Source organism: Taudactylus pleione, unplaced genomic scaffold (assembly GCF_031769625.1).
Source record: "Taudactylus pleione unplaced genomic scaffold, aTauple2 ptg000609l, whole genome shotgun sequence".
Classification (NCBI taxonomy): Eukaryota; Metazoa; Chordata; class Amphibia; order Anura; family Myobatrachidae; genus Taudactylus; species Taudactylus pleione.
This window is the reverse complement of record NW_028285011.1, coordinates 11,845,621-11,989,799: the sequence shown is the minus strand read 5'-3', so window position 1 is coordinate 11,989,799 and position 144,179 is coordinate 11,845,621. Positions and strand designations below refer to the sequence as shown.

Here is a 144,179-nt window from a genome sequence, read left to right as displayed (position 1 = left end):
CAACCTGTTCAATCCTCCTGGAACAAGCTCACGAGCGACAGGTCCACACTCTCAGCCTTGTCTCCGACTTGTTTCTCCACTGGTTGATTGACCTTTTTGCAGTGAGTGGAATGGACCCAGGTATCTCTCTCGGCCACCTTCAAAGATGTAGTACTTGTCAGCAGCACCTGGTATAGACCCTCCCAACGATCAGTCAAACAACCTGAACGCAAGAAATTTCTGATCATAACATATTCTCCTGGTTCAACATCATGACAGTTAGTTTCAGGCATATCATTAGACAACAATTTCAGTTTCTGCTGCTGTTGCTTTAACTGCTTACTCATTGATATAAGATACTTTACAGTTACCTCGTTGTTACCCTTCAGGTCTTCCTGTGGACTTATAATCAAATGATGTTGTCTACCTAACAATATTTCAAATGGGGACAGATTCAGAGGAGGTTTAGGAGTGGTCCTTATGCTATGTAGGACCAAAGGTAACACTTCTGGCCATCCTAATCCAGTCTCTGTCATGATTTTACTTAGCTTATTTTTAATAGTCCCGTTCATCCTCTCTACCTTGGCACTGGCTTGCGATCGGTAGGGGGTATGAAGTCGGCTATTAATACCCATCAGCTTACACATATTTTGAAAAACATCACCTGTGAAATGGGTACCCCTATCACTCTCGATGATTTTAGGGATACCGTACCTGCATACAAATTCCTGGACTAGTTTCTTTGCAGTAAACGCAGCAGTATTAGTGGCCGCTGGGTAGGCCTCAACCCAGTTAGAAAATACGTCTGTGCACACTAATACATACTTAAGCTTCCTGCAGGGTGGTAATTGGATGAAATCAATTTGTATCACCTGGAAAGGTCGATCAGTCGGTGGAATGTGGGACGGTTCGGTAGGGATCGCTTTCCCTATGTTCTTTCTCAAGCAGGTCAGACAGGACATTGCTATCTTTTCTGCTTGTGAAGAAGAACCTGGTGCGCACCAGTATGCCCTCACCAACTTGCACATAGCCTGTTTACCCAGATGAGTCAGACCGTGTGCTGCCTCAGCCAGGCTGGGGTAATATGCCTTGGGGACTACTGGCTTACCATGTCCGTCCCTCCAGAGCCCAGAGGACTCTTGCCCACATCCCTTGGACTTCCAAATGGATTTTTCCTGAATTGAACACAAATTTTGCATCTCAATTAATTTCAGCATATCAATAGTTTGAAATGACATAATTGTTTCAGTTGGAGACATTTTTTTTAACCCTGCTGCCCATTTTTCAGCTTCATCAGCCCAGTTGTTGTCCAGTGACACCGGGTCATCCTCACATGTGTGGGCTTTGCATTTAATTACTGCCACTGCTTTGGGCAGTTGGATTGCATCTAAAAGATGTTTTATGTGTCGGGAATGTGCAACTGGTGTGCCTGCTGCTGTCATAAAATTTCTCAGACGCCATAGAGCCCCAAAATCGTGCACCCACCCCGAACGCGTACCTCGAGTCAGTGTAAATGTTAGCAGATTTGCCTGCTGCCAGTTCACATGCTCTAGTCAGTGCAACTAACTCTGCCACCTGGGCTGAGTGAGGAGGACCAAGAGGTTCAGCTTCTATGATGTCTGTGTCATTTACAACAGCATAACCTGTACATAATTCACCTGTGTCTGTTTGTCTATGACAACTCCCATCCGTATAAAAAGTTACATCCACATTCTCTAAAGGTGTATCATGTATGTCAGGTCTAGCAGTAAAGGTCTGATTCAGATATGTCATACAATCGTGCGTATCATTGTGTCTGCTGAACTCACCTCCTGCCAGCAACTCCTCTCCTTCCACCCTTTGTACATCATGTTGTACATATGGTAGGTATGTTGCTGGATTCAGCGTACTGCAACGTTTAACAGTAATATTTGCAGGAGCGATTAGAGCTAGTTCCCATTTGGTGAACCTAGCCGAGGAGATGTGTCTGGTTTGAGCTGAGTTCAACAGAGCAGATACAGCATGGGGAGTGTAGACAATCATATCATGGCCCAATACTACGTCCTCACTTTTACTCACCAATAGAGTGGTAGCTGCTACATTTCTCAAACAGGTGGGGAGTGATCTTGCCACAGTGTCCAATTGGACACTGTAGTATGCTACGGGCCTACTGGCATCACCATGTTTTTGTGTAAGGACACCTGCAGCACAACCATCGGCTTCTGTACAATACAAATCAAAAGGTTTTTCATAATCGGGTATTCCCAATGCAGAAGCTTTTGTCAGACTATCCTTCCTCTGTGTGTATGACACGATCGGGCTTTGAGGAAGAGACTAATTCCTGTAAAGGTAAGGCCAAAATAGAAAAACCTGGTATCCACATTCTACAGTATCCACACATTCCCAAGAAGGTACGAATTTGCTATTGATTCTGCAGCAGTGTCATGTTTTGTATGGCCTGGATTCTATCTGTTGTAAGGTGTCGTATCCCCTGGGTTAGGCAGTGTCCCAAATATTTTACTCTGGATTGGCACGGCTGTAGTTTGTCCTTAGCCACCTTGTGTCCTGTTTATGAGAGATGAAGTAACAAAAGTTTAGTATCATTCAAACATGACATAAACGAGTCAGAACATAGCAATAAATCGTCCACATATTGAATAAGAACAGATCCATTGGCAGGTTGAAAAGATTGTAAACAGTCGTGCAATGCCTGGGAGAAGATACTGGGGCTGTCTATGAATCCTTGGGGTAATCGTGTGCATGTGTATTGTAAACCTCTGTATGTAAATGCAAATAGATACTGACAGTCAGGATGGAGAGGCACAGAGAAGAAAGCAGAACAGAGGTCAATAACAGTGAAATGGGTTGCATTTGGTGGGATCTGCATCAAACTGACAGCTGGATTCGGCACCACAGGGAATTGGCTCTCTACTACCTTATTAACACCTCTAAGGTCTTGTACCAGCCTATAACCCCTCCCACCACTCTTCTTCACCGGAAAGATGGGACTATTGGCTCCACTAGCTGTACAAACTAAAATTCCCTGTTGCAATAATCGCTCAATTATTGGAAAACCCCCTAATTCTACCTCCTGCTTTAGTGGGTACTGGGGAATTTTTGGAGCTTGCCTTCCGCTTTTTAAATTTACCATTACTGGGCTTACGTTTGCCATTAATCCAGTGTCCTGTCCATCCTTAGTCCAAAGGGAATCTGGAATTAGGGACAACATTTCATTTATCTGAGATGGATTTTCATTTAAACTTGTAGAGTGATACATTATCCTTTGGGGAGTGTTCAATATATCCCGCACCTCGTGTACAACTCTCTCTGGGATATCCAAAAATACACCATCAGGGGTGCAATATATAACACATCCCATCTTACATAACAAGTCTCTGCCCAGTAGGTTAGTAGGAGCCGCAGCAGCCAGGAGAAAAGAATGCCTGGTATGCAAACGGCCCAATAGTAACCTCTGTGGACTTTGTTAAAGGATAATGTTCCACTTTACCTGTTACACCCATTGTTGGTACTGTCTCGTTGGTCACCTGCAAATTAACGGGAGATTTTATCACTGACCTGGTCGCCCCTGTGTCTACAAGAAAAGGATATTCAGTACCAGCTACATCAACCATCATGACCTGTTCTTCCCTAGTACTTCCCGTTAACCTGACTATCTGTAGACTACAGGTATGACCTGACCCCTAGCGTTGGCTACCATTCTCCAATAAAGCATTTACGGCTATAATTGGAGCTGGTACCTGCTGAACATTTGCTGGCCTCTGCGCATATCCCTTATGGGGATATCCAGGTCTTCCCTGATGTGGGATCCCTACTCTTTTTACTGTACAGTTTCTACTTAAGTGTCCTGTTTGTTTACAGTTAAAACATGTTCGTGTATCGGGTGAAGACATGTGGTGTTGTGAGGTTTGCACAGAGGGTAAAGGTGGTTGATATGGGTAAGGATAGGGAGGGTAAGCGTATTGTGGGGGGTAAGAAGTTGGTGGGTAGCCTGGGACCTGTGGTTGCATCGGGTTAGTGGGATAGAGTTGTGTTTGTTGTTGTGTGGGGTTAGTGAGAGCACATACTTGTTCAGAAGTGAGTGTGTGTGCAAGTGTGTCTGTTGGCTGTGATGTTACCGTCATTCCCTCCAGAGTTTGTATACTGACAGCCATTAGTTTTTCGCTCTGGGCTTCTCTCTTCTTGGAGATGTTTTTATCATGTTCAATGGCGGTTTCTATGAGGGTATCTATAGTGAATCCCCGCCAGCCAGGCTGTGAGGTCTGAACCCGAGTTTTTAAACTCTCTTTCAGACCGTCCAGAAGTACCATAACTATCATTCCCCGGTGGTGAGTGCTATCTTTAATATCCTCTATCCCAGTGTACTGGGTTATAGCCTGCAGAGCCCGATCGCAATAATCTTCTGCAGTTTCACTCTCCTTCTGCTTAATGGTGAAAATTTTGTTCCAGTTAACGACTACTGGAAAATATATACCCAATTGAGTTACAATGCGGGAAATGTTACCTTGGTTTACTTGGTCTGTTAAGGGAACGTCAGCATCCAATACACAATCCGTGATAACTTTTGTCATGTCGGTATTGCGTGGCAGACAGGCCCTTAACACCACACGCCAATCTTTATTAGTGGGTTCATGTGAACTACCCAAATTTCTCAAAAATCTTTGACATTTGGCTAATTCCTTTTTGGGATCGCAGAAATCATTTATGATGGAATTTAGGCCCTCATTCAGAGCCGCTCGTTAGCGGCAGTACGCTCGTTCCGAGCGATGTTTGCACATCTGCACATGCGTACGGTTTTTAGTACGCATGCGCGAACCAGTCAGTGCGGCCGAAAATCGTTTGTACGCTATATAGCGAGTGCCTGCTATTTTGAATGACAGAATGAGGCGTATGTGGGTGGTCAAAGGAGAAGGTGCTTGAAAACGGGGGAGTGGAATTCGAACGCAGGCGTGCTTAAAGGTCAAAACGGGCGTTTTAAGGGAGTGCATAATTAATACAGCAGCGTCATTGACCACATCACTTGGTTTTTTTTAACTCAGAACTGCTCGCAAAATAGCGGTTGAAAAAACCAACCACAAGAATAGCGAGCAGTTCATACGCTGTACGATGTACTCGATTAATCTAATAAATAGCGGACATGACGTATGGTGCGAGCGGCCAGGGGGCGTTTTTATCAAATAAACGAGTGTATGTTTTGCTCGCTCGTTCAGACTTAGAGGTGTGAACAGACTGCAATTTGCGAACGGATCATTTGAATAGCCACCCCTTGTTTTTGAACGAACGACCGCAAATAGCGAACGGCTCTGAATCAGACCCTAAGTCCTGCTCTTGTCCAAGGACAATGCATTACTACTTCCCTCGTGGGCACTATACCGTTTGCATCTGCATTTCCATTAGGAACAGTTATTGTCCGAATGGGATGGAGACCGGCAGCGCTGCTACCTTTGACCTGATTACCTGGCTGGGGGTTTAGTCTGCTGCTGCTACTTATGGTATGAACAACTTCCTCTACGGGTGCAGAGGGCATTAACACTTCCCTTGCTGTTACCGATGGAGATGGAGGTACCAATCGAGATTGTGGTGATGCAGCATCTATCATCTGAACAGCATGGGAAATGGCAGACATTACAATAGGCTCATCATCCGTATCATGAACATTTTCTTTATAGTTGCTTAAGAGAGGGTACAAGTTACTTGTTACATTTTTATGGGCATTTTTGGTAACTGTACTTGCACCTCCATCCACATAAGGTGGGGGAGGTGAGCGTGAACTGCTGGCAATACGCTCCACGACGCTACCTTGCCGCACGTGTGCGCCATTTTGCGACTCGCCCGTATTGCAATTTAGCGTCGCGGATGTATTTTCTGGCAATGTGCTCACGACGCTAGTTTGCGCCGTTTGAACATTTTTAAGCCACGCATCCCCTTCATGCTGCCACAGTTTTAAACATTCAAAATATTTAACCTTTTTCTCTCAGGAGCGCATAAAACTGATGTGATCCCGGACATTGTCTAACACATTTTTATCAAAACTACCAATTCTGGGAAACGGTCTAACACTCTTCCTCGTCATATTAAACCATAAATCACAATACCTTATTGCATAAATACCGTACTTAGTATGCATGATACGATGGGCCGATCCGATCGGCGCCTCCATTAGCAGCACATCATTGTCTAACATCTCTACTGTTTGCGTGGCTCCCATTCTGAGACAACTCCTATCCTTTTCAATAAAGATTTAAACTGGTGAAAGACAATCAAGATACTTTCACTTACCTGTGGACGATATAAGTCGGCGGCGTCCACACACCTGGATAAGATTTAGTAAGGCAACTTCCACACCTATGAGAGTTTATATGTCGGCTACTCTCACGCACCTCTCTACAACAAAGACAACATGTACACCTGCTACTGTGTATAGAACAGTAAAGCTGCTTACCGAGTGGCTAGACTAACCGTTGCACCTAGCCCTTAAGGATCATACAATACCCTTAACTTTGTTCAACAAATGTTCACTGTTACACACTTTTTTCCTGCGCAGAAAAATACACGTTAACCCAGATATTGGTAATAGAAAAAAATGTAAACCTCAATGGCTTTGTTCAAACACGTTGCAGCACAACCGGAAGTACGTATACGCTATTGTGCGACCAGTCGCATACACAATAATGTGACTACCACACAACCGTATAATGCTTTTTTAACTGCGTACGCAAAAGTGCGTCTTTGCTATGTGCAAACCTGCGACTTAGCCGCGTACTCAGTACTGCGACACCCCTTTAAATGCTAGGTTCTATCAACAAAGGAAAAAAACTTTTTCCTTTCTTGTCCCTGGATTCTAGTCAGCTTCCTTTGCTCACACGAAAACGGATAGCGATTTTTCAGCACAAAGCGGTTGCAGAAAAACCCTGCATGTGGCCACTCCACCCTTTGCTGAGCTATCGATAGCCGTATGTGCCATGTGAGTAGGTAAGTGACTTCACTCGATGAGCCCCCAACTAACGATATTAAAATGAACCTCTATATACCCCTGCCTGTACCTTCTCAAATTCTTCCTATAAACCTCTAAGGATGACGCTAATTTGCTTATGCAGTCATATAGTAAATAAAGACTTAGACCTGGAGTCTGTGGTTCCAAAGCACAAGTGTTATTCAAGTAAAAGTTCAGACAGTTACACGCAATTGATCGAGACACAATTTAGGTGCAAAAGAAAATTATACGGACCAAAGTACAGTATACATACACAGCGCTTCCGGACCCGAAGATAGGCATCAGCAAGAGACCCCTCGTCATACAGCACTAAGAACCCAGCGTTGGAGCACACATATTTATACCCCCCGGAATAGACAGGACAATAGAGAAGTTTGCTGCTGATGTCACTGGTTCCCAGGGGATAAGCATCTGTTGCAAACCATTTAACTGGTTCAAATAGAGTCTCCCTGCCTCTAACAGCTGGGGATCTTTCCCTTAACGCCCCCTGCAACATCCTAACAGTTGTTCATGAAATATACATTTTGTTGCTTGTAGGCTCTGCGATCCATAACTCGAGAATGCACGATGCGATCTCCCCACCGATAACACCAGAATACTGTAAAAAGAGTACGCATCAGAACAAAACCAAACACGACTTGTTTAGCATGTATAATACCTTAGTTATCAAATATCTTTATTTTTCAGCATTTAAACTAACTGAACCAACTTAAATCATACACTTTAAAGCTTATTAAACCTTATGTGTGAATATGTAATGTGTGAGTATTCGGTGTTTGATATAAAGATGTTAGTTAACTGGGGACAGATGCGTGCGCATTTAGCTACTAAACGGTATTTTCATTCGGGATCTTAAGCATAATGTGTGTATGTAAAATGGTGAAAGATGCAATCGCATGATGCTAATAATTGTGCATTCGCTACTGGGTGTCATGTTAGAGGCTCAATTGTGCGTAATGTGCGGTGTATATGAATGAGATTCCATCTATGATGGACTTAACATATCTATATATATATATATATATATATATATATACACATACATATCATTCCTCACTCACAGTTTCACTGTGAAACTAAACCATCCTGTCTGGGTATGAAACTAAAACCTGTTTGGATTCAGACTAATCCAATTGTGTAGATCAATGCCTGGATTATATTACAATTGCCAACAGGGATTCACAATTTGTATGTAAATCACTCACAGTTTCTGGTGCATTGTCTATTCTATTTAGATTATCAAAAACATTGCCATTTGTTCTTAGCTCGTGAGTTGTAACGTAAAGTGACGCTGGTCGCAAAATGGCGTCTTGCAGATTCTTGCTTCTAGAATTTAGTCTAGCTGCCATTCGCAAGATGGTGTCGCGCACGCTTCAATTTTAAACTGATCTTGTCTCAGCCAATTATGCAGCTTTGACAGTAATTACCTTAATCAAACACCTCCCACTTAAAACACCTGCGTGTTACATGTTACATATGCAGTCAACAACCAGAGAGGCAACAAATGGGCTTAAATGATGAATATAATGGACACATATTAGAAGGCACATGTTAAATAAACATCCAAAACGAACTCACCAATTGTTATATAGTCTAATCAGACTCGAAGCTCCCGCATGCGTTACAATCCCTGCTCCTTCTCGTAGAACGCACACATCCTGGTTAACTAAGCGCTGTAACCAGGAAGTGGGCATAAGCATGTGACTCACCTAGAGTCATACTGACTAGCGCTAATGACAGTGGCTCAACACGCCTCTGAATCATCTAGCAAAGGCACGCCCCCTTGTTGCCATGGATATATGTAAACAAAAAAATGGAAAACTTAGTAACTATGATATAACGCTGTTCAAGCGCATCAGTAACCTGATGTGTGCCTTAACAGCACAGGTGGTAGTGGGTCATATCGATACATATATATGAAAACTAAATGCAAATCTAATAGGCACAAAAAACATTATAGGTGACCCATAATCAAATGGTGTATCAACAATAATAATATACCATAAATAATCCATTCTAATACTGAATGTAAAAAACTAACAAAAATAAAAATAATAAAAAAAGAAAAAGAAAAAATAACTGACACGCAACCTATAGCTCTCCATAAATAAGAAGAAAAAATGAATTAATTGATTAATGAAAAATCTGAAAAAAGCTGCTGGTGGTGCACCTCTCATAGAAATGTCACAAAAACATACTCAGATGGGCTGCTTTGTTAAGCCCCTTTGGGTGAATGGTGTCAAGTTTATAAGTCCAGAACGCCTCTCTCTGCAGTAACAATTTACCAGGATCTCCTCCTCTGCTTGGTGGTGGCACCCAATCAATGATTACACATTTAAGACTGGATAGTGGATGTTTCATTTCGCAAAAATGTCGGGCGACTGGTTTATCAGAAGTCCCATTTGTCAAAGCAGATCGAATAGAGGACCTGTGGTTTGCCATACGCTCACGAAATGGTCTTATGGTTTTGCCAATGTAATATAGTGAACAGGGGCAAATGAGAGCATATACTACAGTCAGTAGTGCAGGTAACTCTATGGCGGATTGAAAATTTCAGACCTGTCCGTGGATGACAGAACGTCTGGCCTGTGAGCATGCTTCTGCAGGTAGTGCATCCCGCACAAGGATAGCACCCTGGTTTAGGAGCACTAAGCCAAGTCTGTGTAGTGCCAACTTTCGACTGATCAGGCCACATCAGGATATCATTTAAATTCCACTCCCTCCTGAAACTCATTAGGGGTCTTTCTGGTATATGTCCTTTAAGAACTGGATCTGATGCTACCACATGCCAGTGTTTGCGTATAGCCCCAGCCACTATGGGCCCTGCTGTGTCAAACGTGGTGCAGACAACAAAAGGATCCTGCCCATATTCATTTTTTGGATTCTGACCATCTTTAAAAATCTGTCTAGCTCTTGTGAGACATTTATAGATGATTTTCACAGTATAACCGCGGGCAATGAAACGATCATACATCTCCTTAAGCTGAATCCCAGCTGTTCTAGAGTCAGAATTGTTACGGAGTACTCTGATAAATTGTGACACAGGTAGATTGTCTTTTAAAGTACTGTATACGGATAATGACTAGAGTAATGGAGAAGCGTATTGCGGTCAGTGGGTTTCCTATAAAGTCTATACCCATAACCTAGGTCAGTGGTGTAAATAGTTATGGCTAAAAAATCAATTTCCATACGATCATATTTCATAGTTAATCTAATAGGGGTATCAAGCTGGTTCAGGAATTCAACCATCTCTAACAACGCCTCCTCAGTGCTGTTCCATATCAGGAAAATGTCGTCGATAAAACGACCATAAAAACAGATACTATCTCCAAACCGCTGGACCAGATGTTGATTCTCATACGCGTCCATGGTTAGGTTCACGTAGGCTGGTGCTATGTTACTGCCAATAGCAGTTCCAGCGGTTTGAGGGTAGTACCTGGTACCAAATTTAAAATAAGTACACGTCAGTGTTAACTCCAACAGTTCCAATAAGAAATCAATGGGAGGATTCCCCCTATGGGTTTTTTCTGGGGCTCTTTTGGTTGCAACAATGCCTTATTTATGGGGAATTACCGTATATAACGAAGAGACATCAAGAGTCACCAATATACCCCTAGCTTGTAACAGTACGGTGCATAGTTTGTCAATAAAGTCATTTGTATCCTTTAAATAACTATCCATTTTCAATACACAGTCTTGAAGAAAACTATCAAGAAATTGAGCAATGGGAACATACAAAGAATTGCTTGCCGAAATGATTTCCCGCCCGGGTTTTTTTTTTAAAGACTTATGTATTTTTGGCAATACATATAGTACAGGACAAATTGGAAACTCTGTTGTTAAAAAGCCAAAAGTGTTCTCATCAATCCATCTATTCGTCAAAGCATTGGTAAGAATTACATCCAATTTATTCTTAAAAGCTATACCAGGGTCACCAGATAGTAATCGGTAGGTGAATAATAACAATTGTGTTTAATAACATACAAAATGAACTGCAGTTCAATATAAAATATAATCATACAATTATATACAATTGTGAATGTATCTGGTCATCCTAGAGAATAAAGGTCTCCACGTGTGTGGCAAGCAATGCGTGTGTGACAGGCAATCACATACACTCATGGACGGAGCTGCTGGTGACTTGTTTAAAGATGAAAGCCGCACTGGGTGACTTGTTTAAAGATGAAAGCCGCACTGGGTAGATGAAATGCAGTTCACAGCTTCCTTGATCCTTGACGCGTTTCTCCCCTATAGCAGGGGTTTTTTCAAAAGGCAAGTGGGCCTCAATTACCAGCGTTTCATTGTATGACATATCAGCTGTGATCTTGGGTCACTGTTTGTGATCACATAATACATGATTGCATCTGTGCCGATTCAATAGATTTTGTCACATTGGATTATTATCCACTGGGACACTGTCGGCTACTGTGGGTGAATATCAATATTTGAGTCTGCATATGTCCTTTTTATCTTGTTTTTGTCATATTGGAATCCTAGTTTTATTCGTTGGTCACTAGACCATTACTTTAGATTAAGTTATCTTTATTCTCTAGGATGACAAGATACATTCACAATTGTATATAATTGTATGATTATATTTTATATTGAACTGCAGTTCATTTTGTATGTTATTATTAATTTATACTGTGTTTTTATACTGACATCAGCGCAGACACCTTCTTTCTATATATGTTCTTTTGGGAGGGTATTCTGCAGGAATCCCTTTGGTGTCAGCTGCAGGTGTCGGTATCAGACATTATTTAAACAGAAAGCGCACCATTTTTTTCTTTAGTAATCGGTAGGTGTTTGCATCAGCCAATTGTCTAAATATCTCTTGTTCGTAATCTCTGGTGTTCAATACCACTACAGCTTCCCCTTTGTCTGCTTTTCTGATGGTAATAGCATCATTCTTCCTAAAATCCTGCAACGCTTTCCTTTCAGATTTATTGAGATTATTTCTAGGTGTCAACTGTGTATTTAAAGATGACTCAATAGAATGATCCACTAATCTAGCGACGGTCTTAATACTCGCATTGTGAGAGACAGGGTCAAATGTACTTTTCTTTTTAACTTTACTAGTGGGAGAATCAACTGTTCCTGTAAATTTCTCTTTCAACCTTAATTTTCTGCATAGCTTATAATTGTCAATGGACCATGAAAACCTATCATGAAAATTTGTCGCCACAAAAGTCAAACCCCTGGCTAATACATTCATCTCTGTATCACTAAGGGTATAATCGGATAAATTAATAACTAAGTCCTTTTCTTTGACCTCCTCCCTCCTTTTAAAGTTGCCCCTCCTCGGGTGAGGCCTTCTACGTCTAAAGGGGACTCAGTTTGAGACCTAGTGTAAGCCCTAAGTAATAGAGGTTTGGAACTAGCTTGAATATCAGATGAATCTCTATCTGACGAGGTCTGACTATCAAATTGAAATTGACGAGGTTTAGATCTATTATATCTAAATCTTTGTGAAGAATTCTCTGAACCCGTCAACCATCGGTATACTCTGTGGTCTTGATAATCCCTATTAACCTTTTCTAGTTTAACTCTCTTTAATTAATTCCTTACGATATCGCTCAGTTTGAACTCTAATTTTATCCAACCACTGTTCAGATGTATCAGTTTGCAGAACAGGAACAGCCTTTGTCTTGACAGATGAGAGCTCAGTTCTGATTTTATTTAATTCCAATCCCACTTCTTCTATAACTAATAATAACAAATCAAAAGAACACTTATTCAAAATTGAGCACCATTTGCTACAAAAAACGGGATTGCTTCTACCAATGGTGGGAATATTTTTCAGCCTGAAGCCTCTGGATATTTGTTTATTCTTAAAATAATCGGACAGAAACTGCCCATGCAAAAGCAAATCAATCTCTTTCTTTTCTAAATGCAACAATTTATGATACAAGTCAATAGGACTTTCAGTAGGTAACTGGTTAAAATCCACTGAAAAAAGCACCCGTTCTGCATCATCATCTGTCAATGCAAGCTGTTCATGTTCTGAAGCAAAAAGTAGCTCAGCTGAAATAATGCCTTCCATCTATCATAAATCAGCAATGAAAAAAACAGAGCAATAAAAGAGCAAGCCTAATACACCACTGACCTAGGAAAAAACATACAAACAACTATCTGCATGTATATAAATAGTACAGTGTATTATTCCAAAAATATATAATGAAAAATATAATCAAAAATAAAAAATCAAAAAATATGATGCAACAAAAAAGTCATTAATTTTACGGGTGCAGGACAAAAAAATCAAGAAAAAAACACAAAGTGTCCACACTCTCGTTTAACATGAATGCAATGCTGGGGTAGCTGACCCAAACAAGGTAGGTACCTTGTCAAAGACAATCTCCGGAAGAAATGAGGGTGCACTCACCAGACTTCATAGAAATATCAAAAAGATTTGTTTTATTTACGTCATCTTAAAAGTACAGCCATAAGTACAGCCATCCATCGACGTTTCGGTCCAGTCCTTGGACCTTTGTCAAGATGCAAGTACATACAACACTGAACATATAAATACACACACTAATCACATAGTTAATGTAATTACCTTAATCAAACACCTCCCACTTAAAACACCTGCGTGGTACATGTTACATATGCAATCAACAACCAGAGAGGCAACAAATGGGCTTAGATGATTAATATGATGGACACATATTAGAAGGCACATGTTAAATAAACATCCAAAACTAAAATTGGTGAGTTAGTTTTGGATGTTTATTTAACATGTGCCTTCTAATATGTGTCCATCATATTAATCATCTAAGCCCATTTGTTGCCTCTCTGGTTGTTGATTGCATATGTAACATGTACCACGCAGGTGTTTTAAGTGGGAGGTGTTTGATTAAGGTAATTACATTAACTATGTGATTAGTGTGTGTATTTATATGTTCAGTGTTGTATGTACTTGCATCTTGACAAAGGTCCAAGGACTGGACCGAAACGTCGATGGATGGCTGTACTTATGGCTGTACTTTTAAGATGACGTAAATAAAACAAATCTTTTTGATATTTCTATGAAGTCTGGTGAGTGCACCCTCATTTCTTCCGGAGATTGTCTTTGACAAGGTACCTACCTTGTTTGGGTCAGCTACCCCAGCATTGGATTCATGTTAAACGAGAGTGTGGACACTTTGTGATTTTATATATATATATATATATATATTATAGATAAAATATAATTGATTAGAAAATCACGTTGCTTATTGTCCCTTGCCTTAATGGGAATCGAACCCAAGGTGACAGATCTGTTCAGCAGTCACCTTACCCACTAACCCACAAAGTCTACTGACAAGATATTTCACACCTGTTGTCTATGACTTGCTGTTCACTGCCTGTAGTAGCAGGATTAACCTTCTTTTATTGAATGATTGTAGTGAATATTTTTTTTATTTTGGTGGTTTTCCCAACCATGCTTTTACTTCTCTGCATCAGTTACTCTGTCTGTGCAACTTTCATTAATTGGATAACTGCAGTTATGCAAAAGTCGCACAAGCAGTGTTTAATCTAAACAGACCTTTTTCTGTGCTGAGACTTGTAGTTGAGTGGTAATTTCATAGAACGCCCCTCAAACCCACTAACGTTAGTGTTTATTTGTAAGGACTATCACCACTGTGTGAGCGACGCACATCACCGTGGCACATGCAATGTTTAATAAAATGATATGTTATCGTGCTGAGACTTGCAGATGTAAAAATATATCCACCATAATATAAACTGCTGTACAGTACTGTATTGTACTATACACGGGAGAAAGGAATCAAAAAGAATTTAAAAAAATTAGTTCTCCATTTAAATACATTGGAGACTTCAAGCATGCAAGATGGCATTTTTCAAAAGCGACACCTGGTGGACGAATAGCAGTATTGCATTCGCCAGGCGTCTCAATACACTAAGCTCTGACTCAATATGCCATATTGTGATCGAATATGCCATGCTGCAACTAGCCAAGGACTTATGTAATGCGACTAGTTTTTCACACTACACGGAATATAAATGTAAGATGAGCGAAGACATCTATATATATATATACACATATATATAATAGATTGAAAGAGAGAACATTACACAAGTAAAAGGCCTTACCTTTCTTATTGAACCACCCTTGTATACATAAATGCATACACGCACACACACTTCTTATGCATCTGGGTAGCGCTCGTTCACTTTGTAGAACTTTAAAGACAACTATCATCTGATTATCAGATTAAAATAAAATATAAAATTAACTCACGAGAAAACATCAAGTGTAAAAAACAATTCAGGATATAAATGTAGCACATCTTGCACAGTCTAAGGTGTACTATTATTATCTCATTACTCATCTTCCAGTTTTATCATTCACTTAGCTAAATGACTCTAGCTTCATGTGATCATATTTCAAATGAAGTAAAATAAGCCCTGGCCTGCCAATGTTCCTGTCACACAGGAGGAAGTGTTACCTTTGCTTTGAAGTCATAATAATAAGCACATAATTTGCATCATCATTTGGTTTGGGGAAACAATTAAAGCCACATTTTATTTTTTGACAGAGTCTTTACTGACACAAAATCAGGAAAAAAATATATTTTATTAGTATCTGTGCATGTCACTCACTGAGTGTCACATACAAATGGAACATTGATATAAAAGCTACACATTGGTTACGCATAATGTATAAGAAACTGCTGGCCAATAATAGCAGTCACTAGATTTTATCACTAGTAAACAGTTTGTTAATATTTATATTAGTGTTGAAGATGTGCAGTCTCACTGCATGGGTACTCTTACTGATACTGTTTGTACATAGCCAGGGGTGTAACAAAAGCCTCCGCAGACCAAGAGGTGGCTTGGGTACAGCAGTCCGCATGGAATCTGCTGAAAATGTCCTTCCAAAAATGGCTACCACCTAGGAGGAGACAGATGCTAGAGGTCCTACTTGACGTCTAGCGTCTGTCAGGGAAGCGTCTGTCCGGAAGTGTCGGGAACACTGGCGCTACTGGAAGAAGATGCAGAAAGCTGCATTTTCTGCCGTGAAACCCCTGGCAACAAGCATGAGACCCCTGACAAAGAGCATGAAAGCCCTGGCGACGAACATGGAACCCCTGACAACAAGCATGAAAACCCATAGCATGAAACCCCTGGCAATGAGCATGGAACCCAGATCATAAAACCTCTGATAACGAGCATGAGACCCCTGACAAGCAGGTAATTTAAAAGTAATTAGAAGCCTTACTGTGGGGCATAAAATGGTGTCAGGGGCATAACTGTATGTGGCATAATGTGTAATGGGCATTACAGTGTGTAGCATAATGTGTAATGGGCATTAGAGTGTGTGGAATAATGTGTAATGGGCATGATGGTGTGTGGCATATTGTTTAATGGACATTACTGTGTGTGGCATACTGTGTAATGGGCATTACGGTGTGTGGCATTCTGTGTAATGGGCATTACGGTGTGTGGCATACTGTGTAATGGGCATTACGGTGTGGGGCATACTGTGTAATGGGCATTACAATAAGGAGGAAATATGACAAATAATTTAAACTGTCTATGGGGGGGTTGGGGTGCATTTTTAACTGTTCGCACTAGGAGTCAAATTGCCTAGAAATGGCCCTGTATTAGTTTTATCCAAAATGCCACGGGGGTGGGGGGCGCCAGACACTTTTTTGGCTAGGGGGAGCAAAAATGATAGTTACACCACTATACATAGCTTTATTTATTTTAATTTTCACAGATTTTTTTTTCTTTTCACCTTCAATAAGACTGTATTTTTTATATTTGCAGTCAAAGGTACTCAATACTCAATTCACTGTGATGTGCAACCATGATGAATTAGTAGAATGCAATACACCAACATTGGCTCTTTTCCTGCATCCCTCTATGATGTGCAAATGAAATTTGGAGATGCTTGTGATCACAATGTGCAGCTGTTCCAATGATTCCTAAGGCTCTTTGTGGCCATGACTATTTCCATAGCACTCAAAATTTGTTCACAATCCCTTCTGTTCCGATAGGATTTCCCACACAAATTTCCTCTTGCATTATGAGCCACACCTACCCTCGGCTTGTGAAACCAACTATCATTACTATAATCATATATATGAACCATTTTGCATTAGATATAACTGTAATTGAACAGATCTCTGCATATGTTCACCTCAGAGTAGTCTTCAACTCTGTCTAAACGCCCATGACACACCCAGTCAATGCTTTTTCTACTTGTGATTGCTACTGTGACACAATCAGGATAGGGATCCCTCTCCTGGGGTAGATAGACTCCCTCTTTACACACACAGCAGCTGTAGAAACAGGATACAAGTCAGGGGTTCTCATACAAATTGGTCAGCGCCAGTCTTTATTGTGCCAAATTAATATAAATATAAACAAAACATAAACATAAGTCCTAGCCCGGCTGGGCACTAGCTACACAGCAGATTCCCTCTCTGTAATAATGGTAGGGCCTACTGCCCTCACCATCAACAAAACACGTGCACAGTACTTGCAAGGAAAGTAACCAAGTGTCTCTGAACAGGCTAGTCTGTCTGCTCTCCCAGGTGTGAGACACTCAGCCACAAACAAACCCAGCTTATATTAGCCATTTCCAGCTGCAAGCCCTAACGAGCCTGTTACCAGGCTGAAAGACCCAAAACCTGCAGTGGCCTGTGGATTGAGCCCTCCCTCTTCTCACATCCACACCCCCAGGACTCATTCTGGCTTTCCTCTAAAGTAAACATTTTTAGTCTGTTTTTCCCAAACTGGTTTCTCCTGGGAGTTTCAGAACACATATGACAGGAACCTAGGACAAATGTACTTGCCATTGACCACTCACTTTACCAGTGCTTCTATCACACTACCCAGTAATGTTAATTCAGCCCTTCTGTATGTGAGAAGCTTCCAAGATGCAGCCGACTCAGAAGCCTGCGAATGTGGACCGCGACACACCATTTGCTGCAAATCATGTGATCCATCCGCTTCAGGAATTGCATGCAACACAGAATCAAGTCCTCTGTGTGGAGTGTGAGACTTCTAGGTTACAGCTATTTTTTTTATGTGTCAGCACATGCAAATGAGGGATCTACAAAAAAACAAGAGATATGGTAAGAACTTACCTTTGTTATCTCTGTTTCTACGAAGTCCATAGGGTCCACAGGGTTGACCTTGGGGTATAGCTGGATCTGGATCCATGGGCACCATGCAGTTAAAGCTTTAGCTGCTCCCAGGATGCACTTGGGTCCGTCCTCCTCTATACCCCGCCCCCGAACCACAGGCACCTCAGTTGGTAAGCAGCCCAGGCCGGAGGAGGAGACTAAACAGAGAGAAGGAAGACTGGAACACACAAGAAACCATACTCACAGAAATGGGAGACGGAAAACCAGTGACCAGCCACACAGCCCATTTGAAGCCAGGTGCGTCAGGGCGGGCGCCCTGTGGACCCTATGGACTTCGTAGAAACAGAGATAACAAAGGTAAGTTCTTAACATATCTCTTGTTTTCTACTTCAGGGTCCACAGGGTTGACCTTGGGGATGTCCCAAAGCAGTTCAACTAAGGGCGGGGACGCTCCTGTGCTGAAAGGAGCACCCGGCGCCCAAAGGATGCATCCTGAGAGGCGAAGGTGTCAAACGCATAGAACCTCAAAAACGTTTGAATTGAAGACCAAGTGGCCCGCCTTACACAGCTGAACAGCAGAGGCGCCACGTCTAGCAGCCCAAGAGGGACCCACAGAACAAGTGGAATGAGCCTTAACAGAGGCTGGCACAGGTAAACCCTCCTGTGCATAAGCCTCACAAATAACGGAACGAAGCCAACGGGCTAACGTTTGTTTGTTGGCAGGCCAACCGATCTTGTGAAAACCGAAGAGGATAAACAAGGAATCAGACTTCCTAACCGAAGCAGTCCAGTCCACATAGATTCTAAGTGCCCGGACCACATCTAAGGAAGTCTCACCAGCTGAAAGATCAGGGGACTGAAAAGCTGGCAGAACAAGTTCCTGATTAATGTGGAACTTCGAGACCACTTTGGGCAAAAACTCAGGACGAGTGCGGAGCACAGCTCTGTCCTGGTGACAAATCAGGAAAGGAGGGCGACAGGAAAGCGCCCCCAATTCAGACACCCTCCTGGCCAAAGCAATTGCCAGGAGAAAAACAGTCTTAAACGTCAGCCACTTGAGTTCCACCAACTCAAGAGGCTCAAACGGAGGACCCTGAAGGACCCGTAGAACCACCGCCAAGTCCCAAGGAGCCACAGGAGGCACGAAGGGAGGCTGGATCCTGAGAACACCCTGGAAAAAGGTGTGAACATCCGGCAGTATAGCAATCCGCCGTTGAAACCACACGGACAAGGCGGACACATGAACCTTCAGAGATGCAAGGCATAAGCCGAGGTCCAATCCTGATTGAAGAAATTCCAAGATCCTAGAAACTCGGAACACCTGAGGATCATAATGTCTGGACTCACATCACTGAAAGTAAGTGTGCCACACCCTGTGATAAATCCGTGCTGAAGCAGGCTTGCGTGCCCTGAGCATGGTACAAAAAACTGAACTGGAGAAGCCCCGAGACCTCAAGACGGCTGTCTCAAGAGCCACGCCGTCAAAGACAGCCGACCCAGATCCGGGTAAAGGCAGGGCCCTTGAGACAACAGGTCCCGACGCTGAGGAAGTAGGTACGGAGTGTCGATGGATAGGCTCCTGAGATCGGAGTACCAAGGACGTCTGGGCCACGCCAGAGCCACCAGCACGAGTGTGCCGCCGTCCTGCTTGAATTTCCGCAGAACCCGAGGAAGCAGGGATATCGGAGGAAACAGATACGCCAGGTGAAATGCCCATTTTACCGATAGCGTGTCCACCAGACTTGCGCCTGCGTCTAAACGGGCAACTTGTGATTGTGACGGGAGGCCATCAAGTCCAGCTCCGGCAGTCCCCACCTGTCAATGAGTAGCTGAAACACCTCTGGGTGAAGCGACCATTCCCCGGGATGCACGTCGTGACGGCTGAGGAAGTCCGCTTCCCAATTGAGGACTCCGGGGATGAAGATCGCCGAGATCACTGGAATGTGACAATCCGCCCAAGTCAGGATGCGAGACACCTTCGACATCGCTGCCCGACTGCAAGTTCCTCCTTGGTGGTTGATATACGCCATCGTGGTGGCGTTGTCGGACTGCACCTGTACCGCCCTTCCGTGAAGAGCGGGACCGGACAACTGCAGGGCCCTGTATACTGCCCGCAGTTCCAGGATGTTGATGGGGAGAAGTGCTTCTTTCGCAGACCAACGACCCTGAAGTGACAATGAGCCGGTCACTGCCCCCCAACCCCGGAGACTGGCATCCGTCGTGAGCAGGACCCAGTCCGGGATCCAAAAGGGGCGCCCCTCGACCAGATGAGCTGTCTGAAGCCACCAAGCCAAAGATTGCCGAACCTCCGGGGACAACACCAGCACCTGAGAGCGGATCCGGTGAGGTAACCCGTTCCATTCCGATAGAATCAGCCACCGCAGGGGCCGGGAATGGAACTGGGCAAATTCCACCATGTCGAATGACGACACCATGGACCCCAGAACTCTCATAGCCGAATGGACCGACAGGTGGCAACTGCTCAGGCAACTGTGTATCCGCAGCTGTAGGGAGGCGACCTTCTCCGGAGTCAGGAAGATCCTTTGCTGACGCGACTCCAGCAGGACTCCCAAATGAACCATCCGCTGTGATGGAATCAGGGAGGACTTTTTCCAATTTATCAACCACCCGTGTGCTTGCAGGCAAGCGATCGTCAGGTGGAGATGTCGAAGCAGTACCTCCGGGGAGCTCACCAGCAACAGGAGGTCGTCCAGATACGGCAGCAGCCGTACATTCTGGTTCCGAAGATGTGCGGCCATGACTGCCATAATCTTCGTGAACACCCTCGGTGCCGTGGAGAGACCAAAGGGTAGTGCCCGGAACTGATAGTGGTGTTGAAGGATAGCGAACCTCAGATACCGCTGGTGCGAAGGTGCTATCGGAACATGGAGGTAGGCATCCTGGATATCCAGGGACACCATGTAATCCCCCGGTTCCATTGCCAGAATGATGGAACATAACGTTTCCATCCTGAACTTGGGAACTCTGAGGAATTTGTTCAGAGACTTCAAGTTGAGGATAGGGCGATGAGAACCATTCGGTTTCTGCACCAGAAACAGAGACGAATAATACCCCGTCCCTCGTTGTGATTGAGGAACGGGAACAATGACCCCTGCTTTCAGCAAGGACTCTATAGCCTCCTGAATCTGTAACGCCTTGGTCTTGTCCTGAGAAGGACTCGTGCAGAAAAACTGGTGGGGTGGTCTGTGCCGAAAAGACAGGGTGTACCCTTGGGAGACCACTTCTCGAACCCAGGCATCCGTGGTGGTATTGTGCCAGCACTGGGCAAATAGAAGAAGTCGGCCTCCCACTCTGAGGTCCACCAGAGGGAGGCCCATCCCATCAGGCCGCAGGTTTATCTTCCTGCTTGGAAGGGCGCCGAGCACTCCAGGCTTGCTTCTTGGGTTTAGAGGCAGTCTTACTCGCCGACTGTCTCGGGAAGGACTGACCTTTTGCCTTACCCTGAACCCGAAAGGAACAAAAAGCCGAACTCCGAACCTTAGCAGGCAGTGCCGCCGAAGGGAGGAAAGCCGACTTGGATTTAGCCAGGGTATCCACTATTTTGTCCAAGTCCGGACCAAATAGTAATTCCCCATTGAAAGGTAAGGCCTCCAGGCCTTTCTTTGAATCAGAGTCCGCTCTCCAGGACCACAACCATAAGGATCGGCGGGCAGACACCACTGCAGCTGATACCCGCGAAGTCAGCAGACTAGCATCTAAAGAGGCTTCCCCAATGTAAGAAGCAGCGTCCCTCATCTGTCCCAACAATGCCCTCTGGACATCCGGGCCGTCGTCCGGGAAGGTATCTTCCAATGCATTGGCCCACCCCTCAATGGCCTTGGCAACCCAGGAGATGGCCATGGATGGTCGGGCCACCGCCCCGGAGAGGGAGTAAATAGACTTTAAGCAAGTCTCAACTTTCCTGTCCGTGGGATCCTTCAGCGAGGATATAGACGGTAATGGTAAGGTAGCGCCCCGAGTTAAACGGGTGACATGGGAATCCACCGCCGGTGGAGTTTCCCATTTTTTACAATGTGCCTCAGGGAAGGGATAATTAGAAGCCAACCACTTCTGAGGAAGGAATCTCTTACTGGGCGCCTGCCAAGCTACCGCCATATGATCCGTCAACTGTTCTGAGGATCCCTCTGAGTCCGATACCTGAGCCACCCGCACCATGAGTGGGCGTTTTGCAACCCTAGAAGGCATGTCAGTCTGCAACATTGACTGAAAAGCCGAGGATGCGGCCGCCAAATTTTGCACGGAGTTGGAGAACACATCCATCCAGGGTGGAGGAGTCGCCATAGGGGCCTGAAAAGGTACCACAGGCTGCTGCGGCACAGGGGAAGCCTGTATATACATAGGCAACCCTGTATATGGACCCACAGACTGAGACCCAGGAGGACTCCGCAATAACTGCGGGACACCCGGGGAAAGGGGGATGGTCGGCTGGGGTAACGCCCTATTAGGGAGAGCAGTCGGGACCAACAGACGGTCCGCAATAGACACCAGCACTTGAGAAAACATCGCCCACGGTGGTTCCTGCGTCAGAGAAGGTCTTGATGGGCCAGGAGCCACCTGGCACAGACTACACAGGCCATCCTGTGACAAATCCTCCCTATCCACTCCTGCAGAACAGCGTCCACAGGAGGCCAACACCGGAGCCACTGAGCGCTCAACCTCCTCGTCTGACATGACAGAATATATTACATAGACAAAAATATATCTAGGAACAGGGCAGAAGTAAACGCACTCACCGGTGTGCTGAACAACAGCCCACAATATGGCACTGTGTAGCACACAACTGTATGTGACGAACCTCACAAATATGTGATTTATATAGGTGAGGTCTGTAGAAAACGCCCCTCCCCCACACACCTGTAGGGCTTGTAGGAGAAGTAAAGGGATAGGTATAAGCTGACAGTAAGTGGAAAATAAGCACAGACAGGCAAGCACTAGCAAAAGTCACATACCATGCAGAGAAGATATACTCACTGAACCTTTCCACTACAATCAACCTGCCCAGATTCAGTGTCTGGGAGGGCTATAGTGCTGTGTACGCTGTCCTTAAATCGGGGGAGAGGTACACAGGGGGACCGGTCCGCGTGCTCCCTGAGATCTGTGTTGCCACAGAGAAAATGGCCACCAGAGACCTCATAGGAGGAGTGGCCGAAGAGTCTGCAGCTCAGCGACGCCAGACTGCGTGCTGAAAGGCGCGCTGAGCTGAGGGGAGGAGCCGCAAGACAAGGAAGGCTTCCTCCCCTGGCTAGCCTATTAACCCCAGGGCTTGCCGGCTTCCCGCTTGCCAATATATCCCTGGTGGTCTAGTGGTCCCACGGGGTATTCCTTCTCAGAGGGGGAGCCCGCCGCCACCGTTAGCAGCCCCCGGTCTGTCCCCTAGGACCGGGGGCAAAGGACTGCATTTGCAGGCAATACCCGCGAGCCGCCGCTAATCGGCAACTCCGGCAGCAGTCCAGGAAGGTACCCAGAGTCTGGCTAGTACGGACTCTGGCCTCCCGCCCCGATCCCCAGTGCAGTACTGGCGTAGCGGCGCCAGCGGGGAAGGAGAGCGGCAGCGTGGGCGTCTGCATAGACAGCCCGTCGCTGCCACACTAGAGAGCCTCTGTTTAAAAAATCTAACAGGCATTTTTTTTTTTTTAAATAAAAAACTTTTGGGGGCTGCTCCTGCATGGAGTAAAGGCTAGTAGTCTTTACAATAATACAGTAAGAGGTGGGCAAAGTCCATAATGAAAAGTGACGCCAGATGGAATTGTCCTGGGGCTGACCCACCCATTCTTATGTTGTGCATTAAAAAAAAACATGCACAGTTTAACAAACCAAGCACTACAGGGACCTACTTGATTTGTTTGGGCCCCTCCACAAAAGAAAACATTTTGGTGGTTTGGTTAAACCAAGCCACCAATAGGCTAACAATTTTGATCATCCTGAAAGTACAAGATGTCATCATCTTTATCACTGTTGTTAATATCATCTCATCATCACACAATATTAGCTCATCCTTACTTGAATCCACTGTTACAGTCTCTGTTTCTAATTGGCGGCAATTGGTCTTTTGTCCAGGAATGACTCTTTAAATTTGTTGTTCATTTTGATTAACGTCAGTTTTTCAAAATTTTTTGGAAGTAGCCTCTTACTTTGATTGCTCACAAGATTACTGGCTGTGCTAAATACTCTTTCGAGTATACACTGGAAAGTAGAGAGTTTAAGTACACCATAGCTAGTTTGTACAAGGGGCTCCAAATTGCCTTTTTTTCCTCTCAGTATTCAAAGGGACTGTTTGAAATGCTAATTTGTATATTATCATAAAAGTAATCCTCCACCATTCTATTGATGCTTTTTGTATCAGATTGAGTAATGGTAGATGTGTCAACATACAGCATGTGGGCATTTCTTTTAAGCCTGATCAGATGTCGTAATGTTTCACTCTGGTCTGCCGAGTTAACTTTTCATCATCAGTGAGTCTTTTGGAAAGGGTAATTTTTTTCATGGCAGTAGCATTTGCAGGAAAAACAAAGTCTGGAGACGACGTTTCATGTGCCACTTAAGCTGACAACTTGCATCTCTTAAGATCTGTGTCAGTTGAAAAGAAATACATTACATGGGACTTAAGCAAAGGATCAAACATGGTTGCCAAATTTGTAGTGATCCAATTGCAATATATTGCAAACCCTTTGATCCAGGTGAAGCAAAAAAGAACTTGATCTGCATGTCCAACAAACTTGGCGGAATTGCTTAGTTTCATCTCCTCCTTCAGTTCTCCAGCTGCTTTTCTAGGAGCTTAATTAGGGGAGTGACCTGACTAAATTCACTTTATAGGTAACAATTTCAAATGGTTTTAGTAGCTTGCATTAAAACCAAGAGCATTCTCCAGTATGCTGTAGTAATGTGGTCACACGTATCTCCTCTCCATATCTCATGGCTTGATGTGTACTTCTTGATGGCTTGTTGCTGTTCCTCCAGTTGCTGAAACATATAAAGGGTGAAATTTCACCTGGTTACTACCTCTTGAATTGGCATGGCAAAATTAACTTTTCTTGCAGCTGCTGCAATGTTTTACATGCGGTTGCTGAATGCCAAAAATGCCTAGATATTTTATGGGCCACAGCCATCATCTCCTTCACTGACCTGAAATTCTGAACCACCTAGTTTATTGTATGCACAAAACATAGTACATGTTGAAATTCACCCAGTTGTAATACTTGAAAATGTTACTTGCATTATCGGAAATTCAAAATCCTGAGGAAAGTCTTAGCATGCTAAGCCATTTTGCTATCACATCCCTGAGTTTTTCCAACAGATTGACACTAGTATGATTCTTAGTGAAGCCAGTGATACAGAGAGTAGGCTGCCAGTGAATGGGCTGGCATTGTGTGTTATATACTGCTTCTGAAGGTGATACACCAACCCATGGGCTGTCACAGTCATGTACAGTAATCTTTAGTTTGACAAGTACCGCTTGCCAACATATCTGTAGTTAAGTAGTCATTACAATAGCATTTTTTAGGCAAAGAATGACTTTTAATTTAATGTCCCAATACAGCTGAGGAATTGCTGTTCTGGTAAAATAGAAACAAGATGGAATTTGGTAGCATAACCACATGACCAGGGGTGTATCTTGGGGTCCGAGCGCCCCTGGCAAACTAAGGGACTGGCGCCCCCCTCCAATGACTGCTTCTACTTGAAAAACTAAAATAACACACACAGGGGGTAGTTTAATTCAGACACCTGTAGAAATAGGAAGAATATTTTTTTTATTTCTCTTTTTAATATATATATCTTTTACAGAACTTACTCTATTGCAAACCACTATTTACTAATGCCAAAAAACACAGGAAAAGCTTGAAAACATAGCATCAAAAACAAACATGCATTATGGGTAAAATAATTTACATATATTCAAACTGTTTGCGGGACACTGCGCAGAGCAAACAGGAGTCCAGTGATGATTTGTTAATTATGTCGGGTGGCAATGCGGCGCCCCTGGCGAGGGCCATCCAGGCCAATGGGAAGATACGCCCCTGCACATGACGTCAACTAATCAGCTAAAACCAGATTTATTGATGAAGGATATTGGATGTCATCATGGCTTCAGTTATCCGCTGTGCAACATGATGGCGGCTTCAAAACTTGGTTCCTCTGGAAATAATTGTTTCACAGACAATTGTTGTTTGAAACTACTAATCTCCTTGGTCCCCTTCTGTGATGAAGATTCACCCCCAGCACCAGCAGCCCTATCGCGCAAGGATTCTTCTTGGGAATCGTGGCTAGGGCATTCAATTTTCCTTTGCAAATTGGATGCAGGGCTACTACTGATTGCTAATGAGGAGGTTGATGATGTATGTGTTAGTGGTGAAGATTGCATGGACTGGCATTTATACATGATATATCAAAAAAGAATGAATGGAATTCCGTCGCTAATCCTCCCCAACAAATTCATTCAAAAACACTCAAATATAACACTTCCCTTCTTTTGATTATCTTCTCTTCCTTATCCCAATTAGAAGTCGTGTGTTGCTATGCTTCATATATGAAAAATATAAAACATAAAGCCGCAACAACATAAAGTGCAATAAAATAACAATTTAATATGAACAAAGCATAAAACAAATATGTGGCATACTAGTAATAGGCACAATTTTAGTGCTGTATCAGTTGATCACCACAGACTGCAATGACACAGACCAGAGTGTACTAGAAGCACCAGAGTAAGGAGCAGCACCACAGTTGATTGTGGAGACAGAACCAGGCACTCGTGATAGAGGCAGTGTGCTGAGGGTTCCAGAGCCTACAACTCCTTTATTGTACCATCTATGTGCCCGAATATCACCTTTTTCTGGTAAACGTCTCCATTTCATTACCTGTATGACACCTGTTTGAATTTTAACTAGTTGGGAACATATTTATTTTATGCTTTATTCATATTAAATTGTTATTTTATTGCACTACGTTGCGGCTTTATGTGTGGAATCTGTGAACACACAAATTGTTCTTCAGCCTTAGTGTTCTTTTTGTGCACTGATTTATCTGTTTTAGAAGTGACACATCTAGACTGAGAAGGTGGTGCATGCGAGGTTACAGAAGATGCCTGACTGTGTTTGGTCCTGGCTTTTGCAGTAGGCATTCTAGTGCATGAATGAGCAGTAGCAGGAACACTAATCACAAATAAAAGGCCATGGTCTGTGCCATCTCTTGCCACTGCATGTGGTGTATGGCATGTTTTTAATCAGCGAAGGTTCCCTGATTCGGAGTACCCTTTCTTACACCTTCTCCTTGATCTTCTTTAAAAGTAGATCTTAAAGAAGTAATATGACTGCCACCACCAGGGCTGGATTAAGGCTATAGGGGGCCCGGGGCACATCAAACAGAGGGCCCTATTACAGAGGTAGGCAGATTAATTATCTCTCTCTCACTCTCTCCCTAATATGTATTTTGTTACCATATAATGTGTGTGTGTGGGTGTATGTTCTGCCGTATATGCTCCCAAATGGTATTACTATACCCCTCACCCCACATAGTGAGCCTGATTCCGAGGTGGGTGCAGCTATGGTTACCAACGGGGGACGCATATTGGAATTGCACGGAGATCCATGCAATTTCAATAGGTGTTCCTGGGCGGGGACGTAAATGGCGATGGGCGTGTTGGTGTCGGGCGCAGTTTCACTGGCACCGCTGCAGACATTCTGAGCAACCATAAGGTTGCTCTAATGTCTGATGGTGCAGTTGATGTTCAATTGATGGTGCGTCTTCATGTGGGCATTGGCGGATTTGTTTTGCGGCCGGTGGGTGTCTCAATAAGGTGCCTACCGACCGCGGCATTAGCATCAAGCTGCTACTGCAAATCCATCCACCTCTGAATCAGGCCCAGTATTACTACACCCCCACCTCATCACCCAGATGGCAATAATATACCACCCATAATATTACTGCACCCCACCACCCAGAAGGCAGTAATATCCCCCCATAATATTACTGCACCACCACCCAGATGCCAGTAATGTACCCCCCATAATATATCTGCACTCCCACCCCACCACCCAGATGGTAGTAATATACTCCCCATAATATTAATACACCCCCCATCCCATTAACAGTACCCCCACAGATAACATTAATGCACCCCACCCCCAGACTGTATTAATACACCATACACCTTCTCATACACTGTACTTACCTCAGCAGGAAGATCATGGTGTCCTGGTCTCAGCAGACTGTCACTGCAGAGCTCGGAGGAGGAGAGAGACAGGCTGCCCTACACAGACAGGGGACACGAGGGAGAGAAGAGGACTGGGTGGTGGGTGAAGGCTAAACACAGGTTAGAGTGGGGGAAAGGGACGGGGCTTAACGGAGGCAAAGGGGCGGAGTCTCAGCCGGGAGGCCTCAGGGAAGAAAGAGGCTTCCTTACTGCAGCGCACTCACAGCCCTGCATAGTTTACTGCATACAGGGCCAGGACTGGCAATACAAATCCCGGTACACTGATATCTCTGGGGGACCCTCCCTCCCAATCATCTCTTACCTCCTCTCTCCCCTCAACCCGACCCCTGTGGATGGCTTAAAAAAAAAAAAAGATATAGATTTTGTATATATATATATATACACACACACACAGGAATATCATGACGAAAGTTGATAAAGCAACTGAAACGTTAAGCTACGCTTGGAGTAGTGTCTCCTGTTTTACTATTCAAATATTGAAGTCCTTTGAGTGCCGCCCACGATATTCCTATATACACCTGAGTTGTGTACTTGCGTCACTGCCCGGGAGGGATGGCACCAGGGCCAGCTGTCTTTGAACGGAATTGAGTGCCGGTATTGTGGAACTGTATATATATATGTGTGTATGTGTATATATATGTGTGTGTGCATATATGTATGTGTGTGTGTATAGATAGATATATATATATATATGAGTATATGTGTGTGCATATATATATATATATATATATATACACACACACACACACATTATATATATATACACATACATAGATATATATACACACACACACATACATAGATATATATATATATATATATAAACACACATACATATACACACACACACACATAGATATATATATAAACACACATACATATACACACTCATATATATATATATATATACATACAGACACACACATACATTATATATATACATGCATGCATACATACACACACACTCATATATACATACACACTATAGATATATATATATATATATATATATATACACACACACATATACATACACACATATATATGTACACACACATATACATACATACATACATACACACACACACACAACATCCACTCTGCTTATACTCATTTTTATATTGTATATAATTGGAAGTAGCAGCAAAAGGAAAAATAAGCTGACTTACTTACCAAACTGTCTGTTGGTTGCTGCGTTGCCAGTGGAACTGCAAGGGAGGGTGTTTGTAGTGGGAGAGGTGGTGGTGCTGCAGGCCTGCAGTTGCTGTGCTGTAACTGACAGTACACGCGGGAGCCAGTTACTTTGTGCTCCCTGCCCTGGCTGGGGAGTCGGACTGCAGTCCCAGTGTTGCTCTTCTCAGGCCGCGACAGCAGGGAAAAGCCGGTGCCTGGAGGGAGCAGCGTGATGACGTCGCGCGTCACACGCCAGTCATAAGCCCAGGCCAGTACAAGACTGCCGGACCAGACCAAGTGACAGCGGTAAGGGGGGTGTTGGGCGGCTTAATATTTTTTTTATTTTTGCCTATTTGGATGGGCAGATGGACCATTCAGTGTCTAAATAACTATTATGTTGGAGCCGACCACAAAGTTTTCTACAGGTCCAGGGGGGCCCCTTGTGAGAGGGGGGCCCGGGGTTACTTGCCCCCTTTGCCCCCCCCTTAATCCGGCTCTGGCCACCACTAGTATTGGGTTGATCCAGTTCTTCTACAGAATTATTCAGGATTTACACCAGGACAGCAGTAAAGCTACTGTACATGAACTTGTAACTGCCATCACACCAAGTGAACGTACAATGAGATAAGGAATAAGGGACTGATACCTTTACAGTGCAGTTTTATTAAAAGACTTGAGAATGTCCCTGTAGGGCCAAATTTGTCAATGCTATGCTAAATCAATATTTGTTACCACTATTTTGTTGTAGTGACAATGGGCCTGATTCACCAAGGGAGAGAACGTACGCAGCCGATGTTTTTGCACAGGAGAGAACGTACGCAGCCGATGTTTTTGCACTGCGCATGCATCGCAATGCGCGTGTGCATACCACCAATTGTGATCAGAACTGCGTGTGCAGAAACCACGCAGACCCAAAGCAGAATGATTGACAAGAAGTGCGTTTGTTGGTGGTGACTGAGGGTGGTCGGGCAAACACAGGAATGCCAATGCGTTGCAACACCGTTGCAGGGGCGTGCACAAATTATTCACTGCTGTGCAGCACACAGCCAGGCGTTTCTCTGCGTGCAGGAATCTCTCAACTACTGCGGCAGGTCAACCACTAGTGTGCGCAAGGGTTCGATGGTTCACGGGGTGACCGATGCTTCCGCTAACTTGCGGACTACTGTACTCAGCCTGTACGTAGAGAGTGGTGAGCAGAATTGACTTTTTATGGGTGTATGTAGTGCTGTGTTGTGATTACCATGCGTATGCATGATTAGCATATGTACTGCGTGCGTGCGAACGCAACATTGCATTGGTTGCTGAATCAGGCCCAATGTTCTTTTGTATGATAGTAAACAAATGATCTATGATGCCTCAATAAAACAAGAAAAAAGAAAAAACACACTGATCATTTATTTTTAAACATAAAAAAAATCTTTTTACTGCTTTTACTATTTTAGAGTGCAGCTGATGGGGCCACAAGACCCGGCAAGTACAGAGACATATGCTGCCTCTCAAACACACAATCTTTCCTGGAGATATCTAAATTGAATTACAAAAGACTTGAGATTTATTTTTAATCAGAATAAAAAAAAAAAAACTTTTATTTTCGGGTGCTGCTGACAAGGACACAACACCCAGTAAATACAGTATCTACAGTACATTGAATTATAAAAGACTTGTGTGTAAATGTAATAGGGTCAGAGTTATTTTGCAAGTTTGTGCTTACCAAGTCTTGCTGTGAGTCTGTTCTGAAACTTGCAGCATGTAATAGCATGCGAGTTATAATGTGGCAACGTAACTCGCATGTGATTACATGTGTTTACTGATGTCGTAAGGCGCAAAAAACTTGCAAATCAAAATGTGGCGTGTTGCCTTTGAAACAGGATATACAGGTTGAGTCTCCCATATCCAAATATTCCGAAATACAGAATATTTTTAGCATGCCTGAGATAGTGACACCTTTGCTTTTTGATGGTTCAATGTACACAAACTTTGTTTAAAGGCACAAAAATATTTTATATAATTATCTTCAGGCTCTCTGTATGAGGTGTATATGAAACATACATGCATTTAATGTACACAATCTTTGAGCCACAAAATTATTGAAAATATTGTATAAAATTATCTGCAGCTGTGTGTAAGGTGTATATAACACATAAATGCATTCTGTGCTTAGATTTCAGTCTCATTTGCAAGATATTTCATTATGGTATGCTAATATTCCAAAATACCCCTGGTCCCAAGCATTTTGGTTATGGGAGACTCAACCGTAGTCATATCCCAGCTGTCGGGATGCCGATGCTCAGAATGCCAGTGCAGGAATCCTGACATTAGTCAGAATCCCGACGATAAATATTGGGGCTAGAGGGAGGATTAGGCTGCTAGGGGGAGGGTTAGGCTATGGGGAGGGAGGGTTAGGTTTAGGGGTAGGGTTAGGATATTTACCCGCAGGTGACGATATCCTAACCATGTTGGGATGTCGGTGTCAGGATTCGTACCCACCCGCTTTGAAATCAATGTAGGCATTGGTCTGGAAAACGTGCCCGAATTTGACCTCAATAAATAAATATATATATATATATATATATATATCACTTCAGCACTTTTTTCTCAGGTTTTGGGAAGGAGACAGATGTGGGAGAGTGTAATTGTGAAGCAGATGAATGTTTGGAGTTTGGTGAGTTGTGATATTGATTTCTGAGTGTATTGTTATTGTGCCTTTGTTTGTCTTGGTTCTTACATATATTTTGCAAAACGTTTTTTTTTTTTAACGATGGTCGTTATCGCTCCATTGTTTGGTAATCGCCCGCAAATCAGGCAGTAAAAGGTTAAAAACGACCAGCGATGCGCGCGCTGGTGTGGGTGTCAGGTGAACAGTGAGGAGAAGGTTGTAAGGGACCCATAAGTTAGTGGAGGATGGTGGAGAGGAGGAGGAGGAGGTAGAGGAAGAGCCTGCAGTGTGTGCCCCAGACAAGACCTATGAGTAAAACTGTGCACTAGTGCACGCAATTGTGCCAGTGCATAAGAGGCTGCTAGGGGCTGACGTACACCGCATATCCCTGCCCCGTAAGAAAGCTTCCTGGCAAGGGGTATGTGATTCAGTGAATGCAGTTAGTTCCTGCAAGCACTGTGTGGAGAACTGTAAAAGTGCTTCTCAGATGTGAAGAGGGTTCTCAAAGCCAAATCAGCCTAGGAGCTACATGAAGCCCAGAAAACAGGGTCTGGCACAGCAGTTCAGCCTAAAAAGCTGCACCATCTCCTGATCTAAGAGGGAGTCTAGGCCCATCTGCAATCTATAGGTTCATCTAGCCTGTACCCTAATGGTGCGCTGAATCTGGTGATGCTCCTGCGCCCCCCTCCTTGTGCTTCTTCTCAATAGTGAGGACAGACATGTACGGTACATCTCATAGGAGTTCCAAAAAATTGCCATTGCTACACCCACACAGGTGAAATGGAGGTAGGCGCGGTTTATAAAATAGTCTGATTAGTGTAAATAGCTCTCTTGCATGTTAATAGGCCTCATATGCTGAATTACATTAAACTCGCCATCCTGGAAACTAGCTGATCGGATACAATTACTGCTGTGTACATTAAGGCATTATTTATAATAACAGACTCTTACCATTTTGTGACTACCTGCATTAATAGCATCTTATTTAAACAGCTTTTTATTGGTTTGAATATAGTACAATAAAATATGTACCACATATTGTGTATTTTAGCTCTTTAAACAGCACAACTACTTGATAACGTATATTTTTAAAATGGATGTCGTTTTTTCACCTTCATGTGCCTTTCAATTACTGGCTTGTATATACCATGACGCAGTTATTCCAAATGTATTTGTTTTCTGCGTCAGTCTTTTTTCTTTGGTTTCATTTATGCATGTATTTAATCAGGCAACCATGTATTATTTATTATATTTTACTTGCTCTGGGTTACAGTGTAGCTATGATGTGCTCTCTACATTGGATACACCTGTTTCCATAGTGCACCTTTCTATACACAACTCTACCTGATGATGCAAAGGCATGGCTAAGAAGCACAAAAGAGAAAGCCACAAAGATAAAGAAATGTTTTTAGTAAAAGATGGAACAGGTCATGGACAAGCCAATAAACTAAAGCCACCAGAAGGTGGATGACATCTCTAAATGTATCTGCAAAGCTTACAATACTATTACAGGTTTTACATTTTTACAGATAGACTAAAAAATACACACTGTGCGTTATGTACAAACAGAAAAATGCAGCAAATCCACATATTTCAATGTAGTGTTCATACAGCAATGTGTAATCGTCTGCATCAGAGTTTCCCAAACTGCACCATTACAGTCCAGGTTTTAAGGATATCCATACTTGAGTCCAGATGGTTAAATCAAATTGGCTGAGGTACTTATTGGCAAGACTTTGAGTCATCAAAAGAGAAGAGAAGGATATTTGCAAACAGTAGAGCTCATGTTGAGTTGGACAGAATGTGCACTTAAAATGTAGGTTTCAAATGCACCCCCCAAAAAAACATTATGTGCAGCTTGCAGAGATTTCCATATTCCCAAGAGGGAACAGTAGAATATATGCCTGGTCTATGGCAGGAGGGAACAGTAGTATGCGTCATACTTCCCTACTTTTGAAAAAGCATTTCAGGGAGATTGTGAAAGCAGCACCTATGAGCGCGGCGGTAAAGTAGACGTGTACTGCTACATCTGAGAGGTGTGTCATAAAATTGATTTACATCCAAATGTTAATGGACCCCAAAGCAGTTAGTAAGATCTACGTTTTGATGAATACACAAAGGGCCTGATTCAGACCCACTCGCGAGCCGCTGTCTGCTCGCAAGTGGGTCGATGGTGTGCACTGCGCATGCGCACGACGGAGGGAGCTCCGTCGTGCGCATGCGCGAGACGCGACGAGCGAAGGACTTTCCTTCGCTCGTTGTGTCTGATCAAAGGGGGCGTGCTGTCGATGTTGATTGACAGCACGCCCCCTTTGGTGGGCGTGCCGGGGGCGTGCCTGCCAGACGGAGGCGTTCCCAAGGGAATGCCTACCGTCAGAAGCCGGCCCCACTGACATCACTAGTGATGTCAGTGGGAGTGATTTTGGCTCTGATAGAGCCAAAATCACTCCCGGCCTTGCGGTTGAGAAACTCAACCGCAGGCTTCTGCTCGCACTGGCGATGGTCGCGATGGTCAAGACCATCGCGACCATCATCCTGCACGCTCGTATAGGCTGTGGGTGGTGACCCACAGCTATACGAGCGTCCAGGAGACGCTCCATATTTATGGAGGTGGGCCCTGATTCAGAGCGAGCGCTCTGGTCAGAGCGTCCGGCTCTGAATCAGGGCCAAAGACTTTTAATTAAAAAATACATGTAGCCAATGCAAGGAAATTATACTAATGATCCCATTTGAAAGTACATATCTCTGTTTTTTCTTGTATATAACAGCTTAATAATGGGAGTAAGGTGCAATCAGGGAGATTGCTAGGGGAAAATTTACTAAGTATCGAGTCTGGTCTAGTTTGCATTTTTTATTAAACTCGATTAGCTTCGCCGAAACTCGGGTGATTTGAGGCTCCTGAAACTCTCAAATTTACCAAAAAGTGAGTTAACTGAGAGTGAGATGTCCGATGGTGAAGCAGACCGAGATATCTCCCCCGAGTAGCAGGTTTTGAAGGAGATTACTCACCTGCGACTGCAGTGTCTTCTCACTGCAAAACTCTCCCGAGCAAGCAGCCTGCAATATCAGTGAGATATGTGATGGCTGCTTGTTGTCTAGACTGTTAAAAAATGGGTTAAATGTTAGAAAAAAAAATTACACAGCCCCCCCCCCCCCGTGGCTCCGTGGCCAAGCATTATCAGCCCAAGCCGGGGAAGTGGGGATCCCCCCAAGAAGGGGTCCCGCCCACCTAAAACCCAGGCTTGGTCTGAAGGCCGGGGCTCTTCCCCACACCCTGGAGCGATTGGTACGGGGGTAATTAAGTGAAATATATAAGTAAACTATTGTATTTTACAGTGGGACTACAGGTGCCACTATCATAAAAATGATAATTTAGGGCAGGAGGCAGGATGAATGCCTCCTAAACTGTGTTTGAACTCGCAGCAAATTCAAACTATAATTATCACAACTGATAATTATGTTTTGAAGAATAGGCCCCTCGGTCTACTCCACTTTAGTGTTCGGGCACCGCCTTTTAGTCATGTCTCTGGTTCTCACTTATGTAGCTTCTGAGTCAATGTATAACATTGCTGGTACCTGACCAACCACACCCCCCCCCCCCCGACCTATGCGTGCGAGCGCCGATGAAAACTGGGTGTGGTCACATGCCACAAGTGGCTGCCGGCTCTGGCAGTAGGCGCAGCAGCCAATGAGAGTCTGTCTGACTCTGATTGGCTGCTGAAACACACATCGCCGCGGACAGTACGAATGTATTACCCAGCGCTAGCGGCGGTGTGTGCGTTACTGTGTACTGCGGATCGCACTCACTGCGGTCCGCACTACACTGACTGACTATGGCGCCATAGTCTTGTTTTGTGGGGGGGGGGCTCTGGGATCTTCATCTCCCTGCCTAAACGGAAAAGGGGTTCCAAAAGCAGAAGTCATCGGAAGTCACCAAGGAGGCTGGGAACTACGACACTTCCTGGGACGACAGGTACGACAAGCACATCCGCACCAACACACAACTGTGAGGGGCTTATTACACACTGCTTGGATTATCCGATCTGATGGTCAAAAACAAAAATCTCATCCTTAATTTCTCAATCTGCCCATATTCCCTGTTTACCTGTCACTATGTCATCCTCCTTGTGGGCGCACATATGCAAAATGAGTGTGGTGTTGTGGAAAACAGGTAGCTTCTAATAAAAAATTGTATGATGTGTAGCACAGATATTAAGACTTTCGATTTGCCAAAAAATCGCCCCATTTCTCATCCCGATCAAAAAAAATCTGACAGTGTGTAGCTAGTTTATGAGTAGCATAAACATATAAGTAAACATGGCCTGGATTATTGGAAGGAGAGTGGTTACCAGCAGCTTAAACTTGATTGAAAATGGCTGGTAGCCTACAGTACCAGCCCTTCCTTTATCCTGGGCATTTTACAAAATGGATAAATTTTACAGATGCGCCCAAGTTCATTGTGGCTGATTGCGCCACAAACATGTGCACACATCGCGCCACGGTACGCTTTGGTGCGTCCCTGACCGCTGGAGTGGGTCTCCATTCATTCCTATCGAGACGCGTGTCTCCGATTGCGGGAGTCCGTCTTGCGCATGATGCGAGATGCTGCGCTACGGACAACGATGTAGTTGGTTATATCTGTACTCTGACCATATTGTATGAAATTAGTTAATTCATGGTAGTAAAGTCCAACCCTTGTTTCATCACAATAGGTTAATTGTATTACAATATAAGAAAAAAAAATAATTTCTAATTTAAATTTTAGGTTAAAATTGATTTTTTTTTCACATTCATAACTTACCTATACCATGTAACATTATTTAGTCATACATGAGTGACAGTAATACATCTATAAACATCTGTGCAAGATATTCTTGTCTTTGGTTACGTGTCCAGGTTTACAGATTCCTAATACATGCCAGAGTGCCAAAACTGTACTTGGATAATACTTACAGCTGGTCTTCTTTATTCCTATCTCTCGCCTTGAGACCCGCTCGCTAGATGCGGCCGCTCGCTCCCAGCGTATGGAAATTCAGCTAAGTGACGTCAAGGCAGGTGCTCGCACGGCAAGGCATAAGCATGCCCACTATGTCTTGGCAAGCGATCACTTTGTGTTTACAGCCGCCCACCAGCCTGTCTTTAGCCGCCCAATAGTGAACATCATCTCCAGAAAATACATACAACCATCAGTACATCGGGTTCCATTGGATCTGACTGCAGCGCTTGCGGTTGAGTGTACCCTACTGCAAGCACTTCAGTGTATCATTCAACCAGGTGACGTGTACTATGATGCTGCCTGTTAATTATGCACGCCTCTGAAACGGCATGGAAACACGCTGGCAAGCCTGTGTTCACAAATCCGCCCCCCTCCCCCCTGTTACTACTGGCCTGCCCCTGTTACCACCCACAAACGGCCTCTCCTGTCACTCATTCCACTGGGCTGTCTTTGCAGGGCGAGCGAGCACATTCTGGTCGCTCGTACTAGTATACGCATGCGCACATTAGCAAACATCGCCAGCAATGAGCAATCGCTTGCTAGCAAGCAGGTCTGAATCAGGTCCTCTGTAAGACCCAGAAAGACATTAAACTGATTATAAATATACCCAGCATCAGCCCTGTCCCTTCCCCAGCCCCTCCCTCCTGCAGCTACCTGTCACAGGTGGGATCATCACACAAGACCTAATTTACAACTCTCTTGACAGCTTTTTTATTATTATTATTATTAATAATTATAACAAATAATAATACTATGCACATGAATTAAAAATTATGTATACTTAAACATAACAAAACTCATCGGTAATTAAAAGCAGAAATGTTTTAATTTCGTAAAGAAAACACTAAAACCACTACTTGTGTTTGTATACCCAATGCTGGCCTCCCTGGCTAAGATAGTATTTCAGAATTATTACATATTATCCCACTGCTGTATATGTCTTATAAGGATTATTGCTGTTGCAGCTAACATTTATTGTCTTTCAGTTTCATAGGGCTTACTGTATATGCTGTGTGACAATAAACAGGCAAATTCTATATAAAACAACGTCAGACATGTTGCATTAGAGCAGAATATGGAAATAAGAACAATGATACTTTTCTCTGTAGTAACCTCTCCATCGTTTCTTTAGTAACACTCCTCCAGTAATGTGACCTACCTGTGTTGTGATGTCGGTTCCCTATACTGTTGTACATACAGTATGTTCATGCTGGAGCGCCCCGGGTGAGACAGGCGGCGGAGGGGAGGGGTCGCCGGGCTGTGCCAGGGCTGGTGGGCAGGTCTCGCATTCAGCACCTGTTCTCGCTGTTGAACTGAAGACAGAAGATACAAGACAGGAAGTTAGCGCAAGGTCTCCCAGACCCGAATCAGTGCCGGCATTATGTGTCAGTGCTAGGCTGCCGGGGGGTGCGGGGACTGGATGCGCCTCTTTAGTCGTTATAACCCGGGCAGACTCTGACTGTGTGCACTGATACTGTAACATGATGCCTCGAGTGCCCAGAGCCGGGCTCTGTCCTATGCTGGTTTGTCTCATCACATTAGCCCGGCTAGCCAGCACATCATCTGCTCCCAGCACAGAGTTGCACACCGTACCCCACCATGGGGTCACCCCTGTCGAGACCCGGCTGCCAGTATTCACCCTGGACTACCCCCATGTACAGGTTCCTTTTGAGATCACGCTTTGGATCTTGCTGGCCTCCCTGGCTAAGATAGGTGAGTACAGTAGATCCAATGTCTTTCCTTCGCCAGCTATCTGACTGCCCCGTGCGTGATCCTGTCACTCAGGAGCTGACATGTCCTTTACAAAGGTGCTTATAATATAGACAGAGGGAGAGTTTGCCAGCAGAGGGCACATTATCTAGCAGTCATATAACAGCTCATGTAAGCGTGCGCGCCAAGGCAGGTGCTTATTATAGGATCACTCTATCATTACATACTGTACAATCTTTTTCTAGGCTCTCCACATGGGCGACAGCTTCTCCTATGCAAACTAATAAATATACATTATATTAAGAATATATGAAACTGCAATAGTAGCAGCATGGTGTACAATACATGTATTATATTTATCACATAACTGTTGTGCATAGCATATATATATTAGTAACTTTAGTGAGCCTTGGTTTGAATTACAGACGTTTTTGTTACCCCCCTGCCCCCGATAAGTTACTGTCCAGATGAAACTGTCATGAAAAACATCAGAGTTATCACAGAAAGAACCCACCATTCACACTTGTCATGCCAGTAACATCCACACTCTTATTTTCAAACCCAGTGGTTACCTTATTACTCATTCAAATCTGCACCTGGGTCGCGCTGCTATATAAAATATGCAACGTCTGTGTTTGGTTAATGATTATTTGGACTCATGTACAAAGTCATCTTTTTACACATTTCTCTACATTGAATTTCCGTGCAACGTCCAGGTTACCCAGTTAGTGTTAGGGTGCATACACACCTGTACGATATCGGCCCGATTTGGCAGATTTAGCCAAATCGGAACGACAAATCGGGCATATTGTGCAGTGTGTATGCCCAATTTGAATGTGCCCGCAGTCGCATGCGATATCATGCGATTGGCTGTGCTGCACAGTCAATCATACGATATTGCATGTGAGCCTGTACAAGTGAATGAAGGACGGAACTGCGATTGTTCCGTCTTTCATTAAATCTTTCAAGTGTGTACCGGCAATCATGCGATGTCCAGGGTGAAGGCAAATCGCCCTGAACATCGGCACGATTGCCGGTCGTTTAGGTGTGTACCCTGCCTTACTGTACATTTAAAATGATTATGCAGAATAAACAACCCCATTTCTGAGTATATATTTAGGTGCAAATATAATGTACTTTTGTTAAAATGAAAATGGTTGAAAAACAAGGTCATTTAAGTGTTGTAGAAGTAGTGTTGTTGGCAGGTTATTGGAAATTAATAATTGATGTGCATTTCATACTTTTAGAAGCTAACCAGCAATAACAAATTAAAAAAGGCTTTTATTGCAGTGATGTGACACTAACAGCATCAGATCATTAGATAGTGATGTTATACAGGAAAACCTTTTCATGTTTTAATTGCTAAGTTGTAGACATATTTCCATGGCTTTATTCACATGTAAGCAACTGTGGGCCATATTCAATTGCCAGCGAAAAGCCGTTATTGACGATACTTTTTCGTCGATGACGTCATTTTGCCAATCTGAACTTATCCCCGTTTTCAATTCTTCTGACTTTTCGCCGGTGCGGAAAGTCAGTAGTTTGAACCCAGCGATAAAGTATCACCTATGAATAGGTGTCGAGTAAAAGTGCAGAATTGGGGTTTTGGGGTCCAAACTTCCAAAAACCACCCAACACCCCTTGGACTGTCCTCCAAAGGTAAACTGTGTCAATTAAAGAAAAAGTTACCCAGGACACCCTTTATTATTAATCACATTTCAGATGGAAAGAAAAGTGTTTGGTCAAACCACTGTTTTATTATTGATTGATTTGTCAGGGGAAGCAGTGGTCAGCTAAGAGAATAATAAACAGCATTAGCTACTAATTGCCTTATATGCACATTCTATTTTATCAGCATCAGTTGTTAATTGTTCTATACGCATGGTCTATTTCAGACAAAAGAACAGCTATTTTGCTGTGAGATGTATTTATATAATTGTCTAAATAGTTCGCCTTGGCTAATTTAACTTTGTTAGCAAAACCATTTATTGATAAGATGGTATATTGTGTTGTTTTCGGTCCAAAAAGACAGAAGAATTTATATTTATTTTGTTAGAATTGTATTTTCTGATGATCATTGATGCCGAGGGCTTATCTCATAAGAATCTGGAATGTTATATTTATGACTATGATGTACCTGATACAGTCTAAGTGGATATCTTTGAGCTGAAATGAAAGATATATACAATTTTCAAGCAATCTGTCAAACTGAAGACAGTCATTATACCTACAGAATTATGAATATATGTATTACTCATTTCATCTATGTTACACTGACCATTATCATTGTTGAATACTCATTTGGTGGATGGACAAGTGTCAAACGCCACCTAATACTTTTCTGACCACATCAGTGTATAAATGCCATTTGGGCATATCAATGTACAAACGTCAGCTGAATATAATGATTCACTGTATTCACATGTGTTTTTTCTATTTCTGTGTGTTTATTTTCAGTAACAATACAGATTACTTTTTAAGAATACCTCAATTAAAAGTTACATTTTATATTCTATAATTATATATCAAGGAAAGGGGAAAAGGGAAAAAACCACTGCACTAGCAAAAATATTAACAAAGAAACCCCATTTGTAATATTGCTGATAACAAGTCTTGTATTGGGGGTGCTGCCAAGGACAAGAACCAAAATCGATTATACAAATTCCTCGAAAGGAGAAAGAAAGTCCTATATAGGCGCACAAAGAATAATTGGTATAAACTAAAATATAACCTTTATTAAATTTATTAAAACCTTGTTATAGTGAAATATTGTTAAAATGAAGAATACTGAGATATTGTGAAAAAAGAATTGAAAAATGTGAATAAAATAAGCTGACACATAAGGGCAACTGCTATCCTATGAATAAAGTTTACTGTATCATATATTGACTATTAATGACTCTTCTATATTTGATGCATATGTTGTCGGTTTAATAAACAAAGAAACAATACATAAACATGTTACTCTGACAGAAGATCCCAGCTATATTAGACCTGAATCAGAGCGGCCGTTTAAAAAAAAAAAAAATCGGCCTCCTGGCCGCTCGCATAGCTGTGGGTGACCACCCACAGCTTTTGCGAGCGGCCAGGTGATGGTTGCGATGATCGCGACCATCGGGCTTGCAACGAGACCCTTGTGGTAGGGTCTCATTCCCGCAAGCCCCAGTGAGCTTCCTGCTCTAATAGAGCAGGAAGCTCACTACAGACATCACTAGTGATGTCAATAGGGCTGCCCTCAAATGGCAGGCGTTCCTTCGGGAATGCCTCCGTTTGGCCAGTCACCCCCCCTCCCCGCCTACAAAACGGCGCGAGCTGTCGATCAACATCGACAGCCGTCACGTTTGTAGTGAGCCCCAGAGCGAATTTCTCACTCGCTCCGGGGCTTGCGCACGCGCATTGCACAGTACCCCACCATCGACCCGTTTGCGAGCGGGTCTGAATCAGGCCCATAGACCCCTTAGTGAGAGTATGTTGATGGAATTGCGGGCTTTGCTGAGTATTGTATACAGGATGTGTAAATAGAGGAAAAAGAAAGCCCTGGTGCATCAAGCACTAAGAACACTGATAGCCAAAACAGATAAAATAAACAATGCAAAAAATAACATGCAGTATAACGGAGTTTAGCATATATTTTTCCAAATATAAAAAGGAGGGAGGGGAAGACTTGGACTGCATACCCTAATTTTAAACATTATAAGAGGTGCTACCGTGCTTGTAGTGCCATGCAGGAAAAGGATGCTTGTGCACACTCAAAGCAGGAGTATTATATATTGGTAAATAGAGGAAAAAGAAGGCGCTGGGGCATCAAGCACTAACACTGATAATATCTGTTATTTGCAGAGTGACTATCAAAGTCCTTACTGAAATTTCCCTAGGTGAGGATGCTCATTCCCACTCCTGTTCCTTCTATCTGGTCATATGTTTAGATAGGATCAAAATGTGTACAACTTGCATTCTTGTACTTGTGTGCACCCATATTCCGAAAATGTGCTTTGCGAATAGATGCAGAATACACTCTCCTTGACAGGTTGAAGTGATGGAAGAATGCTGTTCTTTTCACAAGAATAGCAATTATGCTCTGAAGACTGTACATACATTTTGAGCTAAAAAAATATGAAACAGAAGAGGAACAGTCTTCCTTCACTTTACCCTATTGCCACCGGTGCAGTTCAATTAAAAGAAATCTGGCACATTTTTTACCTGGAAAAAGTAGTTATACCACTTTTTCGTGCTCAGCAAGAATCTCCATCATATAGACAATGCAGCCTGATCTTATGACAAGTCACCCACGGAAGTTTAGGTTTAATTTATCCATATGGAAACACCATTGGAAGCATCTCCACAGTGACCACATTCACCGTTTCTCAGCTCTGGACACTTCCATGGTTAAACTTGCCACTTGGGCATGGCTGTTTGGTATATTACTTCCATGATCAGTTGTATTTTGTTAAAAGTTTATTGCAGGTTCTTAGTAAGAAAATCCCACTGTGTATTATTTATTTCTGTAAACTGAAAGTATTTTCACTAAATTCAAATCATAATATTCCTTCCAAGTGCCATAGAAATTGTGAATCCTTACAAACTTTAAAGTTGCAAGAAAAATTTCAAAACCGTTTTTCAGGCTCCTGTGTATAGAGATGAATGGTTTGATTTCATTACTATTGCATTTCATCTGAACCAATTTTAAGGGAAAAAAAAGGGAAAAAAAAAAACAAAACAGTGTGTAACATGGAATAATCTGCATGTGTCAACTAGATTTGTACAAGTCAATTAAAACACAATATTGATTGAAACAATATTTTGTAATTTCTACTCTTACTGCTATCTATAGAGCTCCAGGCATACTACTACAACAGGCTAAAATTCTTTTCCAAAAGCTACTCCTCCTGTAATACCCAATACTGGGACTGTCGCCCTATTTAGTGATCCTGGGAGGGGAACTGCCACACAAACTTTATTCAGTACCAACTGAAAATCTAGAAAGACAAAAAAGGTGTTTTGATGCAGTGCAAAAATGTCTTAAGGGCCCTACCCACTTGACGATAAAAGTGAATATGAACGATAACGTTCAACGATATATTGTTAATATCGTCCAGTGTGTATGCCCTAAACGATCGACGATGCGCACTCCCGAGGGGCGTTAACGATAGCCCCAGTCAGCTGTACATGTAGCCAAAGTTGGGGATCTCGTTTATGATGTCATGCTGCCGAATGCAGCATGGCGCCACTACTCCCCTGCTGTCATTCGTCGTGGCCGACATAGGCAGGTGTGTATACACTTACTGGTGTCGGCACCCCGCTGGGCCCCCGCTGCCGATATCGGCTCATACACAGATCGTCTAGTGTGTATGAGCCTTTAACAATATATTTTATAAAATGTAGTTATATCATCACATGGTACAATAAAACAAACAAAATTTTATTTAATAACTAGAATTTAATAACTACATTGTGTGAAGAATAGAAATATCAGGTTACAATTGTACAACTGTGTATCAGTGGGAGAAGATTAAACTCCTCCCGTTTCATATCCAAATATATTTAATGCACACTAATAATGATGGGGGCAGGGCACAAAAATTTACAGCATAATAATTGAGGGATAACAATGCATTTAGCTCCATGTTAAACAACTGGCCTGCAGAAGCTCTGAAGATAATTGTAAGTATGTAGATTTGGAAGTAAATTGTGCATACAAAAGAAACAGGCATGGACATTTTTTTGTATATTTACATTATGCAGAGTTGTAGGCATCTCTAACTTGTGACTCCATCTACTGTACCTGAGCCTTGTTTAGTGAGTACTTTCGCCTCCAAAATTTGCACAACCATACAAGCCTATATTCGCTTAAGTTCAAGCCTCAATAAGAGACATGTGAGTAAACACACCCTCACTGAACTTCGCCTACGTGAGAATGCCTAGTTACAACCCAGTTTCACCTTTTTTTTGTCGTAAGTGTGGATAAGACTGAAATACGCATGACTCTGAATTTAAGACTCTGTCCACACTTGCGACCTCTTAGCACCAAAGTATTTAAGCTTTGAAATATTTAGCTAAAATTTAGTATTGCAGCATCACTGATATAAGGAATATTCCCCCTGAGCCATCCCTGTCCTCTTCCTTCTTTTAGGTCTACTGCATTTATCTTTTCAACCCACTCCATTCCCATCTACTGTCATCCTTATCCTGTACATTAATAATTTTGCTATTTCCCTATTTTCTGTCCTTGGACCTTTACTCCCTCATCATGGTCGTATGACTTCAATATCCCTATAGACCATCCCAAAAATGCTGCTGCCACCAGCCTGCTCTTTTTATATTTGTCATTTGGCCTCTCACAGTGGGCTTTCTTCCCTCAAACTGTAATTGTTACTGCCTTTATATATTCTTCACTGTACCATCTCCTACTTTTCCAATTCATCCCTCTGATCTCTAATCACGACCTCTTCAAACCCTCCCCATGCCCTGCACCACTTCCATCATCTAATCCATGCTCAACAAGTGCAACCTTGATGCCCCTGACCCAGCAAATCTTTTCTTCTGCACTTGATACATTTCTCCCTCCCAATCGCCTGGCTTGTCCCAATCAAACTGTCTCCCATTACAACCACACTCTCAAATGTGACTTTGACTCTGCTGCCCCAGATAACACTCTTAGGAGTCTATTTACTAAGTAGTGTTAGAAGACAGAGTGAAAAGTGATAAGGTGCCAGCCAGTCAGCTCCTAACTGCCATCTCACAGGCTGTGTTTGAAAAATGACAGTGGGAGCTGATTGGCTGGCACCTTATCACTTTTCACTCTGTCTTCTAACACTGCTTAATAAATAGACCCCTCAGCCTTTGGGTTACCCAGCTACTAACCATGGCACCTCAGACAGACACATTAACTGCTAAAATACTTCCACCGTGCCAACTACTGCTAGAGAAAATCTCATCCTCACGCTTCACTTCAAATTCTTTCATCATACATTTCTGCCCTCTCTCTCTCTCTAAAGAATAGTCTCTTATTTCTTCCCAGTCTTTCAATCCCAATCCCCTGTCTTTTCAGGCCTCTCTCATGTTACTCTACACCCTGTAACCAACCCACTACTACATGCGCTCCTCCCCCCATTTCTGGGAAATGCATCCACACTCTTCTTTCATTTCTCCTCAACCCTATACCCTCTCACCTTCTCCACTCCCTTTTTCTTATGCCTTAGAGTTCTATTGCCTTGCACATTAGGGTATACTTTAATAGACCCGGTATAGTATCCGGTTTATTACCTAAAGTATCTACATTATCGTGATAAACCTCTACTATTCAAGCTGAAGTCGTGATGGCTTCCATGTATCCGCATGCATATCAGGCTTTAAGGGAAAGATGTCTGTTATAGGTTAATATGTAGGCTCTGGTTCCTAATGTTTATCACAAATATATGGTGTTATTCATAACAAACATGTCTAAAAGGGATCTTTCCACCCTTCAGAGTCCCCTTACCTCCCCTGTTGATAACACTATGTTCTCCTTTCTTTACTCATGCCCGCTATGTTTATGGGGATGATTCCGAGTACTCAGCTAAAACAAAACATACTCAGATGGCAGCGGTTTCATACCATTCCAATATTTATAAATAAGCTACTTTCCATCTGAGTGCCGCATTCCCTACTAGTTCTATGTCTCTCTCTCTTTACCTGCTCTCCCTCCCTTACTAACACAATGTTTTTTTCCCGTTTGGCAGTAGGTCGGTGGGAATTGCAATTGTCAACAGGACTACAATGAATGTACCTATTATCATAGTGATTAGAGGTTGAAATGTCCTCTGGAGCCGTGAATTTATCATGCACACACCTTCTGATATTACTTGCCTCAGTGAAGGCTCTTCCCAGACAGATGTGCAGATACTGTAAGCATGTGTTTAATTTGTTCATTTATCTGTCTGCTTCTGGGAGGAGTTTTTACTTTACCACTCCAGGACTGGAGGAACCCAATCCTCATTTTGGGCTGGGTATAGTATTGGCCACCTCGTGGCTTATATACAGGTAGTATGTTTGCAATTGCATTTCCTGGGCCACCAAATTTGTGGAAGTGATCAGTTAATCTGGGCCTTCTTTCTATGAGCTGTGTGTGCTGTGTATTTATTAATTGATTAAGGCTATTTAAAGTCTAGTGCAACTTTGGGTGTTAGCAAATAATTTAAGCACAAAGTAAGCCATTGACCTTAACCAGCTTAAAAGAAGCACAATGGATAAAAAAGTAGCAAAGTTGAGGAAAAAGTACAGAATCCAGGTTTCAGTAAATAGGCAAAAGACAGACCCAATACAAGTGACCCTCGCCATACATCCTTATGCAAGGATACACAAAAAGACATAGCAACACATGTCCACAAGTCTAATTATAACTATGCAAACAACTAACGGCTAGTAATGTTCCACTCAATAGAATAATTCAACATAGCCTAATGTCATATAGATATAGGAGAGGGAGAAAGGAAAGAAGAGAATAGCAAAAAGACATGAAAAGAAAAGAGTCAAGGGGGTGGCAAGAGAAGCGAGGAAAAAAGGGAAAAAGTTTCACAAAGACGTATCATGGAGTAAGTGTAACCTCAATATATTTGGTTGGGTGGGTCAAAAAATAAAGAGCAACTGTTCATGGAGTGGGAGGTGTATATTATAACTGTGTATATATATATATAATCCACGGCACTCACCATTCCTAGATTTGGGGTGCAACATGGTATGTGACCACATTGTTTGAATATAAATCACAGGGGCTCTGCACTCACCATAATAACTAATAATAAACATGATAAACAGTGGGGTTTTAGTTCATGAATTGATCAATTATTATTATTATTAGTTATTATGGTGAGTGCAGAGCCCCTGTGATATATATATATATATGTATTTATTTATATATATATATATATATATATATATATAAATATAATTAGCATCAACCTTATATATGCCAAATGAGATACCAGTTAGTGGTCTCAAATGCTTTAAAACTATTGGTGTAAATGCATAAAGGTAAATGATCAATATAAGTCCTCATTTCTCATGAAAGCGCACCACTCCTTTTTTCCTATATAGGCGAGGGCAGCTTTTCTATCAACGTATAACAGGTCTAGTAATTCAGATTTGACCATAGTTAAAGTAGTCAGAGCTGGGAAGACCCTTTTTTGGAGGATGGTTTTCCTTGCCACTGTAAGAATAGCTTGCAGCAGGGGTTTACCCAAACCACCACAAAAATGTCCCACTTACAGAAGGGCTTCATGACTAATGGGAAAATGAACATAGAATATTAATGTGAGGTAGTCCTGGAGTTTATTCCAGAACCAACTTATCTTAGGGCAAATCCAAAAATGAAGAAGGAAAGTCCCAAGGTATATTTACATTTACAGCAAACTCCCATGCCCCCTATAACCATGCACTTTCACTGTGACTATAAAATATACAAATATTTAATGTGAACTTCCAGAAGTTTGTAGAACTAAGGTTCTGAGAGTGATATATAATAAACCTAGAATAGATGTCAATTCACAAAGGTTCTGGTAGTCTTGACCATAGTCTCTAACTGGTCTTGGGAGTTCCGATACAGGATCATTTTTTTTTCATTTAACAGTAGCTCAAAATGCTCGTAAAGATTCCAAAGTGGCATACCCCTCTGCAGAAGACTTTTGGTGATGAGGTAATAAACTTTGGACGAAATACCTTTGTCCTTCCAGGAGGGAGAGTTAGTTTTAGCAAACTATGGGCTCGATTCTATTCAGCGCGATGTAAATAGCTCCGGGAGTGAGCTCCCGGAGCTATTCAATACACCGCGCTGACAAGTCCGACTAATGATTTCTTCTCTCATCCCTCCGGGGATGAGAGAAGAAATCCGACAAAAGTCCCGGCGCGAGGCTGTTTTCTGCCCTTAGCGCCAGGAAAACAGCCTCGCGCCGGGAAGTTAGGTGGGGGAATGCCCGTTATCGCGCCTAAACACCCTGTTTAAGGCGCGATAACGAGCCTTCCCTGACCTAACAGCGCGATGAATTGAATAGCTCCGGGAGCTATCTCCCGGCGCTATTTATATCGCGCTGAATTGAATCGTGCCCTATAACAGAAATAGTACACACAACAGATCATATTTTATATTTTGTGGGAAATTTTAAATCTATTAAAGTTGAATATTTTTTTGATGAGGTAGAGGTTGCAATGCCTCCAGAGCACAAAGAAAGGCAGCTTTATGGAGTATGGAAAAAACAAAGATTCATCTAAATATTTATTAGTACAGTGTTCAAACCCCAGGTACCAATCCAAGGAGTACTGAAACATGGCAGTGTGGGAAAATGCATTTACAAATATTTACATTGGGGAATCTCATCCTCTGGTTTTAGGTAAGATTAGTCTAGATCAGAGGTTCTCAAACTCGGTCCTCAGGACCCCACACAGGTCACGTTTTCCAGATCACACAGCAGGTGCACAGGTGTAGTTATTACTCAGCAACACATTTTAAAAGCTCCACTGCTGGAGCTAATTATTTCACTTGTGATTCTGTGAGACCTGCAAAACATCCACTGTTTGGGGTCCTGAGGACTGAGTTTGAGAACCTGTGGTCTAGGTCTTGCAATGCAGGATTTCTTTGACTTGCCTAGCACAGTGGATGAACAGCTACATATACATCTGGAAGCATCCTTCTTGCTGATAGCAATAGGTAACATTTGTGAACCATATGTTTTGAAAAAAGTATTGCTATTCTGCCAACAAAGGGAAATTATGATATTTTCCAAATTAGAAGGAGGAGGATGAGATTCAGATTTTTCTCCAGAATAAAAATTCAGGAATAAATTATTTCTAAAGTAGAGGGTATATAGACACCTAAATATTTATATTTTTTTTAATAATTTTTTTTAATTCCTTAAGAAAGATAAAGGACAGGAGTGTTTATTATATTCACAGAATATCGGATGTTAGAATGAGTGACATTTGCTATGTGTGGCAAGAGTGCACCAGTTGGCCAAGTACATACAAAATTATTTGTGGGGGATTTAATTATGTTATAATATTACAATATGAGATTGTAATATCAGGATGCTCCAGGTTTCAGTTTAACACTTGCTACATCTGTATTGGATAAATACCAAAAGTCAGGTTGACAATGTCCATGGAACATTTGTATGAGAAATATTTGAAGTAAATTCCATTGATAGCACATATTCTCTGACTCCATAATTGATCCTATCGATTTCCAGATTTCACTGACTGATTCAAAAAATGTGTCTCGTACACACTGGAAAAAACAAATATGATCATGTGTGGCCACAGCTAGAATGGTGTCAGTATAGAGATCACTGATTTCTATGGTAAATGTGACCTCCATACTTGCTGAAGAGCAAGACGTATCTAATTTAGTGCACAGTGTCAGCAGTCTGTCGCAGTAGCTTAAACACTTGGGGTTGCAGAGTGGTAGATAATGATCAGGACATGCTCTTCTGTTCCCGTTGACAGATAAGTCCACACGCCAAAAGAAAATACCCTGTGGCAGGGACTCTCAGACTACTGCTCCTCTCAGCAAGCAATAGGGGCAATAGATGTAATAGACAGGAAGGCTGAAGTTTCCATGATGAAACAATTCCTTGCAAAGGATGCAAGCCTTAAACCAGTAATGGGAGCCACATGCTTGAAGGTCTGGTTTACTTAGATGAAGTGTTATTTTTGTATGAAAAAATATATGGTACCATTGCTCACCCTACGTTACAAGTTGATATATAGCAGTTTCAATACTTCGTATAATTCTTCAGATGCTTATTTTATTATTTCTGAAATAATTTCACTTACTTCTGCATACCAATTAGTACCATCAGAAAACAACATTGCATAGGTCGAATCATATTTAAAGTTATAAGGTCCCTCATGACCGAGTTCTCGATGTTTGTTTTTTGAAAAATAAAAAACATTTTATGTGTTTTAAATTATTACGCTTCTACACAATAAATACATTGGATCATAATTCCAGTCTGCTTTTTCTCAAAGATTAAATAAATTATTCAATGATTTTATTGGTAACAGTGTATGAGGAAAATGCTTGAAATTAATATTTATTTTATTTTTCTATTTAATGCAACAGCAGTATATTATATTGCACCTTTTCTGTATCTCTCACACAGGCTTCCATCTGTACCACAAGCTGCACACCATAGTACCGGAGAGCTGTCTTCTTATCCTAGTTGGATTACTTCTTGGTGGAATCATATTTGCAGTTAACGAAAGGTCTCCACCTGCAATGAAGACAGACGTCTTTTTCCTGTATCTTCTGCCTCCAATTGTGTTAGATGCAGGTTACTTTCTGCCTACACGCCCCTTCTTTGACAATGTGGGCACAATATTCTGGTATGCAGTGATGGGCACGCTATGGAACGCTATGGGCATTGGCATATCACTCTTTGGCATCTGTCAGATAGAAGCATTTGGGTTGTTAAATATCTCATTGTTACAATGCCTGCTGTTTGGAAGCTTGATTTCAGCTGTAGACCCAGTGGCCGTTCTGGCTGTTTTTGAAAACATTCATGTCAATGAGCAACTGTACATATTAGTATTTGGGGAATCCTTATTGAATGATGCTGTCACAGTGGTGAGTATACAGATTTTGCGTATAACATCATTAGTGAATGTTTAATAATACAATATAAAAATGTAATGTTTCATATATTTCTGATTAGAGGATGTCTTTGTTTTTATTTAGCTATAGTGGTGTAAAAAAAGTAAATAAATGAATAAATCCCACTTATTAACCCAGAGGTAGCGTACATGCATTACAGTGTTAAGCTGCATACACACGGTACGATCTGCACAACCAACGATATTGCTGAACGATATCCTTTGAACTTTCTGTACTGCAGTACAAACGATATTGGTTGTACACACTGAAAGATATCTGTAATAGAAGTCATCCTGCCACATCTCTGAACATGCAAATCGTGATAAAATCGTCCAAGTTGGCCTGCATGTACAGACGACCATAGATATAGTTATTATCCATGCAGGAACGCGCATCGTTGGTTGTTCACTGCATAAAAATGAACGATATGAACGATTTATCGTTGAACGATCTAGTTATCGTACCATGTGTACGCACCATTAGATGACAAATTCTGACATGCTAGGTATTCAGTGGTGGACACAGGACGCATCGGTGCTGTGTCCTTGGTAGCAGCGGATCTGAGAAGGTATGTTAATGATGCAGGTCACTTCATTAGTAATGAGACGCCCATCTCTGGCTTCTCATATCCGCTGCATGCGTCCGAAGTCACAGTATCGGATCACCATCGGCAACATAGCACGGAGCATCGGACATCTAAGTTACTCAGAATGTCCACCATTACTAAGCTGCTGAGGCCAGTGAATCTGCATTGGAAGGTGCATTTTCTGGCTTCGGTATGCCTCAAAAATGGGGACGACATGCCCCCAGTTTTCTTAAACGCTTCCCCATCCCCAAACAGATGCAGACTGTCAATTAAGTGATGTCTACAGCTGCACTGCGTCCGACGATGCAGGACCACATCTGCATATGCGCAGATCTAAAAACATTGGTCAATTGCGACCAAATCTAATAAACGTTTACCACTGAATGTGTCTCTTTGGAATCTACTACAGCCATGGCCAAAAGTTTTGAGAATGACACAAGTATTGGTTTTCACACAGTTTGCTGCTTCAGTGTTTTTAGACCTTTTTGTCAGATGTTACTATGGTATACTGAAGTAATATTACAAGCATTTCATACGTGTCAAAGGCTTTTATTCACAATTACATTAAGTTTCTGCAAAGAGTCAATATTTGCTGTGCTGACCCTTCTTTTTCAAGTCCTGCAATTGGCCCTGGCATGTTCTCAATCAACTTCTGGGCCACATACTAACTGATGGCGGCCCATCAAATTAAAAAAAATCAGAAAAATACATCTGCTGCAGCCTCGTACAATCCCCAAAACACCAGTCCCATCTATATAGCACCCCAAAGTACCAGGCCCCCAACATTTTACCCATTTTCCAACACTTTTTTTTTTATTTTGGGGGTTTTCTCAAAAAAAAAGTAAAAGTTTTTTTGGACTGATTAGTCAGCACAGACGGTGTAATGGTAGCATTACTGCCTCACAGCACTAAGGTCGTTGGTTCGATACCCACTACGGCCCTAACTGTGTGGAGTTTTTATATTCTCCCTGTGCTTGCATGGGTTTCCCCCGGGTACTCCGGTTTCCTCCCACACTCCAAAAATATACTTGTAGGTTAATTGGCTCCTAACAAAATTACCCTAGTGTGTATGTGTGTGAGCATGTGGTAGGGAATATAGATTGTAAGCTCCACTGGGGCAGGGACGGATGTGAATGGCCGAATATTCTCTGTAAAGCGCTGCGGAATATGTGTGCGCTATATAAATAACTGGTAATAATAATAATAATTAGGGGGGTGTCCAAAGGATTCTGGACCAAATCCCCAAATTTGTACCCCTACATATAGATTTTCCACTTCGCCTGCCTATACATACAGTAGAGAAAACCTTTTGCCTGTTTTTTTTCCGCTTAGGCGAAAACTCCTGGAATTGAATACGGAGATACTTTGAAGACAGGCGAAAAGTTAAAATCAGCGAAAACTTTTCCCCAAACAGCACTTTTTGCAGCTAATTGAATACAGCTAGTCTGTAAACTGTAATGGGGCAAAGATTGATATGAATGATGCAATATTATCTGTTATAGTGCGGAATACGGTGGCACTATACAAAAAAATAATAACCAATAAAGAATTGGAGTTGCCATCCAGTGTATAATATTCATTAGATCAACATCATTGGTATGTAGTAATCCTTTATAGGGCTATAATATTTAGCGCAACATTGGCAACAGCTATATAGTTGTTGCACATGGGCCATTAAACCCTCACTCTCTGATTAGTGCACCACCTCACATGCACTACAAATATTGTTACATTTCATGACACCTGCTGTAATCATAGGTATAACAGACTTTTCAAATGTACTAAATCATAGACACTGCTGCTAAGCCATTCTGATTAGGTTTGTTTACTTGTTTATTATTGTTGTTTATTCCTTGTAAACTATGGCCCGTATTCAATTAGGGATCGAAAAGTCCGTGTTGGACTTTTCGCTCCACATCAGAGCTTTTCTGGGGATAAAGTATCGGGCGCATGCCCGCTTTATCCCAGTATTCAATTTAAAATGAGCGAAAACGGGACCTAGCGAATTAGGATCTACGAAAAAAAAATGGAAATTTTCGGGAAATGTGCCAGGGACCCCCTAAAGATGTCCAGACATGGGGGATCACTAAGGGTACCCCCGTTTTTGCCTGTAAAAGAAAGTCAGGTTTTTAAATAGCAGGTGTTTTTTTCCCGACATTGAAGAAGTGATGCAGAAGAGCACTTAGGTATTTTTTAATTTTTTTAAGTGGTCCCATCAAATTTGGGGTACATGAAAATGGGTACTAGCACATTAAGTCCCTAAACTAATTTTTTAAATATTCTGCAAAAATGCACCTGCCGCTAATAGCCTATTCTAGAAAACACCTGCCGCATACTTACAGAATACCCCTGAACCTATTGCGCTATTTTTAAACACTGTTCCCCAGTTGTTGTTTTTTACCCCAAAATTAAAATAATTTTTTTGGGGTGTCCCTATTTTTTAAAAAAACTTTTTTTGACACAGTTCATTTTTAGGGGCTATTCCCAGGGGTGCAGGCTATTTTTTTTTAAGCCTGCACCCCTAAACCCCAATTCTGCACTTTTTTTCGCTATGTAAAACCTGGTGAAAAGTTATCCCCGTTTTTTTTCAAAGACTTTTTGAAACTGCGAATAGTCTTTGAAATTGAATACGGGGATAATTGAAATAGGCGAAAATGACGTTATCGGCGATAAATTATCGCTGATTCCGACTTTTCGCAGCCTAATTGAAAACCCCCCTATGTGACCATGCCTAAGATGACTACTTTGGGGTTCAGGTTAATTGATGCATTAGTAACTGAAACCTTACACATGACTGCCTGTCTGAGTGATTCATACGTGGAACAATCCCATATCATGAGTAAAAAGGTACTTTTTTAACGGGATGGGCATTTAGGCCAACAAAGGAGTTTCTAAGTTTTGCTCTATAAAGTGTTACTGTGGTGAAATAAGTCATGTGCAGAATACACATTTGTGTTGAATTTGTTACACTAGGTTTTAGGAATTCTTTTCACTATAACATGTCACTGGCACCAGGAAAAAAATCGATGCCCCTCCCGTTTATGCCTCACCATGAGACCGGACTGCCCTCATCTCACATAAAATGGAATTGAAGCTGCTTCTGAAAGTGCCCAGACGTGGTTGTTATTTCTGGTTGCAGTGTAACAAATTAATAACTGAGCGTTATACAGATGTGTCCACATATATCTATCCTCCGTGCGCTACAAGTCGCGCCACACAACGCGGGAGCTCAGTGTGGCTTTGTAGCGCCGAGCATCTTTTGTGCAAATTTTACCTTCAAATGCGTCTTATTCGCACAGCGATGCGAATATATATCATTTTAATCAGCAGAAGCGGCTTGTGCTATGCAGCATGCCTATGTTTTGTGTGCGACTGCAGGTGTATCTACCCGCGAAATGCTGCGTTACAGTGTCAGCGGCTGTAACATTGTAATGTAGCGTTTCACATGCAGATACACCCGCAGTCGCTCAGAGAACATAGGCATGCTGCATATCATTTTAATCAGCAGAAGCTGCTTGTGCTATGCAGCATGCCTATGTTTTGTGTGCGACTGCAGGTGTATCTACCCACGAAATGCTGCGTTACAGTGTCAGCGGCTGTAACATTGTAACGTAGCGTTTCACATGCAGATACACCCGCAGTCGCTCAGAGAACATAGGCATGCTGCATATCATTTTAATCAGCAGAAGCTGCTTGTGCTATCTATTCAACACACATTTGAAGGTAAAAAGTTGCACAAAAGACGACTAGAAGGGCTGTTTAATGCTCAAGAAGGCTAGATGTATGAGGACCCATCTGTACAAGTAATTTATAAACAGAATATATGGCTTTCCAGTCTTAAAGATATGTGATAGCTAGATTCAATACATGGCAATATTAATTTTCTGTTCAAATATCCTCCTCATACACTGGGCTGATTGCAGGCAAAGTAGTGGGCAGCCATGGAAGCCTGATTTACTACATCATGCTACTGCGAGGAGCTGTCAACTAATGTGGGAATAGTGCGTCTGCCAGCGGAAACCTGTGCTGCCCATTAATTTTCAGCTGGCCACCTCAATCATTATTAGTATATGCACCTGCACCAGCCCCATGCTAGGTGTAAGAGATACATCAGAAACAGGCTCCCTTCCCTCTACGCACAAATCAGAACTAATCTTTTGATACTCGCCTACGACACTACCATGACATTACCATGGCACTCCCACAAGTCAGATGCAATTGCTTTGCTAGCACCCATCATGAAACGCCCTCAGAACATTGCACTCATTGTACAAGGTGAGCTGCTGAAGGTATGATTTTGGCACCGGTACAAAACACGAGTTATGAGGGATGGGGAAGCCAGTGAGAGTGCTAGGAAGTGTTGTTAACATATATTTAACAAGTAGATCAAAATCTGAGTTGTTTAAAACAATTAATTAAAAATACAGTATTTTTATAATAAAAATAAAAAGCAGAAAAAAGCATATATACAGTAGAATATCCACATGCCTGCAAATTGTATGGTTAAACATTACCATTAGTCCTTCCATACAGTATTTGTCTTTGTAATAAATGCTTTGTGCCAAAATACTACAGCACTACTTGTCAATATGTACACAGATAGCAAGCAGGAAATAAAGCAGGGAATAGCTGGATTCATTCAGTAACTAGAATCCAACAATCTGTATTAGAAAACTTAGGGCACTACTCTATACTGTATAAGGAATATAGAATAAGCCTGTGTGAAGAGCAACAAGGAAGAAAGATGTTTTATTCTGTGTTAATGAATTTAGATGACATGTTATATGGCAGCTATCCTATCACTGCCAGACATTAGACCTACAGCAACAGTGCCTTTTCCCTGCTAACACTTTCTGACCCTGGAGTAGTCCACCTGTGAGACAAATCCCAGCATCCCAGCATTATCTGGCAAGGTCTATGGCTGAGCACGCTGCAGAACAAAGGAAGTAGAGGCCATGCAGGATGTTTTAGGAATTTATAGAAAAAATATTTAAATTTAAGTTTGCTGGTCCTTTAACATTAAGGAGAATTTAAAGAAGAAAAAAAAAACACAGAACAGAAGTTTTAAGCAGATATATATAAGTACAGATGAGATATATAACTTTGTTGTCGCTGACACCTTAGTCACTGTTTCCCTGTATCACCACAGACAACGAGCAACTATAGAAGGGCTTCATGCAGAGTTCAACTCAAGACAACTATAGTTGTATATGTATTACATGCACAGAACTAAATGCGTTTATTTGCATGTACTGTATGCAGAAATGTACACACTTATGCCACTATATTGTTCCTATCCAGACGCTTGATTTCATAGCTGACTTCCTTGTAAGTATTAATGTGCAAGGATGCAATCGGGAAGCCGGCTGATATTATACCGACATCCGGCTTCCCGACTGTCATATCCCGGCGAGGGTGAAATGATCCGCGTCTAAATGTAGACGCTGCTCATTTCACCGACGCCGGGAGACCGGCATCCCGATCGAAGGGATGCCGGGCGCCACGAGCGGACAGCCGCGCGCGGGGGGGAGAGTTACGTTTAGGGCTCCCGGGGGGGACTTAGGTTAGGCCCCCCCCCGGGACGTTAGGGTTAGGCTAGGGGAGGGAGGGTTAGGCACCCCCGGGGGGAGGTTAGGGTTAGGCAGCGGGGAAGGGGGGGTTAGGTTTAGGCACTTGGGGGAGAGGTTAGGGTTAGGGGGGTAGGTTAGATTAGTTAGTACTTACCTGGGGACAATCGGGATTTCCAGCACTGTCGGGCTGCTGCTGCCGGGATCTGTTCCTCTGTCGGCCTGACGCTGCCGGGATTCGAACTGCCGGCCTTGCGGTTGGCGGTATTACATACCGATTCCAATGTGCATCATCCCTATTCTTGCTATAAAAGATGCGTCTGAAAATAGATGCACTTCGGATAGTTCTCCCACGACCCGCCCTCACTGAACTTTGCCTACATGCAAATGCTCCATTACTACCCAATTACACCCGTTCAGATGCAACTGGAGATGTTACTAAGTTGTGTCTGACTTGGCATCACCAGTAGATATTTGTGCTATTGAGCATTTGCAAAACTTTCTACTCTACATCAGCTTCTAAGGGGTTTATGTATTAGGGTCCGAGTTTTCAGAAGTAGCGCAATTCCGGCAATCTTGGCTGTAAATTTAAAGCAGCAATAATTTAAATGGTAATCTCATCCTGGTTAAATTATTACCACTTTAAACCTACAGCCAAGATTACCAGAAACATGATGCTTCTGAAAACTCGGGAATCCCCCTAATTGCTCAATAAAAAGAGCAAGGTCAAGAAGTAAAGTACAAACATTTCATGTACCTAATTGTACAAATATATAACCAGAACAGTAAAACAATGAATGTCTTAAATATTTTTTGTATCCACAAAAGAATATAAATAGCTAAGAGGGTTTTTTATATTTCTGTCAAACTTCTATTGTTATATGTCTTAATTTGAACTTACTAGCAAGTTACAAAACAGCAGTTCTACATAATCCTTTCTGGTTCCCGCAGTGCAAACTTCCTTGCTGCATTCTCAGCTCATTTCCTTGGCAGGTATTATCTTTAGTGCATTGTGACAAAATTCTACAAATAAAAAGGCTGATTCATTCTTCAGTACAACCCTTGCTCTATTGCAGAAGTTTTCCAGTTGAGCAAACCATGTTGCAACTGCAATGGATGCAAACAGGGCCAGGCTGGGACTAAAAATAGGCCCTGGCATTTAAAGCACACAGGCCCACCTCGCATGAACAAATGGCTCCTGACAGACTCCTCCCCTTACTATTCCTGACTCCTCCCACTTCTTATTCTATGCTGTTACAAATATAATTAAAATTAGAACACCATACAAGTATACATTATTCTCTGTATTAAAATACACACAACAGAAGACATTCTGCAGGGGATTCAAACATGTGCCATAGTCAGACATTTGGTATTTGGTTCATTCTGTTAGGTAAAGCCGGCACTTCATTTGGTGTAGGTTACACACAAGGATCAGGGAAGGCATTTTCCCAATTGACCAAGCCCCAGCTTAGCAATTGTATAAGATTAGATAGTGTCACTGTAGGATTTTTTTAGTGCAGGGGTGCTGAATACAGAGGATAACACATCTGTGCACACCAGAGCCGTAACTACACATTTTGGTGCCCTGTGTACATATAGAACATTGGTGCCGCCATCCATAATTGAAGCAGGGAGAGTGCACGCCGAAAAATACAGGTTTGGTCTCGCTGAGAAGGGGCATGGCCACACAATAGTACCTCCAATTGAAATTACACCACACACACACCACACAGCCCTTTCACGTTATGCCACACAGTAGTACTCCTTAAAACACATTATGCCACACACAGTAATGCCCTTTAAAACACATTATGCCACACACAGGAATGCCCCTTAAAACACATTATGGAAAACAATGAGTAATAACACTGCGCACATGGGATTGATGTAATAGGCGGGGTTTGATGCATCTACAAAGAAGGGTGCCTTCCCTACTGTATATGTACAAAAAGTATGCTATGCGGCTAGATGGCCTGTCGTGTCAGCTTCGTAATTGACTAAAATAAAGGGTTATTACAAAATTGTAAAATGAGCAAACTTTTATGCAATCAAATCTCAAGATACATGTACAAACTTGACCTTATAAACTGAAACTACATATCAGATCAGGTCAGGGGTAAATAGGGAGTGTTCAATGGTCGTGACTAAAAACAATAAACTGTAGGATACATGTTCAGAGTAAGAAACAAAAACAAATTAAAATTTAAATATAGCACTGGAGTCGCTGTAGATTATAGTCCACCCCAGTATGTTTAATGTAAATAGAACGATGATGCGCAGAATAGTATAAGAGTCAGTACTTGGAGAACTTCGGTGTGGAGCCGGAGCGGTGTCCTACTACTCACCCCTCTAGATGCTGTTAGTCCTTGTGATGCCACAGTGAAGTGTCCATTGCCCAGGGTAATCAAGGTGGAATACGAGGTTGACCAGGGGGTTGTTCTAGACCTAACCCCATCCTTATAACAGCAGCTCCCTGTCCTGTGTCTCCTCTCCCACCAGATGACCCCCCTCCCCCATCCTATAGCACCAGCTCCCTGTCCTGTGTCTCCTCTCCCACCAGATGACCCCCCTCCCCCATCCTATAGCACCAGCTCCCTGTCCTGTGTCTCCTCTCCCACCAGATCACCCCCATCCTATAGCACCAGCTCCCTGTCCTGTGTCTCTTCTCCTACAAGATGATCCCCCGTCCTATAGCACCAGCTCCCTGTCCCTGTGTCTCCTCTCCCACCAGAATCCAACCACCCTATCCCTCTAGCAGCAGCTCCCTGCCCTGTGTCTCCTCTCCCACCAGATTGTGCCCCCTCTCCCGTCAGTTGTTGCTAGATCCAACTTGAAGAAAGGACCTCTGATGTCACAACCACGTGATCGTTATGACAGGGCCGGACCGCTACCAATATTACTAGACACGTGGGCATAGAGTGGAAATATAAATCATGCCCGAAGTGTGACAAGCAAACACTTGTAGCCCCTGTTCTAAACCTTGCCCCTCCCCCTTTGGTCACCGGTCACTTCAAAGGTCCTGTGAAGTATCTCGTTCTAGACCTAACCCCATCCTTATAACAGCAGCTCCCTGTGTCTCCTCTCCCACCAGATGACCCCCCTCCCCCATCCTATAGCACCATTTCCCTGTCCTGTGTCTCCTCTCCCACCAGATGACCCCCCTCCCCCATCCTATAGCACCAGCTCCCTGTCCTGTGTCTCCTCTCCCACCAGATCACCCCCCTCCCCCATCCTATAGCACCAGCTCCCTGTCCTGTGTCTCCTCTCCCACCACATCACCCCCCTCCCCCATCCTATAGCACCAGCTCCCTGTCCTGTGTCTCCTCTCCCACCAGATCACCTCCCTCCCCCATCCTATAGCACCAGCTCCCTGTCCTGTGTCTCCTCTCCCACCAGATCACCCCCATCCTATAGCAGCAGCTCCCTGTCCTGTGTCTCCTCTCCCACCAGATCTCCCCCATCCTATAGCAGTAGCTCCGTCCTGTGTCTCCTCTCCCAGCAGATGATCCCCCCCATAGCAGCAGCTCCCTGTCCTGTGTCTCCTCTCCCAGCAGATGATCCCCCCCTTCCCTTTAGCATCGGCTCCCTGTGCTGTCTCCTCTCCCAGTAGATGATCCCCCCTTCCCTATGGCATCAGCTCCATGTCCTGTCTCCTCTCCCAGCAGTTGATTTCCATCCCCCTATAGTAGCAGCTCCCTATCCTGTCTCTCCTCTCCAAGTAGATGATCCCCCCCCTTCCCTATAGTAGCAGCTCCATGTCCTGTTACCTCTCCCAGCAGTTGATTTCCCTCCCCCATAGCAGCAGCTCCCTGTCCTGTGTCTCCTCTCCCAGTAGATGACCCCTCCCCTATAGTAGCAGCTCCCTATCCTGTCTCCTCCCCCAGTAGATGACCCCTCCCCTATAGTAGCAGCTCCCTATCCTGTGTCTCCTCTCCCATTAGATGACCCCCTCCCCTATAGCAGCAGCTCCCTGTCCTGTCTCCTCTCTCAGCAGATGATTCCCCCCCTATAGCAGCAGCTTCCTGTCCTGTGTCTCCTCTCCCAGTAGATGACCCCTCCCCTATAGCAGCAGCTCCCTGTCCTGTGTCTCCTCTCCCAGTATATCCCTCCCCTATAGCAGCAGCTCCCTGTCCTGTCTCCTCTCTCAGCAGATGATTTCCCCCCCCCCCCATAGCAGCAGCTCCCCCTGTCCTGTCTCCTCTCCCAGCAGATGATCCCTCCCCTTCCCTATAGCAGCAGCTCCCTGTCCTGTCTCCTCTCCAAGCAGATGATCCCCCTCCCCCTGTCCCTATAGCACCAGCTCCCTGTCCTGTGTCAACCTCACTCGTTTCCCCCCTTCCCAGCTCTCCCCTGTATGTATAGTAGCAACTCCCACTGGTGCCTTATCGCGCAGTCTCTGCCGGCCCCACTCACCTTCTATGTCTTCTCGAATCCTGTCCACTCCTGGTCCCAGCTTCTCTTCGCGCCGTTCGCGGCTCCTCAGCGGTGGCGACACATGACGTTTCAGACATCATTCCACAAAAGGAGCCGCCGGGACGTCACGCAGGCCGCACCACGGTGAGTGACAGGAGGGGCGGGCCGCTGGTGAAGGAGGAGGAACAGTGATTGAGCTGGAGGGGAAGGCTGCTCGGCGTCACTGACTGGACCGGCCCATTTGGCCATCGGCCCTTCTGGCATTTGCCAGAACTGCCCGATGGCCAGTCCGGCCCTGGATGCAAATGCAAACAGTTATTTGCATGCAGGGCATGCTCTTGCCTGCTGCACACACAGTAACCAGTTCAAATGAGCACACTGCATTTTAGAATTGGGTTAGGCTTCCTCTTCCTCATAACTCAGGTTATGTATTTTACATTTTCACCTCCTGCTGGACAACATTTTTTTAACGTACAAGGGTCTGATTGAGCAGAGGATGCTAAACTGTTGTTGGTCGCAGATTCCCGAATATTAGGAATCTGCACCTGTGCAGAACCAGTTTTGCTCGTGTACAGAATGTGTCTTGTGAGATCGCTTGCAGCCCCTGCGATGTCGCCCCCGTTTTGAGAAGGCCAGGGTCTGCATCAATGGACAGATTCCTGGCCTCACATGCCGGCCAGCCTGCGTAAATTGAGACTTACTCATCTGGCCAGCACCATCCAACATCACAACCGATGGTCGCGATGGTGATCCCAAGCTTCGACCTCGGTCGCAGCACTGAGATCGCAGATGCAGCAGGAGGTGTCAGACACCTCCTGCTGTACAGTATTTGCATTTTAGCAAGGACAGAAGTGTAAAGCTGCTTGTGTGCGGCTTTGCAATTCCGTCCTTTGCTGAATCAGGCCAAAGTTTGCTGAGAATTTAGTAGCTTGATTTGCTCCAAACTATAAATCAGGCTCTGTATATTTTGGTTTTTATTTTATTAGATCAGTGGATTTTTGTCTCTGGAAACAAGTGGGATAATTACTGACTCCGTGATTCCCAATCTTTCTTGAATCACCCTAGAGCAGAGGTTCCCAACTGCGGTCCTCAACAGTTCAGGTTTTAGAGATATCCATGGTTGAGCACAGGTGACTTAATTAGAACCTCAGTCAATATAATTTAACACCTGTGCTCAACCATGGATATCTCTAAAACCTGAACTGTTGGGGAGCCTTGAGGACAGCGTTTGGGAACCTCTGCCCTAGAGTATCAGCATTTTCTTCACGGCATCCCTATACCTAAAGTTTCTCATTGAGAAATTCAGCAAAAATTATGAAATCAAATAAATTGTGCTTCTATGTCATGTTTAGGTTCTGTTACTGTATGTGGTGGTGGATAGGGAGATGCTACTGTTTGTCCAAGTATTTTATAATTGGCAGCCACCAGCACTGGTGTGGCTATCACAATGACCATACAATAATTTGATTTGGTAGTGGACTATCAACCTCTGCAAGTGCCCTGTGGCACCCAGTTTGGGAACCACTAGAATTAGTCTTCTGTACCCAGTTAAAAAAAATTCACAAAACATGAACTGTTGGTGGTACTAACTGTACTTGAGTACATTATATGTAAATGTAATAACATATTGGGGCTGATTCTGAGACAGGCACACCAAAATTTCCCGTATTGCAAGTATCCGTCTTTGTATAGCAAAAATCAGAGCGACTGCATGTGGAAGCCTATCCTGCCCACTGTTCTTACGTCTGATGCTACAGCCATCATCAATAGTATCTAAACTTACATCAGCCACGTGCTGGGTGCAAAAGATCTCTATGAACCAGACCTTTAATCTCCATTCACACTCTGCAAATGAGCTCAGAAGTCGTTTGACACGCCCACAACACTCCCCCAAGAAGGAAGAGATCTCATGGTCACTGTCAAGTCACCACCCAGAAACACACATTTCACAGATAGTGCCGTCCGTCGATGGCCAGGTCAATCCGTAAACATTAGCGGTCTCTGTCCATGTACAGATACCTGATCCGGTGCAAGTGTAGAAGCAGATTTCTTTCTTTGCGTATGCACAGCATGCTGAAATCCGCAAGATCCATGCACATTGTCACTTGCCAGCGACTCAGAATCAGCCCCACTAAGTGCAACAGTGTCAAATGTGTCTGTTTTTGAGCTCACCTCCTTAACTCTCCAGCCTTAGTGTCACCTTGTTCATTAGCCACGGTTGCCCACATCAGTATATACCAGCAATCAGAGATATTAAAGTGATTGATAAGATAATGGGGGGAGATACTGTACATCATACCTTTTAAAAAGAGTGAAGATGTGGATAAATGGCGAAGTTGCTCATAGCAACCAGTCAGCTTTCTACCTATGATTTCATAGAATGTACTTGATAAATGCTAGCTAGAAGCGGATTACACTGTCCCTTTCTACCAGGCACTGCCTCGCAGTGGTTCACATGCAGCAGATTTGGAGGAGGAAGAAGAAAGTAACTGTGGTCAAGGAGTGCAGTTAGCATAAGGAGCACGTCACTGAATTGGAGGAACTTTGGCATAATGTGAACTGGGGGCACTGCATTTTGGCATAATATGAACTTGAGACACTGTGTGGGTATAATGTTACTTAGGGCATTTTACTCACGCGGGCATTCTAACTTTAAACATGATGCTTACTGGCATGTTTAAAGCTAGATTACCCACTCGGCTAAAATGCTCTATGTAGCACTACTTCTGTGTCGGAATCCAAGGTCAACTTACTCACTTGTGACGTAGTGAGTATCAATCTCCCGTACTCCGCCCCAGTACTGGTACTACTGCAATCCCAGAAAAAATTTTTTTTTATTATTATTTATTCTATTGTAATGTTTTAAAAATATATATTTTGTATATTTTTCATCTGTTATATTGTTTTCTATTTTATACGTATGTGCCAGGTCTGATGGCATGTGGAAAGATCTAAGGGGCATATCAGTACTTTTGTTGGAATTATGTGTTGTCCGGTATAATATATTTTAAAACCTAACTTATCATTGGCAGGTAAATTTCAGACAATAACAAAAATATTCCTAAAATGGCATTAAAATAATACCTAAAACAGACTTTAAAAATAAGCTCCAATTAATACTGTTAGAGTAAACACTGGTACTTATCCATCTACATTGAAACTTTTTGTGCACCGGACAAAGTGTTGGGCAGACGTTAAGTGTATAATAGCCTGAAGAAGCCGCCAAGAGCTGTATGAGGTGGGGAAACGCGTCAAAGAGTTTTGTTGTTACCAGCTGATACTCACCAGATCCCCATAATCGATCAGCAGACGAGGAAAACCTATTTATAATAGACACTGCAGAAGAGGAATATATTCTAACAGCAGTGAGGTATATATGTTTTGTTGCTTATTTTCAGCCACAAGAGTGGACGGAATCCAAGGCAAGTGAGCACAATACTATGGGCCGTATTCAGCTTGGATCGCACGGCTGCGTTCGCACGCACCCTCTAGCTGCGAAATTATGCTAATGAATGCAGTCGCAGCACTATACCAAGACGCCCAACACTTTATAAAGCCGCCCACTTACCATGACATGCATCCGCAAGTTAGAGAAAACATTGGTAACATCGAGAAACTTATGAGCCATTCGCACAGTTGTGGTTGACCTGACCCTACCTCACAAACTGCTAAACTTCCTGTCGCCATCTAGACCTCTGCCAGCATATACACTAACAGGGGCTTAACTATGCACGCCCGTGACGACGTTAAAACGCACAGGCACACCGGCATTCCGCAGACCACCCTCCACTCTCCAACCCAAAATCGGTCACCTCATGTCAATCACTATGCTGTTGGACTGCGTGCTCACTGCGAACGCTTGCCAACCGGTTCACGCACTGCGATGCACGCGCAGAGCACAAACATCAACTAGCTGCGTGCGAAGGTAGCCGTGTTATATAAGCTGAATCAGGCCCTATATCCATACGCATTGCCTGGCCAGCAATGTAAGTAAAAGAAGCTACAGGACTTATATGAAAACTGTAGCCAGTACTGTGTGTCAGTACTGGATGCTAATTTGATATTAAGTGACTGCCATACTAACCTTGTGATTGCTCAGGAAACTAACAAGGGACTGAATGTGTTCTATCAATGCCAAATACTAATTAGATACTAAGGGGTATATTTACTAAAGTGAGAGTTTGTAGAAGTGAGATGTTACCCATAGCAACCAGATTCTACTTAACATTTAACTAGCACCTTCTAGAAGATAATAGCTGGAATCCGATTGGTTGCTATGGGCAACTTCTCCACTTCTAAAAAAAAACCACACTTTAGTAAATATACCCCTAAGTGACTGCTTACTATGACAGACTCTGCTTGGAGAAACTGACAAAAGTTGATCATATCCCAACATCTGTTGCTTGTGAGAGTTGTTCAAATTATAAATTTTAGACTATCCATGAATTTAGTGTTGATCAGAAAAGAACTTATTAAGATACGTAGAATCTGTATCTTACAGGCTATTTATACACTTAACGTCTGCCCAACCTTTTTGTCCTGTGCACAAAAAGGCCCATTGTATAAGTACAAGTGTTTACTCTAACAGTACCAATTGGAGCTTATTTTTAAAGTCTTTTTTAGGTATAAGTTTTATGCCATTTTAGGAATATTTTTGTTATATGTATTATGTAGTGTCTGAAATATACCGGCCGGTTATAATAGCTAGGTTTTATATATATTCAATTTGTCTATTGTCTAGCACAAGGTTTCTTTCTTTTTTATTTGCTATATCTGAGGGCTGAGTATCCCCAGACTAGTAGCAGCTGGACTAACAGGTGTTCTATACTTTATACTTGAGATCAGCGTAAGGGCCTCTCTCTTTTTTTCTGTTGTCAGGTTTGTGTGCCTAGCAGAGTTCACCGTACACACCAGTGGATGCTCTGAGACTACAAACAACCCAATTGCTTAACCAGTGGAGTGGTTTTATTGGTAATATATGAGAAACAGCCATACTCACTGTTTTACACTGGTGTATTGAAGCAGAGCTTGAGTAATGTGGCACACAACTCACCATCCAGTGAGTGTATCTGGTGACCGGGTAGCAGTACAGGGATGCTGGAAGGCATTGGGGGTGGCGGTAATACTAGGGTCTCTCTGGACCTAAGTGGGAGACTACTGTCTCGCTACTGACACTCAACACAGTGACAATATAGCCTCAACGCATGCACAGTAGCCAAGTACGGTGGCTATCTTGGAACAGGGAATGAAATCTCCCTGGAGGAAGGAAATGGATTGTGCACAGTAGTGATCTCCAATTTCAAAATGTAGGCCAGAGCTTTATAGTTTGTGCCCAATCTGCGTTCCAGAGAGGCACGCTATACATCTGTATCCAGAGGAGCATTTGTGGCGGCGTGTGTGCTTTTTGGGGCTGGGTCAAGGAGAGGGGCCCTAACCGTTTCATTTGTACTGCATCCTACAATTTCTGATGGCAGTCCTGTGCACAGTGCACTGGGTAGTAAAATCCATGTAAAAATGAGCAGTGTCTCCAACTCCACATCCCCAACCTAGTGCTTTTCACTCTAGGCTTGATTCCACTATAAACAGGGAGACCATGAGTGTGGGGTTTCCACATTACAGTGAAGGCCAGTCCGGTTGGTAGGCAAGTCTAGGGAGTGTGCATCAAAACAACTATACTGTCCCTAAACCTCCTGTCCTGTGGAGCCAGGCTAGTTAACAAGAATAGGATCCAAAGAGTGGCAACTTTTAAGTTATTTTCTTCAGTTCTTATAATATTAATCCTATGAAGAAAAGTATGTGTGTTTTTTTTAACATAAATACATTTTTCCTTTGGTTTGTTTCTTAAGACTGCTATTAATAAGTAATAATTCTTCAGACTATCGTCAGTGTTATTTGACAACCATGGCAACCACAGCCACATGGCACATAATGTAGTGAGCAGAGCAAGGGTATTCAACATGCTGTGGAACTACACATTACAGCATGCCCTGCCACAGTTTTACCCCTGTTTTGATAATATTTATGGGGATTTTTCATGTTTCACTTCCTTTTCCAATTTGACTACAATGGGTCAAGAAAGGAGGTATTAAGCTATATTTAACAAAGTAGAGAATAAGAGTTATTGAAGTAATTGATATAATTAAAATACATTTTCAAATGTGTCTTATTTTTACTTGATATAATGCTCAGGGTCTAAGGGAAAATCTTGTTAAATAAACTAGCTCCCAAAATAATGAGATACCAGGCTTCCAATGACTAGCCTGGAGCTGAACTATATGGAGAAAACCATGCTCGCGGTCTATATTAATGCACAACCCAGCCAAGCTGGTCTAGTGCTTTATCTTGTTGAGGATTGGAGAAGGGGCCCAATGCCAATTTCTTACAGTACATAGTTTTCTTTATTTTTTAATACACATGGCACTGTACATGGGGACAGTTTGTATGACAAGTGGACCATTTCCATGTGCCTGTTTAGCCACCTTCCAGTTGTCACCCAGCACTCTTACAAAACATTTTCCCATACTGTGCATCTCAATCACAGCAGCGCCTTTGTGTGTACACGCTGTGGAACACATGTGCCGTAGGAGTTTTTAGGGATTTTCGAGCATGCGCAATAGCAAAATATTGCTCAACTATGTGAACATTGGCATTGCCTGTGGCTCTGATGCATGCCCATAGGTTGCTATTGTGGGAACAGAGAAGGCATGACCCTATAATATCCACTGTGAAAACCATTGAGCCACAGTGGTGCATAACCAAGGGGGTTTGTGGTGCTCTTCGTATAGGAGGTACACCTAAAACTAAATTAAAACAAAAAAACACAATAAGATAAAAACGGTCTCAGCTTTTATTCTGCACGATTCATTGATCTTGATTAGAACTACGTATATTTGCTCTCTCTCTCCTTGGGAGTCCAAGATCATGTAAATATCATGGAAATGTGTATTGTGCGGTATCCTTCTGTGTTACCCTGGGTAACTCACATGAAATAAAATTTTACTTTTCCAATATTTTCACAAAATTTGCTTTGTTTAGAGTGGAAAATCAAATAACAAAACCATGAAAATTGGCCTGGTCACCGCATTTTGAATGACTAAATGAGAAAATGTAACAAATACACCCATTGGAGCTTAAAGGTCTTCTTATCAAGCAGTGAAAGCCCTTTTTGCAGCATTTGCGCCAGTCATAGAACTTATCACTGCTTCTAAACATTTAGCAAGAGGCATACAGTGGAGAAATCACATCTCCAGCGGTACCTTTTGTTTCTTTTGTACCACCGCCCTCATAAATCGCTATAGTGACAGCGGAAGCAGTCAATTTATCAAGCAACAGAAACTGCTTGTTTCCATTACTTGTATTAAAAACTTAAATCTATCTGAAGATGACATTATGCTTAACTACACAGTCGAGTCACATTATTATGACCACCAGTTAATAGTCAGAGTAATCGCCGTGTGCAGCACAGACAGCAGCTAGACGGGCTGGGAGTGACTCAATAAGGTGCTGCTAGGTTGGCACAGGTATCTGGAGCCATGCTGACTGCAGTACATCCCACAGCTGTTGGAGAGTGGAGTATCCATAGAGTGGATACTACAATCAAGCTGGTCCCACAAATACTCAGTTGGGTTCAAGTCCAGGGAATTAGGGGGCCAGGGAAGTACTTGGAAGTCTTGGTCCTGCTTGTCAAACCACTGTCGGACATTTCTAGCCGTGTGACATGTCGCATTGACTTGCTGGAAGATCCCATCAGCCTTAGGGAAGACAATCAGCATGTATGGGTATACGTGCTCTGCAAGGATGGATTCATAACCAAATAGGTTGAGGGTGCCTTCCACATGGATGAGTGGGCCCAGAGAATGCCATGAAAACATTCCCCAGACCATAACGCTGCCACCACCAGCTTGTGTTCTTCCAGCAATGGTTGCAGGGTGTTTGTACTCTGATGTTTCTCGCCTGACACGCCAACGTCCATCCGTTCGATGAAGCAGAAAACATGACTCATCGGAGAAGGCAACCCTTCGATAATCAGCGGAGGTCCAATTCCAATACAGCCATGGAAATTGAAGCCTTTTCCACCGATGCACCTTCGTTAGCATAGGGGAAATGACCATACGTTTACTTTGGAGCCCCATACGCAGCAGGATTTGCTGAGCTGTCGTTTTAAACACGTCTGTTGGCCCCAAGGTTCATTTTGACTGTGAGCTGCTCCACTGTAACATTTCGGTTGGCCCTCACGCACCTTTGTAGCCGATGTTCACTTCTCACATCAATGGCACGTGGTGCTCCGCAGTTTCCACATCGGTTATTCACAATGGTGCCATTTGTCCTGTCCTGATACACCTTCACCAAGGCAGCACGCGAACAGTTCATAAACTATGCTGTTTCAGAAATACTGACACCCTTGTCCCGAAAGTTAATAATCACCCCTTTTACCCATGACATCAACGAGTGATATGTGTGCAGACGGTCTATGCAAGGATTTCTCCTCTGGAGATTGTGCAGGGTTTTACTATGTTCAACCTTTCCTTTTTATGCATGCAGCGAACAAAGTAACTGGAACAAAAGAGGTTTGTAGGATTTTGCAGTCAGTGTTATGTTATCTGCAGAAACCACCTCTCCCAGCAGGTAAACTTTCATAAATTGCAGCTCAAACACATTATTATTATCCATTATTTATATGGTGTAACAAGAAGTCCACAGCGCCTCAACAAAACAAGGGGATGCAGTTAAATCCCGACTGCAGGGATTCCGGCGCTCAGAATGCAGGAGCAGGAATCCCAACACTTGTCAGAATCCTGGCCTCGGCATCCTGACCACCCTAATCCCGAAGGTAAGTAGCGGGGTTGGTGGGGGAGGGTTAGACACTAGGGGAAGGGTTAGGCACTAAGGTTTAGACACTATGGGGGAGGTTAAGGTCAGGCACTGGGGAGGGAGGGTTAGTGTAGGGATAGGGTGAGGGTTAGAATACTGACCAACACGTGGCGGTATTCTAACCCTATCGGGATCCTGAGCGCCGGCATCCCGTACCCATCCCCAAAACAAGAACAAAGTCACTTACAGTACAGAACACAGCAGGACATAGACATGTTTTATAAACATTGCTGCATCAGCAGTCATAATACCCAATAGATAGGTGCCATTGTTGGCAGTGGGGAGGAGATGTTGGTGTAAGTGACAGAACATAAAACACATGAGGGCAAAGGGCCCTGCTCATGAGACCTTAGGGCCTAATGAGGAGTGGCAGACAGACCCAGGTTCACTTTATACCACATTATAGTGCCCTCATTTAACATTATGCCACCCAGTGCCTCCAGGTCATATTATACCATAATGTAGGGCCTCCAGTTCACGTTATGCCACGCAGTGAATTTTGCTGTCCAACAAAAAAAGATTTCAGGTTATGGTACAGAAAATGTAAAGGTCATTAATGGCATGGAGAAGCCACAATTGAGAATGAGAGTATTGTTTCATTTGCTAGCGGCTGCAGCTCTCTTTATGGGCGGGATGTACTAAAGGAAAAATGCGGTAAAAACCCCGTTTTCTGGGTTTTTACCGCATTTCCATATGTACTAAGCCCTGGCCACCCTTTTTTCGGCATGGAGGGTAGTGCCAGAAAAACCTGGTGTTACCCTATAGAAGCCTATGGGCTTCTTACCGCACCCCGCTCCCGACGGTTCGCCGCCGCCCCGCCATCTCCCAGCACTGGCCCCCACTCACCTGCACTCCATTGTCGCCGGCCCGCGCTCCTCCTGGGTCATCTGCCTCCTCTTCCTCCTAATCTTCCAGGTGCAGGGAGGAGGAGGAGCCCGGGGCTTCCTGCACATGTGACAAAGCAGGAAGCTCCCGGGCTTGGAGGGGACGGGGTCCCACGGAGACCCCGTCACCCGGCGCCGGCTATTTCGCAAAGGACAGCTCTTATCGCAAGAGCTGTCCTTTGCGATACTAATCGCATATGTTAGTACATATGCAATCAGTAAGGTTGTGGTGACTGGCGGAATGGTCACCTCAACCTTAGTACATCCCGCCCTATTCCTGAAAGACAATTCCATTGGGAAGGGGGGGGGGATGGGACACCTAATTTTTTTGTCCTCACTTCCCTAGGGATTCCATCCCTAGGCTAACCACCATTGACTTCAATGGTGGAAACCGCTAGGTAACCTTTAGTGACCGAGCGGTTCTCACCATTGAAGTCACTGGTGGGAACTGTACATTGGCTGAGAGAGGCAGAGGCCAATGAACGCTCACCCAAAGCATTTATATGGGAAATGCAGCGGCTGAGCCCTCATTTGCGAGGGTCTGTGGGCTTGAGAAATGGCGTATTTTGTCCCCAAAGACGTGGATGCCTACAGGGACAGAAGGGGACCGGAACAATTATTTTTTTTTTTACAGTTTACGTGGATGCTACTGGACGTGAGTAGCTACAGGGATTATAGGTGAGTGTGCATGTATGTTTTGCTAACATTTTACTGTCACAGTGTGTGAGTGGTTATTTTAATATTTCTTTTGCAGATGAATTAGAGGTACCAGCGCGCCCTTAATTCCCCGCATGCTGGTACTTGTGGTTCTCCAAGTACCATCATGTGGGTCAGGCTTGCAGGTACCTTTAGTTCTTCAGTAAAAGACAATATTTTTTACGGGAGGCAATCGGGAAGCCGACTGCCTAAATACCGGCAGCCGGCTTCCCGACTGTCTTATCCCGGCAAGGGTGAAATGCCGGGCGTGTAGATGTAGACGCCCGCATTTCCCCGACGCCGGGAGACCGGCGCCCGGCATCACGATCGTAGTGATCCCGGGCGCCGCGAGCGGACAGCCGTGGGGGGGGGGACTTAGGGTTAGGCACCCCCCGGGAGGGTTAGGGTTAGGCTAGGGGGAGGGAGGGTTAGGCACCCCCGGGGGGACTTAGGGTTAGGCACCCCCCCCCGGGGGACAGGTTTAGGCAGCGGGGAAGGGGGTGGTTAGGGTTAGGCACCCCTAAGGAGGGTTAGGGGGTTAGGTTAGTGGATACTTACCTATCCACGATCGGGATTTCCAGCGCTGTCGGGCTTCCGCTGCGTCGCACTCTGCTCCTGTCGGGCTGCCGCTGACGGGAATCGAACCATGCGGCCGGCGGTATTTCATACAAATTCCATTTTTTACACCCAGCACCCACCGCCCAGCTGGTTCTTAAAATACAGGGGAACCATACACATTTTTTCCCTGTATTTTAAGATCCATGACAGCTGGGGCTGGTTATGCTTGTGAGGGGGGGGGTTGCCCGTCATTATTTTATTTTTACATTTTACTATTTTTTTAAATACAGAAGTCTTCATGGATCTCATTGATCTGTGAAGGCTTCTGTAGTCGCATTACAAGGTCCGAGTTTTCATAGGAAAAAATTTACAAGATTCCCGAGTTGTGGGACAAACTTTGAGCTTTAAATGCGCAAGAAGGTCCGAGTTTGTCTCGCAAATAAAACTCAGACTCTATTACATTTTGCCCCTAGTGTCTATAAATATGCACAAAGCCAAATCTTCTTTGCTTTCTGTAGATTCACCAGCCTTAGTAACTTCTACAGACTTTTATCCTATGTGAATCTGACCTACTACTCTAAACAGCAAATTAACCTCTGCACCTGTTTCTATATACACATAGCACCAGCATGCTCTGTTTCCATATCGCTGGGATACGCTGCCTGTAACCTGTCTTACCTGCTCCACATTGAAACTCTCACAACTCAGCTGAAGAAGTTTCATTTGGCTGCCATCAGCATTTCCTCCTTATTGATTTTTTTCTCATAATACAGAGAGTGGGTACTATATGTATAATGGATAATGGGCGGGATGCATGACGCGCGATGCTTCCTGCCACTCATCGCAAGCATCACTGCTTTTATTAACGTCGTATGCTTGAAAAACATCACAAAGGACATTGCAACAGAAGGACTTCCGGATTTATGACCCAGAGTCCTTCTGCGTATGCGTTGAGTGATGCAGGAGCCGCGGGGGGTGTTGGGAGGGATCCAATTGGTACCCTCTCAAGTGGAAGTTGTGAATAGAAGCCCATAGGCTTCTATCGGGCAAGGCCATCTAAAGATAGCGTTGCCAACCGCATCCAAGACCTGGAATATATCGCATTCCGGGTCTTGGTGCAAATGCTGGGAGCGGCCAACGTAGTTTTCAGTGGTTTAACCACAATATCTGCAATGATGCATCCCACCCAAAATCAGAATGTCTCAGTCAACTACTGTATAAAATCACAATATTTCTATCAATGGACATGAGCCTGATTCAAACTGGTGTGCTATGCTGATGTTTTTGCAGTTGAGCATTAACCGGCAATCTGCACATGCGTCAAGATTCATTACCGTAGTCGCTCGCAGTGACTATTTACTTGCAGTGTGATTGTCAGAGAGCGTTTGAGGGAGGTGGCGGAAAGTGGCGGCAAAGAACTCAGGCGTGCCGTGACTGTTATGGAGACGTGTCACATCTTGCATCTGCAATCCCGTACACAAGGAATATGACTCCAACGAGTTAGTTCCCATGTCCATTCTGCGGAACAATAGACTTACTCAGGACTGCGATAACAGAATGATCAGCGACCGATCCTGCGTCTTTGTATGCAGATGCTTAGATTTGCAAAGCTGCAGGTGGGCCTCTCGGTACATCTCCCGGCAGCTGCAGCATTTGCATATTTTCACATCGCAGCTGCGTACACAGATGCAGCAGCATTAGCATACAATTCTAAATGAGGCCCATAGTTTGAAGTAACTATCAACCCAACTGTAGATTATAACAAAGAGAAATGAATAATAGTATAATTATGTAGAGATTGAGAACCTGAATCATTAATTTGCTGTCTTTGCAATTGCATTGTTCAGTATACTGTAGGTACGGAAAGTGCAGATAAATGAAGGAAGGCAATATAGAAAAAGCAGACATTTGTAAACTGCAGGTATCACACATGCTATTCCACGACCTACTTTCCTACAAGTACAGTAATATTAATTTGTTTCTGTTTCTAATTTGGTGGATCTATAGTATTAGGATAGTTGCCAGGAATGCTGAGCTATGACGAGTACACATTATACAATGCTCTGCCTGTTCTCAGGTACTTTGTGTAAACTGTAGACTTTGTTTAAACCAGTACATCATGCACAATTATCACTGCTTCAACCTCTTTCTCTAGGAGCCAATAGATTTCTGCTTTATATAAAACTGTATAAGGGCTTGGGCTTTTTTTGATGCATTTTCAAAACCTCGAGTGGTAACACCATCCCACCCCGGATGTACGCAGTACTTACACACAGAGGCATACAGTAGGTGCGAGTTTACAAATAAAAAATTGTATTCAATTGGGTGAGAGATTTTTTTTTTTGTGCATCCGTTTTTTTTCTCGCAGCTTCAGAGTAAGTCTATTTTTTCCTAATATCATTATTTTTACAAAAATATTGTATGGACTTCTGAAGCCATTGGACACTCTCCTAATGACTAATTAAGCAATTGGAGGTTTACAATTAGCTTAATTAGTCCAAAAATTACTCACCTTCCAGTGCGTTGTCATCCGGAGGAGCATCTCCGACCTGCTGAAGTGGCTCAGTCTTCCTCCAGCATCTTCCACAGCGCACAATGAGATTCCTGATTATGACATCAGTGGGTGTGGTACTCCTGTCATCCTGTCAGTATGTGTGTGACCCCCCCCTGTCAGTGTGTGCAACTCCCCTGTCAATGTGTGTGACCCCGTGTCAGTGTGCAGTCACTTAGTTTAGTCTGGGCGGCTTCAGCTTCTTTGATGGAAGTGCAGCAGCCAGTCTGGAGGGTGGAGCATGCAGCAGCCAGCAGAGAGAGGAGCATCCAGAACAGTTTTTTTCTCCCCCCACAGGTTTTGGCCCCAAAACATCCACCCATTTTTTTTTTTTATTGGAATCCGCGGGTATCAGGAGCGCACACTCTCATTCAAAATAGGTTGAGAGGTGCGTACATTTTTTTTGGTGGGCAAAACCTTAATACCATCAACATAATGTGATGAGCCAGCATCACGTGATAAGCCGGCACTTGGACATGATCCCATCTCCAAGTGCTGGCTCTTCCTATGTGGAGGTAACCTTTAGTAACCTAGCGGTTCTCACCACTGAAGTCAATGGTGGGAACCGTTTAGTGTCTGAGGGAGGCAGAGACTCACCTCTCTCAGCCAATGAAAGCTCAGCCCGGACATTTCTAAGAGAAATGCCACGGCAGAGCTGTCATTCCAGAAGTACTGTCCTTACAGGTCAAAGAGGTCGTGGCGTGTATTTTACTGGATAAGGGGATGTGAATGGCTACAGGGATTATAGGTGAGTATGCGTGAATGTGAGTGTGCATGTATGTTTTCATAAAATTATACTGTCACAGTGTGTCTCTTGTGGTTATTTTAGTATTTCTTTTGCAGGTGAACTACAGGTACCAGCAGGCCCTTAATGCTCTGCATGCTGGTACTTGTGGTTCTCCAAGTACCAGCATGCGGAGAAGGCTTGCTGGGACATGTAGTTCTCCAGCATGAGACAATATTACTACATCTATTTTTTACCTACACTTTACACAATCAACCCGGCACCCACCGGTCAGGGTGCCGGGGATAGCCCCGAGCTATCAGCCCAGGTCTGGGGTGACCTGGAGAGGGCCCCACCTCCCCAGGGATTCCATGGCCTGGGCTGACTAACGGTCAGGTGCAATGCTTTGGCCAGGGGACACAGTGAAAGGGTTCCCCTGGCTGTTGCATTAAACCCCGCTAGAGTACGGTGCTAGTTCTAAAAAGTGCAGGGGACCCATACTCATTTTGTTCCCTGGATCTCCAAAACCAGGACTGGTTCACTGAGCCCAGTGCGCTAAATACAGGGGACCCTATCTCTTTTGTCCTTCATATTTACACAACCAGGACTGGCTCTGAAAAAGTCCGGCGCTGGTTATGCTTTTAGGGGGGACCCCACGTATTTTTTTATTTTAAGACTTTATGCGTTTTACACACAGATGCATGCACGGATCTCACTGATCTGTGCACGTATCTGTGTCCTTCATACCTGCTCATGCTAAAATCACCAGCATGAAGCAGGCCTATGGGAGTGGAGTGTCGAGGGAATGCCTGTCAAGTGAAGGCCACATCGTCCAGAAAAAAAATAATTTTTTCGATAGTGCGGACACACTGCGCGATAAGAGGGGAATCGTTAATGAGATTGACAAATCTTCCTGCATGTATAAAAGATCTGAAGATGCGAACAACGACTCGTGGGAACGTGCATAGTGATCGTGATAAAGTGTACACACTGGATGATATGAACGGTTTGTCGTTCAGATGCGTAAAAATCGGCCACATCGCTCAAGATATCGTCTAGTATGTAGGGGTCTTAAGAGAGATTGGTTTTCTATCACAATGGGGTTGGGGATAAACGATTCGGTTTGAAACAGTATGACTTATTATGTGCTATTGGGGGAGATGAGTTAGTAGCATATTCGCCTGGTTTACGACAAGTTATCATCCCCAGTGTGTGCCCTATAACAGTGCAAAAGATATACTCCCTGACAGGTGTATATGCCTATTTCTGCATTTCAGTATGAATGACATTTGTGTAAACATGCCTTTTTTGTACTTGTCTTGGTTAGAACACTCCTTAAATGGCATAAGCACATTTATGTTCAATCATTTTTTGAGCATGCACAGAGCAAAATAATGCAATAGATATGTAGGCAAACAGGAATAGTACTCGCTCTGCATCAGCCCCATTGCACATGCCACAGCCTGTATTGAATGATAATCCCACCCCTTCCCCATTCACCTTTCATGAATTGCTGTATGGGACCCATGTTTTGTTGAAGGGAAACATATGCCCGGAATTAGAGGAGGATAGTGGCAGAGGCAGCACTCTGCACACTTTGTATTTCACAGATTTATTTGCTCTATTTATATTAATAGTTATTAATAATGTATTATGAACAGTCACCCATTTAAGCTATGTTATTTCCATCTATTTATTCTATAGCAAAGGGAGAATCATGGCATGGGACCAAAAGGGGCAACAAATGTAAATTAATTCTCGGTAGAGTGAAACTTTACATATAATGTACATTTTAATACAATAACAAATAAAGTGTGTGTGTTTTTTTTTTTTTTTTTTTGGGGGGGGGGGGGGGGGAGAGGGGTTTCCTAATTATACAGAGAAGATACCTAGCTGCTGAGATGCTAATAAATATAACTTTAATGTGACCACTGCAGGACAAATTACTTATTGCTTCTCTCAGATGTGATAAGCAAGAATATATGGAGCTAATTCATTATGTTAATTAATCTAGTGTGGAGACCGCTTATCCGAAGATCAGCTGTCTCCACAATCTCCTTCACACAGTTAAAATTAGCATTGTCAAGTCTGACTCTGCAGTGCTAGGGCGCCTCTGTTAATTAGGGTTCACACAGTTGCACAAAGCCCCGGCATCCAGCGGAAGGAGCCGGGCAGTGGTGGAGGGTTCCGAATGGATCCCTCGGTGCAACCTGGGATTCCTTATAGAGAAGGAGGAGGAACAAACACCATCTGAATATGGTGACTGTTGCAGCAGTCAAGCTCTCAAAATATTGTATATTCGGAGCTTGATGATTTATGTCCCAATACAGGGACAGCAGGACAACTCGGGGCTGATAGGTAAGCAGGAGACATCAGTGATATCTCCTGCATTACCTTTATGATGAATGGCCCTATTATTTAATTTATGCAAAATTAGGTGTTCATTTTTAACTGTTTTTGTATAAATTAAGTGATAATTAATAGACTCCTATATTATGACATTACAAGCAGTCATCGTAAGCATTTCCATTTGCTAACCTTTCTTATAAAGTATTAGACATAAGGCATAAACTTTATGACTGGAATAAGAGTAATAAATTACCAAAAGTGACAGACACAAGCATTAGCTACTAATAAATCACTGCATTGTAATTTAGTCATATTAGTCTGCGGCTATTATTCGATCCCTTTTTTGAAATCTGTTTCTTTTATCACAATTTATGACAAAAATGTATCAATAATTAATCAATAGCAATATGTTGACCTACAGATGTGTCCACATACATTTATCCTCCGCTACAAGTCACGCCACACATAACATGGGAGCTCCGTGTGACCTGGTAGCGCCGAGCGTCTATTTGTGCAGCTTTTTACCTTCAAATGCATCTTATTCGCATAGTAATGTGAATATTTAGCACAAGCAGCTTCAGCTGACTAAAATGATATGCAGCATGCCTATGTTCTGTGTGTGACTGCGGGTGTAACTGCATGTGAAATGCTATGTTACAGTGTTACAGCCGCTGACACTGTAATGTAGCATTTCACATGCAGTTACACCCGCTAACTATTTGCATCGCTATGCAAATAAAAAGCATTTGAAGGTAAAAAGTTGCACAAAAAGACGCTCAGCGCTACCAAGTCACGCTAGAGCATGGTGCAACTAGAAGGGCCGTTTAGCGCGCAAGGAGGCTAGATGTATGTGGACACCTCTGTGTGAATTCTAGAAGTCCCTACCATACTTGCTGGAAGAGTATTTTATGGATCTAAAACACTTTCTGTAAAAAAAAGTAATTCCCTAAAACTGGGTACACACTTTCCCGACTTAGCGGCTGACCAGCCATCGCTCCAACCAAGCGGCCATTTTGGTAAACTAAACAGCAATCTGTTGCTCAATATATGGGGTCAGACATGACAATTTAACGGGCATTTAAATTTGCCCACCCAATTGTGATGTCAGTGTCGATGGTTCCTGTAGACAGTGTACGTGCAGTCGGTCGCTCGTACATACAGTAGAGAAAAGTGCGTTCAACTGATTGACGTTTTATATTGTGGAGTCAGAAATAATGTTCTCAGGGTAAAGGCGTGTACACTCAAGACGATTTTTTGGACGACTAAACGATAATGACACTGTTATCGTTCAGTTGTCCAAAAAATCGTTCAGTTTCTGGCCGAAAACTATGAATGATAACTGCCAATGTGCGCTACCAGTTTGCAGTTGGTAGTTGCAGTTCATTGCCCGAACCTCCCGTCTAACCTGACGATAATGTCAGGTTGAACATGTTCGGGGATGAGGCAGGGAGCCCGGCACTGAACGAAATCATTCTTGATTTCGTTGTGTTTGTGTTGTTAACACTGAGCACACCCCTGCCGGGGACACACAGGATGATGTAGTTCATGGAACAAATCGTCCCGTGTGTACGGTCTTTAAGTGGAAAGCAAATCTGCACTTTTATTTATTCTTAAAATGATCAGGTGTTCTTTAAACCTCTGTTGTCCGTTAAGTATAATGGATATAATCCTATCTTAATTCCCCTCTTCACTGCGGGGGGGTCAGTTTCTCCTTCAGGGATAACTCTCCGAATGGTTTGTGCTCTTGGCAACTACCATAGCTTCCTCAGGGATACTGCTGTGCAGCTGTCAGGGAGTATAGACAGTAAGGGGAGAGATAAGAAAGGTGAGTGTGCGGTCACCTCTACCTTAAATCACTGTGGGCTGTCAGCATCTCTCCTTCAGGGATAGCTCTCCGCATAATTTATGCTCTTGGCATCTATTATATGTTCCCCAGGGACACTGCTATGCAGCAGTTAGTGTAGGTGGTGGGTATTACGATATATTGGCGTCTCCCCACACGTATACTCACCACTCCAGGGCCACTTGGTACAGGTGTCGTCGGTAATTCTGTTGTCCCAGGTATTATTTGGGATTAGTGTCCCAGATGTAATAGCATGCTTTGCCTAGTTCAATTCACTCATTTTGTCGTCAAAGTCTTTAAAAGTGTCCACTAGAATTTTTTGTCAATGAAGTAACAAGTTCAATATATAAACACTCAGACTGTTCTGCAGTGTGTAGCAGTCAGCAGTCTCGTACATACATGCAGATTATTATTATCGTTTTTCTACTTCAGGGTCCATAGGGTATCCACAGGATACCTTGGGGTATAGGTGTGACGTCAGTCGCAGGGCACCAAAGAGTTAAGCTTTCAGCCTCCCAGGATGCACTAGGTCCCCCTCCTATACCCCGCCCCCGGGCCAAGGCACCTCAGTTTAGTTTGGTGCCCGGCCGGAGTCGGGTGCACCTGTTGGAGTGGGGGCTAGAAGAGCCCCTGAAGCTTCTTCTTCATGCAGCTGTGGCTGCACATCTGGATGAACAGCATGGACTGTCAGTCCTGACGTCCATGCTGTCTTCCCTACACCCCGCCGGTACCAGAACGCCGGTACTGATCCGGGGATGCTGGTGGGCGTCTGGGGTCACAGCTAGCGGTGACCCCAGATGCTCCGGACCATGGCCGGATTCAAGGGGGACAGAGGTAAGCAGCGGGGTCCCGCGGTGGGTCCCCGCTGATCACATGGTCCTAAGTCCCAGGCAGGGGGCTCCCTGGGGACTGGCTGCAGCGTGGAGCCAGGCGACCAACCTGCGCTTCCACTACCCCCTGGGACAGCGGACCGCAGCAGAGCGGTAGCGCTGCGGCGTCCCAGGGGTTAAATGCATGCCAGGGGAGCGCGCCTTCCCTGTCTCACAGCCGGCGCCTCCCCCGCTGCACACAGCCCTCTCTGCATGCTGCCGACTGGTCCTGTGGCAGTGCTCCTCCCCCAGGCCAGCCTCCTCTCTGCTCCTCGGCGGCCATCTTCTCCAGAACACATGGTGAACGCTGCTGGAAGCGCTGGACGGAAGCATCGTGGTCTGGGTCCCCCCGCATACCTCTCCTCCGCTGTGGCTCAGGTCTGTGTATGCAGCGCTGTGTCCTACCAGGCCCTGTGTCTGTGTAGTTGAGTGATCAGCGCTGTTAGTGCAGGAATTGTTATTTCTCTGCATTGTATGTGACTGTGCTAGCGCTGCCTGTAACTTTTCTTCTCTAAACTGTCAGCTTTATTACTGTCCCTGTTCTTCTGCTAAAGCCCTTGCGGTGCGGTGCTGCAGGGTGGTCTCTCGCCTATTTAATACTTAATTGGTGAGAGAGGTCACATACGTGGTGCCATCATGTCTGAAAGTGATTTTCCCCTCCGGCTACAGTGTACCACGTGCAAAGTACCGTTAGCGGAGGGGGAGGGTAGCGCGGAGGGCCTTTGCCGGCAGTGTTTGTCCATGGCGCGGCCTATTACGGTTACAGCACCGGTACAGGAGCCGCCCTGGGCTTGTTTCGCTCAGGCGTTAACAGCTTTAGTGGGCCAGTTAGCTCCGCAGCCCGCGTTTACTCCGATGGGTTTGTCCCAGCAGTCTGTGGTGTCGTCACCCATGCAGGGGTTCCCACGACAATTGGTGGTACCCCACAGTCTCCCTATTTCCCCGCTCCCGGGTTCTCAGGAGCCAGCGTGGGTTAACTCCCTGACGAGTTCTGTACAGCACTTGTCGGATGTGTTGCAAGGGGAGTCTGTGATGCGGCCTCATAAAAGGCCGGTGGCATCTCTGTCCGCTCCTTATGAGGATGACGAAGGGACGTCTGATGATGGGGAGATTCTGGATCCTTACGATCAGGAACCTCTCCATACTAAGGACGCTGATGCTAAGTCCAAAGTATATATTCCTGGACTTATTCGGGCGGTCCGCACAGCCTTGGTGATTGAGGACGAAGTTCCCCCAGCGGCTAAATCTAAGTATGCCTTTTTCAAAGATGTGAAGGGCGATGCCACAGTCTTTCCTCTTTCGGGTCAGTTGGTGGACCATTTAGAGGAGGCGTGGAAACAACCTGGCAAAAGATACCAGCCGCAGAGACGCCTGGCGGTGGCTTATCCGTTCGCGGATAATTATTTTGCTAAGTGGGAATCCCCTCCACAGGTGGATTCTCACGTGACCCGTCTTGTCCGTAGTGCCACATTGCCGATGCCATCCATGTCCTCCCTTAAGGATGCTACGGACCGCAAGGTAGAAATCTGCCTGAAGTCCGCTTATTCCCTTGCAGGGGGGGCAGCACGGCCGGCTATGGCCATTTGCTGGGTTGCCAGAGCGATGGAGCGCTGGGCGGATTCATTAGAGGCTTCTTTTGAATCCGACTGTCCGGCCGAACAGGCGGAGTTGATTGGCAATCTCCGTGATTCGGCCACCTACATCAACGAGGCGGCTCTAGACATTAGTACTCTGGTGTCTAGAATTTCTTCAGCAGCGGTGGCTGCTCGTCGCACCTTGTGGCTGCGATCCTGGAAGGCGAACGCAGATTCCAAGAAAGGTCTGGAAGCGTTGCCGTTTACCGGAGAAGTTCTCTTCGGTCCGGATCTGGATAAGATTGTGGCCACGCTGGCGGCAGCCAAATCTGCTTGTCTCCCGTCGGCCGCTGCTCCTTCTGGTTCGGGACCATCGTCCTTTCGGTCATCTAGGGCCCAGGGCAGGCCCAAACCACAGTCGTTTCCTCGACAGGCTGGCCCTAAGAAATCGGTCAAGCCCCGGAAGCAGGCATGGAGTACCAGACGTCCGGCCCCCAAGCCAGATGACAAGCCTGCGGCCTGACGGTCTGGGCCTCCCTTTGGGGGATCCCAGGGTGGGAGGCCGCCTGCTACAGTTCGCCCAGTGTTGGTCGACCACTACGACAGACACTTGGGTTCTGGAGGTGGTTTCCCACGGATACGCCCTCTCCTTCCGGCACAGACCCCCGGCTCGCTTCTTCACCACGGGTCTCCCATCAGACCGGAACAAGGCTACGGAGCTGCGGAAGGTATTGCACACTATGCTCCAGGCTGGAGTTATAGTGGCTGTTCCATTCTCCCAGAGGGGCCAGGGTTTCTATTCAAATCTATTTTTGGTACAGAAACCCAATGGGTCATATCGTCCGATTCTCAACCTCAAAGCACTCAACAAGTCTTTGCGGGTCCCGATGTTTCGGATGGAGACCCTACGGTCCATCATTCTGGCGCTGGAACCTGGGGACTACTTGGTGTCATTGGACATACAGGACGCTTACCTGCATGTCCCTATTCTTTTGCACCATCAACAGTTCCTCAGGTTTGCAATCCGCAGCGACCACTTCCAGTTTCGGGCGTTACCTTTTGGCCTGGCAACAGCACCACGTGTTTTCACCAAGGTGATGGCGGTCATGGCGGCTTCTCTGCGGCTGCAGGGAGTCCGCATGTTGCCGTATTTGGATGACCTGTTATTGGTGGCAGGATCTCCAGAGCTCCTGTTACGCCACTTGGACCTGACCATTGCACTGCTGCAACGGCACGGCTGGCTAATCAACTGGCAGAAGTCCACTCTAATCCCGTCTCGGAGGATTCTGTATCTTGGAGCCTTATTGGACTCGGGACAGCAAAGGATCTTCGTGACGGAGGACAAGATCTCTGCTTTACAGTCAAGGGTGCGCAGTTGCCTGCACAGCCGCCGGGTGTCCTTACACTCGGCAATGAGGTTACTGGGCTCCATGGTGTCGGTGTTCGACATGGTGGAATACGCCCAGTTTCACTCCAGACCTCTGCAGCACCTGATCCTGTCCAAGTGGAACGGGCTGACTCAGTCTCTGAAGTCCCAGACGATTGTGCTCACCCAGGAGGTTCGCCTGTCCCTTGCGTGGTGGTTACAGACGACCCACCTCAACAAGGGACGTCCGTTCTGGGTTCCAAATTGGGTCCTGTTGACAACGGACGCCAGTCTTCGGGGCTGGGGAGCAGTTTCGGGTCCACACTTGTTCCAGGGCAGGTGGACGCCGACAGAAGCGGAGCTTCCAATAAATATCTTGGAACTCCGTGCGGTCTTCAATGCTCTCCAGCAGGCACAGCGGTTTCTCCAGGGTCGCCCGGTGCAGGTCCAGTCGGACAACGCTACCACCGTGGCCTACATAAACAGGCAAGGAGGAACTCGCAGTCGGGCGGCTCTCGTAGAGGTCTCTCGGATCCTGGTTTGGGCGGAGCGCAATCTTCCGGCCATATCAGCGGTCTTCATCCCGGGAGTGCTAAATTGGGAGGCGGACTTTCTAAGTCGCCAGGACGTTCATCCGGGGGAATGGTCCCTGCACCCGGACGTTTTTCAACTACTGGTGGACAGGTGGGGTCTTCCAGAAATCGACCTCATGGCGTCCCGGCACAACAACAAGTTGCCGGTGTACGGGTCTCGCACAAGAGACGAAGGGGCGTCTCTGGTGGATGCTCTGTCCGTCCGGTGGACGTTCCGGTTCGCATACCTGTTCCCTCCGGTCTCCCTTCTTCCACGGGTAATCCGGAAATTCAAACAGGAAGGAGGGACGCTCCTGTTGATAGCTCCCGCGTGGCCCAGACGGCACTGGTTCTCAGACCTTCAGGGTCTGTCCGTGGACAGTCCTCTGCGGTTGCCGCTACGACCGGACCTTCTGTCTCAGGGTCCTTGCCTTCACCCGGACCTGACTCGGCTGTCTTTGACGGCGTGGCTGTTGAGACGGCCATGCTGAGGTCCCGGGGGTTTTCCAGCTCTGTGGTGCGTACCATGTTACGAGCTCGGAAACCGTCTTCCGCGAGGATATACCATCGCGTGTGGCATACGTTCTTCCAGTGGTGTCGACCGAGAGGTTATGCACCGCGGGAGTTTCGTCTGTCTCGGATTCTCGCCTTCCTGCAAGCGGGACTAGATCATGGGCTTCGCCTTGCTTCTTTGAAGGTACAGGTTTCGGCCCTATCTGTCTGGTTTCACCGTAGGATTGCTACAATCCCGGATGTGCGCACCTTTATGCAGGGTGTTCTCCGCATTCAGCCGCCCTTTGTTCCACCTGTGGCGCCTTGGGATTTGGCTGTGGTCCTGAGGGCTCTCCAAGGACCGCCGTTTGAACCACTGGGCTCAGTGGATCTTAAATGGCTAACAGCTAAGACTGTTTTCCTTCTGGCCATTGCTTCGGCCAGACGTGTTTCTGAGTTAGGGGCTCTTTCTTGTAGACCCCCTTTCTTGGTTTTTTATGGGAACAGGGCAGTGCTCCGCACTCGGCCCGAGTTTCTTCCCAAAGTAGTTTCCCAGTTTCATGTTAACGAGGAAATAGTTGTTCCGGCCTTTAACTCACCGGGTCTTTCCGTGGGTGAGGCCTCTTTGGATGTTGTGCGGGCCTTAAGGACTTATGTTGACCGCACTTCTTCGTTTAGGAAGTCGGACGCTTTGTTTGTCCTCTATGGCTTCCGTAAAAAGGGTTGGCCTGCTTCAAAGCAAACTTTGGCAGCCTGGATCCGTATGGCTATTTCTGAAGCTTATCTTCATGAAGGCCTACCGGTCCCTCCTTCTCTGAAGGCTCATTCCACTAGGTCTGTGGGTCCTTCGTGGGCAGCTCGACGTGGTGCCTCGGCAGTTCAGATCTGCAAGGCTGCTACGTGGTCTTCTGTCCATACCTTCGTGAGGTATTACAGGTTTGACACCTTCGCCTCTCAGGATGCTTCCTTCGGGCAGCGGATTCTCCTTTCTGCACAGGAGCGTCCCCACCCTTAAAGGATACTGCTTTGGGACATCCCCAAGGTATCCTGTGGATACCCTATGGACCCTGAAGTAGAAAATATGAGATATGGTAAGAACTTACCCTTGTTATCTCTATTTCTACGAAGTCCATAGGGTTCCACAGGACTCCCGCCCTGTCGCACCTGTGCTGCAGATGGGCTTTGCTCTGGTCACCGGTTTTCCGTCTCCCTCTGGTGAGAATGTGATTCTTGTATGTGTCCAGATCTTTGTTCTCTCTCTTCCTTCTCCTCCTCCGGCCTATGGCTTGGTAACTAACTGAGGTGCCTTGGCCCGGGGGCGGGGTATAGGAGGGGGACCTAGTGCATCCTGGGAGGCTGAAAGCTTAACTCTTTGGTGCCCTGCGACTGACGTCACACCTATACCCCAAGGTATCCTGTGGAACCCTATGGACTTCGTAGAAATAGAGATAACAAGGGTAAGTTCTTACCATATCTCATATTATTTTTATGGCGCCACAAGTGTTCCGTAGCGCCTTACAAGGTGCATAAGTGAACTTACAGTAAAATACAATACAATGAAGGACAAGGACATGGATAATATACATTGATACATACTGTAGGTGGCCATAACACCCAATTAAGCAACAAAGCATAGGCACCAAGTGTTAGGTGTCCTAGTGGTGAGTAAGAAGTAGATGAACATAAAGTAAGGAGAAGCACAAGAGGGCAGAAGGCCCTGCTCGCAAGAGCTTACATTCTCAAGGGGAGAGGACCGATATATCTGCATGATATATCGGCAATGGCTGTACTGCAGGGCTGACCTGCTTTGTCTGCGAACAACGTTGTTCACAGACTTATAAAGGTGTACACACCTGCTGATCCGCTACAGATATAGCATTCTTCGAACAGTATATCTAGTAATGTGTACCCAGCATCTGTCACCTCTCTGTCTGCCTCTAGTATGTAGTCTGATATCGCATCACCAGATACTTCTACATCCGCTTTATAACAATTTAGGTTGAAGAGCCTTCAAGAACTATTATGTTCTTGTGTACTTGTGTATATTTGGCATGGTCACAAACTTATTATACTGTAGGTGCTGCAGGATCAGAGTGACAGCTCATACAGGGGTCTATTTATCAAGCAGTGAAAAGCATGGAGAAGTGGACCAGTTGAAAAGTTGCCCATAGCAACCAATCAGCTTTGAAGTAGCATTTATCAAGTACAGTCTATCAAATAATAGCTACAGTAGGAGCTGATTGGTTGCTATGGGCAACTTCTGTACTGGTACACTTCTCCATGCTTTTCACTGCTTGATAAATACTGCTTGTATCACAATGTTTTGTCTGTATGCATTCAGAATGTCGACACCAGAATGTCAATATGGTCTGAATGTCGACATTCACAATGTTGACATTGTAAATGTGGATAACAATGTCAACAGATGATTTTTTTAAAGATTGTAAGGTTAGGGTTAGGCTCTGGTTTGGGTTAGGGACACTTATCTCCCCAATGGAAAACTGCATGGTTGACAGCCAACTGTTAACATACTAGCAATGACGACATTTGACAAGTTGATGTTACCTTCCATTCAGAACATATCGACATTCTGGTGTTCTGAATGTTGATATTCTCAATGTTGACATTTTCTTACCACTCCCCGGCTTACCATACCACTGGCGTTTATCACTTTATTAACATAAAATGAAATCTTCCTTTAATTCTTTAACTCTTGGGACTTCCGTTTATCAGCAACCAATCACAAGCATTTTTCCATACTGGCCACTAGTGATTGGCTAACAGTGAAGGGTAGTCCTTATTCAACCATTTAAAATATATATATATATATATATATATATATACACACACACACACACATACATACATATATACACAGTCAGGTGCATAAATATTTGGACATTGACAGAATATACATATTTTGGGCTCTATTCACCACCACAATGGCTTTGAAATGACACAAACAAGATGTGCTTTAACTGCAGACTTTCAGATTTAATTTGAGGGTAATTACATCCAAATCAGGTGAACGGTGTAGGAATTACAACAGTTTCTGTATGTGCCTCCCACTTTTTAAGGGGCCAAAAGTAATGGGACAAACTAAACAATCCTAAATCTAACTTTCACTTTTCAGTACTTTGTTGCAAATCCTTTGCAGGCAATTACAGCCTGAAGTCTGGAACGCATAGACATCACCAGACGCTGGGTTTCATCCCTAGTGATGCTCTGCCAGGCCTCTACTGCAAATGTCTTCAGTTCCTGCTTGTTCTTGGGGCATTTTCCCTTCAGTTTTGTCTTCATCAAGTGAAATGCATGCTCAATCGGATTCAAGTCAGGGGATTGACTTGGCCATTGCATAGCATTCCACTTTTTAGCCTTAAAAAACTCTTTGGTTGCTTTTGCAGTATGCTTCGGGTCATTGTCCATCTGCACTGTGAAGCGCCGTCCAATGAGTTTTGAAGCATTTGACTGAATATGAGCATATAATATTTCCCGAAACACTTCAGAATTCATTCTGCTGCTTTTGTCAGCAGTCACATCATCAATGAATACAAGGGAACCAGTTCCATTGGCAGCCATACATGCCCACGCCATGACACTACCACCACCATGCTTAACTGATGAGGTGGTATGTTTTGGATCATGAGCAGTTCCTTTCCTTCTCCATACTCTTCTCTTCCCATCACTCTGGTACAAGTTGATCTTTGTCTCATCTGTCCATAGGATGTTGTTCCAGAACTGTAATTGCTTTTTTTAGATGTTGTTTGGCAAACTCTAATCTGGTCTTCCTGTTTTTGTGGCTCACCAATGGTTTACATCTTGTGGTGAACCCTCTATATTCACTCTTGTGAAGTCTTCTCTTGATTGTTGACTTTGACACATATACATCTACCTCCTGGAGAGTGTTCTTGATTTGGCAAACTGTTGTGAAGGGGTTTTTCTTCACCAGGGAAATAATTCTTCTATCATCCACCACAGTTGTTTTCCGTGGTCTTCCGGGTCTTTTGGTGTTGCTGAGCTCTCCAGTTCATTCTTTCTTTTTAAGAATGTTCCAAACAGTTGATTTGGCCACACATAATGTTTTTGCTATCTCTCTGATGGGTTTTTTTTGATTTTTCAGTGTAATGATGGCTTGCTTCACTGATAGTGACAGCTTTTTGGATCTCATATTGAGAGTCGACAGCAACTGATTCCAAATGCAAATGTCACACCTAGAATCAACTCCAGACCTTTTACCTGCTTAATTGATAATGAAATAACGAGGGAATAGCCCACACCTGTCCATGAAATAGCTTTTGAGTTGATCGTCCCATTACTTTTGGCCCCTTAAAAAGTGGGAGGCACATATAGAAACCGTTGTAATTCCTACACCGTTCACCTGATTTGGATGTAATTACCCTCAAATTAAATCTGAAAGTCTGCAGTTAAAGCACATCCTGTTTGTTTCATTTCAAAGCCATTGTGGTGGTGAATAGAGGCCAAAATATGAAAATTCTGTCAATGTCCCAATATTTATGCACGTGTGTGTGTGTGTGTGTGTGTGTGTGTGTGTGTGTGTGTGTGTGTGTGTGTGTGTATTTTTTTTTTTTTGCAGAGTTTACATTGTGGCTATACTGGGATGGGGCTTACAGTTGTATAAAACATTTAGGTGCAGTACCTCAAATTGCATGTTTTACCTGTATCTCAACTATACTAATATGATAAGAACATTGTGTCTGTCTGTTTGTTCCAAGTTGGCTCAAAAACTATTGAACCGATTTTCATTAAAATCTGCATCACTTTGTAGTGGAAACTCCTAGAAATAACCTGCACTTTGTTTCATCTCGATCCATCAAAGTATAGCTCAGCAATAACAGAAAAAAAATATTGACATCATCAATGCAAGAGATAGGTGTGGCACCATGCGTGTGGGGGGAAAGGGGCTTTGGTCTCGCGTTCACTTGAATAGGATAGGCTACATAGCTGTCTGTGCATATGGCACACAGTGACAGTGGTATGACTGGTGGGTGAAGGCGCTGCTGCCTTCAGTCTGTATAGCGTTGCTGGTCACGTAGGCCACTACCGCAACAGGGCCACTATGCAAAGCATAAAACTATAACACCTCAAATAAAAAATTTTTTGGCAGAAGTGATTTCATCTTGGACGAAGCCGCAGGCAACAGCTAGTAGTGAAATAAGTTAGCACAAACTCTGTAGAGAAAACTACTTTATTAGGAAGTCTCAAATATGTAATGTATATCAAATGAATACATTACAAAAACTTAATTTTGTGTATATTATGAATTTGATTGTGTATATTTGTTACAAAATAATAAACCTTTGACCATTTTTATTCTTAGGTGCTGTATAATTTATTCAAATCTTTCTGTGAAATGAGAACTATTGAAACAACTGACATCCTTTCCGGAATGGCTAATTTCTTTCTGGTGGGAATAGGAGGAGTTTTAATTGGAATTATTTTTGGATTTATCGCTGCATTCACTACCCGCTTCACCCGCAACATCCGTGTGATTGAGCCTCTCTTTGTTTTTCTGTACAGCTACTTGTCATACTTAACTGCAGAAATGTTCCACCTTTCAGGAATTATGGCGTAAGTAACTCATTAAACATGTACTTGGTATCTTCAAAGTTGTACTGTAGTTTTACTGTACTCATCATATTTGTAAAAAGCCTGGCAATGACTAGTATACCAACACTGCAAGAGTCAACATAGAATTGCACTTTGTTCAATTTCTGCCATTACTTAGCTCTGTAATGCACAGATCACTTTTCAGAATTGGAAAATAATACATATTTATAGATAGTCATAGATAAGTAAGATTTCTAGCCATATTAGTTATTTATTAACCATCTATCTCAACATTCATAAAAAGTGTCATTAACAATAGTATTATTAATGCTACAAAGAAGGAGAGAGAGGAAAGGGAGGATGATGTTTAGTGCTCTATTTAAGAATGTTATTTATTACTGGTGACACACCTACAAATATATTGGAGGGGGTGTGTGGTCTTGTGTCATGCCCCCTCTGCATGACATGTGTAATGCCCCCATTGCGTGGCAGGAAAGTTCCCAGTGCTTCTCAAATTGCTGGGATGTCTCCAGCCTCTCTCTGTACCGTTTGGCTGAGTGCTTCCCAACCTTTTTCACTCGCGGGTGGGACTGGGGGATAGTCCCTAAAAAGCGGGAGACACAAAAGGTAGCCTTTATGACATACAATGCAAGATACAAATATAGATTTTGTTTTGCACTTTTGCTTCTGGTTCTTAGGGCTCTATTTACTATAATCCGCATTTAAAATGCAGTTGTTGTGTGATATTTTCGCCTAAATTTGCTTTGCGAATGCTCTAACCCATTTCCACCTCTTCATTGGAAAGTAGAGATGTGACTGAAGTATGTACCTCTCTGCTAGACTCCTTTTTGATTACTCTTGTGTCGGGGTATATGCAAAATTAAAAACTGAAAGTACGCTCTGTAAACAGGCTCTGCATCAGACCCACAGTGATTATGCATTGCAATTATTCATCAATTAGGCTGTACTATTCAAATTTTATTATTTAGATAATAGGGCTTTCAATATAAAATGGCTGAGAACAGATAATGGCACATACAGTAATGTGCATACACACGGTCAGATTTTCCTTCAGATCTGTACAAGAACGATTTTAAAAATCATTCATATCTGAAGGAAAATCTGACATATCTGACATGTTTATCAGATGAACGAAGAGCGCTCCCGCTTGTCAGATAATGATATCTGACATCTGATGTGTTTGCAATCAGATTTGGTCGATTTTCATTCATTTTAATACAGTCAAAAATTGTTCGTAGTTCATGAAATTGTTGGTAAAATCGTTCGTAGTTCATCGTTCGTCTGGCAGATCTGACCGTGTGTATGCACCATAACAGTAAATTGTTGGAGCTTGGATTATGTACATGCACTCAATTAGACCAGCTTTCACTGCTGGATTAAACTTCTGTTCTGAGGTGCCATTATAAATACCAGTGGGATCCAAACTTTATGCTAATACTGCTAGCTGCAAATCATAATGGCCTTGTTAGCATGTGAGTACAGCATAGATCTAGTCAGTCTGTCTGAAGTAGCAGGTAATAAAATAACACACATTCAGTACAGGTAGGTAATTAATCATTGTCATGATGATCTTTTCTCTAAAACAAATACATTTTATTACTTTTCCCAAGTGCATTTTGTCAGTTTTTATTGCATGACAAGCTGTAATGGCCAGTCATTAACTACTCCATGTTAAGTATAAAAATGTGTTTGGGGTTAAAAATAAATCGAGTGCGGTGCAGTTAACCATTTCACAAGTATACACATGAATGCTGTAATAAGCAGCAAAAACAAAATTTAAGTGATATGCTGTCATAATGTAGGGGTCACTTGGCATCAACTGTGTTAGATAGGCAGTCTTCATCCTTTATTGATGTGTTGTGGGAACTCAGGGGGTCATTCAGACCCGCTCGCGAGCAAAGGACGCTCTCAAGCGGGTCGATGTTGTGCGAATGCGCATGCGCACGACGGAGGGAGCTCCGTCGTGCGCATGCGCGAGACCCGGCGAGCGATGAGGAATACGTTGCTCGGGGTCTTGCACCAAAGGGGGCGTGCTGTCGATGGTGAGTGACAGCACGCCCCCTTTGGTGGGCGTGCCGGGGGCGTGGCTGCCAGACGGAGGCATTCCCATGGGAACGCCTACCGTCTGAAGCCGGCCCCACTGACATCAGTAATGATGTCAGTGGGAGTGATTTTGGCTCTGATAGAGCCAAAATCACTCCTGGGCTTGCGCAGCGAGACCCTACCACAGGGTCTCGTCGCAAACCCGATGGTAGCGATGGTCTTGACCATCGCGACCTTCTTTTCGGCCGCTCGCATATGCTGTGGGTGGTCACCCACAGCTATGCGAGCGGCCAGGAGGCCACTCCATTTTCAGGTAGGAGGGCACTGATTCAGAGCGAGCGCTCTGGTCAGAGCGTTTGGCTCTGAATCAGGCCCTCAGGTCCTGATTCAGAGCCGGACGCTATTTGCGCTCGCTCATTCAGAAAAAGGGGCCGGATATTTAAATAGAGCTCGCTCTTTGCGGTCTGTTGACGCCTCTATGTCTGAACGAGCGAACGAAACATGCGCTCGCTATTTTTTTAAAAACGCCCCCTGGCCGTTCGCATCCTTCGTCATCTCCGCTATTTATTAGATTAATCGAGTACATCGAAAGGCGTATGAACTGCTCGCAGTGCTTGTGGTTGGATTGTCCTACCGCAATCATGCGAGCAGTTCAGGTTAAAAGACAACCAAGTGACATGGTCGATGACGCTGCTTTGTTAATTATGCACACCCTTAAAACGCCCGTTTTGACCGTTTGGCACGCCTGCGTTCGGATCTCCTCTCCCCGTTTTCAAGCACCTTCCCCTGTTACCACCCACAAACGCCTCATTCTGTCACTCAAATTAGCAGGCATTCGCTATTTTGCGAGCACACAATTTCCGACCGCAATGACTGGTTCGCGCATGCGTATTATAACCCATACGCATGCGCAGTTGTGCGAACATCGCTCGGAGCGAACGAGCGGCCGCTTACGAGTGGCTCTGAATAAGGCCCTCAGAGCACTCTTCCTGCTGTACAGGCTTGTCGTATGAGCTGTATAATATGTATAAACTTTGAAACTGAGCTAAAATGTATTATTTATTTATACTACAGAAAGACAAATTATGGCTCCTTGCCTTTGTGGAACTACAGGTTCCAGCATTTTTGCAGCTCTACAGCAGTGTTAGCACTACAGTTCTCGGAGGCAAAACTATGCTCTCTGTGTATATATGCCAGCAAATATGCACATCATTTGGGAATGAGGAATAATAGCCTAAAATATACTCCGTAAATATATTTTATGAAAGAGAACAGTTTAAAGTACAAGAAACAACAAAAAGTATTCCCCCAGCACTCAGAATGAAATCAGCAATAAGATTTGAAAAACTACATGGTGGTAGATAATTCAGAGATCTCAGTTGCATATATTTGCAAAGATATGGCTAAGCCATATCCCTTACATGCACCTGAGTGATATTACTGAAGTGATTGAGCAGCTTCCAACTTGTATTTCTGTATTGAGAGGCATAGATGGGACCAGCGTTAGGAGGGCGTGCTGGTTCTTGTAGTGCCATTAGGAGGACTTAGGGGTGACTCCAAGGTAAGTTAGCTCTCAATTCAGGTATATTTGTATGTGCCATTATCATGTGGCCTTATATTGGGCAATTATTACCCAAATTGGATATAGTATCAGTTTTGGGGATGAGTTTGGGGTGCGGTGCCCCTTGGGGTTGGTGTGGCTGGGCTGCTCTGGTGAGGCACACATTAACACTTTATTTAGCACTTTTACACTTTCCAATATATTTTGTGTATATATATATATTTTTTTTCTTAGCTTTTTAATTACACCTTCACTTATTAACAAATAGTTTTTCCTTTAATCCTATACTAACACTTTAGTCTCTCACTGGTGTGCTTCGCTGGGGTGGCTGGCTATCGCCGGCTTTTTTCGGGTTCTGCACCCCAGATTCTGACCAAGTGATAGGGACCTCCGGTATTAGAGACGCCGTGACGCGGCCTGGAGGCTTAGCCATATCTTTGCAAATATATGCAACTGAGATCTCTGAATTATCTACCACCATGTAGTTTTTCAAATCTTATTGCCGATTTCATTCTGAGTGCTGGGGGAATACTTTTTGTTGTTTCTTGTATAGACTAACCCCTCCCTTACATGCACCTGAGTGATATTACTGAAGTGATTGAGCAGCTTCCAACTTGTATAACAGTTTAAAGTAGTCAAAATGTATATACATTTTCTTGTATTACTAAAAGTACAGAGACTTGCAATAAACAACTAATATACTGTAAAATGCTTAAGGTTACAATCATATGTATGCTGGCTAATCTGTTTAATATAGAAGTTAGCAGTTAAGCTGGCTATGCACACCGCGCGACACAGAGGGAGGTCCGACATATCGGGCGGTCCCCACACACGGTGCAATATGCTTGCTCCCCCACCCGCATAGCGCTGCATGGGATCGCACATCGCATCCCCTGATCCTGCAGTAAGATCTGGAGGTGCAATGTACTACCCCACAGGTGCGCACTCTGTCCGATATCATGCCCATATACGGTATGATAGAGTAGCCATCTCGCACCAATCTGTCGGATCGGCTGATTTATCACACCTTTAGTTATAGTGTAAGATACTGTAATGAATCAAGTACCAGAGAAGAAGCCCAGTTTCCAGAGTGGAAGGGATCAGTTATAAGTGACGGTCAATATATCAGTGTAGGCAGATGTGGAACATAGTTAAACAAGACAATAGTATATAACTCCCAACATGTCAGCTCAGTGCATCAGGACAGGGGTCTTGGCCATACCATGATGCGGCACGGCTTTGTTTTGGAGAGGGTGTGACAATGACCTAGAAGCATGCCCTAGGCTGCCTCTTATCCCCTATGCTCTCCTTTAACCACCCATTCACCACTGCTCTACTATGCATCCCAAATTTCCATCCCAGTTGGTACAAAGGACAGCCATATAGGGGACTCAAGACTGGAAAATGGGGCAGTTGAGAGGTATGTGTTAGCACACCAGGAATCAGGAGATGTAAACAAACCAGTCCAGTATACATGTAACCATAGCAGACATAGTAATGTCAGAACGATTCAGTTTTCCTAAAATATGAACACACCCAACCTTATGGGTTCCGAGTTGAAAAGAGTATTAGTCAGTAGGCGCAAAATACGCGCTATAGCGTGTTTTTACACGATACAGGAGAGGAGGGACACGGTTTATAAAAATGACCGGGTCCCACAGGACACACTATGCACGCACTGCAGAGCAGGCAATCACCGCCGGCAGCAGCACTGCCTTAGCTAGCAAATCAATCTGTGGAGAGTCAGCCAATGAGTGTCTTCCCAGTGCGCCAGAGAGTTGTTGGAGCAGCGTGCGAGGTTTACAGTAATGGGAGGCTCAGGCTGATCATTCTCCCGCCCAGATACCCGGCTTCCCTCAGCATCCAGAGCCCGGGTACATGCCTGGATGTGTCCTCCAGCTACCACACAGAAGGTACGGGGTAACGGCCGGATGGGCAGGGCCACTATCAGAGGGTACAGTCGGTCCCTCTCTGGGCCCGCAGAGCGCAGTGGATCTTGCCTGCTCTGTTTTTTTTCTGTCTGTGACTATAAAATAGTTTGCTGCCGGCCGGGATCATCAGCGATCTACTGGTTCCCTATCTCCAATCTCTCAAAGATACCAGCTTTGGGGGCGATATGCTGCAGGAGAATGGAAGCAAATGAAGATGTGTCACTTAAAGAGTATCTTTTCCTTTCCACAAGTGGGTCCGGGAATGCATTGTGCATACAGGAGTTATATTTATGTGGGTAATCCTGGCTGGACACATAATCAGTGCCCCGGCTCAGGAACCAGATTTGGACCAGGGGAGCTGAGCTGGTGATGAGGGTCACTGATGTTTGGGGGAAACTTGGGAATTAACCACTGCCTTGCCATAGGACATGTTAATGCATCCCATAACTCCCCAGCTGCTGCACAGTGGCAGGGCATGCTGGGATTCTAGTACATGGTGGTAAGCACGGGTTGTCTAACCCTGCTATGGTATATCACTTTAACTTCTTGGTTAGATCTGTAGCCCATGACCAAAGAGGTAAAGTTGGAAGTTATGCTCAGTATTGATGTAAAGTGTGTGTGATATGGGAATGTCTGAATGAGGAGGGTCTTGAAGTGCATGTTAATACTGTGAGACCACCTTTGTGCCCCCTGTTCCCCTCTCCCCGTGTCTGTACCTCTTCTGCTCTACTCTGTCGCTCATTTCCCTCTCCCCATGTTTGTATCCCTTCTACTCTCCTGTGCCCCCTCTTACCCTCTCTCCATGTCTACACCCCTTCTGCTCTCCAGTGTACTCTCCCCTCCCACTCGTGTCCCGTTCTCTTCTCCCCATGTAATATCAAGTGCAAAATATGCGTTACAGCGCTCTTTTATGCGCTACAGGCACGCATAAATTGTGATGGGACCCAGAAATTGTGAAGTAGGACTCCAATTTTTTAAAGTGAGGGGTCCCCGGGACCAACATTTTTGCTTGCTCACCGCGATCATTGTTAGTTCAGAATCACTTTGGGGTTTTGAGTCCCGGGTCACTTCTGCAGTCAGTCCAGAACTCGGAATTAACAACTGATCTCGGGTTTTGGATTGGATATTAACAGTTCCAAAATAACTGTTTTATAATTTTTTTTAATCAACTTTGATAGAAAAAAATTATTGCTTTTTAAGGAAACCAAAACAGAATCCAAACAAAAACACTTGAGGGTGGTTTTGCCAAAACCAAAACACAATGATAAATTAAAACCAATACATGGGGGCCCGCACACATCTCTAGTCAGAACACAGACATAACAGCAATAAACAGGAGCTGCAGGGCTTAAATAGTCCAGTGCTCTTCTGAAAGGCCACTGATTAGGAACAGGTGAAGAGTATTAGGTACGAGGAAATCCTTGTGAATAATCTCCCATGGTCTAAATTTTCAAAGAATACAGTAGCTTTTAGTTTCAGATAACCAAGGTAACAGACCAGCAACACAGAATCCAGTTTCAAAGCTCAGCTTTATGGCCCCGGACTTTCTGGCTCCTGGAATTTGTTTGGTTTATCACATTGTACTTGTTATGCAAGGCAGAGAAGGAGTAAAATATAAGAACGGGAAGTTTGAGGTGGATTATTAACGAGTCATGACTGGGAAATATGCAGTGCTATCATAATGATTGCTATAGTGATGTGGAAGAAAAGTTTATTGGGGCCAAGTGGCTGTATATTCTTGCCAAGTGACTTCTATTCTGCACGCTGCATTAAATTTGAAGCAGCTCATTGCTGTGAAAATGACTTTCAGATAGACACTACAATTTTCCATGTTCCTCCTTAGTTCTAATATTTTGGGGAAGTGGGTTAAGCCTTCTAAAGAGTGAAGAAACAGACAATTGGTGAAATTGCCCATAGTGTCCCACCACACACTCTTTCACAAAATATGCTACCTACTTGCATTGCTAATGTGACCAACGTGCAATGCACGAGTACCTTGGACATTGGGTGAATGGCGCTGCTGTGTGCGACTCAGACACATACGAGTGAGCAACGATGGGAATAAAACACTATATTCGGATACAAGTATGAAAGTTCGGCAATTGCTACACATGGCGGAGCGTCTAAGTTGCATCAGGCGTCTCGCACCATATGGCACAAAAACGCTAGGTGTATGAGGACACATCTGTATTTCTGCTGAATTCTTCCAGAAAACACCCCATACCTTGCACGCATTATAGATACACCACTGTTTATGGGTAAAATGCTCATCTACTGTAGCTCCTAAACATCAGCACTTACCTTATATCACTGCATTAGTTGTATTACTGAATAGTGTTTTCAGGTCTGTATAATAACCAGGGTTGTATGTCATATTTTTAAGTCAGGTAAAGTGTGTATCTTTAATATTTTTACTTATTTTTATTTAACTTTTTGTGTTTTGTTTCAAAGTTTTAGAATTATACTCTTTTCATTTTACAAGTGCAATATTGGCCCCAAACACCCTAAACCGACATCTGCATATACTCCGAGCTTTAATCAGCTACAAAATAGCAGAAATGCTAAAACATAGCTGGAATTGTGACTCACGGAGAAGAGACAGAGAATATGTTATCATGTAATAACCATAGATGACTTCATGAGCAGACAATGTGAGGGCTCACATTACAATTACTGTATGACAGTAGATGTTTCTGTTACAGCATCACAACATGTGCCATGTCTATGAATAAGTATGTGGAAGAGAACGTGTCCCAGAAATCTTATACTACAATCAAATATTTTATGAAGATGCTGAGCAGCGTCAGCGAAACCTTGATCTTTATCTTCATGGGCGTTTCCACAGTTGGAAGAAACCATGAGTGGAATTGGGCCTTTGTTTGTTTCACATTGTTTTTCTGCTTGGTATGGCGTGCGATGGGTAAGTGTAAATGACATAGGAAAACAATACCATAATGACTTACTGTACCATAGTGCATGTGACTGTTGCTTGAATAAACTAATTCAATGTGAGTTCTCTTTGCTACATGAATGTGTGATTCAAGCAATGTAAGTTTTATTTCAAATACATTATTTTACAGATGTGTCCTCATTCACCTAGCGTTTTTGTGCCATATGGAGTAAGATGCTTGGCACGACTTAGGTGCTCCCATACAAGTAGAGATATGTACTTTTTTTATATTTTGCAACTTATTTGCTTCAAACTCGCATACAAAATTTCTCACATTGTACTCGGGAGCTCATTCAGACCCGCTCGCAAGTTGCAGCCGCTCGTTGGCAAAAAGGGGACGGATATTTAAATGAAGTGTTCGCACTGAGTCGGCGTAAGGACGTCCACTATGTTTTAGCGAGCTACGGCAAAGTACGCTCGCAAATGTATAAAGACGCCCCCTTGCCACTCGCAACATACATCATCTCCGGGAAATGTAGGATTAATCGGGAGCATCGAGAGCCATTGGAGCTGCTCACAGCCCTTGAGGTTGCCTTAACCTTCTGCAAGCAAAGCGATCCGTGCGGCCTGAAATACAAGCAGGTGACGTGAACAATGACGCTACTTTGCTAATTATGCACGCCCTTTAAACAGCGTTTTGGCGGCCTGACATGCCTGCGTCTGCAACACCACTCCCCCGTTTACAAGCACCTTCCCCAGTTACCACCCACAAACGGCACTGTCACTCAAAGTAGCGACCTGATAGTGACTTACGAGCAACCAAAAAAATCGCAGAGACTGGCTTGCACACGCACACTGCGAATTATACGCATGCGCAGATGGGTGAAAATCACTCAGAGCGAGCACAACTTAGCGACCGGGTCTGAATCAGGTCCTAAGCACGCTAGGTTCGTACTATTGTCACAAATTGGTATAAAGTCGCAGATTAAGCATAAGTGGCACAAAGCACGGCACATTCACACGTATCGCTACCTTACCTTTTTTACAAAGATTAGCGATTTAGTCACACATAGAAATAAGTAAAATGCTAGCATCAGTTATCAGTGTACCCTTAATTTTGTCGCATTAGTGATATTAATAAGACACAAATGTCACACAATGGCCTGCCAGACCTAGATACATTACGCGTAGCTGCTGCTTTCTGTCATCATGAACCTGGTAGGTCAATGCAAGCCCTCTCTGTTGTCAGTCCCTTCATTCTGCCATATATGGGTAGCGATCCTGTGGTACCCTTTCCACGATGCCTCAGCATGGGCGCCATCATCTTGACCATATCAAATACCACAACACATATGTGCAGACTCCAGTTAGCAGCGCAGATATCAGAACTTTCTACTGTATAGTAATCAGCGCTGTCTTCAACATCCAATATTGTCTGCGGACATCCTCACTGTACTAGCTCATTAGAACAGCAAGATCAGTATTCAGCTCCATTGCTGCCTACCATAGGTCCAATCTCTCTAGTGGTCCGCCTCCTCAGTACTATCGTATCACTATCACCTCCGTTCTCCCTCTCATGAGGAGAGCCCCCTAGCTTCCATCACTCCACTCACACACCAGCCAACCCTATGGTCCCTGAACAGTTTAACCAGTCATAGAACCCTGACATTATATTTTGAGGAAAAGTATGTGATGGGGCTATTTGGCACGATTTGAGCAAAGGTGCATGTGGACACATCTGTATTTCTGCAATTTAGGAGATTAGCCTGTTGATGTGTTTCTCTTTACATTTGCATGTACCATTGAGATAAAGTAAAGTTAGTATTATGTATAAGTTAACTCACAGTGCAAGTAACTAAATTAAAATGTAAATATTTATGTATTGTTAGCTACAGTTATATAAGTTTGTATACACACAGAATAGTGACACAATGGCAGTTTGCAAATGGTTAGGCTGAATTATTGTAAATATTGTTTCACCCCACACAAAACTGGTGCCGCCATGAGTAGGTGGAAGCTGGACTTTCATATTTGCTATGAAGCTATCATTTTGTTTCTACCTATTAGGTGTATTTGTTCTGACACTGATAATCAATCGGTTCCGAACAATCACTCTGACAGCAAAAGACCAGTTTATCATTGCCTATGGAGGGCTTCGAGGAGCTATATGTTTCTCCCTGGTGTTTCTCCTCCCCGACTCCCCTGCATTTCCACGGAAGAAACTTTTTATTACGTCAGCAATAGTGGTGATCTTTTTTACAGTTTTTATTCAGGTGAGATTGTATTATTTGTTTGAAGTTCATTGGAAATTGTATAGTGAAATTGAATAAAATGGCTTGCCAAATGGTGCTAAAGATTACCATGCATACTGTGGTTCTGACATCCAATTAAGTCATATAAAACAAAACTGTTTAATGAATGTACATGTGCAGACAATATATTGCAGACCCTGCCCCTTAGGATCTGGAGTGAGCATTGAACTGTCACGGCCACAGTGGCAAACGCAGGATTTTGAAAAGGGGGTTTACAAATAATTGGCTACAGAACCAATGACAAAAATGTCTAATCAGGCTGCCATCAGAAATTAAAGTATGTGGCATTAATTCATCCCCCCTTCTCCATAGACATACAGCACGCCACCTCTCTCCATACACAGACAGCACAGCCACCATGTCCATTCCCACCCCAGCACCACCCCTCCACACAGACAGCACTACCACTATCATCTGCCGGTCAGCCCGCCCTCCCTCTCTCTTATGCTCCCTCCTTTGCTTCACTCCCTGCCGTCATGCTGATTGATGGCTTTTACCGGTGCCCGCCCGCTCACCCCATACAGGTGTAAGTGAACAACTTACCTAAAGCTGCGCCTGCACTGTGTAGCCATCTCAGAGGACAGAGAACACTCGCCGCTCATCCCACGTGAAAGAGCAGCCTGAGAGCAGCTTCTTCTACCTGCCAGTCGCGGCCAGCCTCTCACACTGTGTACTCCAGATATGTGCAGCCATGCAGTCAGTGAGTGACATACTGCGCTCCGGTGGCGATGTACTGATCCAAAAAAATAGCAGTCACTGCGTTATATCGGCAGCCAGGGGGGTTTCTAGGTACTCGGAAATTCCCCCTGCATGCACGCCTGGCCCACATTGGACATAGATCACAGCACTCTGGATGAGTGAACGAATCTGTCCAGTTTTGTCCAGCTTAAGATGAGGACTACCACAAATGTAACTACAAGTTGTTGTTGAGAAACCCAGATCCCTTTTCTTCACCACAAGTTGCATTCTAGCCTGATAATGTCCTGAGCAATTAAGTTGGATACAGAAAATCTCGGTTTGCATTTGCAACTTGGTTAAAACAGTATAAATATGCATCCAGTGTAATTTCTGCATATGGCAAGCATTCTGAAAGGCAGCCTACAACCACACAGACATATTATTACTTTACAGCACTTCATTGCAGATTTTTTTTGTCAAGCAAGCTAAGTACACACTATACAATCATCGGGCTGATATTTCTGTAGTGTGTAAGCTTGATGGTTTTGGCCAAACGCCGATAAAACGGACCAAAAACGCTCCGTTTTGATTATCCGATCGTTCACATTTTCCAAAAGATTTTGGTCAAAAGGTCCTGATATCATGTAGTGTGTGGGCATTCACAATAACCCTAGGTCCTGATATCATGTAGTGTGTGGGCATTCACAATAACCCTAGGTCCTGATATCATGTAGTGTGTGGGCATTCACAATAACCCTAGGTCCTGATATCATGTAGTGTGTGGGCATTCACAATAACCCTAGGTCCTGATATCATGTAGTGTGTGGGCATTCACAATAACCCTAGGTCCTGATATCATGTAGTGTGTGGGCATTCACAATAACCCTAGGTCCTGATATCATGTAGTGTGTGGGCATTCACAATAACCCTAGGTCCTGATATCATGTAGTGTGTGGGCATTCACAATAACCCTAGGTCCTGATATCATGTAGTGTGTGGGCATTCACAATAACCCTAGGTCCTGATATCATGTAGTGTGTGGGCATTCACAATAACCCTAGGTCCTCTGATTTTTAATATGTACCTCATCATCCTTCTGGACGGACAAATGCAAATTATTGATCCATGCACCATAAATAGGAAGATTTATAAAAAATAGTGTATAGTGTGTATCATCGATATCGGGACTTCCTGTAGTGTGTAGCTAGTTTTAGCCCCATGAAGTAGCATGGAAATTAATAAATGAATCATTGCTAATTCCATGTGTTTTTTTCCACAAACACAAATAGAGACATGTAAAAATGCATCTTTGGATCGTATTTGGAATGCAAATGTTATTTTCAAAATATAAAAACAAAACTATTAATGAGCCTAAGGGGTATATTTACTAAAGTGAGAGTTTTTAGAAGTGGAGATGTTGCTGATATCAACCAATCAGATTCTAGCTATTATCTTCTAGAATGTCCTAGTTAATGTCACTTTAGTAAATTTACCCCTATGGGCCGTTAGCGGCAAAAACGTCCATTTTCGCCAGAAAAACGGCTGATTTTTTGCCAAAAAACAGATGAAAATGGCAACAGGCGAAAAAAAATTGGAGAAAAGTTTTCTGCATCCCAGACCAGGAGAAAAAAAAATGCAAAATCCCTATTTTTGGCTAAAAATGTGGGGATTTCTTTCAGAACCCTTTGGACCCCCCCATATGATAAATTAGCGCAATAAATTTTTTGTAAGTTGCGTACTTTGGCAAAAAGCATTGCGCAACTTTTTGGTGAAAAAAAAAAAATTTATAAAGAGAGAAAGCATTTTTATTCCACAAAATTACTGTTCCACATAAATTGGGGGTAAGTTAAAATGGGTGCAAGTATATTTTCAGGACTTAAAAATTCAATTTTTAAAACCGTTAAAAAGAACGCCTGCTGCGACCGCGTGCGATGTTTAAAACATTTGATGCATCCATACTGCGCCCTGAAAAATCAGACCCAATACATTAAAACCATTTTCAACTTTTTTTTCACCAAAGTACGCAACTTACAATTTTTTTTCATGTCATTTGTCATTAGGGGGGGTGTTCAAAGGGTTCTGAAAGAAATCCCCACTTTTTTAGCCAAAAATAGGGCTTTTTGCATTTTTTTTCTCCTGGTCTGGAGAAAAATTTTCTCCAGTTTTTTTTTGCCTGTTGCCATTTTCGCCTGTTTTTGTCGAAAATTTCGCCTTTTTTGTTGAAAAACTGAAGGTTTTTTGCTGCTAACTAAATACGGCCCTAAGTGTGATGAAATTTGCATTGTGGATTTAAATTGTCTGAAGTATTTTCCGAAATCAGTGCAACTCTTAACACCACCAATCTAAGTTTGTACTGTGTTAATTGGCAACATTTGTGTATAGAGCCATTCTGGGCTCTCTGTGTCTATTTACTAAGCCGTGGATGCAGAAAAGGTAAATGGAATTAAAGTACCAGCCAATCAGCTCTTGTCATTTTTCAAACACAGCCTATGACATGGCAGTTAGGAGCTGATTGGCTGGTACCTTAACTCTGTCACTTTACCTCCATCCAAGGCTTAGTAAATAGACCCCTGTATACCTGCTGAATGTTAGTTGTCATTAATAGTCATTTGTTAACATTTTTTATTAAGTAACACATTACAAAATATGAAACATTTTATATGTTTAGAATTTTTCGTCTTTTTTTCTAGGGCATAACTATTCGTCCGTTGGTAGAATTTTTAAATGTGAAAAAAGCAAACAAAAAGCAGCAGATCATCAGTGAAGAAATCCATAATCGGGTATTTCAAGGATAATTCTAAAAATTAAAACCCATACAATACATACAACACACAAACCCAGTGAATTTTGTATTGTGTGTTGTACAGTATGTACTGTATTTGTATTAACTGAGTATATCAAGGTTACTGGTTACTATTGCAGAAACTTTGTACTTACTGTGTATGTTTGAGGATTCTGAGAGGAATAATGAATGAAAACTAGTGAGAGAGAAGAGAGACTCTTTGTTGGAGCCCCAAATTACAGACATCTACATCTTTTAAATATAGAGGTAAAAATATTATCAAGGTAGTGAATCAAATTAACAAATTCTATGAAATTAAATTATAGTCTGTACATGTTTGTAATTTGCTTAAGACCATTGTCATCTTATTACTATACCATCATATCCCTTATCCCACCCAGACATCACAGCGATAGAACAGTTCCCTGTTCATCAACTGTGTGAATCAGATTATATAGAGGATAAGAGGGATGATTTTGAGGTCTAGAAGATTCTAGGTAAATTTTAAACAATTGAAGTTTTTTTGTTTTTTTTTTGTCTACTTTACAATAGATGCTACTATTCATGATTTTAAACTTATCAGATATTGGGGCAGATGTATTAAGCTCTGGGAAGTGATAAATTGGAGAGTGATAAACGACCAACCAATCAGCTCCTAACTGTCATGTTACAGGCTATGTTTGAAAAATGACAGTTAGGAGCTGATTGGTTGGCCGTTTATCACTCTCCACTTTATTACTTTCCAGAGCTTAATATATCTGCCCCAAGTTATATTTACATTTTTATCTAAGAGTGCCCCAACAAAGAGTCTCTATTCTCTCACTAGTTTTCAGTATTATTACATTGACTCGGGGTGCACCACCAACTACAGGAATTTACTTTCCATATAGAACTATACCAGTCACACATTGTTGTTTTTTTCCTGATGCTCTAATATGAGCAGTATGTGAATTCTAAATCCTGTGCGGAACAAAACCCCCTTTTTTTGTGCAAGGAATAAAGAATGTACAGAACATTTGGAGGATATTCTCAAAAATGATGATATTTATACCCAACAGTGAACAAAAAATTACATTTCTAAACTAACTGACATATATATATATATATATATATATTTATGTATTACCAGTTATTTATGTAGTGCACACATATTCCGCAGCGCTGTACATAGAATATTCGCCCATTCACATCAGTCCCTGCCCCAGTGGAGCTTACACTCTATATTCCCTACCACATGCTCACATACACACACTAGGGGTAATTTTTGTTAGGAGCCAATTAACCTACCAGTATATTTTTGGAGAGTGGGAGGAAACCGGAGCACCCGGAGGAAACCCACGCAAGCACAGGGAGAATATACAAACTCCACACAGTTAGGGCCGTAGTGGGTATCAAACCAACGACCTCAGTGCTGTGGGGCAGTAATGCTACCCATTACACCATCTGTGCTGCAATATATATATATATATATATATATATATATATATATATATATATATATATATGAAAGAGTCTGAGGGGTAAATTTACTAAGCTCGAATGCATTTGATTGCGGCTAAATCGCATGTTAAATGCATATTCGCAATTTACTAAACACTAAATTCGGTCGAGTTTGTCCCATTCTAAAGGGAAAAATCATCGAGAACAGCTGAAACTCGTATGGTAACATATTTTCGATCCAACTTGGCATCCTTTTGCCACAGACATCAATAGGACCTGGATATTTATTAAGGATTCGAATTGGTCATCGCGGCCAAAATATAGTGCAAATCGGCGTAAAAGAAGCTAAAACAAACACACATAGAAATCTCAATTAGAACACCTTTTTCAATTCGAGTTTGACATCTGAACATACTTAACCATCACTTATGTGAAAGTGGGTGAAAACCTGGGATCCAGTGATCATCAAGCAGTATGGTTCAGAATAAAGACAGATACTGACTCACCCCATACAAAAACAAAGGTGTTAGATTTTAGGAAGGCTGATTTTGCAGGAATCGGAAGATGTTTAAGCGAATCTTTGGCAGAGTGGAGGAACAAGTGCAATATTAAAGGCAACAGACCTTTGTATCAAAAGGGTTAGGAAAACCACAAGGAAAAGGAAGCCAGTGTGGTTTGGGAAAGAGGTAGCAAGTATTGTGAAAGCAAAAAAGATGGCCTTTAGGAAATACAAGCAGACGCAAACTAATGAAGACAAAGGAGTATCTTGTAAAGCAGAAGGAGGCTAAGAAAGTAATCAGTTAGAGTGATTGCGTACAATACAAACGGATGCAAAATCCTGCCGTGTTCGGCTAAGATGATCAAAATCGAATGCAAAATGCGAATGAAAATTACAAATGGTTATGATGTAAAACACCATCGATCAACACGAATGACAACAAATCTGCAGCTTAGTAAATTCAGTAACCTGTTCGAAAAATGAAACACATAAATACGGATGATGTTATCCGAGATTGATCTCGGATGACTTAGAATAGAAATCTGCATCTTAGTAAATTTACCCCTGAGTTTAAGGACAGTGTTACAATGACTTTTTGCCTTTTTTTTTTTTTTAATAACCTATTGCCACTGGCCTGACATATATATGGAAGATGGACGTGGGCCTTAAGCTGTGATACATTTTAGTAAATGTTACAACAATGTAGCAGTCTTGTGCTGCCTTAGTTGCCTATAGTGTCAATGTCAAGCCAGAGGGTGAGGTCATTCCCTGTGTTAATTGAAGCCAGGGGGTCCAAACAATCATTCACCTGCATACATTTGAACGGGAAATCTTGCGACGTCACTATGCAATTTCACAGGCATTTAATTGCAGGTAAATACAGAAATCTGAATCAGGTGTTCTACTAATAGATCCATTCAGTTATAGTTACTGTTAGATAAAGTTTGCATTGGATATGTTAGAACTGAAAGTAGACCTATAACATCTCTTGGAGTTTTAGCTAAATCTTCCAAATCTGCCTTTTTAACAAAATAAATAAATTTAGGAAATAAAAGTGAGAATAAAAAGATAAATCCTACCATCATTTCTTGCCTTTAAACTACCGTAAACTATGAAAAAAGAACACTTATCTGGTATGATTATACTCAGGAGAATAAAGCAATACAATATTGGGTATATTTCTGGGTTTGTGCTTATTGGGGCTCATTTACAGTTGATCGTATAGAGAGAGATATATATATATATATATATATATATATATGCGCATTTTTGAATTATGTATACACACCAAGGGGTACATTTACCAAAGGTCTGATTTGCTATCAATTTGAAACCGACGGGCATTGACAGTGGATCGCAGTGTATTTATCTGCTGTCAATGGCCCTCATTCAGAGCCGTACGCTCTGAGCAGAGCGCACGCTCTGAATAAGGGCCGTACTCCATAACTATGGAGCGTCCTCCTGGACGCTCGTATAGCTGTGGGTCACCACCCACAGCCTATACGAGCGTGCAGTCTGATGGCCGCGATGGTCTTGACCATCGCGACCATCGAAACTGCGAACCGGAGCCTGCGGTTGAGGTTTTCAACCGCAAGGCCCGGAGTGATTTTGGCTCTATCAGAGCCAAAATCACTCCCACTGACATCACTAGTGATGTCAGTGGGCCGGCTTCTGACGGTAGGCGTTCCCTTAGGAACGCCCCGGTCAGGAAGGCACGCCCACCAAAGGGGGCGTGCTGTCAATCAACATCGACAGCACGCCCCCTTTGATCAGACACAACGAGCGAAGGAAAGTCCTTCGCTCGTCACGTCTGGCGCATGCGCACGATGGAGCTCCCTCCGTCATGCGCATGCTCAGTGCAGAACATCGACCCACTTGCGAGCGGACAGCCGCTCGCGAGTGGGTCTGAATCAGGCCCAATATCTGTTGGATTTCAACCCTATATTTTGGCCACAAATCTGACGACACTCCGCCGGCGGATCAAAGCACTGCATATATCACGATGATCTATGCAGACTTTGTTTTGGTAAAAAGCTTTAAAAATATAAATATTAAAAGAAAATGGTGTGGGGTTCCCCGCAAATCATTAACTAGCCCCGGGCCTCTGCGCTAATTTTTGCCAACCATTTTAGTCACACTTGGCATCTGCACACAGGTGGCGCATGCACCTTTTAAAAAAAAATGCAACTTGTGGCCAAAAAAAAAAATCAGCAAATCGGGTATACAGTATGTGTCACTCTGAATAAGAGAAATAATTGTCCCATTTTTGAAGGAGTGAAGGATAACACTTTTTAATGCCAAAATTATGCCTTTTCATTTTTGATAATATCCTCTAATGTGGGTAATGTACAGTATGCTCGGTCTAATATTTACATACTCTAGTATTTTTGTGTCCATTTATGTGTTTGAGAATATATTTGGACACTGATTTTAGTCCAGCCCATTGTATCAAAAGTCATCAACAAGTGCACAGTACTTTAGCAAATTAACCATTAGGAAATGTTAACCTACAGTATGTGCAAAAACAGTTGAGCATCTTGTATCTAAAATGATGGTATGGCTTGGTACACACAGCATTACTTCCCATTGAATTTCAATATTCATATATGACTTTGTGGAATGGTGAATTGTATTTACTGTACTAATAAGAGGTAATTTCATCCACAGTTCTTGGATCATGTAAAGGCAGGCATTGAAGATGTATGTGGTCACTGGGGACACAACTACTGCAAAGACAAGTAGGTTTACAGTCTCTTTCAATTTGGTAGACAATGGGCCTGAAGCAGAAATGAACAGAGGTCATATGTATTTAGTGAGTTATTCACATCTTTACAGTGCACTTCTATCCATGTGCTTGGTTTGATGTCATCATCGGCAGCACACATTTATACCAGTCTATATTAAGTGCAAATAATACAACTGGAAACAGATCAATGCTCCCATCCAGCTTTGCGTAGCCCACAGTTGCATCACCAACATACCCTCTCTGCACCTTGCCTACATAAGAACACCCCATTACAGCCCAGTTACATTCCTTTTGTCACAATTGGAGATGATGAAATGCATCGCCCAACTCTGCATCGCCCATACTTGTGTAAATACTTATTTTGTGTGCAAAACCACACAAGATACAGGCTGCAAATAGTCATAAGTTCAATTCTGTATCAGCCCCAATGGTTTTAAAATGGATGACTCATGCATGCATTGTATAGGTCTATGCAGGGTTGGAAACAAATAAGGAGCAATGTTGAAAATGTTTTTCCAAATGATAAAATAATGGCTAACAAACTGCCAACTTCCAAATAACTAGGTCTATGTTGCCACTGGGATGACATTTTTACTGATTTCTAGGGGTAAATTTACTAAAGGTCGATTATAGTCGTTATTGTGTTTTTGGACGATTTCCCATCAGTATTGCAAATCGTCAAAACCAACCACAAACTGACCAAAAATCTGACTTTAAAGGTTAGAACATTGGACCAACAATCGATACTTTCAAATAGATGACTATAGAAACCACAGATTTACTAATGGTCTGTTTTAAAACCAATGCAAAAATGACTGCAAACTCGACCAAACAATAGACATGTCTGGTGAGGCGAGTTTGGAAGAAGCACTGCACAGATCACTATGATCTGTGCAGGCTTATTAGGGTTAAAAATAAAGAAAACGTTTTAAAAAACTGCATGCTTGTTGTTCCACAAGTGCCGGCATGCCGAACAGGCTTGCTGGGACCTCTATTTGCACTGTAAATAACAATATTATTATTTTTTTTTTTTTAGACAATTAACCCTGCACCTGCCACCACCTGAGCTTTATTTTTTATCATTTAAAATGTTTAATTTATTTTAACCCCAAGAAGCTTTGCACTGATTATAGTAATCTGTGCAGTGCATCTTTTTGAAGATTTTGCAGTCAGAAATCTCATTGATGTCAGTCGATTTAGGTTGATTATTAAAATTGATCTAAAATCAATCTTTAGTAAATTTACCCCCTAGACCAGTGGTTCCCAAACTGTGCACCGCGGCACCCTGGGGTGCCTCAGGTTGGTGGTCCAGCACCAAATCAAATTCTTCATGGTCAATGTAATGTAAATATGTGCACAATCCTGTCCACCACTATATAACCAACAGATAAGCACAATTTACTTCACTGCATTTTTTTCTGAATTCCTCAATACCAAACTTTTGGTTTAGGGGTGGCGTGAAAACAATGCTGATGCATTAGGGCACCGTATCTGGGGGGGGGAGTCGAGCAGGGCACGTGCCCAGGGCGTCATTGCATGACCGCCGGAGGGGGCGCAGTCAGCCACTGCGCTGACTCAACCGTCAATAGCAAATGATCTCTAGTCTTTTTCTGTCTCCTCTGCTCTTACCAGTCTCCTCCATTAGTTTACGAATGCGTATCAGGCTTCCTATATGTCCCTTTATATCAGAAACATTTAAAATTAGAGAGATTAAATATTTTTCCTTTTTTTTTCTAATATATCTCTTCCCCCACAATACCCACCACATACCAATCACCACCCACTGGTTCCTATAGGTTAAGTATGTATGTGTGAGATTATATACACACGGGAAGGCCCCAGTACCCTAGGGACCAGGCAGGTCCCTGGGGTACTGGGGCCTTCCCGTGTATACTTAACTTATGGATGGCACCCCGGCATTAAACACGATAATGCGAGTGCCCCTCTACATGCATGTATATATATATATATATATATATATATACAGTCAGGTCCATAAATATTGGGACATTGACAGAATTTTCATATTTTGGCCTCTATTCACCACCACAATGGCTTTGAAATGAAACAAACAAGATGTAATTGCCTGCAAAGGTTTTGCAACAAAGTATTAAAAAGTGAAAGTTAGATTTAGGATTGTTTAGTTTTTCCCATTACTTTTGGCCCCTTAAAAAGTGGGAGGCACATATAGAAACCGTTGTAATTCCTACACCGTTCACCTGATTTGGATGCAATTACCCTAAAATTAAATCTGAAAGTCTGCAGTTAAAGCACATCTTGTTTGTTTAATTTTAAAGCCATTGTGGTGGTGAACAGAGGCCAAAATATAAAAATTATGTCAATGTCCCAATATTTATGGACCTGACTGTGTATATATAAATATATTTTTTATTAATATATATATATATATATATATATATATATTGTGACACAGTCAGATTAGGAGGTCCCTCTCCTGGTTAGGGGACTCCTTCCTTACACACACACACAGCAGCAGGGAAGCAGCACACCAGTCTGGAAGCGAGTACAAGCTGGTCGGCGCCAGTCTTTATTGTGCAAAACAGAAACAACAAAAGAAACCATAAACATAAAACCTAGCCCTGGCCGGGATCTAACTTTACAGGTGGTTCCCTCGCTACCAGAACCTGGCAGGGCCTAATGCCCTCACCAGCAAACAAGGCACAGCACAACACTCACAGTTAGGTTTTCCAGTGTCTCTGAGCAAACGCCCTGTCTGCTCTCCCAGGTGAGACAATCAGCCCTCAACACACTAGGCTTATATTGGCCACTCTCAGGAGAAAACCCTAACAAGCCTGTTACCAGGCTAAGAGAACCAAAACCTGGAGTGGCCGTGGGTGGAGCCCTCCCTCTCCTCTCACCCACAACCCCCAGGTCCCAAACCGGCTTTTCAAAAAGCCGAAACTCAAGCCTGCTACACTGCAGACTTTCTCCTGGGGGTTTAAAACACAAAAGACAGGAATCTGGGACAAATGTACCTGCCACAGACCACTTTACCAGTGATCCTATCACATATCCCCCCCCCTTTGTTTCGACCTGTGGGGCGGAACAACTGAAGCCCCCAAACAATGAACGCGTGACAACGCGTCAGCATTGGCCAGCTGGCTTCCTGGCCTGTGTTCCACTGAAAATTTTAAAGTTTGTAATGCCAAGAACCATCTTGTAATTCTTGCATTACTGTCCTTATTTTCAGACATCCACTTCAGAGGGGCATGGTCAGTGATCAATTTGAACTTTCTTCCGACCAAGTAGTACCTGAGAGCCTCTAATGCCCACTTTATGGCCAACGCCTCCTTCTCCACTGTGGCATAGTTTCTCTCATGTACATTCAACTTTCTGCTAAGATAGAAAATAGGGTGTTCCTCACCCTCCTTGTTCTGGGACAGGACCGCTCCTACACCTACTTCTGATGCATCGGTTTGTACTATGAATTCCCTTTCAAAATTGGGAGTCATCAGGACTGGTTGGGAACACAACGCTACTTTCAACTCATGAAAAGCTTTCTCTGCCTCAGGACTCCATTCTACCATGACTTTTTGTTTGCCTTTGGTCAGGTCAGTCAGTGGGACTGCCATGGTAGCAAAGTTGGGTATAAACCTCCTGTAGTACCCCGTAATTCCCAAGAAGGCTCTCACCTGCTTCTTATTCAGAGGCCGTGGCCAGTTTTGTATGGCATCAACTTTATTGAGCTGAGGCTTTATCAGGCCTCTGCCAATGGTGTATCCCAGATATTTTACTTCCTCCATGCCTAGACAACACTTTTTTGGGTTGGCTGTCAAACCTGCCTTATAGATGGAGTCCAACACTGCTTGTACCCTGGGTAAGTGAGACTGCCAATCAGGACTATGAACGACCACGTCATCCAGATAAGCAGCCGCATACCGTCTATGGGGCCTTAGAATCCTGTCCATCATTCTTTGGAAGGTAGCAGGAGCCCCATGTAGCCCGAAGGGCAACATCTTGTACTGAAACAAGCTCTCTGGCGCTGAAAAAGCTGTCTTTTGTTTGGCACGCTCGGTTAACGGTACTTGCCAATACCCTTTAGTTAGGTCAAGAGTGGTTAAATACCTTGCCGTCCCTAGTCTCTCAATCAGTTCATCCACTCTTGGCATCGGGTAGGCATCGAATTTTGAAACACTGTTCAACTTTCGGAAGTCATTGCAGAAACGCACACTCCCGTCGGGCTTTGGAATCAACACAATGGGACTTGACCATTCACTATGTGATTCTTCAATAACCCCTAACTCTAGCATATTTTTTATTTCTTTCGACACCGATTCTCTTTGTGCTTCTGGTAACCTATAGGGCTTTAGATTAACTTTAACCCCTGGGTCAGTGATGATGTCATGTTTAATGACCGAGGTTTTCCCAGGTACGTCAGAGAACAGCACCCTATTTCTAATCAGAAACTCCTTGACCTCTTGTTGTTGAATTGCCGACAGGGTTTTTGCCACTGTCACTTCGGGAACTAAGGGCCCTGGACTTACTGGAGGGTCTCGGACGGCCGACAGTACCGTTCTATCTTTCCAGGGCTTTAACAGATTTATATGGTATATCTGTTCCGGCTTTCTTTTCCCCGGCTGGTAAACTTTGTAATTGACCTGCCCCACTCTTTCTAAGATTTCAAAGGGCCCTTGCCATTTAGCCAAAAGTTTATTTTCCACAGTGGGAACCAATACTAACACTCTGTCCCCAGGAGCAAAGCTGTGTAACCGAGCATTGCGGTTGTATACCCTCTGCTGTGCCTGTTGAGCCTGTTCCAGGTGCTCTCTCACCATCGGCACTACCGCAGCAATTCTCTCCTGCATTTGAGAAACATACTCAATCACCGTTTTGTAAGGACTAGACTGCCCCTCCCATGTCTCTTTGGCAATGTCTAGTAACCCCCTTGGGTGTCTCCCATACAACAAGTCGAAGGGTGAAAACCCGGTGGAGGACTGGGGAACTTCTCTTATGGCCAACAATAAATACGGCAATAAGTAATCCCAATCCCTACCATCCTTGTCGATCACTTTCCTAAGCATGTGTTTTAACGTCTTGTTAAACCTCTCAACCAGCCCATCGGTTTGGGGGTGATAAACCGAAGTTCTTAACTGCTTGATTTTGAACAGGCGGCATAACTCTTTCATGACTTTGGACATAAATGGTGTACCCTGGTCAGTTAGTATCTGCTTAGGTATACCCAGCCTGCTAAAGACATGAACTAGCTCTCTGGCAATGGTCTTGGTTGACGTATTGCGCAATGGGATCGCTTCCGGGTACCTGGTAGCGTAATCCATTATGACCAGAATATACTGGTGTCCCCCGGCAGGCTTCATTAAGGGTCCAACCAAATCCATTGCTATTCTTTCAAACGGCACCTCTATAATAGAAAATTGGAACTAGTGGACCCTTAAAATGTAGCCTGGGAGCATGATACTGACACTCAGGGCAGGATGTGCAAAAGTCAGATACCTCTTTATGAAGCCCGGGCCAGAAAAACCTCTGTATTATTCGCTCAGTGGTTTTCTCTACCCCTAGATGGCCTGCCGTTATATGACCATGGGCCAGATCCAACACTGTTCTTCTGTAGGCTTTGGGAACTATTAGTTGTTCCACAACATCTTCCCCCTTCTTAGTCACCTGATATAACAAATCCTGCCACATTGCCATGTGGGGATAGGACAAAGGACTATCAGGGTCTATGGGTTTACCATCAACTACTTTTACATTCTCCCTGGCTTTTACCAAAGTAGGGTCATTCAACTGCTCCACGGCAAAGACCTCTCTTCTGACCTCTAAATCAGGCAGACGATCACCTGGCCCAACAACACTTCCCACCTCAATGGGAGGCGCATCAGTTGGCGGGCCACCGTCACGCTCCGCATTCTCTAGTTCGCCAATCATAGTAGAAAAAGGGAATAACTCTGACTCAGAAGAAACTCCCTCCTCCACTACATTGACAACCTTCTCAAATGGATCGGGGTTGTTCATCTCTGGAACAAAACTGCTTTCCCACAACTTCCAGAAGTGAGCAAAGTCTCTCCCCAATATTGCATCGTACATCAGACCATGCACCAAACCTACAGAAACTATAGCAGAACCACATGGTGTCTCGATGTTCACCTCGGCAGTAACATAATATCGAGTATCCCCATGTATGCAGGTCACACCAACAGTTTTCCCCTCACGCCGCAAGGGGTTCACCAGCTCAGCTTTTATAAGTGTCACCAATCTACCAGAGTCTAACAGTGCCTCTACTCGGTTGCCATCTACAGTGAGTACATACATGTGCTTATCAGTCTCAGCCTGCCGGTCAGCCGTACAGGCTGTCTGTGCAAAGAACGACCCCCTGCGGTAGACATGAGCAGTATCACATTGCATAGGTTCAGTTGTAAGTGAACAATTAGCGGCAATATGGCCGAAGCCACCACATCGGAAACACTGAGTCATCTTAATGTCTAGTCGTTTACGGGGCAAGAACCTTCCCGGCCTGGCAGGCCTGTCTCCAGGTTCTACACCCTCAGTCTTAGGTACATTCCAGCACCCTTCTCCCCTGGAACAGTCTTACCAGTGTCTGTGGGAGTTCGCCGGTGCGCCATCGGGGCTCGGTGGGGCATACTCATCAGCTCCTCAGCAGCCACGTACCTCTCCACCAGCTCGACCAACTGGTCCGCGGACTTAGGGTCTGCATGGCTCACCCACTTGCGCAGAGTCACAGGTAATGATCGCAGGTACCGGTCCATCACGACCCTCTCCACGATCTGTGGTCCCGTCAGCGTCTCGGGCTGTAGCCATTTGAGGACAGATGGACGAGGTCATGCATCTGTGAACGTGGAGGCTTGTCCTTATGGAACTCCCAGCGGTGGACCCGTTGGGCACGAACAATGGTGGTGACTCCCAAGCGAGTTAGGATCTCCTGTTTTAGTTTTTTATAGTCCTTGGCATCAGCCAGGCATAAGTCGAAATAGGCCTTTTGTGGCTTCCCAGACAAAAAAAGGTGCCACCAGACTTGCCCACTGCTCCTGGGGTCAACTCTCCCTTTCGGCCGTTCTTTCAAATGCGGCGAGATAGGCCTCCACATCATCGCCCGAAGTCATCTTTTGGAGGAAGTGACTGGCTCGTACGGAGTGAGTGGCGGTGGGAGGACCAGCAGTAACATCTCTGGGCCGGGCGACCACGTGCTGTACCACCTCTCTTATGGCCTGGCTGTTTTCCACTAAGGCCTGGCGGGTTTCCTCGATGGCGACCTGTTGTTTCCTCTGGGCTGTCTCCAAGGCCAACAGTTGCACCCTGGTGGATTCCTGCTGAGCCCTGGTAGATTCCTGCTGAGCCCAGGTAGATTCCTGCTGAGCCCAGGTAGATTCCTGCTGAAGTTTGTTCGTCTCCTGCTGAGCTCTGGTAGATTCCTGCTGAGCTGCTGTAGCTTGGAGCAAGGCCTTAATAATGTCCTCCATTTTGTCCTGGGGTGTAGGTTGGAAGCTGAACCTTGCCTCTCTGAGCATTGGCTGACGCCTCCTCTATGGGACTCCAAGGACACAGTGTTATTTCCACACTCACAAATTGGGTGTCTGTCCCTTTAATTTTTAAATGGAAAGTTTTCCTCTCGCTGCAACTTCAGTGTGTGTGGATGCCTGCATTCTCCACCATATTGTGACACAGTCAGATTAGGAGGTCCCTCTCCTGGGTAGGGGACTCCTTCCTTACACACACACAGCAGCAGGGAAGCAGCACACCAGTCTGGAAGCGAGTACAAGCTGGTCGGCGCCAGTCTTTATTGTGCAAAACAGAAACAACAAAAGAAACCATAAACATAAAACCTAGCCCTGGCCGGGCTCTAGCTTTACAGGTGGTTCCCTCGCTACCAGAACCTGGCAGGGCCTAATGCCCTCACCAGCAAACAAGGCAGAGCACAACACTCACAGTTAGGTTTTCAAGTGTCTCTGAGCAAACTCCCTGTCTGCTCTCCCAGGTGAGACAATCAGCCCTCAACACACTAGGCTTATATTGGCCACTCTCAGGTGAAAACCCTAACAAGCCTGTTACCAGGCTAAGAGAACCAAAACCTGGAGTGGCCGTGGGTGGAGCCCTCCCTCTCCTCTCACCCACAACCCCCAGGTCCCAAACCGGCTTTTCAAAAAGCCAAAACTCAAGCCTGCTAGACTGCAGACTTTCTCCTGGGGGTTTAAAACACAAAAGACAGGAATCTGGGACAAATGTACCTGCCACAGACCACTTTACCAGTGATCCTATCACAATATATATATATATATATATATATATATATATATATATATATGCTGCATGTGGTTTGGCACTAGCCACAATGAAAAAACTAGATGTTGGGTGCCTTCTTAACAAACATATATAGCAGGTATTTCCTTTAGGCGCTGAATAAGCCCCCTAGTGAAAGAAGAAAGCGGCACTCCATTGTAGAAAAAACACGATATATTGTAAAAAGTTACATGATACACCACAAGTGTGTCGACGTTTCAAGGTCTCCCCGAACCTTGTCTTCAGGACCAGTGTACTCAAAGTGAACAAGTAAGAGTGTCTTACCTTAATAGTGTAGTTGCTGTGGCGTGTCGGTGCACGCAGGACTCACCCGGCCGCGGGATGACGTTTCCGTCAAGGGAAGCCCGGAAACCGCCACCGACGATGACGTCATGCGTCTCCCTGGAAATCCTGTACAACACCGTCATCCCACTGGGTAGGGGAGAACAGCTGAAAAATAAAAAGTGTATAATGAGCTGTGTGCTAGTTGTGATGTGAAATTAATTATGTGCACTGCAAAGATAATGTGACTAAATGTAAAAAAATGTAAGTTGCTGATAAGAGCAATGCCTAATAAATAAAAAACGTGCTGTGAGTGATACAAAAAAATTTGCATAAATAACATATGTGAAAAATAATGTGTAAGGCGTGTAATGAAAAAAATGTATATGTAAAAAAATATATATTTAATTATTTATATATATTTTTTTCAGTTATAACTAGGGATGAGCGGGTTCGGATTTCTGAAATCCGACCCCCCCACCCCGAGCCCCCCTGATCCGAGTCGTATCCGAGTCAGGCTCGACTTTTCCCGCCTGACTCGGATCTGAAATCGAGGCAAAACGTCATCATCCCGCCTTCCGGATCTCGCGGGTTTTGGATTCTATAAAAGGTCCCCACGTCTGCGCCATTTCTCACTCCGGCAGTGTGGACAGTGAAGAGGGAGGGTGGGAGCTAGGGCTGGCTGGGCTGTGTTGTGATGTGTTGTCCATAGGGGCTGGATGGGCTGTGTTGTGCTGCTGTCATAGGGGCTGGCTGGGCTGTGTTGTGCAGTCAGTTGTCCATAGGGACTGTGTCCACTCCAAAGTCTATAGGGGCTGGCTGGACTGTGTTGTGCAGTGTCCCATAAAGGTTGTAGTCCTAAAGGGGTGCTGTAGTGTTGTCCAGGGGGTGATCTGTGCATCAGGGGTGCTCCCCCAAAGTGCACAGATCAATTAATTTTTTTTTTCTGTGTTTGTGAATTGTGTGCACAGTAGCCGCACGTGCATCAACAAAGTAGCGCCAAGCGTGCGCCTGTGTCATAAGTAAGGGGCCGGCTGGCTCGTCTGTTAAAGGGTGGTGTAATCCCCAAAGTGCACTCCAACAAAAATAAAACATTTTCTTCTGTGTTTGTGAATTGTGTGCACTGTACGTGCATCAACAAAGGAGCAGAGCCAAGCGTGCGCCTGTGTCCCATAAGTCTGTTAAAGGGTGATGTAACCCCCAAAGTGCACTCCACAAAAAATAAACAATTCTTTTTTTTCTGTGTTTGTGTGCGAAATGTATGCGCAGAAGCCGCACGTGCATCAACAGCAGCAGTGCCAAGCGTGCGCCTGTGTCATAAGTCAAGGGCCGGTTTGGATATCTGGCCTGGACTGAAGGACGTGCCAACAATTTCTGACAAGTCTACTGTCACTGCATATGATACTGTCACCATTGACAGAATGGTGGAGGATTACATCGGTGACAGCATCCAAGTAGGCATGTCAGACAGTCCGTACCTGTGCTGGCAGGAAAAAGAGGCAATTTGGAGGCCCCTGGACAAACTGGCTCTATTTTACCTGAGTTGCCCCCCCTCCAGTTTGTACTGCGAAAGAGTGTTTAGTGCAGCCGGGAACCTTGTCAGCGAAAGGCGTAGGAGGTTGCTTCCACAAAATGTGGAGAAGATGATGTTCATAAAAATGAATTACCAACTCTTCCAGGGAGACCAGCCTCCAGAACGTACAGAGGGACCTGTGGTGATGGATTCCAGCGGGGACGAATGAATACTCTGTGAGGATGAGGGTGTACACAACACTGAAGAGGGTGAGGAATCGGTGGATGAGGAGGATGAGGGCGACATCTTGCCTCCATAGAGCCAATTTGTGCAGGGACAGATTAATTGCCAGCTTGTTTTGTGGGGGCCCAAACGAACCAATCATTACAGTCGTGTGGCAGACCCTGGCGCTGAAATGTTTGGTTTGTTAAAGTGTGCATGTCCTGTTTATACAACATAAGGGTGGGTGGGAGGGCCCAAGGACAATTCCATCTTGCACCTCTTTTTTTTATTTGTATTATGTACTGTTTGGGGCCTAGGCTTTCAAACTGCCATCCTGTCTGCCACTAGATGGGCCACGTGTTTGTGCCCCCACTCGTGTCGCTTAGCATAGTCATCCAACTACCTTGGTGCAACCTTTTGGACATAAAAACACTATTGTGAGGTGTGAGGTGTTCAGAATAGACTGGAAATGAGTGGAAATTAAGGTTATTGAGGTTAATAATAGCGTAGGAGCAGAAAAACCCACAAATTCTGTGATTTTAGCTGTTTTTATGCTTTTTTCAAAAAAATACAGATCCAAAACACAAAACCCAGAACCCAAAACACGGAAGGGTGGTTTTGGCAAAACCAATCCAGATCCAAAATACGAAGAAAGATCCAGATCCAAAACACGAAAAGTGGCCGATGCACACCCCTAGTTATAACACTTAATACATGCAAAGCACTGTTTATTACTTTCTATATGTCAACAACACAGGAAAAGAGGGCATCAATAACAAACAAGATGCACTGTGGGCAAGATATTTTGCATATATGCAAATTACCTCATGAATAGTGTATTGTGATTGATGTGGTGCTTGCACTCTTTTCCTGCATGGTTAAATTTGCAAAAGTCTCCAAAAACTTTACAGGTTGTCATTATGGGGTATTGTGTGTAGAATTTTGAGGACAAAAATCAATTTATTTCATTTTGGAAAAAGGCTGTAACATAACAAAATGTGGGGAAAGTGAAGCGCTGTGAATACTTTCCGGATACGCTAAATAAATATAAATATATATTTATATATTGTCTACCTATTTCTACAGGCGTGTAACTTAAACTACCCCCAGTGTAAGTTGTCAGTTTTTAACCTTCCTCCAATGCAGGGGGTTGGACATGACCCTTATGGGCTGTGATTACTCCTATGTGGGGTATTGGACAGGACCCATTTTTAAATTTGCCCTGGACTCCATAAACCCTAGTTATGCCTCTGGTACCGTGATTCAAAGAAGATTGGGAACAACTGCCCTAGACTGTATTAATGTCAGACAAAAACATCCTTTTTGTGAATGGCTGTCAGTAAATGTAGTGATGATTGGTTACCATGATTCTGCAGTACATTAATGCTTATTCTTTTAATGTTCCCTAACTCACATTTGCTGGTTCTTATCTTGTGGCATTGTATGGACATCAATTCATTTATTTTGCTTACACATTTTTTCTGCAGTGCTTTAGTTATTCGCATCAGCCCCTGCCCAAGTGGAACTTACAGCCTATATTTCCTATCACATGTACATGCTTGCACATACTACGGTTAATTTTTAGTCAGCAGCCAATTGAACTACCAATGTGTTTTTGGCATGTGGTAGGAAACCGGAGCACCCGGAGGAAAACCACGCAAACACATGGAGGACACACAAACTCTACACACAAAGTGCCTTTGTTAGGAATAGAAATGATAAAAGTTCCAATAAATTATTATAATACACTGTACATTCAACTCGGTAAGATATTAGTTAGCATATTAAAAATACATGAGGATGACAGGTCCATTCTAAATACAGTAAATATTGAGCCCCATTATCTGTTGACCTAGCAACTATCAAATAATCTCACACCTTCCTTGCACAATATACTGTACATTTTCACTTATAATTTTTTAAATATTTACAGTGCCCATCCCTGCTCCCTCCAGTATACAGGTGTTTTGCTGTAACATTAATTATGATCATAAACACTTTATTAGTGTCCATTAGCATTAAAATTCTTTATGCTGCACCTCCTCCAAGCTCACAATTGTTTTGAGAACCCTAGGACTGGCACTTAATCTATTGTGCATATACTGGGATGACTACTGAACATGTCTCAATAGATTCTTTCTAGATTAGTTTAGTGATGCCTCATTAATTGCATGAATCACCTTTGGAGAGAAGGGAGAAGTTTAAGAGTTTTTTTCTAAGTCAATATTAACTTCTTTAAAAAAAATAACCTGACAGTAGATGCACTTTTTATTTCTAAATGTTTAAGTAAAAACTAAGCTACAATAGTACAGGTATAGGACCTATTATCAGGAATGCTTGGGATTTAGGGCTATATCAGTAAGGATATTTCTTGTCATTTGGAGCATTATACCAAAAATATACTTTCAAAATTAGCCATTTTTCCCTCACACTGGTTCCAGGTATTCTTCCCCTCAGGACATTTTACAGCAGTGCTCCTCAGAGTGACTGTAGGAAGAAATGCTTGGTGATAATGTGTTTGGTGTGACATCAGCAGCAATTATTTACTTTTTTCTTTCTGGATAATGAAGTTCTAGATAAATGAATCCATACATGTAACTAAGGGGCTGCTTAAATTGAACCAGAGCTGTCAGCGTTTTATAGGCGCATTTACAGTAGATTGATCTCCGCTTACACCTCCATTACCTGCCTTGCAATGATCAGCCTCTAAGGTATATCTCGCTTGGTCACCTGAAACTGTAATTGACTCAGCCACATATTCTGTTATCTGTTATTAACAATATAAAAAATATTTTTTTTTTATATATGTGTCAAGTCAAATTAAAGATATATGTTTCACATAGGTTTAAAAAATTTGATGAAAAATACTTGCGTAAACTTTTGATCAGAGAAAATGAGCCACAATCAAGCATCGTGTCCTTATATAAAAAGCTGGAAATAAAGCAAGCTATTGAGATGGCAGAGACTGGTCTAAGTCGGGATCCATCTTTATCCTCATTATTGTAAGTATAGCACAAAGTTTTGTAATGAATATAATCTACTGTTTGATATGTTTCTATGCATGTAAGTATATTCAGTGGTGTATTAATATCCCTTGGGGCCCATGTGCACCGTGGAAGAGGAGGGACCCGCACACCCTTTTCCTACATTTCAAATTAAATATAACAACTTAACCCATGTGCCCTAGTCCTCCGAAACTAACTACATTCTGATAAAATGGGCCAATAAAGTCAGAATACAATTAACCTACCAGTATGTTTTTAGACAGTAGGAAGAAACCAGAGGACCTGAAGAACATATAAATTGCTTGCAGAAAGATGCATCATTGATATGGTACCTGATCTGCAAGGAAGCAATGCTAACTACGAAGTCACTATTACGGAAATGGTGCACAACACGGCTAAAGATTAAGGGCCTGATTTATTACTGCACACAATCAGCCGATTGTTTCTCTCTGCGCATGCATCGCAGTGCGCGCACGTGAACCGGCCACTGCGATCGGGACTGCGATCGCAGTGACTACGCAGACCCATTGCAGAGTGATTGACCGGTAGTACCGTCTGGGGGTGGTGACGGTGAGGTGGTCAGCCAAACGCAGGCGTGCCAGGGCGTTTGAACGCCATTACAGGGGAGTGCATAACTTATCAATTCCTGAGTAAAGTCAGAGCTTGTGCAAGTGTGCATGAGGCTGCGATGGTATTCGATTGTACTGATGTTTTCGCAGTCTTGCTAAACATTACGGATGTGTATAAGGTAAAGTGGTTGTCCTTATGCTATGCTGTGATGGCATAGCGATCACAATGGATTAGCATTCTATCGCAGTGAGACTGAGTGCGTAATTGATATTGCAATCGCAGTTGTGATCAGTAGTGAATCAGGCCCTAAGCTGTGAATATCTCCAGTATTATATCAGATCTTCAAATTATTAAATGTAATTAACTCTGAATATATGAGTGAATTTAAAAAAAAAAAAAAAAAAAAGTCATGTGCCATGAATCTGTTTGCTACAGTAAACTCCGATTTATCTGTAGATCATGGCCATATAATTAATTTTTTTTTGCATTTTAAACCAAGAATAAATATTTTTTTACTTAGTATGCTATTCAAGTATATTTTATAGTGTAGTTGTGGTGTTTGCACAGTGGTCAATAAACTCATTTTATTTATCTTTAATAATTTAGAACATATGAAAAAAATAAAGTGAACCCTCTTTCTCCAAATGAAGTTAATGAAATGCGAGACGTACTGTCAAAGAACCTCTACCAGATACGTCAACGGGTGAGATTTTTTTGGGTTAACTTTTTAAAATCAATAAGGAAATATAAACAGTTCAATCACAAAAAAGGTTAATAATCTTTTACTCTTACAACATAAGTGGTAAAAGAAACTACGTTAAATTAAGCCAGTCCCATAAATAGATAAATGGCTAATTTGTCTATAAGACATTGTAATCGAAGGTGTAACAAGGAAGGCACTGCATTCACACCATTCAAATTAAGCTGCTGCTATTAGTCTCTTTCTATTGAAACAGTGGGCATTCCAGTGCTTTGTCCCGAATGGTAATGCCATCTGCAGGTGGCGTTACCCAATAGAAGCCTGTGAGCTTCTGTTCGGGATGCCTTTCCTGAGGGATCCAATCGGACCCCTCCCATCTCTCTCCAGAGCCATCACAAAGGACTTATTGGGAGAGCTGTCCTTTGCGATATTCTAGGTATATACCGCGTTTGATTACTGCAGTATGTACCCAAAGACAGACAGGATGTACTTCATCATGGATGAGATGCTTAGTACAGCTCGCCCAGTATATTTATTAATGTCGATCGCAAAAAAACAATAATAACAACAATGGAGGCCGCAATGACCTCTTAAGAAGCACAAAAATTGTTCGGCCCCAAAGCAAATCTGGCAACCCATTATTATTCTTGATACTTTTTTTTACTACTAATGCTCCCAAGGTTTGGTACGTCCTGCACTACAAGCTTAATGCTGGGTACACAATGAGACGATGGATCGGTCACTTGTAGCTTTAATGATGTTGGTCCTACCCAAAAGGTAAGTATTTCAAATTAATTATTTGTATTACTGCTTACACATCACGACTGGAAAATCAAGATGTCGATATACAATTGATATTTTATCAAAAGGAGAAATTCATATCCACAAATCTCCTCCTAATTATATATATGGTGAGAATAACAGCTCGGTATAATATTGGCTTATCAATTCAAACACCTAATTATCAATGTATCTTTGCATTGAGCTATTATCAAATGAGTAATGATAATCTCATTAGTAGAGAATTAATCACATCCATGGTTACACAAGTAATTATATCTCACATAAATAGGGTATCTTTATTAGATTAATATAGTATCATTTAGTCAAGATAATAACTTTAATTGTTATATAAGGCTGGTTATTTCCCAGTCCGCGGTGGTGTTAGTAATTCGCTGCTGCTGATTGTACTATATGCAGATGGAAAGCACTAACAGCGCTATCTATCATACATTCACTTAATATAATTTCCAGTACAGCAGTATCAATTTACAAGCTCTCATACATAGAGAGAGGGTAGTAAGCTATCTTGCAACATTCTAACTTATTCAGCATATATCAGTTTGTTAGAATGTAACAGTTCTTACTGCATGTGTCATTGATATTATACTGTATAAAGTTTAAAAGTCCAGGGCACATGACAAGTTTCCCTGTAATAATGTTAATTTGTTGACTTCTAATATATCCACAGCTAACTAAATAATAATTAGTAACAATGTATATTTCGGCAGTATCAATCTATTGGCATTGATTAAGTCCCGTTTGGCCCAAGGACATATTCAACAATCACTGACAACGTGCATGCCGCTTCATAACATCTAGTATTAACTGGGATGTAATCATATTTTCCACTACAAAAGCTGCTCACAGTGAAACGCGCGCGTCGGCGTCACTGGCAGCTCCATGTTGTGTGTTTGTTGTGTGTAGTGGAAAATATGATTACATCCCAGCCTTATATAACAATTAAAGATATTATCTTGACTAAATGATACTATATTAATCTAATAAAGATACCCTATTTATGTGAGATATAACTACTTGTGTAACCGTGGATGTGATTAATTCTCTACTAATGAGATTATCATTACTCATTTGATAATAGCTCAATGCAAAGATACATTGATAACTAGGTGTATGAATTGATAAGCCAATATTATACCGAGCTGTTATTCTCACCATATATAATTAGGAGGAGATTTTTGGATATGAATTTCTCCTTTTGATAACATATCAATTGTATATCGACATCTTGATTTTCCAGTCGTGATGTGTAAGCAGTAATACAAATAATTAATTTGAAATACTTACCTTTTGGGTAGGACCAACATCATTAAAGCTACAATTTATCAACACAGTACTAAATAGGAAAACAACTATTTGTGATATATTAAATTCAAAATATGTCAATCTGAATTTGACACTCCACCAATTAAAAGGGTGTCTGGCCGCTCAGGCATCATAGCATCCAGAATGGGTAGGCGTTAATTAATATCATTGATATTCCTATCAAGCTAGACATCTAGATATAAGTAGATTCTACACAGCAACACATTAGTGGATCTGCCATTTTAATATTTATGTATGTTTTGTTTGATATCACTCTTTTAAACCTTATATTTCACTGTATATTTCCTCCTAATTGGGGATACTAATTTTAGGTAGTAACCAATAAAAGTTAAATTTTACTTTGTTAATTACTGTATTTGTGCGCCCATTACCAACAACTCCTTTTTTTCTTTTCTAATTATATGATTCATTTCAGTTGATTAGGGCTGCACCCCCGTGAACATATGAAATATTGAACCAAGATCATATAGGGGTTCAAAACCAATTTAATGACAGAGTGCAGATATTTATCCCCTATTTTCCCTTCCCCGTGGTTATATATCCATTTTACACACCTGCTGATGAACTTGCGTTATATTGTTCGCCGATCGAACAAAGGATATATCAATAAGTGTGTATCCAGCATTAGATCAGTAACCAGTTGGAAACAAGGATTAGCAGGAGCTACAGTATATAGTTTACAGTGAACTAGTGCTTCCCTACATCCTATGAAACGTAGCTTTGATCGCATGCATTATAGCATTTCATCTGAAGTCTGATTTTTGTTTTTCTTGTTCCAGACACTCTCCTATAACAGGCACAATCTGGCAAGCGGGACCAATGAAAAACAAGCAAAAGAAATATTGATTCGTCGGAGGCACAGCATGAGAGAGAGTTTAAAGAAGCATAGTAGCCTAATAACAAGGAATAGAGCGGTACATTTGTTTTTCCTAGTTTTAATATCTAGGTGTGCTTCTAATATCAAGGTATAGCTGATATGCAGGAAATTACTCCTATCGCCTAAGCATAGAGTGAAAAAAAAATTCACCAAATACATATCTAATAGCAATACAAGAACCCATAGTAAAATTACCTTAATACAATGAAATACAATAAATAGAAATGACACACATTTTAAAAGCAGAGTTTAGTAATTCTGTGTTAAAAGAACTGTGTTTGCTACATTTATTCTAAGGTTAGTGACTTTAAAGGAAAATTTCTGAAAGGCCAAAAATTCCACTTTGTGATGCCATGCACATTTATTGGCAAGGATGGCATGATGCAGGTGAATGTGAGGGATGGAAAAGTCTCCTTTTGATGGAAGAAGCTGGGTGGAATGGGCATCCCTAGCTAAAGCAAGGCAATGTCTATCATGTGCTTTGTGTATTGCACAGACATGCCAAAACAGGTCTTATATAGAAATACAAGCTATTTAAATGAGCCTTTGGGACTGTAGAGCACACATTTAGAGGGCATTCCCAGGGTTGTAGAAGGTTGCAAAAATGACCACCGTCCCTACAATATGACCTGCAGATTATGGTGGCCCCTGAGGTACAGATAATAAAGGCTCATCCTATACTTGGTAAAATGGTACACCTTTTGCCCATATTCTTTATTGCACACAACAGTAAATTAATACTTTGAGTGGACAAATTACATACTTTAATAAAGACAGTCCTAATTGCTTTGACTTCATAAAAGATATCTAAGAGGTTTAACAAAAAATATTTTAGGAGAAAATGTAAGAGTTATTATTAGTAAAGGGTGTGGTAATCAAGGAGGTAGTAATGAAGGGGGTGGTAGAGATGGAGGTGGTAATGACGGGGTCATAAAATTGAAACTAGGTACGATTCAAAGTAGACTTTCTACTCTTTCCACCATTGGCATTCCTATATGGACCAGCAATAAAGCAGTAGGACATGTAGAGTGGTTTGATGGTGGCAGTTCCCAAAACACAGTCTGGGGTATTAGCTGGTGGGGAAACATTGTCATATCTGTGCAAAATGAGATGTGCTACATTTTTTTTTCACTGTCAGCACATTTATGACCCAAGTGAGGCAATTACTGTCAGAGCCGTAACTAGACTTTTTGGTGCCCTGTGCCAGAAAGAGCATTGGTACCCCCCTATATTTCAAATAAAGACATAATGCATCCGAAAACGAGGCATGGCCTCGTGGGGAATGGCCAGGGAAGAGATAGGGAGGCCAGAAGATGCTAGGGATTAAATAAGAGAAAGCTACAAGTGAGAATGATAATAAATAGAAAACTGACAGGCCCAAACAGCGCCCCCTGCCCTGCGGTGTCCTGTGCCTTGGCACAGATCGTACCACCCTAATTACGGCCCTGTTTACCATCATTGCATATTTTAACTTCACCAACAGCCTAGTTTTACAATTGGTCACTGAATAATGTGGATTTGGTGTTGGCAGTTACAGATTACAAAGAACTAACCTGTGCATTTTTGTTGCCTAGGCCACTGCCCACCAAGCACGGTATCTGTCTCTTCCCGGGCACACAAACCTCTCTGCAGCACAAGGACAAAAGAATGCAGCTTCTTTCAAAGGTGAGACATGTATAGGGGCCTATCCATTAGCAGATCTTTCTGAAAGACAAAAGATTTATCTTTTGAAAATGCCTGTCCTGGGGCTGCTGTGACAGATATCTGTCATGTACATGACAGATTTTTGCAAACGACGAACGATATTGCATGACATTCTGGAAGTGGATTTTTTTTAATGTTTCTATTCATTTTCATTAAAAAATCGTTCGTCATTTACCGCGACAGATATTTCTAATATCTGTCAGCGACAAACGATATTTGACCAACATGTTGGAGAGACAAAAGGACCCAATTTGTCGGCCGTGGGAGTGCGCATTTTTATCGTACAGAGCCTATCCATTTGCAGATAAATTGAACAACTGAACGATAAATCGTTCATCGTTCAAATGTATCTGCTAATGGATAGGCCCATTAAGAGTCATTGATAATAAATTTTTCTACTGTGACTGCCTTAGTGTGCCAGCAAATACACATTTATACAGGTCCAGGCTGTGAAGTGCATTCACAAATGCAGTTATGTCATTTAAAACTGTTTAACTAGTTACTGCTGATTCAGTGAACAGCAAATGAAAATAAAACTTTGTTAATACCTGTAATACAATAAAGCCATAATACCAAAGTATTCTTTTATTTTATTACTACGAAGATGCCTCCTGAATGTGAAGGTTCCTATTAATGCCATAAAGCAGAGGGGAGTGTAAGATAAAACTAATACATAAATTAGCAATTCTGGAGCTAATGTTTTGGTTAACATGATATGTATGTAATTTTTAATATTCCATGGAGACAGAAATTGCTAATCCATGGCAATGCATATACTTTTATAAACATGATTAAAACAGTGTTAATTTCAATAAAGAGAGTGCTCTTTTCAGAATACAGTAGATACCTAAACAATGTAATATAATAGCGTAGCATAATATAAGGGTTTTGGGAATCCTGTAATCTTCTCTTAGCCAAAATCAAGTCTGTAACATTGACATCATTTTGCTACTATTCTGTTCTCTGTTTTTGTATTGTGCAGTAGGTGACAGCGACTCTGATGCTGGGAACTCCAGCCAAGAGTTGACTTTCTTCCCCAGAGCTGCAGAGATCTTGCAAAAGAGGCAGAAACGTGCTCCATACATCAGCGGACTTGAGTGGACAGATGAGAGACTACATGGCAATATTCAGGAATCCAGTTCAGTAGACAAATCTCCTCTGCAAAAAGAACTTCGGGCGCCCCTCTTATCTAAAGCAAGGTTTGGAACTTTAAGAGAAGACAGAGAGACATATGGAGAGAACGTGGCACCAGTACCGCCACCAAGACTTAGGCATGCTTCTGAAGCCGAGAGTCAAAAACAGAGATATAGAGATAAAAGACCTCACTCCCAAACACCAAAATAGTGAAATCCACACAGTTTCATCAAGCAAATCAAAAGCACACCTTACAGGACATGTGGCCATCTGCAAACTGAGGCTGTACCATTTGTCCTTTATGTTCAATCTAGCAGGGCTGTAATACATAATGCTTTTTTTCTGACTTCAAAATTATTCCATAACACACTAAGGAAAGTATACTTGTGCTTTTTAAAATGTTTCCCCATGTTCCTTGACTGAATGGGCTGGTTCGATTCTAATGAGCACAGACTTTTCCATAGCACTGTGTTAGAAAAACACTCCGTAGCAGTCATTTTATTACACTATTTACATATTTAATAATTTAACACTTGGAGGCAAAAACATGTGGAAGCTGAATAACTTAGAATTTTTTTTTTATTATAAACAGCAACTTACTATACATTGCACTGATTTATTAAAAGTCACACCCTGAGAATCTGCGGGCTGGAAAGTTCAGGTGTGATATCAGAGATTGTTTTCTAGTGACTCTGATTGTTACCAAGTAACAATTCCCATTTTGTCATCTACTGACATCTCCGCTTTCATACAAGTTGTCTCTATGAAGTGATTTAGACCCAAACATACATATTTTTTACTCCAGAATGATGTTGGTCAGAATTAGTTTAGAAGTTACAATGCCTTGCAATTTGTGGAGTAATACAGTTTAGTTTGGTTGCTCTGGTCTGTTATTTCAGGACCAGGGAAACGCTGCTATCATGATCAATTGCAGTGAGATGTGCCAGACGGATGTAGTTAGCTTGCTGACGCCCGGGATTCCGCCTGTTGAAATACATACATAGGAAGCCTGACTTGGGACTAAATATAGGCGTCGAAATACCGATGCCTGTCATTATCCCCACTCCGAAATACCGACAAGTCGCCAGCCCGAACGAATGTAAACGGGGCCCCTTAGCGGTTAGCCGCGCGGGGGGGGGGGGGGGGGTGATTGTAGCATAGCGGGGTTAGGGTTACAGGTTTTTTTTGGGGGGGGATTAGGGTTAGGCACTGCTGAATGTAGTTAGGGTTAGGCACCACAGGAAGGAATAAGGGTTAGGCGATAAGGGGGGGGGGGGGGGGGCGGTTAGGTTTAGGCATCAAGGGGGAGGGTTAGGTTTAGGCACATACGGGCAGAGTTCGGGTGCGGGGTGGGGAGGGTTAGGGTACAAGAAGGGAGTGTTAGGGAAACAAGGGGAGAAGTTAAGTATACTTACCGGACCCCAGTCTGAATCTTCACCATTGGGATGCCGATGACGGTCTTCTGACCGCCAGCATCCCGTATGCCCGGAAATTATACAGATTCCGTGCTAGACTTATATGTTGAGTCTTCATACGCCAATTGTTGGAGTCACCTGTATTTCTGCAGCAATTATCACACTGTGTAAAATGTCTTTTCTCAGTTGTGAAACCTCATGCACTTATTGTCTTTAAACCTGTTAATGATATGTACTGTTTTATAATGTTGGTCATGACTACATTTGATGAATGAAATTCTCCTGCACAAAGATAATCATCAATGCTTTAAAATATATTTTAATTTTAGAATATTTATTACAATATAGTGAGAGTAAAGATAAGAAGTATTAAATTGTAATGTATATGGCTGAAATTTGGTGCATATTTTGTATAATAAAAATTAAATAACTAACCTGCTCCACTTGGAATATTCATCTATCCAATATTTCTAAAGACTTATTCATGTTATAATGCTACAATGAGAGATAAGTATAATGAATGTAGTAATCCACTTAAATTGATACCGTTTTGCCAGTGCAGTTTATTTCCTGTGACTATTCAGTAAAATACAAAGCACAACATGTCCACAAATCTGCTGCGGACCTATTGTGCACCTTTATTTGCACAAGAGTATGAAGATTTATACCAAGGCACGTGGGATTCTGCAGTGTGAAAGTGGCATTTGCTAAAAGCAGAAATGTGCATAGGCTGGGAGGATGTGCTGGGCAGAGTAAGCACACTCCTAGTAATGTACAAGCAGGTACACTGGCATGTCTTGTGTTGTGAAGCAGTGTACAAATTACATTTCCTTTTCCATAACAGAATATTGAAACTAGGTAGACAGGGAACATTGTTAGGGATTTTTATTTCCATGCAAACAGCCCATTCTACTCCACAGGACTTCAGCTAAATCCACAGAAAAGCGCATTATCAGGTGCAATCCAATCAATGTAATAATAAGCTTCAAACACAACACTGCCACCTGTAAGACAATCCCTGACACTCGTGACTAATATAAGACATACATGAGGCTAAACAAAGCTGTAGTCTAGGGAAAAAATAAGAGTTATGGTAGACTTACCTTTGTTAACTCTTTTTCGTCGAGGTCCATAGGGTCCACAGGGATACCATGGGGGGGAATGTGGTTGGAGTGATCCAGGCACCAAACAGTTAAGCTTTGAGCTCCCAAGATGCCTCGGGTCCTCCTCCACATATATCCCGCCCCTGGCAACAGGCATTTGGTTTTGTAAACAAATCCAAGGAAGGAGAAGGAAAGAGGAGAAGGAAGGACAATGTACACCGGAAGCACTCACAGAAGATGAGGGAATCCATAGCCAAGAGAAAAATTACCCAATGAAGCCAGGTGCGTCAGGGTGGGTGCCCTGTGGACCTGAAAGAAAAAGAGTTAACAAAAGGTAAGTCTACCCATAACTCTTATTTTCGTCTTCAGGGTCCATAGTGGGTCCACAGGGATACCATGGGGATGTCCTAAAGCAGTTCCTTTAAGGGTGTGGACGTTCCTAAGTAGAAAGGAGAATCTGCCGCCCAAAGGAAGCATCCTGAGAGGCAAAGGTGTCAAAGGCGTAGAACCTAAGAAAGTTGTGGACAGAAGACCACGTGGCTACCTTGCACAATTGTTCAGCAGAGGCACCACATCGAAATGCCCACGATGGTCCCACAGACCTAGCAAAATTTGCTGTCACCGTGTTTGGAACAGGGAGATCAGCCTGTGTGTACACCTGAGAGATAGTAATGCGCAGCCATCGAGCCAGAGTTTGTCTGTCAGCTGGCCATCCTCGTTTGTCCCATACAACACAAAAAGAGCGTCTGATTTTCTAAGAGAGTTTGTACGATCCACATCGATACGGAGAGCACGAACCACATCCAGGGAGGCTGGAACCACAGTCTCTTCATTCACATGAAACAGGATACTACCTTAGGAAGGTAACCCGCCCGTGTACGGAGGACAGCTCTATCCTGGTGCAAAATAAAAAAAGGGGGAGCAACAAGAGAGCGCTGCCAAAACAGAGACTCTGCGGGCAGAGGCGATAGCGAGGAGAAAAAGTGTCTTTGTTGTCAACCACTTCAAATCTACTAAGTCCAGAGATTCAAATGGGGGAGCCTGTAGCCCCTTGAGAACCAAAGACAAATCCCACGGTGCCACCGGTGAGACAAAGAGTGGCTGAACTCAGTGGCTGAACACCCGGAATTAAAATTATAACAACCGGCAAAGCAGCGATCCTTCGCTGGAACCAAACTGACAGCGCAGAAACCTGCACTCTCAGGATGGCCAGGTGGAGACCGAGGTCTAACCCAGCCTGGAGAAAAGGAAGTACCCTGGAAACCCTAAAACTGAAGCAAGGGCCTATGTGGTTAAGCAAGAGTTTTACTCTTGCTGTCAGAAATCAGATTTAACTGCTAATTGGAAAACATACAGTACTTTGCAGATCTAAAAATACTGATTTGGACCTTTGTCAAGATATCAGTGTAAGGGACACTTATCCCTATATATGCTGTACCCACAGCAATAATAAAACCACAACCCGAACAAGCCAATTATCACATGTGTATAGCATTAATGAAAGGAGACAATATTTGTGGTGGGCAGCACTACAAATCCAAACAACATAGGACCGTATTCAATTAGTTTAGCACCCGCGATACTTTTCCGCCTGCCACACTTTTCGCCTACTTCACATGTTTTGTATGCGAAAACTTTTTGTGCGCGTCCCCGCTATTCACCGTATTCAATCCCAAAGAATGCGAAAACACGTCCAGGCAAAACTCAAACAGGCGAAAAGTGCTGTCAAAGATGGGTTAATCAGCCTAACACCCCCAAAAGATGCACATTGGGGAACAGTATAGATGTCCCCGAATAGCCCTCCTGAAGCTATTTGGGGCATCCTTTATATAGGGCTGTGACCTGCATTGTGTCATCACAATGCATGCAGGCAGGCAGCAGCTAGAGATGGCTGTAGCTTAGATCAGCTCTGGGCCCAACCTGCCACATTTATATACAGGTTGAGTCTCCCATATCCAAATATTCTGAAATACGAAATTATTTTGGCATGACTGAGATAATGAAATCTTTTATTTTGATGGTTCAATGTACACACACTTTGTCTAAGGCACAAATTATTAAGAATATTGTATAAAATGACCTGCAGGCTCTGTATATAAGGTATATATGAAACATAAATGAATTTCATCTCTGTACACAAACTTTGCTTGAGCCACAAAATTATTAAAAATATTGTATAAAATGACCTGCAGGCTGTGTGTATAAGGTATATATAACACATAAATGCATTCTGTGTGTATATTTGGGTCCCATTCCCAAGATATTTCATTATATGCAAATATTCCAAAATATGGAATATTCCGTTATCCAAAATACCCCTGATCCCAAGCATTTTGGATATGGGAGACTCAACCTGTAATATCATTAAATGTGTGTGAAGGTTAGTGCTTCCTTGGGACTACAGTTGCTGCTGCTCATGAGATGGGATGGGTACGGGATGCCGCAGCTAAATCCCAACGCCGACATCCAGTCAGGTTAGGATATCGACACCTGTCGGTAGGTATCCTAACCCTCTCCTTAACCCTCTCTCTCAGATGCCTAAACCTAACCTCCCCCCCAGTGCCTAAACCTAACCTCCCCCTCCCCGCATGCTAAACCTAACCCTCTTCCCCTAGTTCCTAACCCTCCCCTTAGTGCCTAAACCTCCCCCCAACCCCCTGACAGATGTCTGGATTCCGTCGCCAGTATTCTAAGCGCAGACATCCCCTGTGTCGGGATACTGAACGTATCCCCATGAGATACATAAATCCAAGCTCTGTATCCCACAACCAGAAGAGGATGGAGATTCAGTAATATAAAGGAAAGGACAGTTTTGACTATTTTAAGGTTTCTACAGGGCCTGGATCTTGTATTGTGTCTCATCGTGTCAACCATGTTGCACCATCAGTGGCAGCACAGATAAGAGATTCACCAAGGATAAGGCTACTGCCTAATAATAACACACTTCCACATGCATCTGATACCATTGTTATAAATAAACAACAATAATAATTCCCTTTGTTGTGTATCAAGTGTTACCCAAACCTCTTAGGTGTCAATCCAATTAGGTACAATTTGTGAGGTGCGGGTTGCTATATTCTCTTCGAATCCATTTTGAAATCCAATTAGCAACTCACACTGAACCAGTGAGACGGAATTCACATTTTTCCATTCACACCTCTCTGAGGGTGAGAGATGGAAAGGAAGATCTTTATATTAAGGTTAAAATGTTGGGACACTGTGCTTAACCCCTTGGACACCCCCCCAAATGACTAATTAGGCAATTGGAAGTTTTCAATTAGCTTAAATAGTCCAATATTTACATGTCATATTTGGGGATAAAAAATATAAATAAAAAGACCTCAAATTACCCCAAAAATCAATATTGTCGTTTAGGCACCTCAAATTTAATTACAATATTTTTTTTAATTGACAAATAATTGTTTATAATTTTTTTACAATTTTTCAAGGTGCCCTCAAAGTACCCCAAACCTTTTTACCTAAATTTTTTTTGCATTTTTTGTTTAATTCGTTTGAGATTAAATGAAAAAAAGTTTGCTTTCGTATTGTATTGTATTTATTGTTGTCATCAGCAAAACAAGTTTGGCAGACGAAATTACATTGCACAGAAACATGCTAAAAAAACAGTGAATAGCAATCCATGGTAAAGGTTATCACAAACAATTTCACGAAAATAATAAAATTAAATTAACTAAAGAGATAGTTTTCTATAATTTTATTGCATTTAAAAAAAAAAAAAAAAAAGTACAAATCAGCCATTTGACACCATTTAAGAACCTGCAGTACCTTCCTAATTCCCACAAACAGCCTTCTATACGGTCCTGCTAACAAAATTTTCACTTTTGGGGTGTCCAGGATGGTCTCCCCCCTTTTTTATGCACTTCTCTCACATCTCATTTGGCAGTTTTCAATTTGCACCCCTCCGCTGAGAGTACAGGGAATAGGCATTTTTAATTGGATTGGAGAGTTCTTCGGGAGTGCGCATTCAAAAACAAACCATTATAGCATGGAGGCTGTCTTAGACATGGTATATGCAAAGAAAAAGAAACCATTACACCACAGCGACTGTCTTAGATATGGTATACACTAAGATAGACTAAACATTAAAGCACGGCAGCTGTCTGAGATGTGATATCCACAAAGAAAAACACAAAACATCACAGCACAGCAGCTGTCTAAGATTTGGTATACACAAAGAATAGAATAAAATTAGAACACAGTGGCTGTCTAACATGTGATATACACGAAGAAAAATAAACCACTACAGCACGGCGGCTGTCTTAGATTTGATATACACAAAGTAAAATAATATTACAGCCCTGCAGCTGCCCTTACATATGGTAGACACACAGAAAAACAAAACATTACAGCACAGCGGCTGTCTAAGAAGTGGTATACACAAAGAAAAAACTTCTTTACAGCACGGAGCCAGTCTTCGAAATGGTATACACAAAGAAAATACAAAATAGCTCAGCACAGCGGCTGTGTGAGATGTGGTATAAACAAAGAAGAAACAACATTACAGTTTGGCAGCTGTCAGAATTATGGTATATACTAAAAAAACATTACAGCATGGCGGCTGTCTGAGATGTGGTATTCACAAAAAAAAAACCATTGCAGCATGGCGACTGTCTTAGATATGGTATACACAAAGTAAAACAAACCATTTCACCATGGCTGCTGTCTGAGATGTGGGATACACAAAGAAAAAAAACCCATTACAGAACGGCAGCTGCCTGATAAATGTTATACACAAAAAAACAAAACATAGCATGGCGGCAGTCTAAGATGTAAAAAACACGAAGAAAATACAAAATATTACAGCATGGCGGTTTTCTCAAATGTGGAATACACAAAGAAGAAACAAATAAGAAACAACACTACACCACAGCACCTGACTCAGATATACAAAGTAAAACAAAAACATTACAATATGGCAGCTGTCAGACATGATAAACACAAAGAAAAACAAAACATTGCGGCATTCTAAGATTTGGTATGAGCAAAGAAAATAAAATTACAGCACAGTGGCTGTCTAACATATGATATACATAAAGAAAAACAAAACATTACAGCATGGCGGCTTTCCTAGATATGGTATACACACAGAAATATAAAACATTTTTGTCTAAGGTGTGGTAAACACTAAGTAAAATACAAACCATTACAGCACAGCAGCTGTCTGAGATACTGTATGGTATACTCAGATAAAAACATAACATTACACAAAGAAAAAACACATTACAGCACTGCGGCAAACATTTACAGCATGGCAGCTGTCTGAGGTGTGCTATACACAAATTAAAAAAAACAAACCATTACAGCAAAGTGGCTGTCTAAGATATGGTATACACAAAAAAAACATTACAGCGCGGCCGGTTTCTTAGATATGGTATATACAAAGAAAAAGAAACCATTACAGCATGGAAGCTCTATGAGATGTGGTATACACACAAAAAAAAACAAAGTACGACGGCTGTCTTAGATATGGTATACACATTGGTAAACCATTACAGCATGGCAGCTGTCTCAGATATAATATACACAAAGAAAAACACAAAACATTACAGCACGGCGGTTATATGAAATGTTTACACAATGAAAAACAACTTTAAAGCACGGAGGCTGTCTGAAATATGGCAAACAAAGAAAATACAAAATATTACAGCACAGTAGCTGTCTCAGATGTATACACAAAGAAAAACAGAATTACAACATGGCAGCTGTCTTAGATATGGTGTACACAAAAAAAAACATTAAAGCATAGCGGCTCTCTGAGATTGGGCATACACAAAGAACAACAAAGCATTACAGCACAGCGGCTGTCTAAAATGTAGTATACACAAAGAAAAACAAATCATTACAGCACGGCGTCTGTCTTAGATATGATAAACACGAAGATAAACAAACCATTACAGCATGGCGACTGTTTCAAATGTGAAATACACAAAGAAAACGCATAATATTACAGCAGAGCGGCTGTCTGAGATGAGGTATACACAAAGAAATACCAGCATGGTGGCTGCCTGAGATATGGTATACATAATGAAAAACATAACATTACAGCACGGTGGCTGTTTGAGATATATTATAAAAGAAAAGAACATAACTTTACAGTGCCGTGGCTATCTTAGATATGGTATACACAAAGAAACACAAAACTTTAAACACAGCAGCTGTCTTAGATATGGTAAACACAAAAAACATAACCTTACAGCAAGGCGGCTGTCTAAAGTACGGCAGCTGTCTAAAGTATGGTAAATACAAAGAAAACTGCAGCTCAGCGGCTGTCTGGGGTGTTGTATACACAAATTAAAATACAAACCGATACAGCACAGCGACTGTCTTAGATATGGTATACACAAAGAAAAACATAATAATACAGCCTGGCAACTGTCTTAGATATGGTGTACACAAAGAAAAACATTCATTACAGCATAGTGGCTCTCTTAGATATGGTGTACACAAAGAAAAAAATAAACCATTTCATCATGGCGGCTGTATGAGATTTGGTATACACAAAGAAAAACAAACCATTATAGCATGGTGGCTCTCTTAGATATGGTATACACAAAAGATAAACACCATTACAGCACAGTCGCTGTCTGAGTTATGGTACACAAAAAGAAAAACATAACATTATAGCAAGACGGCTGTCTCAGATATAATATTCACAAAGATAAACAACATTAAAGCGTGGAAGCGGTTTTACATATGGTATACATAAAAAAACCATTAAAGCACAGCGACTGTCTCACATGTGGAATACACAAATAAAATACAAAATATTACAGCACAGTGGCTGTCTGAGATGTGGTATACAAAAAGAAGAAATTTAACATTGCAGCACTGAAGCTCTTATACGTATGGTATCTACAAAAAAACCAATGCAGCACGGCAGCTGTCTGAAGTGTGGTATAAACAAATTAAAATACAATCCATTGCAGCATGACAGCTGTCTTAGATATGGTATACACAAAGAAAACACGAAATTACAGCATGACAGTTGTCTTAGATATAGTAGATAAAAAAAAAATTGAAGCACAGCGGCTGTCTAAGATGTGGTATACATAGAATAAATAATTACAGCACGGCGGCTGTCTGAGATATGGTTTACACAATGAAGAAACATGACATTACAGCACGGCAGCATTCTAAAGTATGGCATATACATAAAATACATTGCAGCATAGTGGATGTCTGAAGTTTTGTATAAACAATTAAAATACAAACCGTTACAGCACAATGGTGGTCTCAGATATGGTATACACAAAAACCATTAAAGCACAGCAGCTGTCTAAGACGTGGTATACACAAAGTAAAACAAATCATTACAGCATACAGGCTGTCGTAGATATGGTAAACACAAAGATAAACAAAAACAACATTATACCACAGCGTCTGTCTGAGATATGGAATACACAAAGAAAAAAATATCATTACAGTGCAGTAGCCATCTTAGATATGGTGTACACAAAAAATAAAAAAAGGGGGGTACAGCACTCTAAATTAATCTGTCAGTTTCCTTAGCAGCTCCACATACAGAGGTATCCCTGCCTCTGTTTAGACAATATTATATGAATAAATTAGAGATGAGCGGTTCGGATTCTGTAAAATCCGAAACGCTCCAAACAGAGGATCAGAGTCCACCCGAGCCGAGGCTCAGGTGTTCCCACCTGAGTCTGATCCCACTTCAAGGCCAAACGCCATCCACCCAACGTCGGATTCTCGCGAGAGTTCGTTTTTATATAAGGCGCCGTGACCAGGACTCGCGCCATTTCACCATTCACTCGCACGCTGCGCATTGCTCTGCAATGTCTCTCTGCATATGTTAAGGGACTGTGTCCAGAGTGGCTGTGCTGGTAAAGTGACTGTAAGGGGCACACTGCATGCATTTTAAAAAACATAAAAAAGTAAAAAAAACTAACGTTAGAAAAAAAATACTTTTTTGTGGTGTATCCCACTGTGTACTGTATACAATCACTGACTCCTTTGGCCGTAGCCCTCTATGTATACGGTGTACAAGCACTGTGACTCCTTGGGCCATAGCCCTCTGTGTATACAAGCACTGAGACTCCTTGGACCTTAGCCCTCTGTGTATACACGCACTGTGTATACTGTCAAGAAGCACTGTGACTCCTTGGGCATAAAGTCCAGAAATTGACTGTAGTAGAAAAGTAGGGGATGCAATCAGGAAACCGGCTGTCTTAATCCCGACAGCCAGCTTCGAGACTGCTTTATCCCGGCGAGGGTTAAATGACAGGCGTCTATATCTAGACGCGTGTCATTTTCCCGACACCGGGCACCGCGGGGGGGAGAGGGTTAGGTTTAGGGCACCCGGGGGGGATTTAGGGTTAGGCACCCCCCCAGGAGGGTTAGGGTTAGGCTAGGGGGAGGGAGGGTTAGGCTCCCCCGGGGGGGACTTAGGGTTTAGGCACTCCCCTGGGGGACTTAGGTTTAGGCAGCGGGGAACTGGGGGGTTTGGGTTAGGCATTTACAGGGGGGATTAGGTTTAGGCACTTTGGGGGGAGGTTTGGGTCAGGCACCCCTAAGGAGGGTTAGGGGGCTAGGTTAGTTTTTACTTACCTGCGGACGATCGGGATTTCCAGCGCTGTCGGGCTTCCGTTGCCGGAATCTCTGCTTCTGTCGGCCTGCCGCACCCGGGATTCGAACTGCCGGCCAGAGGGACGGCGGTATTTCATACAGATTCCGAAAATTGTGTTGAGATCTCGACGCCTGTCATTAGACCTATGCCGGGAGCCCGACACCCGGCTTACCAATTGAAGGTAAGCGAGGAAGGTGCAAGAAAAAGACGACTCCTTTGTGGGGCACTTTTGATCAAAGCTATATATATATATATATATATATATATATCTTACAGTATGAAATGATGATAATATTAAAATATCAAATTTATTAGTATACTCATTAAAATATATGGGAAATATAAAGTAGTGGGTTTATTCCCTAAATGTAATTCAGTAGAAAATATCAGGGAGTCCACGATTGACTCTAATTTATAGATCGATAAGTCTTCTTTTTCTTGCATTTTTAGAGAATTCTTTTGTACATATTGACCTTTTTACTTCTGGGTGCACCACCAACCTAAGTCAGAATTTAAAATAGATTTGTAATCTATGTAATTACATTACTGTTGGTTCTCTACATACTATAATACATTGAATTTAATCCTGTGCAGAATTTTTTCCCATTTTCCCCTTCCCTTTATTTCTTGAACACTGATAAAATAATCAAAGATACCGCACGTAGTTAAATCATCAGAGAACTTTAAGTGCCTCACATTATATTTATTCATGAGATATGGTATAAACAAAGAAACACAAAACTTTGAATGCAGTGGCTGTCTAAAACATGGTATTCACACAGAAAAACAGACAATTAAGCATGGTGGCTGTCTAAGATGTGGTATACACAAAGATAAACAACCCATTACAGCACAGCGGCCATCTCAGAAATCATATTCACAAAGAAAAACAAACCGTTACAGCACGGCAGCTTTAGAAGATGTGGAATTCACATAAAAAAATACAGCATGGCGGCTGTCTCAGATATCGTATTTACGCAGAAAAACAAAACATTACAGCACGACGGCTGTCTTATATATGGTATACACAAATGTAAACTGCTACAGCATGGTGGCTGTCTAAGATATGGTATACACAAAGAAAAACACAAAACATTACAGTATGTACACTACGGCGGCTATCTAAGATGTATACGCAGTGATAAAACAACAACTTTATAAAGAGAAGCTGTCTGAAATATGGAAAACACAAAGAAAATACAAAATATTACAGCACGTTAGCTGTCTCCATTGTATACACAAAGAAGAAACATAACCATACAGCATGGCAGCTATCTGAAGTATGCTATATACAAAAAAACATTGCAGCACGGCAGCTAAGATATTGTATACACAAAGAAAAACATGAAATTACAGCACTGCAGCTGTCTTAGATATGGTATACCCAAAAAACCCAAAACATTAAAGCACAGTGGCTGTCTAAAATGTAGTATACACAAAGAAAAATAAATCATTACAACCTGGCATCTGTCTTAGATGTGGTATACATAAAGAAAAACAGAACATTACAGTATGGCGGCTGTCTGAGATGATATTCACAAAAAAAAAACTTTAAACACAGCAGCTGTCTTAGATATGATATACACAAAGAAACTACAAAAAATTACAGCACAGCGACTATCTCAAAAGTGCAATACACAAATAAAATACAAAATATTACAGCACGGTAGCAGTCTGAAGTGTGGTATAAACAAATTAAGTTACAAACCATTGCAGCACAACAGCAGTCTTATATATGGCACACACAAAGAAAAACATAAAACAACAACGCAACAGTTGCCTAAGATATGTAGACAAAAAAAACATTAAAGCATAGCGGCTGTCTGAGATGTGGTATATACAGAAAAAAAATCATTAGAGCACGGCGGCTGTCTGAGATATGGTATACATAAAGAAAAACATAGCATTACAGCGAAGCAGCTATCTTAGATATTGTAGAAAGAAAAAATAAAAAAATTTACAACACAGCGACGGTCTCAAATGTGGAATACAGAAAGAAAATGCTAAGAATAAGAGCACCGTGGTTGTCTAAGATGTGGTATACACAAAGAAACATAACATCACAGCATGTAAGCGACATGGTAACACACAAAAAAAAAAATTAAAAGCACAGCAGCCGCCTCAGATTGGGTATACACAAAGTAAAACAAATCATTACAGCATGGCGGCTGTCTGAGATGTGGTATACAAAAAGAAGAAACATAACATTACAGCATGAAACCTGTCCAAAGATTGTTATATACAAAAAAAATTGTAACATGGTGGCTGTCTGTGGTGTTGTATACACAAATTTAAATCCAAACCATTACAGCACAGCGGGTGTCTCTGATATGGTATACATAAAGAAAAGCATAATAATCCAGCATTGCAGTTATCTTAGATATGGTGTACATAATAAAAACAATAAAGCACAGAGGCTGTCTGAGATTGGGTATACACAAAGTAAAACAAATCATTACAGCACAGCGGCTCTCTGAGATATGGTATACATAAAGAAACACAACATTACAGCATGGCGGCTGATTGTAATATGTTTTTTCTTTGTCCATAACATATCTCAATGTCGCGGCTGTCTTAGCTATGGTGTATGCAAAGAAAAAAACAAAACATTACAGTATGGTGGCTGTCTAAGATGTGGTATAGTTGAAGAAAAACAAACCATTGTAGCACAACGGCTGCCACAGATATGGAATACAGAAAGATAACAAACCAGTACAGCACATCTGCCACCTCAGTTCTGGTACACACAAACAAAAACATAACATTACAGCACGGCGGCTATCTAAAAAGTGGTAAACA

The 144,179-nt window shown here is 43.0% G+C and overlaps 1 protein-coding gene across 1 annotated transcript; it reads left to right on the top strand.

Moving 5' to 3' along the window:
• Window positions 1–38,459: 38,459 nt before the first annotated feature.
• On the top strand, window positions 38,460–131,344 carry LOC148480637 (sodium/hydrogen exchanger 2-like). The gene is made up of 12 exons (XM_088454065.1): window positions 38,460–38,844; window positions 50,973–51,436; window positions 90,720–90,970; window positions 99,208–99,425; window positions 101,463–101,668; window positions 105,076–105,165; window positions 109,774–109,844; window positions 122,984–123,142; window positions 124,322–124,418; window positions 127,322–127,456; window positions 128,994–129,084; window positions 130,106–131,344. The coding sequence occupies exons 1-12, from the start codon at window positions 38,613–38,615 to the stop codon at window positions 130,465–130,467; spliced, it is 2,376 nt and encodes a 791-aa protein (XP_088310191.1). The 5' UTR covers window positions 38,460–38,612; the 3' UTR covers window positions 130,468–131,344.
• The last annotated feature ends 12,835 nt before the right edge of the window (window positions 131,345–144,179 follow it).

Coding starts and splice junctions, on each gene's coding strand:
- LOC148480637 (XM_088454065.1), top strand. CDS start 38,613: ATGATGCCTCGAGTGCCCAGAGCCGGGCTCTGTCCTATGCTGGTTTGT. Junction 90,971..99,207: donor CACCTTTCAGGAATTATGGC/GTAAGTAACTCA, acceptor TTTCTGTTACAG/CATCACAACATGTGCCATGT. Junction 101,669..105,075: donor TTTTTACAGTTTTTATTCAG/GTGAGATTGTAT, acceptor CTTTTTTTCTAG/GGCATAACTATTCGTCCGTT.